Below are 144,179 nucleotides of genomic sequence, written 5' to 3'. Positions count from 1 at the left end.
TGTACATTAGTGCACCTCCTGTACGGTCCAGGCAGCGAAAACAGGCCTTCAGAAGGCCAAAGGTATGTTGTACACAGAAACGCGTCCTGCTGTGAGCATGATTGTAGGCAAACTGCTGTGGTATTTGTGTATCCCGCACAGGGTCACTGTGGGTATCCGGAATCACCAATATGGAGAGAGGCACAGCCATGAGTTGAAGTGTATCGTATGGAGGTGTCCTTTCACAGCATCAGGGCAAAGGGCATCATATGCATACATAAGGGGCTTCATTGCATTGTATGTGTCTTATTCAATGCTTGTGCATGTTGTATCACTCACCTCATGCATTGTCTGTTCTTAACATGTACCATGTTCCCTTGCAGCTGATGTTACATCCTTGTTTGCTGCTGTCATGTCAAGCTGACATGGTGGCTGTCTTGTGCCAGTGTATTGCTCTTGTGCATGTGGCCTGATGGATTTACTATCTGCCCTTCATAGGCTTCTGGGGGCAGAGGGTCTGCATTTCAGGCTGAGGACACATGGGTACTTGCTTGTGGTACTGGCAGGTTTATTGTGTGATGTAATGTAACACTTAGTGTGACATTGATTTGGGATAATACATGTTGCATTGTGGTATCTTTATTCCAGAGTGTGTTGGGAGCCGCTAATGTTTGTGTGCATCAGCGTATCCATTCAAGTATGTCTGAGATGGATATGTACTGTGGGCTGTAGTTTGACATTGGTGCGGGATGTCGGCATTGACTTGTCATGGCATGCATTGTGCAGTTTTGTACATGCCCTCCCATGTGGTCAGATGCATCTCAGCGCCTGTGTTCTGACACTTTTATTCACTCAATATCCACATCCGTTGTCCACTGTGCCTCCGCATGTATCAAGGCAGTGTAGTATTCCGTAGGACCATGGCGTTGTGGGTGGAAGAAGGGTAGTGGGCACAGTGGTGGGAGATGTTCAGTTTGGGATTGCAGGTCACCGGCAGGTTCACTGAGTGGTAGTGCTTCCTGTTGCAGTACACAGCTTTGAGGACTTGGGGGCCACCAACACCACATGGGTACAGTCCAAGGCTGTGATGATGCCTTAATGACATGCACATGTGCTGGGCTGGTGGGCAGTGAGATGTGGCGTGAGACATGCCGCAGGAATGCATCGGGCACCTGTACTAACACCACTAAAAGTTGGCTGTGTCATGTCATGCAGCATGGCCACAGCATGCTGGAAGGTACCAGTTCCTAGTAATTATAGGATGACCACTATCTGTTGCAGTGGGTGCAGAGCTGATATGATGTTGATCCTGCTCTCTATGTTGCCCTGGATTGTGGTGAGCATTTCTCGTATTCCCTGTTGAGCCAGTTCAGGGTCACCAACTGACTGTCAGTGAGGGTCCCGGGTGAGGGCCTGACCCTGCATATTGGTGTACACCTTTCTTGGCCTCTCCTCCTTCTCCTCCTCCTCTGAGCACCCTGTGTCCTTGGCTGGTTGCCCTGCTTCTATACTTCCAGGCACAGCCATGAGCAGCTGCATGTCCCATCTCGCAATGTGTACTGGCAGCATGGTGTTGGGAACTGTGTTTGGGGAAGGCGTGTGTTGGGTTCACCTGTGGCTTCAAATCTGCCAACTGTATGCATTTACCTCCACCTGGAGTCTGGAGCTAATTGCGCTGAATTTTCTGCGTTATTAACACTGTATTCCTTTGGCGCTAATACTGCTTGTTGGGACATGTCATGTGGCAGTAATTGCGCTTCTCGGTATCGGCGCAGTTTCTGCTGGCTGTAATAGCGCTGGCTGCAATAGTGCTGGTTGTTTTACAGCTTGCGGTATTTGCGACGGTTCATGATCCGGCAAAGCAGTTTTTGCAGAAGGAAAATCCATTAAAGCCACTATTAAAGCTTACCACCGTCGTGATGAGGCCCAAAGTATTTATTTCAATTTATTTCACTTTCTCTGTGAACATAAATGTGTCTCATAAGATACATTGACAAGAGTGAGCGAAAATCTGATCCAACTTAAAAAGAACTCTATATGATTGATCAATGTTGTTATTATGGTCCACATGACTCAATTTCAAAGGTTAAAGTATGACAAAAGTGGCTTGTTGATGTGATACATGAAGCAGCTCAGTAGTCTGTCAAGCCATATGTCAGTGGGGTGTTTTAAATAGCACACAGCGAACTGAGTCACTGCTAGAGGATCCACATTTTGCAAACTAAAGAGAATTATGCATAGTGAAAAACTGATATGATTATGATATCATAATGTGATAACGTGAGGAAGCTGAGATTTGAGCTCTGGTTTCATTGTTCTGCCATTTACAAATCACACTCAGAGGTTTCAGGTGTACTATAGTGTATATCTAAATTAATTGTAAGGCAGTGTGCTATTTTAAAATCTTCCGGTGTTCTTTTCCATTGCACAATATCAGATTCAGGGAAAGAATACCCCTATTTTTATGGCGAAATCAGAGAGGTCCACTGCTATACCTAGATAGCAATCTGGACATATAGCACGCTTGCTCATAGAAATCCTACTTATTGTCCCTTTTCCAAGTAGTAATAGAGGTAACGAAATGTTACATTATCAAAACTATGAGACAGACAGCCTGGTCTCACTTCTGAAATGAAAGGACTGTGAGGTTCAGACAGCCTGTGTCACATTGGCCCATTCTGACATTGCTAAATTCATTAATTGGGCCCTGCATATGCAGGTGTGTACCTTAGATTATCAGAGCATGTGGTCTGATGCAGTCATGGAAACGTTCATAGGGGCCCGTCTGGAGGTTCAGCATGGGAGTCCATTCCTTTTTGTCAGCAGTATCTCTCCTTAAGTCTACCACTTTGTCCAAGGACCACATCACTTCAGTCCATCATCCCATTGATGCTTAGGTAAACAGCACCTTCTGCATATGGATTGCTATGCTACCTATTTGTTTAAGTTCTATACTTTAGTGCCACACGGACATTACGAAACACTACTGGACTGTTTTTTGTCATGTCTCAGCCAAGATGGTCAATTGACCGAATACAGGCCTTGGATGGGCTATCTTCCCATGCACATACCTACATGCACAGGCCCCACTGTGCTTTTCCCCTGTTGCATCCTAGATCACAATCCTTGCCCCCTATTTACGGCTCCAACATTTTACCACCCGCCCTAGCCCTGTCCTAGCTCAATTCCACTCCTCCCCAAAAAAACCTTACCCCATGTGCCCAACTACTCGTCCTGTGCCCATCCCTTCCCCTGCTTCCACCCCTCTCCTTGCACTCTCTTGTCCAACAACAACACACCCTGCAACCTTGCAATCCTAGGACGTCCAGCTTACCTTTTATCTCCATCAAAACATGCACCAACACCCACTGCTACCAGGAACACACACCCCACCCGAAAGTGAAAATTGCTCTCTTGGATACTCATCAATGTCAGGTCGGTTTCTAAAAACAAATTGAACATCTTTGACTTTATCTCAGATGAAAACCCTGACATAATCTTCATACTGGTTTGCAGACGACTATAAACCTACTGCACATGAGGCTTTTGACCCCAGGATACAACCTGATTGTTCAGAACAAACCAAGAAGAGGATGGGGGCTGCAATCCATCCCACACAAACACCAGATTACAGTCCTAGTTAAGGATACCTTATCACGGAACCCAGATTATGCATCTGTTTGTAAAATTACAACTCTTCCTCGATATCTCCCATAGCTTTCTACACATATACAGACCCCCTGGTACAACAGAAACTTTACAGACTCTCTTAGTGACACACTATCAACTACCTTCATCCAGCATCCTGCTCGCACCATACAAGGAGACTTCAACATCTGGTTTGACTCGGACTCAAACCATATGACCCGCTGCCTCACAGATAACCTAGGAGCTCTCAAACTGACACAACTCATTACACTCCCCACTCATACTGCAGACCACACCTTCAATGCGGTTTTCAGCCCCACTAACATCATATCTATTATCCTACTCAGCTCTGTAATCTGGACTGATCCCTCTACAATCTTCTTCTCTCTGCCTACCTCACCTGCCACCCCCTTCCAGGTCTATGTCCCATCATCACCAATGGCCATCCACCATACCCGCTCTGGAATAAAGCCATCATCACCCTGGATCTAGCCAATTCACTCCTCAACTCACTCCCAGTAGTCTCTTCCCAGAAAGGCCCTCCCTCCATCAAACTCTTCGATCTTTTGCTCTCTTGCGCCCTCACCCCCCTCACTGCTCCAAAACAGATTTGTCAGAGACCAGGCCCCACTCCCAAATGGTATACTACCCACCTCAAATCTATCCAAACTCTCAAGCACCGACTGGAGCGGACATGGAGAATGAACCCCAATTCCCCAAAACAAGACATCCTTTGCAAGAATGACAAGGGCCTACCTGTCAGAACTTAGGAAAGACAAAACAGAACTACTATAGAAACAGAATCATGAATGCTCACAACCAAAGCAAGGAACTGCACAGAATCATATCTGAGTTGAAGTTGCCAGGTTGCTCCACCTCTCCCCCTCCTAACTTCCAAACCTTCAAATGCTTTGCAATGCCTTGTCAAAACACGTTCTCAACATCACAGTGCCATTTATTCAAAAATAGCAATGATGCCCCCCCGCTCCTCGCTCTTGAATCGTCTCCAGTCCCAATTTCTTCCTGATACCAACCTTCTCCTCTTTATCCTCATCTCACACTAGGAGGTCCTCACACTCCTAGCGCAAAGTTGCCTGCCAGGCTCTCCTGGAGACTGTTGCCTAGCACACTCTTCAAAAACATCCTAACATCAACCTGTGCAGGCAGCATTGCATGGTCAATCCTTAACCAATCCCTCAACTGAGGAATCTTCCTGAACGCCTTCAAAATCTCCAATATCAAATGCTTCCTCAAAAATCCTACCCACCTATTCCCTAGAACTAACAGCTCATTTCCAACACGTACTTCATTGCCAAACTCCTGGAACGCACAGCATGCAAGCGGCTCTTCCTCTTCCCAGAAACCAACAACCTACTTTACCCAGCCGAATCAGGCTTCAGACCCCTCCAAGGCACTAAGTACTCCCTGGTGTCAATTTGGGATGACTTAAAAAAAACAACGGATATGGAAGGATGCACATTGTTCATCCTTCATGAACTCTAAGACTCATTTCATACCATTGACCCCACCGTGTTCCTAGACAGGCTACACTCGTTAGCGGCTTTCTGGCTCCAAAAACTCCAAAGAATCCAAACCACAGCTGCCCATCTCCTCATTGGCCTCTCACCTAGAGAACACATTAGTCCCACAATCAGAGTCCTGCACTGCACTGGCTCCCTATTGGCCAACGGACTAACTTTAAAGCCATCTGAATCACTCACCGTGCCATCCACAACACAAGATCCAAATTCCTCTGGATAAACTCATATGCTAACAACCCACCAGGAACCTCTGATCCGGCACCACACTTCTTGTTATCCCACATTGCAACTCCATCAGATTGGAAGGATCCTCTTTCTCCCTTGAAGCTCCTATCACCTGGAAATATCTCGCTCTCCACATCCCCTGTATTGACAACCACCTTTCATTCAGAAAGACCCTCAAAAAGTGGCTATTGCTTACCACAAACGGACTCCTCCTCCCTTTGTAGTCCCATAACTTTCCTTGCACTGGCCTCAGACTCAACAAAACATCAACAATTCAGGTTGCAGTGGATGTTGTCTGCTTCAGGGGTGGCCCATCCTGCTAAATGGAACCCCATCCCACTCCTGCACACAATCACACATCAGCCACCCATCTAACAGATAGGCTCTGGTTACCGGACAATAACTGAAAATATGATGGGAATAAGCGTGTAGGAATGCTCTGTACATACTTTTCCCTTACATTGAAAAGTGTATGGACAGCTGGGCAGGCCTTGAAATATGCACCAGAGTCGCATCCTAACCCCAACCTCGGGTGAATACCTAGAGGACCAGTACTGGTAGCTCCTGCCCTATCGAATATCAAAGGGGCCTTCCCAAATACTCAGAATGCTCAAATAGATGGATCACTGGAGGTAGTTAATGAGGTGTGCCTAGTTGGATTGTAGGGATAGGATATGTTATGCACTTATATGGATTGTCACATCTCATATCAAATGGGCTTCCTGACGCACTTAGAATGCTTGATTATATGGGTCACTGGAAATAGAAAATGAGGGGCACCTAGTTGGAGTTTGGAGATAGGATAGGGCATGCACTTAGATGGATTTTGAGGGTAGGTATGGTGATGCACAAATATGGCTCTAGGGAATATGAAATGTGATGCAAAAAGGCAGATGTTTTGGGAGTGGGAAATATATCATAGGTCATAGATGAGATCCTTAGAATACCTGCATGGGCATGCAATAGGCCTGGGCCAAGACATGTAGGTGGTCTGACACTGCATCTAATTAACAAATCTGTTTAATGTAGAGCAATACCCCTTCAAGGTTTTAGCCAACCCATGATGCTCCAACATACTTGTTAAAACTCATGACGCTCCATGAACTGGTTAGCAACCCCCTCTACATGTATAACAGTGTAGGTTAGCCATTGGAACGGACAGTGGTTACATGCTGGTGTTCATTGACATTGCACCCATTTGACTACTTGGTTAGAGTCTTTAGAACAAGGAAGACATATACTAGATATGTCTATTTGATTTACTTACCTATTGCACTCAGAGAATCGCAGTAGCCTGGACATTTCCATAGAAGCATGTCTGCCACTACTAGAAGATGATCAAGGTCAACCAGCCTATTGCCCTGAGATACTTAGGGGTAGCCGGATCATACTGCCAGATAAATCAGACACAGTGACATCAAAGATAAAATCCTTCAGAGTTTAAGTTATGGCTAAATGCACCACTTCTGTGGATATCTACTACCAGCATGGCTTTCCACCCACCCACTCTAGAATGTAGCTAGTTGGTCACATAATGTTTCACAATGAAACACAAGACGTGCCTCAAAACCTGCAATTAGAATACAGTGACAACCTACGACACATTCAATTTTGCTGGGTACACATCGAGTCTCCTGCACTAGTGCTCTGTCAAGACCACCCTCTGCACCCACCCACATACCTGACCTCCTGGGCTGCATAGTGGAGCCTAGTCAGCCCTCATATGTCCTAATTTTGGCCAAATGCACAAACGCATCTCAAGTCTCCTCTCATAACTTTTTCCATATCTGTACTTCGGTCCTTGAGGGCGATCCTAGCACAAAGTGTATTGAGGCCATACAAATGGGAAATGTGATATATAAATGACAACTACAATACATTAAGATACACAACATCTCTCTTCCCATCACTGAGGATGAAAAAAAAAGTACCAAAGACAGTTTTTTTTCCCACTGTAAGGAAGTGACCCAATGATTCCAAGGCAAAAGAACAGCTTCCACAAAGAAATAAATGCACTTTGCAGAAAAGCAAGTTGTACTGCATGTAAACAATCAGGAGGAGCTAGTCAGATGTGTTGAGCTGAATACAAACCAGATTCTATCTAAATGATAACAAAGTTGCAGCTTATATACACACTTTAGACACTTTAGACCATTTTCATAATCACTGATATTTTGATACTAAGTCATCCCCTAAATCCCCATTGACTAACTCTAATACAAATTAATGTAATTCCACTAGCTCTGAAACCCCATTGGATATATTCACAAAGTACAACCCCTTTGACATGTCATCTTCTTTGTCATAAGGAACTGTTTTTGCTGGTCCTGGTGGCATAGATGGAAGCAGGTTGGCTGTACTCTTGGGAAGGCTCCCAATATGGTGCCTGCCATCTCCAGCAGCATTTCAGGCATTCGGATCCAGACTCTGCTCTGGCTCCATCTCCCTCCAAGGAAACTGCTCTTATGTCTCATCGGACCGCTGCACTCTGTGTTGCGCATTTCATAGCAAAAACTATAAGCCTGATCCTTTCTGTCCCTTACACGATAAGCTATCATTGACATTTCTTGTTGTTCCTCATCCTTCTCTACACCTCTGCAGGACACTTTCTCCCCTGTATCGGTCTTTCTGTTGCTCCCAGTGCCGAGCAGGCATCTGCTCTCTTCTGGGTAGGAACATGTTGCTATTGCGTTTCCATAGAAACGGCTTTGTTTTTCGAGCCTACTTTGTTACCTTTTTGTCTTCCCCCTCAAATGCTTGGTGGACTGTCTCAGAGCTCCTGATCATAGTATCTGAGAACGTTACCTGTTCCCGCTCAGTGTCGCATCTATCAAGACTGCAAGAAACACAGCCGCACCCAAGCCATTGCAAACACTTCATTACATTGCTAAGCAATGGGTATGTATGGCTTTCTCTCTCTGCTACGCTTTCACAGTTTCCTTATATACGACCTTGTGTCTCCAAAACTGCTTGCAGGCTCATGTCAATGTCCATCCACTGAACTTCCTGGCATTAATCCTTTTGCTTAACTCTGTTAAGAGCAAACTGGTATTCTATCCATTCTGAAAATCACAAGAACTACTACCCAGCCTTTCCAGCTATCCCATTGAAAGTTCTTACAGCAACTTTCCATTCTCCTCTTATTCTCCTTTATAGCCCAACCCCTTTTGGTAAAGACATGGAAATAATCACATCCAGAAAGATTCTCCAGTACTCCACTGTACCCCAGAGGGTTTCCCTGGAAATGCTGCTAACCCTGAAGCTTTAATATGAGCAGGGGAGTAGTGACCAGGAGGATTCTGACGTCCATAAACTGCTGCATGGGATTCAGGTCAGTACCAGCTTGGTTAATGGTGATCTAACAAGTTCTCTATCATCTATCATGCATCACATTCTTTCATAGTCAATTATAGCATTATACATTCTTTGTTCACAAAAAACTCAGTTTACTATTCCGATCATGTGACAGAAACCCATTAATTCAGATGGATTATTTTGCAAGGCTTTCTATGAACACTTGAAGGCAAGTATTCCTGTGAAGCATCAGTAAAATCGTTATCGTCCCATATTATGTCCCCAATGTTGCTTTGCGTAAGCCCTTGTGCGACTGGCACTTCAAATCACATAGCCTTTGCTTTGGCATACATTCTGCTTATTTTACTAAAAAAGACCATAAACCATCAGTTTGCAATTTAACTTGCCATGTGACCGGACCTTTCTTTTCATCAAAACCCAAGCAATTGTTTTCTACCAGGAAAATTACCCAAGAACCCAATCCAGCCATAAAAATCTAACAAATGGTTTTCTATCCTGTTCTCACCTTCAGCCCTTTGAGATGTTATAACAAATGCCCATAAACGCTTCACCTTCTACCCCCTTCCATGACCTCAGTCATCCTGCTCTCCAAACCAAGGAAAAAAAAACATTCCTGCGAATCCAGGGACTCCGGGCCTACTACGATTCCAAGTAGATGAAACTTGCATTCTGCAATCTTTCCATTTACACACAATGTACCATGTGTGTCCCAATGCCCTAAATGTGTCTGCAAACTAAACAATTGTCAAATTCCTACATGTTAGTTTCCCCTTGAATGAAGTCCTCTCTCACATGCATAAACCCTCCCACTACATACTTGTTAGCATTACAAATTGTGCATTGCACAATACATTGTATCCAGGTTACCACTACTCATGTTGAGGCCCTTACAGTGGCTCAAAAATGTATCCAGCTAAAACACAAAGTAAGACTCATTCCAATTCTTCTATCTATATTGAACACATATTTAGTTGAAACATCACATCTAACCCAGACGCACCAAGCACTGGTTCAATTTTCGTAGTCTGAACCTCTTTCCCATGTTGGGACCTAAATGTCTACCCCAGCATTCCCCCTGTTATTCAATGTATTAACTATCACATTGATTTCTTGTCCAATGACAAAACCATCTCTGTGAACCCCAACCTTACAGACATCCTGCAAGTTCTTTCAATTTCAAACATATTCCTCTGGTGTACAAGACAAAAACAACAACACACCATTTGATTGTATTCAATAGGGTCCCATTATCAAAATCATTGGGTGGCACAAATGTGCAACATGAAACCCGTTGTTTGCTCCCTCTTCCCCTCGCGGGACCCGGTATGCACGCCTGGTTTTCCCAGGCGTGCTTAACGTGTCCCACGAGGGGACCTTGTAATGTGGCGGAACGGGTTGAACGGCGCCGCAGCCTTTTACAGCGCCGTTTAACCCGTTCTGCCAGGGTCGTAATGAGGCCCCTTGTGTCATACATTGACTGCTGCTCAACCCATGGTAGGGTATTATTTTGACAACCTACGAATTTACATCCACACAGTTGTGCGGATTACAGATAAAAACCCATGAGGAAATATGGATTAATGTGCATCTACAGGTATGCCTTATGCACTCTGTACTGTAGTGCATTAAGTTAGGAATGCTCAACAAACTATTTATTTTTAATCTATTATGCAGCATTTTCATTGCTTTTGTCTTGTAGCAATTGATTTCATTGAAATACGACTTTGGGTAAGATCTTTGTTGGGTGTCCTGACCCAAGTTTGAGCTATCATGCTGCAACATTTGGTGCTGTGGGCTGAGAAAATCCAAGATGGCCAAAAAGCCCACATGTACGCCAGAATAGGAAAACTGTGCAGTACTGGCATGGAAAACATCATGATGGCCAGAACTTCCCAGAAAATGCAAAGGGAAATGCATGAAGAATAGGCTGCCACCCATTGTTTGCCTAGGTTGTGAGCACAGGAGGGCACTGCCTAAAACCACCATTGGGCTACCCACACAGTAGCCTGAAACCATTGGGAATAGCAATGCTGATTGCCAAAAGCAACCTAGAACTTTGGGGAATTAATTTTCTTAAATCCCAAAAATGGTTGCATTACCAGTACTCACCACTATCAGAAAGCCGGCGTTTTAAAACCACCAGACTTTTGTGTAAAACTGAACAAATGAAACAAAACCAGACCAAGGAAAGACTTGCTAAGAGGTGGATGCAATGTAAAACTATACTCTGAAATGACTTGAAGGAAGTAATTATTTAATGTGTATGTAAAAATCGTAATAGGCTTAAACTGGGGGACAAAAAGTGACATTTAGCTGAAACCTGGCTTAATGAAACTGAATTCTGCCTGACATCTACCCCCACAGGAGTTAAAACCTGCTCAGCCACTCTTCCCCTTGCCAAAAGGAGTTGTCACCTCTCTGATTAGATTAGGGGTGGAGCAGCTACAGGGAGTTGAACAAAGGCCTGTCCTGGGCCCAGGCTGATGGTTTATTGGGGGGATCGTAAATGGCTTCCTTTTGAACAAAGCCCTTCCTTGACTCAGGCAGAAGTTATATGGGGGGCGTCGTAAAAGTGGCTTCCTCTTGGCAGAAACGGGGAGGGGCAGCCCCTCTGAGGACAGGCTGAGCTTAAAGAAAGTGGATAGACTGGTTTCTCCACCATGTGACCTGGGAAGACACACCCCTGTTGGCCAGAATATGATTTTAAGAAAGATGTATAACTCATGGTGCAGACTTGTCAAAATTATCTAAATGATACCATAATTCTTGTGATTTTTCTGCCCACATTTTAAGAGGTTTTAGGACCTGGTGGTATGATCTGGGGGGTTGCTAGCGGAAAATAGGGTCTCACTCCAAATGTCTGCATGTTAAAAATCTGACACTTCATCAATTAATGTCCACACTCCTTGCGCACATGTGTGTAAATTTGGGTAAATGTCCGATATTGCAAAACCAGTTAAAAAGTGCAAAATGTTGCCATTTCTGAATGCAAGCCCCCAGGAAGAGCAGAGTTTGAACAGAGTATACCTCCTGTGATATGCGATGGGTGCATGCAATTTTAAACAACTGTGTATCTGTGCAATAAGTATTTGAATCAAATATAGATTTGTGGGCAAACTGACCAGGGGAGGATCCTCTGACCCATAAAACCTACAGCATCACTCTGACTCACATTTCCTTCCCCCAATCATGGGAGAGGGGAGAATTGGGCCAATGACAAGTAGAGAGGGGCAGGCTTAGCTAGGCCCAGGCACACACCCATTTTCAAAACACATAAAAAGAGACTGCTGGGACAGGTAGAGACATTCAATTCCATTTGCTGCGAAGCATGCTGACCGACGACTTCACATCCAGAGATCCTACACTTAGACTTCCAAGCTAAACAGAGACTACAGAACTTTGAACCAAGAAGGCCCACTGCAAGCAAAAGTATTTGTCAGCAGGCCCAAAAATCATTTGCAGACTATTCAGAGCCGGGCTCAGCTGTTGATTCTGGCCTGAAATCCTGTGCCAGAAAGATCCAGAAGCAGTGCTGTACCCAGAGAAAGCAGAGCAGTATCCAGAACCAGCGGCCAGAGATCCAGAATGACCCAGACCGCTGTGAGCAGAACCAGAGAGCTGACCCAGACCACTGTGAAGTGCTGAGACCAGAACCGGAGTCCAGTCCAAAACCTGACCAGATCCGTGGCGAGGCCTATTTCAAAAATATATTGTGAGTACCTAGCAGAACTGTGCAGAACCAATCTCTTAGTTAAAATAATCTAATCCAAACTATTTTAATCTAACCAGAACTGCCTCCTGTCACCTGTCATTTGTAAAGCTGCACCACTGTCATTTGTCAATTCTGCAGCTGCAAAGCTGTCACCTGTCATTTTGAGTTTACTTTAAATCTGAAAAACTACCTTTATTTAATCATCCATATCTCTGGAACCGTTTGGGCTAGGAACTTGGTTTAACTTTCCTCTGAAAGTTTAGAATCTCAGCTTTTCAACAAGCTTACCAACTCGCTACTCCTTATACTTTTGCCATAATCACGATTCACGCACTCGCAAATTTTGCCGCGATTTGCAATTTGGCCCGCTTTCTTTACTTGTAAAAAGATAGCTGCTTTTGCCTGTGTTTCAAAACTCCTATCTGTTGTATAAGCTGCTGGGGGGGAATTGAACTGAATTCTATTTGATTGCATTCCTAAGAACTGAGTGCTCTCCTCTTCATCTCCTTACATTGCATAAAGGGGGGGGGGGTGAATTGTCCAAGAAAGTGATTACATTGTCTTTTGCTGAAATCCTATCAAGTTATTTTCTGTACTCCATTTTCATTCTACATTGCATATATTTGAAACCATAAAAGTATTGTTGCTATCTTATCCATCCTATACCCACTCATCATTGATTATAAAGAAGTGTGGTAGTGCCAGACTATCCATTATTGATTACTGCTCAGATTAAGTGTGATATTCAATTATTAATTCATTATAAAATTGTGATATATATATATATATATATATATATATATATATATATATATATATATATATACTGTTTAATTTTTTTCAAATAAACCTTTTAAACTTGCAAAACAGATCTACTTCTTGGCTCAGTGGGGTCAGGGGGATTCTAAGAGAGGGGTGTTATACAGGGGTTGTCATCCAGAATCTGAACCTGGACATAAAGATATATCAATAAGGGTTTTTCATTCAGTATCCCAGGCTAGGCATTGACTTGGCTGTAGTGCTGGATTGAATCTTCTTACAAATTGGGGGCTCGTCCGGGATGTCTGGGTTAGACCTATCACTTGTGCAGCTTAACACAGTGTGCTAACTGACGGGATACATACATCCGGTCGGATCACCACGCTGTTTTACGCTGTAAAGCACTCTTCAAAGGGACACTCTAAGGAAAAGGTCTGTTTTGCAAAAATAAAATACTAATTTCTGTAAGTCAGGACAGAGATCAATCTCTAGAATGACGACCTTGGTAGACATGAAAATAGCGAGGGAGCACCTCTTACATAAGCTATTTGTGAGAGGTGAGTGGACTCACCAGGACCAAACGGTCTGGTTGCAGGCCATCGCGCAACAGGTCACTGAAACAGGGTCAGACACATGGAGAGATCAGGGTCCATTACATGTGGCCCTGAGTGAACTATATATGGCTCCTAAAGCCAAAGATGAACACAATAAGATTGCCAGGATAGTGGCATACCTGTACCTATATATGGGAGACATGCAGGATAAATGTACTGAAAGCCAAGATCTGGCAAATAGGCGACAGATGGCGTTAGAGAAGGTCCAATCTGACCTGGTCTCTTCTGAGCAGAGGCTGCAGAGGAGCCAGGAGTTAGAAAATGATAGTAGGCAGTATATCATTAAAATAAAAGAGGATATGGACATCCTGCCAGGATGACCAGGATACCAGATTTCTGGCCTTGCAAAAGGAGTACCAAGAAGGTTTGGACTCCCTACTGCAGAGCCAAAAAAAGCTGGAGCAACAATTAGACTTTAACAGGGCATGCACAGAGCAGGTAACCACCCTGCAAATTCGATTAGACAGAGCGAAAGAGGAAAGCAATACATTGATTCTGAAAGACCTGGATACCCAGGCAGAGTTTGATCAGGAGCACCAGAAAGCTGGTGCCTTCCAAAGGCAAAGGGACGACCTGGCGGCACAGATGCAGGCTCTTAGTCAGGAAAGGGATACCTTAGGCCAGGAAGTCTGCCACTTAAAAAGGAAAATAGAAGAAAATCACCTAGCCCTCCAGGGACTGGGTGACCTCCAAAAAGAACACCAGAACTTGTTAGAGCACACCAGGAGGGTGGAGGATGCTCTGGCAAGAAAGGAGCAGGCCAATAGGGACACAGCTCAGGAGGTAAGCCTCCTGCATCAAAGACTGGCCCAGTGCTCCAGGACCAATCAGGAGGCACAGAGAGAGAATGAGGCTCTCTGTCAGCCTAATGACAGGCTCCAGCAACAGGTAGTGATGCAGGAGAGACTGATAGAGTCTAGTAAGGCCTTAACTGTGGAACTGAAAGCGCAGGCTCTTGCATTGCAACAGGGAGCAGGGGCGGATAGAGACCAGGTTCGCTGGGAGAGGGAGACTCCTGAGCATAACCTCAGGAGCCCTAGTACCAGAGGCCTTCATATCTCTCAGTCCCTGGACTCTGCCACCCCCATGTCCCCTCGCGCACATGAGCCCAGGGCCACGGGGTTGGCAGATTACTATCCAACCAGAAGTAAGGGGCTCATAGGCCAGTACCTCCCAGGAATGGAGGGGCGGGCATCCGGGTATGGGCACCCAAGCACAGTGCAATTTAGTGGGGAAACCCAGGAGAGTAGGCCCATTAAGGGCATCCTGAAAACTTCTGCCCAGTTAGGTCAGTGGGGGGGGGTACCCATCAAATCCTGGCAGCAGTGCAGGGCACAGGAGACCAGGTCCCTACATTCTGCCAGCCATTCCCAGGCTCGCAGAATCCGGGAAAACCTGGAAGATCAGACAGGAACCTCTGGGAGCAGTGCCTCTGAGTCAGAGGATGAATGGACGAGGGTTACCAGAACCAAAAAGGCCAATAAGGCAAAAAGGGCCTTGCTTAAGGACCCATTGAAGCAAATAAAGGCAATAAGGAGTGTCATCACGCCTTATCATAAGAACACCAAGTATTCCGTTTGGGAACACTTGGAGCTCTATGACCAAATGATGGAGACTTTCCATTTGAAGGACAGCAGTAGCTGCATCCAGTACGTCAAATGGACATTCTCCCCAGAATACTCCAGTTTCTTTGCGGGGCTGGAGGACCAAAATCATTTAAGATGGTCCACCTATAAGGCGGCCATCTTGAAACATTTTTCTGTTCACTGAAATCCTCAAGAGGCTTGCAAGGCAGCCTACAATTTGCAATGTGGGGAGGATCAGGCCCCACAAGAGTTTGTGCAAGAATTAAAGCGTGCTTTTGCGCAGACCACCAGAAGGGTGCGCACAGACAGCAAAGAGTTTGTCAATACATTTTTCCATGCTCTCCCTAAATATATAATGACCCAGCTTGTGAGAGATTTTCATGAGCAAAGATCTTTAGACTGGGTCATTGAACAGGCTACCCGGATCTATGAGGTGCAGAAGCCTATCGAAAATAAAAATAACGCGCCAAAAAACCCCAAAACCAACAGCACCCCTGCTGCTGCCAAGGTGGCAGAGGTAAAGGTTGCCCCCATTTTAGATTTGGAGAGGGGGGGCCTAAAAACCTGCCTGCACCAAATAATTCACAGCCCAGAAGGCCCTCGGGCCAGTCACAGACAGGGAGTCGAGGAGGTAGTCCCACAAATGGGGTCCCCCGCTCCCCTGACTATGTAAATCCCCGCTATAAGGGAAACCGACAAATCCTGGGTTATGTGTGGACTCCTCCAGCCCAAGGGGGGGGATCCAGCCAAGCACCTAACCCAGGGAACTTCCCTCCCAACTTCCCACAGGAGGGCAGAAATTCTCCAAATCCTGGGCAGAACTTTTTCCCCAGGTATCCACCCAATTTCCCGCCACAAAATCATCCATCCTTCTCTCCCCAATTCCCTGAGCCCAGACAACCTAATCCGGGAGAGGGGAGGCCAAGGGTGGAGGGGTACCAAAATCTTCCCAACCAGGGGTACTACCAGAGAAGGGATAGCTACCCTTCCCGGGATCAGCCCAGGGGAGAAAATAGAGCCCTGTATCAGCGTGAGCGGGTTTCCCAGTTAGAGCGCCAGGTCCAAAATATGGCACGGGATCTGGGTCACATACTGAGGGCTCAACAGAACCCTCAAATGAGCATGCCACCGCAGAATGCCCCAAACTCTGGACCTGGTGCTCCAGAACAATGACGGGGCAGCACCCCGATAACCCACCGGTTCCCAGGGAGGAGGCACAAGGGGAAGGGGGGTGTAGAGCCTTGGAGGAAGCTTCCTTCCCAACTTGTAAACAGCCCCTGGTAAACCAGGAACCGGAAACAAAATCTCCTGCCCCTGAAAGCCTGCCTCCCAAGGAGCAGAGGGGAGGTAGGAGAAACAAAGGACCCAAACAGACCCACTTTGTGGAGGAGGTTCAGGTCTTCCAATTTGAGGGAGAGGGATCCTCAGAAGATCCTGGGAAAAGGATCTTCTCCTTCAGAGATGGGGAACTCCTCCCAAAGAAAAATGGGTCCCAAGCGATTCCAATCCAGGCTGGGGAGATATGGAGACTGAGCTACCGCCGCCCATCATCTCATCCCAGAACCCACAACACCGAAATCCCCTGGTTCAAACCCATCCTGGTGACTGCCTCCAAAAAGGGGGGGGTGGCCCAGAACCGGAACCAGGGGAACCCACAATGGCTCTGATCTCCAGTTGCCAACTTTTTCTTTCAGATTACCAAGACTCTCCACAGAATTCTACCCAAATCTCTTCTCTAGCAATGTCCAAAACCAGAAAGTTAGCCCACCAGTTGTCCAAAAATGTGCATTATCTGTGCCCCCTTGAGGAGAAGGAGGGAAGATACTATGCCACGGTACAAGTACAGGGGCAGGGTACAATTTTGGCACTGGTGGACACTGGATCCCAAGCTACCCTTCTGTCCAAAAGGGCCTTTGAGGAACTAAATGCAGGAAGGGGGAGAATTACCAAATTCCTCTCACCTCTCTTCCTGGACAACTGCAGAACTTTGACGGGAAGGAAATTCCCGTTGAGGGCACTGCAGACTTGGACATTAAAATTGGGCGACACAAGGTGAAACACCCGGTCATAGTAGTGACTCCAGAGGGCACCCTTTGTTTACTAGGGACTGACCTCCTGAGAAGGTTGTCACCCCTAATAGATTGTGTAAACAAGGTCCTCTGGACCCAGACTAACCGACCAATAAAATTAAAACAGAGTGTCAACCATGTTAGTTTAAACGGCACCTGCCACATGGTTGAACAAAAATCTGACCAAGTAGAATTTCACTTCCAGAACAACCAAACTCCAGACATGACAGTAATAGCAGTAGGACAACAGACTGGTGATGGTGAGTCCTCTCTATTTCTGAAAATCAACCTTCCTTCCAGTTTAAGGTGGTATTCCACACTGGAAGGAAACACCCTGAAATTCTTTACTAATCCACAATCAGACACTCCCACTCCTATAGTCCAGAAAGATGTGAAATCAGCTCAGAGCCTGGCTGATATTCAGCAAATTGGAGAGCAGTTGTTCATCCCTGTCCAGTTAAATGATGGGGAGGACTCTGTTCTCGCTCGTGTGTGTGTGAACAACGGTAAGAGCTTCATCAGCGAAGCCATGTTCCGCCAACTCCCAAAAGATCCAGCCATTCCCACATTCAAACTGATAGACAAATGGGAAATGGCCCTCGAAGCACCTAATTCCAAACATCTCCTGCCAAGCAGGTGTATGCTCACAATCTCCATTGGCAACAAGAGCATAGTCCATAGTTGTTGGGTCGTGCGAGACGTCACAGCCGCCTTTTACTTAGGCAGTGACATTCTCAATCGCTTTGCCATTAGTTTGGACCTAATAAACTTCTAAGCTTGGTCCCGATTAGCAGATAATCCCATGGGCTTTGATGATCCAGAAAAAGCATTTAGGTCAGCTCAATTGCTACCTTATGCAGTTGAAATTCAGATCAAAGAGAAAGTCACCATCCCAGAAAGGACCCGACAATTCTCCCTGGAAGTGAAAGTTAAAAGAGGACAAAAATTGCAAAACCCTGATGCTTATATACATCTAAATGCTTCTCTCCAACAGCAAGGGTTGGGGGTAAACCCAACTCCATTAGTCAATATAGAACATGACACCATTCCAATAGAGGTGGATAACAGCGACTTAAAGAGTATTACTCTAGCCGCAGGCACCATTATTAGAATGGCGGTTGATGACCGACATTTTTCCATTGATCTAGGAAATTAACTGTTAGGACCAATCCCCAAGGACTGTTATGACGGTGACAGTGATGACAACACAACACCAGACAGGATTTTCACCCGGCATGGGGGGGAACTTCCTGGTGTACACTTCTTGCCTTTATGGTAAGGAAGATGTGGCTTGTGACTTCAGGAGGGATGAGGTGATTTTCCAGGTCCATGAGGGTTGCCTTTCCCACCTGAGGCCTCCAGTCCAAATCAGCACTCTGACCAGGGACTTCTCCACCCAGCTGGAGGAGGCCGCTGAGATAGCCAAACCAGAAGTCTTTCCAGGCTTCAGGCAGATGGTGGAAGAGAGAGTCAACCTAGCTGATGCCTGTGTGACTCTGGAACAAAAGCAAAAGTTGAAACAAGTTTTCTTGGATTTCCAAGATCTCTTTGCGGTAGACTCATATGACTGTGGTCGCACCGACATCCACACCACAGCAATTCCCACGGACCCTGGAATGACTCCAGTGTTTGTGAAGCAATATCGTTTGCCTCTCGCATCCATGGAGTCCCTTACTGAAATAATTAAGAACCTTGAGTACCGGGGAATAATTTGTCCAATACACAGCACTTTCAATAATCCGGTGCTGGGAATATTGAAGCCAAACGGCCAGTGGAGACTCTGCGCCAACCTCACGGAGCTCAACAAATGGGTCCATACTTCCCGATGGCCTCTGCCCTACATTGACCAAGGGCTGGCCCAGATCCAGGGGTCACAGGTATTCACTGCAATAGACCTGACCAATGGATACTGGACTGTGCCTGTCAGTAGGGAGGACCAATACAAGCTGGCTTTTACCTCTGGGGGCCAGCAGTACACATGGACCCGGTCTCCCTTCGGATACCTCAACTACGGCAATGAATTCAACATTTTCCTACACAAGGCCATGCCCGAACTAGGTGCAAGGGGTAACCTGGCTTATGTAGATGATGTCCTCATCAAAAGTTCATCTGTGGAGGAACACATAGCGGAGATCCGTTATGTTCTGACCCAGTTGAGGGCCGCCGGAGCAAAACTTTCTTTTCAGAAAGCACAGTGGTGTAGAACCCGTGTTAATTTCTTGGGGCATGAGATTACTCCTCAGGGTCTCTGTCCCCAGGAAAAGAAAGTGGAAGCACTCCAGAAACTGAAAGACCCCACAACTCTGCGGGAACTAAGGAGCCTCCTTGGACTGAACTAATTACAGCAGAAAGTTCATTGAAGGCTACGCAGAGATCACTAGACCCCTGATTCATCTCTTGAAGGGGGGGTCAAGTGGGAATGGGGTCCAGAACAAGCCGAGGCGGTAAGACAACTCAAAAGAAGCCTCTCACAAGCGCCTTGCCTAGCTTACCCTGTCAGAAACATGGAGTTCTTCCTGGAGACAGGGTTCTCTAATACGTGCTTGGCGGCAGTATTATACCAAAAGCATGACGAGGTCAATAAAGTAATCTCCTATGCGAGCAAAACTTTATCCTCTGTGGAGGAAAAATTCAACGATTGTGAGAAGACACTCCTGGCGATGGTGTGGGCATTGAAGAATTACCGCCCGTTTATCCATGGGGAACACATCATAGTGGAGACTCCACACCAGCCTCTGCAATATCTTCAAAGTGACAGAATCCGGGCCGGAAATGTGAGTAATTCCTGAATTACTTCCTGGATTCTGTCAATGCAAGGCTTTCCTCTGGAGGTCAGATATGGCCAAAACAAGAAGAGTCCCCTCGCGCAAGGTCTGGCTGACTTGCATGATTGTGCCAGAGAAAACTGTCTCGAGGACGAAAGTCTAAAAATCAAGGACAACATGGAGGCATACCTTAATTCCCCACACAAAGTCTTTGAAGAAGACAAGTGTGAGGGAATGCCCACTGTCTATGTGGATGGATGCTCTTACCATGTTGACAACGACGGGGAGAAAGAACTGGTGGCTGGCGTAGGGAATGCATGGGTGAAGGAGTTCCCAGAACCCTCCGCTGGATACAAAATTGGTCCCCGAAGTAGTCAGGTTGCAGAATTGATGGCTGTGCATCAGGCCATCCTCACTGCTGTCCAGCATCAACTCCACGAACTGGTCATAATCACAGATTCGGATTATGTACGGAACGGGTTCGTGGAGCACCTGGTTAATTGGAAAACCAGAGGCATGTTATGTGCTAATAACCAACCCTTGAAACATGGGAAGTTAATCCAAAACATTGATGATCTGGTCACATTGAATGGGATGACCATCTACTGGAAAAAGATCAAGGGTCATTCCAAAGTAGAGGGACCAGACAAAACTAGAAATGACTTAGCTGATCAGCTGGCCAAAACCGGGGCCATCCAAGGGGATCTAATCGAAATAGAGTCCCTGTTGGGGGAAATCCAGGTCACTGCTATCACTAGGTCCCAGACAAATGCTCACAATGATCTTTCAACTGCCAAGGAGACCCCTGATGCTGATTTAATTACAGCTCAGAAGGGGGATCCAATTATTGGTAAGTTTTACCAACACCTTGAGGACCCTGAGAACTTTCCCCTGACGGATACCGATTACATTGGGAAAGAGGACCTAAGAGTGTTGATGAAATGTCCACAAATGTTCCGAATCCAAGACGGTTTGTTGGTAAGGAAATCCAAAGCTGGCCACCATCAGTGGGTGGTTCCTATTTCATTCCAAAGCCTGATGTTAAGTCACGCTCATGATGCGGCCACCGCCGGTCATAGGGGGTTTCTCACAACACTGGAAATCTTAAGAGAGGTTGCATACTGGCCACACATGGGGCAGGACCTCGACCAATACTTGAAGGGGTGTCTTGTGTGTGCACAATTTCAGCCATCATCCCTCACGCACCGTGCGCCTCTCCAAAAGAGGGGGATGACACTGCCATGGTCAAATTTGCAAATCAACTTTGTAGGCCGTGTGATTCCCTCGTCTAGAGGAAACAAGTACATGTTGACCGTTACATGCTTTTTTACCAAGTGGGTGGAATGTCTCCCAGCCCCAAACTGCAAGGCAGAAACAGCAGCTGCCCTGATGATTAACCACATCTTTTCCCATTTTGGTCTACCTCAAAGGATTGAGTCAGACAGGGGTAGCCACTTCGCCAGTGAAGTAATGAGAAAGATGTGGGAGATACTGGGGGTTAAAAGGAAGCTACACATTGCTTACAGGCCAGCTTCTTCTGGAGCAGTGGAGAGATACAACCGAACCATTGTGAGCATATTAAAGAAGTTTGTGGCAGATTCTGGGGCACGTTGGGATATCCGATTACCTCTGGTCCTAATGGCCATCAGATCTACCCCTTCATCTGCAAACAAAATGTCACCATTCGAGTTGATGACTGGGCACAAGATGGTGCTTCCTCAGCATTTGCTCTACAGAACCCAAGAGCAAATGTTGATAAATGCCTCCACAACTCATGAGTATGTGGAGAATTTAAGGAAACACCTTCAACATGCTTTTGCCTATGCTCAGCGGAATCTAGAAAGATCAGCCAAGAGTATGAAGACCCACTATGACCTGAAAACTTCCAGGAAGGAATATCAGGTGGGGGACCGGATCTATTTATACAACTTCCAAAGAATCCAGGCAGGACAGCGCACATTTTTGCCTACATGGAAGGGACCCTTTGAGATTATAGACAAGATCTCCCCTGTGGCCTACAAGATCCGCATCCCCAAAGGCGGTTTGGCAGAGGGGGAAGACAAGTGGGTCCACATCAACCAGTTGAAGTGTTGCCATCCCAGGCACAGTTTGCAGCAACTGGAGGAGTCCTCTGTAATCCCAGAGGGTACCGCTCCAGAGTAATTCAATTCCAACCCTAAAATATCCTACATATAGCCTCTCAAATTCTGTGTTTCTCAAGTTTATGTGTTCCTGTTGCTCAATTTAAAAAAATGTGCATGTTCATATCTGTTGAGTTCTAAAATATATATGCCACCCCACTATATCAATGGTGGGGGAGAAATGTCCATGAATAGGTATTGCCGCTTTTCCTTTGTCATCCTAGGAGAAAGAAAACCTGGAGACTGGCCAAGGAGGACAATCCGGAGACCGGGAGCAGAGACCCAAGGGGCCCGGGGTACCGCCCAATATTCCCATCAGGACCGGCGAGGAGAACCGATCGATCAGTACCGGATGGAGGAAAAGATGCTGAACTGTGCCATTTGCAGAATTGTAGGAAGATTATGCGGACATACCAGTGCGTGGGTCGAAACATTCTGTGCACCCGACTCCCCATCGACTCAAATTCAAAGTGCAGTCGTGTGGGGGGGGCTTTGTTGGGTGTCCTGACCCACGTTTGAGCTATCATGCTGCAACATTTGGTGCTGTGGGCTTAGAAAATCCAAGATGGCCAAAAAGCCCACATGTACGCCAGAATAGGAAAACTGTGCAGTACTGGCATGGAAAACATCATGATGGCCAGAACTTCCCAGAAAATGCACAGGTTGTGAGCACAGGAGGGCACTGCCTAAAACTACCATTGGGCTACCCACACAGTAGCCTGAAACCATTGGGAATGGCAATGCTGATTGCCAAAAGCAACCTAGAACTGTGGGGAATTCATTTTCTTAAATCCCAAAAATGGTTGCATTACCAGTACTCACCACTATCAGAAAGCCGGCGTTTTAAAACCACCAGACTTTTGTGTAAAACTGAACAAATGAAACAAAACCAGACCAAGGAAAGACTTGCTAAGAGGTGGATACAATGTAAAACTATACTCTGAAATGACTTGAAGGAAGTAATTATTTAATGTGTATGTAAAAATCGTAATAGGCTTAAACTGGGGGACAAAAAGTGACATTTAGCTGAAACCTGGCTTAATGAAACTGAATTCTGCCTGACATCTACCCCCACAGGAGTTAAAACCTGCTCAGCCACTCTTCCCCTTGCCAAAAGGAGTTGTCACCTCTCTGATTAGATTAGGGGTGGAGCAGCTACAGGGAGTTGAACAAAGGCCTGTCCTGGGCCCAGGCAGATGGTTTATTGGGGGGATCGTAAATGGCTTCCTTTTGAACAAAGCCCTTCCTTGACTCAGGCAGAAGTTATATGGGGGGCGTCGTAAAAGTGGCTTCCTCTTGGCAGAAACGGGGAGGGGCAGCCCCTCTGAGGACAGGCTGAGCTTAAAGAAAGTGGATAGACTGGTTTCTCCACCGTGTGACCTGGGAAGACACACCCCTGTTGGCCAGAATATGATTTTAAGAAAAATGTATAACTCATGGTGCGGACTTGTCAAAATTATCTAAATGATACCATAATTCTTGTGATTTTTCTGGCCACATTTTAAGAGTTTTTAGGACCTGGTGGTATGATCTGGGGGGTTGCTAGCGGAAAATAGGGTCTCACTCCAAATGTCTGCATGTTAAAAATCTGACACTTCATCAATTAATGTCCACACTCCTTGCGCACATGTGTGTAAATTTGGGTAAATGTCCGATATTGCAAAACCAGTTAAAAAGTGCAAAATGTTGCCATTTCTGAATGCAAGCCCCCAGGAAGAGCAGAGTTTGAACAGAGTATACCTCATGTGATATGTGATGGGTGCATGTAATTTTAAACAACTGTGTATCTGTGCAATATGTATTTGAATCAAATATAGATTTGTGGGCAAACTGACCAGGGGAGGATCCTCTGACCCATAAAACCTACAGCATCACTCTGACTCACATTTCCTTCCCCCAAACATGGGAGAGGGGAGAATTGGGCCAATGACAAGTAGAGAGGGGCAGGCTTACCTAGGCCCAGGCACACACCCATTTTCAAAACACATAAAAAGAGACTGCTGGGACAGGTAGAGACATTCAATTCCATTTGCTGCGGAGCATGCTGACCGACGACTTCACATCCAGAGATCCTACACTTAGACTTCCAAGCTAAACAGAGACTACAGCACTTTGAACCAAGAAGGCCCACTGCAAGCAAAAGTATTTGTCAGCAGGCCCAAAAATCATTTGCAGACTATTCACAGCCGGGCTCACTGTTGATTCTGGCCTGACATCTTGCGCCAGAAAGATCCAGAAGCAGTGCTGTACCCAGAGAAAGCAGAGCAGAATCCAGAACCAGAGGCCAGAGATCCAGAGTGACCCAGACCGCTGTGAGCAGAACCAGAGAGCTGACCCAGACCACTGTGAAGTGCCGATACCAGAACCGGAGTCCAGTCCAAAACCTGATCAGATCCGTGGCGAGGCCTATTTCAAAAATATATTGTGAGTACCTAGCAGAACTGTGCAGAACCAATCTCTTAGTTAAAATAATCTAATCCAAACTATTTTAATCTAACCAGAACTGCCTCCTAACTGTCACCTGTCATTTGTAAAGCTGCACCACTGTCATTTGTCAATTCTGCAGCTGCAAAGCTGTCACCTGTCATTTTGAGTTTACTTTAAATCCGAAAAACTACCTTTATTTAATCGTCCGTATCTCTGGAACTGTTTGGGCTAGGAACTTGGTTTAACTTTCCTCCTCTGAAAGCTTAGAATCTCAGCTTTTTAACAAGCTTAGAACCGACTTGCTACTCCTTATACTTTTGCCGTAATCACGATTCACGCACTCGCGAATTTTGCCGCGATTTGCGATTTGGCCCGATTTCTTTACTTGTAAAAAGATAGCTGCTTTTGCCTGTATTTCAAAACTCCTATCTGTTGTATAAGCTGCTGTGGGGGAATTGCACTGAATTCTATTTGATTGCATTCCTAAGAACTGAGTGCTCTCCTCTTCATCTCCTTACATTGCATAAAGGGGGGGGGTAAAAGTATTGTTGCTATCTTATCCATCCTATACCCACTCATCATTGATTATAAAGAAGTGTGCTAGTGCCAGACTATCCATTATTGATTACTGCTCAGATTAAGTGTGATATTCAATTATTAATTCATTATAAAAGTGTGATATATATACTGTTTATTTGTTTTTCAAATAAACCTTTTAAACTTGCAAAACAGATCTACTTCTTGGCTCAGTGGAGTCAGGGGGATTCTAAGAGAGGGGTGTTATACAGGGGTTGTCATCCAGACTCTGAACGTGGACATAAAGATATATCAATAAGGGTTTTTCATTCAGTATCCCAGGCTAGGCATTGACTTGGCTGTAGTGCTGGATTGAATCTTCTTACATCTTCTTTAATATTCCTCTATTGACACACTTAGAGGAATACACTGGTACAGTTCACCTATGGTCAACAATCTAGTCACACTATTGGATTTGTGAAACATTTTGATGACTTTTTTCTTTTGCCAATTAGATAATTTGGGTATCTTAAAGGCTTTCTCTCATCTCACTATTGACTGGGTGACTATGGTGGCAAGTCAAGTTTGGCACGGTCTCTTTAATGGGGGCACTCTATCCCCTTGTTTATTGTCAAACTCATCTTGGAATTGGATTTTGGATGCTTTTTTGATGATGATATAACTATATGGACCTTGCTAATTTTCTACATTGTTTTTGGCCCTTTTCCTTATTTTTTTAATTATATTTTTATGTATGCATTGTCAAAATTGTGCATCATCTGCTTGACTTCCCTCTCCGGCATTCCAAATGTGGTATGTCATTTTGTGTTATGTTTACAAGTTTTTTATTTCAATGGTTAAATCTCTTTGTTTTTCAACATTGTTGTTTTGAATGTGTTCATTGCTAATGTGAATTGGATGATAATGTATGACTGTTTTGTTATTGTGTACTCTCATTGATTGTAACAAGATGCATACAGCCTTGAAAACGACCTGCCGTTCGAAACATGTGTCGGCTGTTCAACTCTGAGAATAAACATCTGTATATTCCAAACCTTTGGGAAGCATTTGTATTGGAAAAGTGTAATTTGGATGTTAAAGGACTTGAAAGTGAGAAGTCCCAAACAAATGCACTTAATTCTCCCAATAAGAGTCAAACAGGACACATCCCTGCAGGGAATGAGACCAAGACCAAGTGTTGGTGATATCAAAATCATGTATCTAAAATAGGGCAAGCAGAATCTACTCTGCTCACGCTGAGAGCACTCTGCAGAAACCATGTTACAAGTCATTTTTATACAGCTTTTGCGTCATCCATGAGAGGGGAGGCCTAGGGGGCACATGAAGAGTTGGGATTGGTCACTAGGGGTGAGCACCTTTAGGTGCCATAGGGTTAGTGTGTGGTGGTTGGAGCAGGATCACGTGGTGCTGTGATGATGCTTCTCAGGTCAATCGGTCAGCTGGGCACATCAGATTGGCATTCAGTTTTGACAACTTTTGCAGTGTTACATATTCAATAAAACACTTGACATTTGCCCTTATAGCCACACATTCCCACGCATCCAATATTACACTCTATCTTATCCTGCAGCCTCTAAGGCTTGTGAATCTTGACACCAAAGAAAATACATTTCTCAAATGCAGGTTAACGATCATTGGGCATAGGCCATAGTGCATTTCTTAAGCTCAGTGTTAGATCTGTAACTGGGCGGTCCACAGTGTTAGTAAGACTTTGAGATCAGAGTGTGGTCTGGAATGTCTATCTGGCGCACAAAGAGGGCCCTAAATTTAAGGTCTAAATTATACATTAATGGTCATAAGTCTTATTGTGGGGGTTAAAGGCTGGTTGTTTAAATATCAATAAATCTCTGCTGATCTTTCTTGGCACCATGAGGAGTGGAGGAAAATCAAAACACCTTTGTGTTGTAGTTCTACATTGCACGGGGAGACAGGATCTTTCAAAGTTTTTTTTACATAAATGCTTTTTTACACATGGTCGTTACATTATGATTATGATCGTCTAGAACTCATTATCATTTCTCTTTGGCTGAGTGCTCTCATTGTTACAGAGCTCATAATAATAATTTGTGTGTACACAGGTTATTTTCCATACTAAATTAAGCAGTCCATTACCAGATACTTTGCATGCAGGCCCTAATGCATATTCTTATAATACAGTCTTACTGGTTAAAACATTTGATTGCTAAATTGCTTTCACACGATATTATGCATGTATTTACATTGAACTCCAGAACCGAGGTAGCTTTGTTCTGGCATGTAAAGTGTTATGTTCTGTTATGCATTTTTTTATTGCAATGTATTTCTAATAAACTTCAGACTACATGTTAATACACTTCACACTTATATAACTGGAATCTCACGTTAGTGCTTCCAATTATACCTATATTATACAACACACTGATATGCTTATTGTTCTACTACGATCCTTTCATTATTCTGCATGCAAGGGAAACAGTTTATAAACAACCTATTTTGATTGCTTGCAGACAAGACACTTTGGTTTTCTAATATTAAGGCGTGAACAAACATGGCATACTCGAGGGTCATTCTTAATAGTTTAAACATGTTCAAAGGATATGGGGTGGTATTCTTTATGTCCTGGGCCTGCTTCATGGGGGCAGGGTTATAGAGATGAACGACTTTCTGCTGCTAGGCCTTGAGCTGGTCCGCGGCTGGGTCAATGAGGTAAGACAGAAGACAGAAGATGCAGTGCGAAGTTTGTTGCACTATCTCAGCCTGTCTCTCATGAGAACAGGACGGCTGTAGAGATGACAGAGAGGAGGAGGTTGTGGGAGTAACTTGTTCACTGTGCGCGTCTTGCGGGGAGAGCTGCTGGCCTGCGCTAAAATGCCATGGCTGGCCTGTCATTATGTGAAACAAAATGGACTAGGTGGTTACACAAAATGGAGTCTGGTTAGATTCTAATCTGGACTGCCCACACAGGTCACAGTTCCTAGGGGTATTCCCACTAGGGTGCTCCATGGCCAGGGCCCTGCACCCAAAGCAGCTGCATCAGGGTCTACCCAGGAAGTGTGTGTTGCTCTGGAAGAATGGAGGGGGGTTCCAATACCCCCCCTTTCACACAGACTCTATATTAACTTGAGCGCGACTCACCTTCCCACCTTCACATTTCTCAGATCTGAGAGATGTTTGCATGCTTCGGCCTACCACTATTTACTATGTTGTACAGTAATGATCCATCCCTAGCTAATACGAACAATACACAACCCAATTTTCTTCAATTAATGACCTTCAATAATGCACAACACATAAAGACAACATACACTCATATTGTAATAACAAAACACTGTACTAAACTAAACTAAACTAAACTAAACTTGTTATCCATAGGTCTCTCACTGTTTTCTGAAAGTGTGACCAAAAAGGGGAAGAACATACATCTAGCATGATTTTAAAAAGTACTATACCTGTAATAAATACTTCTTCAATGTACTCCTTCACCGCGTATGTACTAAAAAATACAATTGATCTAATGCTACACTGCATAAAATTAGAGGCATACATACCGAAGCCAGGAAAACCTATGGAGAGATGTGATTCTTATCGCCCGCTGGCAATGCTCAGTTATGATGCTAAAAAACGTACCATCATACTGGTGGGGCGATTGTGAAAGGCTATTGCCTCTATAATACACGTTGATCAGACAGGGTTTGTACCTGGATGCAGCACTGCCTTGAACATTTGCAGACTTCAGCACATTTTAGACTAGACCAACACCCATTCTGCTACCCTTGTGGTTGCATCACTTGATGCTATAAAAGCCTTTGACTTGGTCTATTGGGAGTGGATGCACGCTGCGCTCAGGGGGTTCAGGTTTGGGGAGGCATATATTCGCTGGGTCATGCTCTTGTATATTGACTGAGTCGCCAGTTAGAAATCGGGGAAACAAATATCGGGCATGTGGGACATACAAAGAGGGATGCGACAGGGATGTCCGCTTTTGTCGATGCTTTACATATTGGCATTGGAGCCTGTGGCAGTGTATTTACGGCAAGAATATATGGAGGCTAGCATAGAAGTGGGGGTAATAAAACACCTTATATTGCTTTGCACTGATTACATCCTGCAATACCTGTGTGAGCCCTCACATAACCTCCACTCATACTGAATGTGTAAGACAATTTCGCAAGACAATCATGAACCATGATCAGCAGACAGAAATCATGCCTTTTCCTTCTGGCGAGGCTTCAACATGAAGCTGCAGTAGATCTACCGGAGTTGTGGTTGATGTGGACAGAGTCACATTTAAATGTTTAGGTGTACGGATTGCACACATGCCCCATGACTCACACACACAACATGCTCAGGAAAATGGACGGGATCAAGCCATCTATGAAATTCTGGTCCCACATGTGTCATGATTCCTGCCCCTCATGTCCCCAGCCCTCCAAGATGTCAGGCTGGAGCCAGGCCACGATCACCTACATGGCCCTCAAGGGGCTCTCCATCCCTCCAAAGACCCACTTGGAGTCAGACTTGGCGCTTGTGGAACCAGACTCACTCATTCCCACAGAATAACATTGGGGATTGGACTTGTAGTGCATTGAAAGGGACAAGATGGATGCCCCCACATATTTCGGTTCCCAGAACTGCATGTGCAGTCTAGTCTTTTGGGTGTGGTTCAGCCCAGAGACACCTGGGATACCCAGAGACTATTTAAGCCACGACCAGGCTGAGAAACATGCTTTGAGTTTTCTGCACATGCAGCATGGCACTCACCGTGTTCGGATCGGTCTCCAGTAGGCCTGCATCTTTCTTCTGCGCTCAGCTCCTGCAAGAACAAGAACACCGTTCGGAACAGCCTTACCTTGCAGCGTTTCTGCCCATCATTCATCGCTCCTTCTGTTCTGCTGGCATCTTTGGCGGTGTAATTCCCATCCCAGCACGCCGCTTCCTAAGGAAAAGGGAAAAGAACAGGAAAAAGGCATTAGTAAGCATTCAGCAAATCTTCGTTTATTTTTAAAGACTGTACGAGCTTCAAACCATTACCTGAATCCCAGCTGCTCTGGGGGAACTCTGTCTCCGGAACTTCTCATCCATCTGCAAGAGGGAAAAAACACTCCAGGTTAGCGTGGAAACATCTAGAGGAGCCGCATACCGCGCTTACTCACCGCATTTTTTCTTCATAACCGGCATCCACACTGAAAACATAGCGGCACCTAAAAGACACAGAAAAATAACTCAGTTCAATAAAAATACAAAAGGGTCGCATCGCACAACACGCTCTCACTCACCTTCAGCGCTACTCATCTCAGCAGCATGTCGCCATCCCCGGACACCGGCCATCATCTAAGGAAGGAAAGGAACAAAGTTAGAGAAGTGTTCAAAAGACTCATTATACTTACCTGTCGGACTCTTGCCAGTGAAGTAACTAGGCAGCAACAAGTCTGCAATCAATCAACATGTCCCTGCGCTGAAAGCAGGACAGAGAGCACACTTTCCAAGAAAACAAGGTGAGCTGTGGATCAAAGGGAAAGGTTGGACCCCGGGGAAGAAGGGGTTCAAGCACACAGAGACAATAGGGAGTTAAACTCTACCAATCCTGTGTTTCAGGTCCAGTTTCCAGTCGAGTAGACTCCAGGAAAGGGTTCAAGGTCGTAAGAGGTCAGAACAGGCTGAGTGACGTCCCCGTGGATACCAGGCAAGCGTTACAACATGCCACTCTCGCTAATGGGACAGGTCTCAATAACAAAAATGATTATTAACTCCAGATTGCTGTATACATTCACGAACGTGCATTATTATAGAAGATCATGGTTATTCAGGGAACTGGAATCCACACTCAGGGCATTCCTATGGGGGATGGGACGTCACAAGATAGCGCTTAGGACACACTGTCTACCATACTGCGAAGGGGGAATACTGCTCCCACAGCTGGAATTGTATTATCTGGCTGCCCAGCTATGTTATGCGACTGTGTGGCTCTCGGATGGGATCAATTCAGAGACTGGCCTATTACAGATGATAGTGAAGCCAATTAGGCTAAAGGAAATTCTTTGCTCCCAAACTGTTGCATAGGCTCTGCTAGCTTGTTGGAGGAATTAGGTAGACAGATTTGGACAAGAACACAGCTCCCAATGGCTGTATGCTTGGAACCTCCCTAATGTGTCTGATGTCTGTACGAGCTTGATAGACCTACAGGTAACCAGGCTCTGGGAAATGTTTGGTATATCCACCTGAGGAGACATGCTTGAGAATGAGAAGTTTAGGAAACTCTAAAGCTTAAAGCACAATGATGGACTGTCTAGTGGACAGTTCTTAAAATACATGAGGGCGATGAAGGTGACTTAACAGAGGTGGGAGGAGTGGCCTACGGAACCAGTGAAGGCAGCAAACTTGACCTTGTATGATCTCGTGTACGGGTGGAGTCCGACGGCACAGATATATGTGTGCCTGTTTGGGATGGTGGGAGTCAAACAGGTACGGCTGAAAGGTAAATAGGAGGAGGACATAGAGCTGCAGATCATTGAGACACAATGGGAACAGGCTTTGGTATTTGTCAAAAAGGTGTCCCGAAACCCACGGTACTGCCTTGTACAACTTACTGTGTTACACAGCACCTATATGACCCCAGGTAGGTTGGCTAAATTTAACAAAGGGGCGACCTCAACATGCCCATGGTGCAATGCGTAGGTAGCAGATTTGTTGGACCTGCTATGGAAATGTATCCGGGTGTAGAATTTTGGTTTAATATCGAACACGCATGTAAACACTCTGGCATTGTTAGATTCAAATGGAGCCCACTCAAATGCAAATTTGAACACATAAATAAATTCATGGACTTGGTGTGCATCCTGGCGAAGAGGCAGGTGGCTATGTCTTGGAAAAAAAACAGGGGCCCCAGTACGATCAATGGTATAACAAACTTGGGTGCTGGTGTTCAGCCGAGACAGAGGCATGGGCTGGGGCCATGCAAGGAAGGGAGGAAAGGTCAACCGACGCATATTAAGCTTGCTATGTTCCACCCTTCAGATGATAAGCCACCCTGAATGAAACTGGTCGACACAGGATATTGTTCAATGTGTATGTTGTTACGCGCGATTGTCTGAAGGTACCCCACCCATGGTCCTTTTGGAGGAAACCTATATATGTCTACTTTATGGCTCTCATCCCCCATCGATATAAGCATGCTTAAATGAATAGTGATCATTAGAGCTCTCATTGTTGTCTGCTTTTTACTTTGAATATGGTCGCTACATCAATGATAAATAGATGGTGTGTACTGGTGATCGAAGGATGATATGTCAAGATCTTGTAAGGTGTTGTGCAGGTAAAATCACTATTGCAAATGTTGCACTGTCTAATACATGCCAAATAACACATTTAAAAATAAATAAATACTGTACCTGCACTTCCCTTTTTCTTTTCTGTTTTCTTTTCCAAAGAAAACCCATAGGGGACATTACATATTCTCTCTGTATGCTCAAATCATTCTTCTCGTGTACTGTTCCTGTGCCTGCAAATCAATAAGTTGTACACTTGTAAGGCCCTAAAGGGCAGTTTAGAAATCTGGAATAATAATAGCTAGTTCTGTTAATGTCGTAGTGCTCCCTACTTGCAAAATATACTGTTTCTTTAGCTAATAATCCCCTGTATTGTTCCCAGTGCTAGCAAATATGTGATTTCCTTCTATGTTGCATCTTTCTCAACGGACCCCATAATTGTGCTCTGGCAATGCTTCTATTAACCTCAATAATAAAATTGGCTATGGTACTAGGTATCATTGCATTCCTATCAACCGCCCCCTTCTACCATTTTGAAAACCTTGAATGCACTGTGAGTATGACATATGCAGGATCTTGTCGTACTAACCCTTTTATTTTGCAAGACATGCTGCTGTGCTCCCCTGTTCTCATAGTAACATAATGTTCTGCTAAATGCCCTCGTCTGTTTCTTTTGACATATGGTACTGCCTTACTTTTGATATAATCACACCCGGATTAAATGTAATCTTCACATGTTCTAATGCTTCTCAAAGGGCTTGCATTGTGCAGATTACTTTTGTCCACAAATGTACTGGCACTCTTGAGAGATCTTTCTACTGATAATGTGTCATTTTTTTATTTTTTTTTTTATAACTAAAATCACGGTATGAGGCACCTCCCTATATCTACTTATTGACTGACAATGTACCTTACACTGTTTGCCCCTTGTGTGGGCAGGGTCATCACATGATACAATGTTTCATTCAATATGGGTCTCAGTGGTAAATATATCTAATTACTGCTCCAATGTGTACCGTTGTAATCATTCCTGGTGCTATGTCTACTGTGACTGTCAGTCTAAAAAAGACTGCTGGAAACAAAATAAAAATGTTATGCCTGCCACCATGTACATCATTTACGGGTCTCCAGCGGTCACACCTTCGACCCTGAGGTCTCCCTTGCTACCCCTGTGGTTTCCTTTTCTACCCCTAAAAAATAATTGAGGCTCATAGGCTGTGGCCAGCAGCATGTGGCTCCTTGTATCTAGAGTGGCGGTTTTCAGATAGTTATAGTGGTAAGATAGTTCAGTGGGTTGAGCGCTCACTGCAGCAATGTGTGTGTGATCTGCTGGTTGCAGGTTCGGACTCCCGGCAAGGCTAACTCAGCTTTCATCCTACTGAGGTTGGTAAATGAGTACTAACACAGGTTGGGTGATATTGTATGTATATTTGTTCTATATGTAGCACTTAAGCGTAAGTGCTGTATAATAACACATCATTATCGTTTAGCCTTGGATGTCTGCTTGCATTCACAGTAATTTGGTAATATGGCCTATACACACTAATATTAATGATACATCTGGTTATTCATTCTTATATGAAGTGTACCTAACTTTACAGTGATATCGTAACCATAAGTTTAGTAGTGTACTTAGAAACAATGCTATGTGATGCCACTTCCTGTTTTGGCAAAGAGATGAAAGGTCGTATTCCATCGCTTCCTGTGATGTCACTTTGGGGTGGGTTTCAATGTCATCACTCCTGGTGATGGAATAATAGGTCAAGGGTTGTGTGATGTCACTTCCACTACCCCTGGCATTTTGGTGAAATGACGTCCCTGCCTTGTTACCCATCTTACTAAAATGTTTACTCAATAACGAGATAAATATGCATGGAAAAGTGAGCCTCTCTGTAGTGTCTCAATCGCTGCCCATGCTCTAGAAAACAAATGCTTGAATGTTTGGCCCCCACAGCAGGTTACATCAATGATAATGCTTAATATCCAAAGTAAGGATGTATGCCCAATGTATCCTATACCCTCGATATATATCACCTTTTTTACATAGGACTACATTCTAGGCCTATAATATACTTTTCTATGCTACACAATGCAAACATAACGCACATAAAAATAATCAAAACATGAATACTCGCCTTTAAATCCTCTGTATAATTCAATAAGGTCTAGAATGCTGAAATTTATAATTCTATGGTTTTACACTGGCTGGAGGTAAGCCATACATTCTCAATACCTGTGGTTTTAACAAAACTGGCTTCTCATTTAAGCTTCTCCTTTCTCAAGCAAGATTTGCCCACATGGTGTTTGAAAAGATAAAGGGGCTCATTACAGTTTGGGAAAAGTGGCATTAAAGGTGGCAGTAATTCTGTTTCTGCCACTTTTCCTGCATCACCATACTACAAGTTTGCCTGTGGTGGTTAGCTGATTTACCTCCAGCTAAGAGCTGGTGGTAAATATGGCCCCCACTGACAAAAAAACAGCCGGTAATACTGGCAATTCCCACCATGGAGCTAATGCTGACACCTGGAATCTTCTGGTAATACCGGGATATCAGGTGCTTGTAACAGTAGGTCCATTTGTCCGTTTCCAACTGGAATTACCGGCAGGATACGACAAACCAATAATGAGTGCCATGGTCTCTCATACAGTTCCTATTCCTCCAAAATACTAGCATCGCCTAGTCTATCCGTTCAAATAAAACCATGCCTCTACCTCACTGCCAATTCTCAACATCTCCTCCAACCCTCTCTCCACAAGCCACAGCCAATTCCACTTGCCATTCAACTCTCCCCATGTGCATTCACACTGCACCCTCTTCACAAAACTAGATGTCCAGGCTATGGACTCTGTTTACCAACTGCCAAAGGTACAAAAATGTCACCTCCACTCAAACTAAAAAAAAAAAGAAAACAGTCTCCCAAAAAGAAAATGGTCCCCCAAATCAATCCCTCCCATAAATGCATTGTTTGCCCAGGATCACGCCAAAAATGAAAAACAAGGAATCAATTTTCACTTACCAACTTTCCTCATGCTTCTCTTGTCCTGGATACTATAGGGATCCTTTATCTTTCATCTTCTATCAATGTATAATATTCTCGTATACTCGTATCCCTACTATTCAATAAATAACCATACATTTCCTTCATACATTGTAAAATAAACATATCCACTGATGATAAACACTTCTTTTTATGTAACCATGGTGCACAGGATATAACCATGTATAGCAACTCCGGCAGCTGTACCCCATTACTCACTTCCCTTCATTTGGAATGCTCCCTTACATGCGCGTACCAATAATCTGCATTTAACCAAACAGATATTGATCTGTGCACAACCTACTTAACTGAACTCTCTGATAATACTCTACTTTTCCTAGATCCAATTTTAACAACCAATATCTATACAAAATGACACATCCTTTCCTCATGTGCTTGTTCCTGGGAACAGAAAGTGATTACACCCAAACATGTGCACCTGTACAATGTGTCACTAATCCTTGTGGTACTGTAGTTTTAACCCAGGGCAGTACATGGCCCTTGTAGCCACAAGTTGTTGTTATGCATAGATCTGTATGTTCCTTGCTACTGGATCCTGAATCTGCTATGTATGTGGTGGTTTTATGGGGCTTTGGGCACATGCTTGTGGCAGTCCTGGGGCATGCTGTTTTAGAGCATGCTGCATGTATGAGTGTGAGCGACATGACAATGGAAACTCTTCTATTTAACACAGATTTCAACCTTATTTCTACTACTTTCTATCCCCTCCAAACAATTTCAGCTCCTTAGTCTACAATATAAAACAAATGCTCATTACAACAGTCTATTTTTACACTAAGGTATTCTAAGCAAAGCTTGTTCTCCGTACTCATAAAACAACTTCTAATATGATGTCCAATATGGCGCTATAGATGTGCTATTATGAGAGAGAGAGAGAGAGAGAGAGAGAGAGAGAGAGAGAGTGTGTGTGTGTGTGTGTGTGTGTGTGTTTGCTTGAAATCCCTCAAAATATAACTGATGGGGATTTATGTTAATATGTGTGTCATTGTATAAAAATGGAAGCCTGTCATGGGTGAAGTAGAGACATTTTTCAACCACTTCAGCACAGGGCTGTTTTTTTTTTAATTACTTTTCCCAGCTGTGGGGGGTTTTAATGAACATCTTTGTTTTCTGCATGGTGCTTACTTTTCCATGACGTTTTTTGATCAGGTTATATCTGCAAAATGAGCCCTCCTTTACATAATTATTTGCCCTCATATTTCACCAACAAAATCTGTCATGCATGCCCTCTTTGGGCCAATTGTTTAAAGATCCTATCTTTAGTTCCACCATCCCCATACTTTGTGAGACCTCAAAGTATTTTCCTTGTCTTGAAGGCAGCTGACACATGTGATCCAAAGTAGTCTCCATACTTCAAAAGAATCTTTATATAACAATACCCAAAAACCCAATACTGTAACACAAAGCTGAACCAGCAGCACTAAAAAAAAATACTAAAATTACAAAACAAAAGCTTATGCTTTAACCGCAAATTATTTAAACCACTCCATTATTACTGACCTCATTCTCACTCACACAGCATTTGCCTTACACAAAATGAATCCACATAAACATGTTTACACGTAAGACAGCATAATATCAATAAAACACAATTGGTATGGTTCCTCATTCTCCTTCACTCGAGCACAAAGGAGTGCAATATTCTCCACTATGACACTGCACTCTCTGTTCTTTTCATCACTAGTACAGATTTACGACTACAATACTGTCTTTTGCCAAATATGGGAAGATCCCAGTACAATATTTTGACTACCAAAAATAATTTTTAAAAGAAAATGAAAAAATAAAGGACTTACAACATATAACAATTGACCATACCATCACAATAATATATCAAATCTCTCACTCCACACTGTGATCCTGGAAATGCATCGGAGGGACAGGGCCTCCATATCCTTGTCCTTTACTACTTTTAATCATGTGTTCTTTTGTGTTTTCCGGGCAGGAGTTCATCTGGGACTCCTGGTGGTGCAGCTCTCTCATTTGGTTTGGTGTACAGACCCATGGGATACCCTTATGTCACCCATGGGTGGGGGTACAACCTGGTGCCCCTAGTGTATGTTTTTGGGCACCTGTGTGTGGCCCACAGAGCAGGGTATGGGCTGGTGGCAGCTCCATGCTGAATTTGACAGGTGCTTTGACTATCCTCCATTTTGGGATACCCAGGTCCTGCCATTGGAATCCGTTGATTCCTGATTGGAAACAAGATGGCCCCGTGGCCTCTTTCTTTCTATTGCCTGTTACCTTGTTTTCCCAAAGTCCTGGGAAGACCTGACTCTGTCCCTTCCCCCTTACTGGCTGTTGGGTGGAAGTTCCATACATGGTGTTGTTGTGAAGTCCAGGCCAGACTGGCTGGAGCCTTCCCAATGACTATATCTTGTGGATACACTCTGTGGGTGGGACCTGGGTGAATGGAGTGTGTGACGAATACGCATTCTGTGTTGTGGGTGTCTAGTATCTGGTGTTTGACACAATGAATGAGACAGCCCTGCCTGAAACTGGTATGAATGCAGTGTGGAGTGTTGAATGGTTGGGTACTTGTCCGAAAACACATAACTTGTTGTGAGTGTCTGGAGAGGAGTGAATGGCCTGAATGCACTATGCACCTGATTGATTGCCTGCCTGCATGAATACCCTTCTGAGCGATTGGTTGCCTGAGTGTGACCCAGCAGAATGAATGGGAGATCAACTAGTATATCTGGGGGCCTCTCACTGCTTGAAATTTGTTCAGAAGCTGAAGTCCACTATGACGAGTAACTGGAGTAACTGAAGCTTGACCTTGAAGCCCTGCTGGATGAGAAGAATTGCTGTTGCTCTCCTTCACAATCTGAAAGCTGCTGTGTCTCCAAGGACTGACCCAGAGAGGACCTGGCAAGGCGCCCTCTTCCCAAGCTATGAGGGATCATCGTGCACCAGCTGATCTTTGCCAAAGCTCCCTGCTAGACAAAGCTTCGATAGGCTGCCGACCCAAGATGGGGACTGCTGCGGAATCCCAAAGAGAAGCACCCGGACTGTTGTCCGCCACTGTCGACGACCGCCATCGCCGACTAGAGCCGCCATGCTCCTGTTTGCCTAAGAACTTCATTTGATCCAAGGATGCTCTCGTCTGCATCGTCTCCGCTGTATCCTGCTGGAGAAGGCCTGACCGTCGATGGGCCGACGAGAATCCGCTGGTGGGTTTCCCGCCACCCAAGGACCACAGAGACGCTGACGACTTGACGCCCTTGCTGGTCACAGTTCTTCAAACTCTTTGCGGTCCAGAACTATCGACACCCAGGTGCCCCGCACGCCTCCTCCTTGCAGGACATTTACGCTTCCCTGTCAACGAGCACCACTAGGAACGAAGCTGCCACTTCACCATCATAGCTCACCCTGTTCTCCATCATACGTTCGATGACCCGTGACTCCTGCCTTAAAGGGAGGGCACTCAAGAAGGGCCATCGATTCCCCGCCGAGGAATGCTACAACGCCAGGTACTTTGGGGTTGCAGAACTATTGGGAAGTCTATTGGGAACAATATATGGACTGGGCATGTATCTTTATTCTACAGGTTTCCCAGGTGGGGGGATCTCCACACAGAGCTGTGTTTAACGGTAGCAAACAGTATTCTGCCAATTGTTCAACCATCTTGCTTTCCTTCCTCTCTCTACTGCTGGTTTCCTCCTTATTGATCTGTGTGACATTTTGACAGTATAGTTGAGGCACTTTAATGAGATCTGATATTTGTGGCACCACTGTAGAACTGTATATATTTACCATTGTTGATTTTCTGAGCACCAAGTGAGTTATTGTGATAGTGTACATAACCTTGAATATTAATTATATAAAGACTGTTTTAACCGATACAGTGTGTGGACATTCCTTTGTGGGTGCTTGGAGACTGCACTGTACCTAAGAACTAGCCTGCATCACCTCCTGAGAAGCTAGGCCTTGATTGCTCGACTACGATACCAATAATAGACAATCTTGGCTGGGGACCTCTGTGCCTCTCCTCTATCATATAGACAGCAGAAGTACAGACACCCCCTTCAGTCTTTACACACACATCCCCTCTTATACAATCCCAAGAAATTAAAAAAATAACTTGTTTTTCCACTCCCTCCTTGGTTTTCTCACATGGGTGCACTCATAAAATATAAATGTCCTTCACAGCTTTCTGACGTGGTGCCCTTTCAAAGAACCTGCATGAATGGGCCATGGTACCTACAGCCCAGTGAGCAGGCCGATCTTCGATTAAATTCATGCCTGTAGAACATTTCTTTTCTGTGCACATAAACTGATCAATCCACAGATATTAGCCCAAGCCAAGTGTGCAGCAGGGCAATCAACAGTCGAAAGTGTGGATATCACTTCGGCTGGTCACCAAATGTAAGGCAGTGACTCCAATTCCAATGCGAAAGAATGGCATTCGACAAAGAAATTAATGCACTTTGCAAGAAAACCAAATATTATTGCATGCTAACAATCAGGAGGGGCCAGTCAGTTCCTTTAAGGTGAAAACTAACCCGATTCTCACCGAATTACAACAAAGTTGCCGCTTATGTACACAGTTTCCACTATTTACATAATCACAGATATTTTGTTACAAAGTAATTCCCCAAACTTCTATTGGCTAACTCTAATAAAATGTAATTGAATCCCCCTAGCTCTAAATCCCAACTGGATACAATTCAAAACATGCTCTCCCTTTGACATATGATCTTCTTTCATAATCAGTTATGACATACTCCACATAATACATTTATCACTCAAGAATAACTAGATAATAGATTTTTTTATTCAGACCATGTGACAGAATCCCATTAAACCGGATGGTGATTGTACAAGGCTTTCCATTAACATTCCAAGTCAAGAGGCGGGAGAGAAATAAATAAGTACTCTTTTGAAGCAACAGTATAACCCTTATCCACCCAGATGCTCCCACGTTCCATATTATTTTCCCTCGATTTGTTGTAATCCCATTTGTAACTGTCACCGCAAATCATATAGCCTTCAGCACATATTCTGCTTATTTTTCTAAAAAGCACATAAACCATCAGCTCTCAATGTATGCCTCCATGTAAACTGAAATTTCTGGTTATCAAATGTCTGGTCATCCAAAACCAAGCCTTCACGCTCCCAGAAAAATGACCTTGTGTATCCAAGTACCTAATCCAGCCATAATAATCTAACACATGGCTTTCCATTCCATTCTCGACTTCAACACATTGTGATGCTATCACAACTGCCCATATGCAGTTTGCCTCATACCCCCTTCCCTCGGTTGTCCATCTCCCCAAACTAGCAAAAAAGCCATTCCTTTGAATCCAGGGACTGTGGCCCTACTAAGACTCCAAGTAGATGAAACAGGCATTCTGCAATGTCTCCATGCACCTGCAATGATCCCCATATTCCCAATGCCCTTTATGTGTCTACAATCTAAACCATGGTTGAATTCCCACATGTTAGTTTCTCCTTCAATGAAATACTCTCTCACATGCATAAAGCTCCCCACTACATACTTCACAGCGCTATAAATTTGAATCCAGGCTACTGCTACTCATGCTGCTGCCTACTCTGGCTTTAAAATGTGTCCAACTAAAGTACAATGTTACACTAATTTCAATTCATTGCAACATCACTCTTAATCCAGCCGCACCAAGGCCTAGTACAGTTTAAGTAGTGTAAACCTCTTTCCCGTGTTAGGACCTAAAACGTCTACCACAACACAATCGCTGAACTTTCAATGTGGCCAAGCCAAATGACGGATCACATATTGCTTTGTTCTCCCCACCAGTCAAAGGAGCAGGTTTTCAGTAGTCATAAATAGCAGCACACTCTCAATGTGCAGATGATATATGATTTAGGATGTAGTGTTGTGCATCGCATACTGCTGTGTCTGCTTTTCAGGATGAACACATGGCCCTTAATCATAGTGAGTAGCACCTTGTCCAGTTTCATGAAGTAAGACAGAAAAATCCAGATATGGCTTTTAGTTACGGGATCGGGGCACATTTTTTTGATCCTCACACCCTATATTCAACTCACCCCTTCATATCCTAACACACTGTTCTATCCCCACACTGCCTTCCCAACCAATAATGCTAAAAAATAACCAAACCCATGCATGGTGATGGTTGGGAAAATACAGTGCAATCACGACTGCATAATACACCTAAGATTACATTGTGACAGAATACCATCTGAGAGGGTGGAACATTCTGAGATTTAATTTATTTCTTATATGAAATGCTGCAGTTAACCCTACTTCTGAAAGTGAGACCCAACAAAGAGTAATGAGATAAAGAGACCCAACATTCACAATGTGTTATGCTGAAAAGTTAAAGGGAAACATGTAACTCTGTTAAGCTTGACCGCTGACATCTCTCAGCAACTGTCTTATAGTTTGGCAACATGGCAGTTAGAAAGCAACATATGTATTCCTGCCAACTGCTGATGGCACTAAACATTGCAGCAGTCAGATCTGCCGTTAGCTAGGTGTTACATGATCCAACATTTCATAATTGTGTGCTCCCATTGCCTAGTGACAGATAATAACCTAAATATAAGCCATATCTAAATTTGACATAGGGACTCTGGGAATCTACATTTATACTGGTTTCACATATTGGAATCATATTATTGAAAGCTTGGTTGCTAGTGACTCATCCTAGTGACAGGGACTTAAGTGTATCATCCTCTAGTGCTGGGTTTCACTCAAAACAACAATTTGAGCCTAGCCTATGAAACACCTATTTTGGTCACTCTGGGAAGGCTTGTTACCTCTCTCACAGCCTTGATGGTATCCTGACAGTAAATGTTCTGGGATACCTCCAATGTAAATAGTGTTACTGCTACTTGGTCCAGCACAATTTGCGCCAAATCCCTAGTAGTGGTAAGGCTGTAAATCCCAATTTTGTAAAGACTCCATAGGACTCTATGGGGATTTTCAGCGCTCTTACCGCTGGCGGTAATAGTGACAGAAGTAATAGTGCTGGCAGTAATAGTTCAGAAAATGGGCAGAACGGTATATGTTTACCTCCAGCAAAAAGCTGGAGGTAAAACTCCAACTGTCCGACCCAACTCGTGATTTTGCCAGCCCTTAAAGGCGGCGGTAATAGTGTTACCGCCACATTTAAGGGCTACCACCCAACTCGTGATGAGATCCATTGTCTCTTTGTCTTGTTGTACCACCCGTACTCTGGGATCAGTGTGGTATGGTTGAGTGAGTAACACTTCTCATCTGTTCAGTAATGGATTGGGGATGGAACAGTGGCTATGGATGATGTATCCACCTGTCTCCCAACACCACCTCCTTTAGGCAAATAACTGTAGTCATGGCAACAATAGACAAAAGAGACAACAGACACCATTTAACCCCTTAGAGAAGGCTAGAAGAGAACCAATCCACTTGATCATATTGGTTATTTAAATGGACAAGAACACCTCCTCTGTTGAATCATCTTTCGACAACAGAAGAACATGGATTACCCCTAGACCTTTCCTCGTGGTTCAATCTGCACTAAAATCCTTTTACATACACGTTAAGTTACATACACGTGAGCCTTCCAAAAGACAGGCACACCATTTCCTTCAACCATTCCAGAGGAATATTATGGGTGATATGCTCTCTGGTCTAGGCTTTCTGCAAGCTGAGAGCACTAGCACTGGGTAACCTTCTCAGTGGATGTGTCCACTGCTGCAAGTGCTCTCTGGAAACCTTCTTGACTGGGAAGTGCAGAACAAGGGTAAACCTTGGCACTTTAGAACATTGTTGGGGTGCTCCATCAGCCAAGACAGGAACCAGCTCTGGTCACTGTTTGCTCACTTCAATCAATTTTTGAGAGATATTTAATATTCTTTTGGGGCTGTTGCAAGCACCTGGCTCTGCCATAGACACTTACTGCTTTATGATCCCCTGTTGAGCCGCCAATACACTGACTCAACCATCACCTGACTGCACTGGAACTGTTTTCAAATTGAAGAACTGCATCAAATTGTTGAAACTCTTTGAGCCCAATCGACTGATCAGTGGCACTGACTTGACAATCACCTGCTTCTAATTCACGTGATTCAAGCTGATCATCACTAGAGTATCTCACCACTATAACATTTTGAGCCAACTGCACTTTTGATTCCCACAATTCATAGAGAACTGCATTCTCTAAATATCTCAATGCTGACTCACCCCATTGTAAAATGTCTAGAAGCCTGGCTCCATGCAGTAAAGCCCCAAAACAAACCTATAAAATATTTGAAGTGGTTCTGTCCCCCTGCCTGCCTAAAATGCCATAGTGACTGTTAAATACCCACTCTACCTTTTCAAATGACATCTTCTATAAACTGTACATTGATGCTGAATTATTTTCTGGACATGTCTGTCATCAGCCTGTGCATACCTGTGCATGCCTTACTTCAGCTCCCTTTCCTTACCAAGTCTGCATATTATTTGCCTTCTCTTACTGTGGTGGGCTATTGTGTTTTGGATTAATGTGGTTGTGTTTTTAGCTCCATTGAAGTATTTTTTAAAATTAAAATAACTTGTTATGATATGATGTGATATGGCATTTGTAATGCACCTATACACAAGTGTTTCAAGGCGCGACGAGGCAAGGGAGGGGAACAGAGGGAAGACGGAGAGAACGATCTTACTAGGCAATGAGATTGTGCAAGTGCAGAGGAGGTGGGGAAGGGGACAGTGCGAGGGGGAAAAGGGTAGGGGATATGCAGTAGATAGGATAAACAGCAAATACATAGAAACAATCAATAGGAAAAATAAATAAGAAGTGTGGCTAGCTGGTGGCAGGTGCAAGGGTATGTGCAGACATCAGGAGTCAAGGGCTGGTAGGGGGCTGAAGGGATACAGAACCAGCCCCAGAGTGCAATGTTTGTCTGGGGGCAGTGCAGGTGTGCAGCTGGTGGGTAGGGGACCTGGGCACAGGAACACAGGGTAGCCAGGTGACCAGTGCAGTTTCAGTTTCAACGAGGAGTTCAGCAGGGGAGAGGAGGAGAGAAAGCAGAGGCAAAGAGGAAAGTCTTGAGGTGCTTCCGGAACCAAAATGGTTCTCCTCAATTTTTGGCGAGGCAGGGAGGGTGTTCTAGAGAGAGGCCCCAGCCAAAGAAAGAGATCTACCACCAACTTGTTGCTTGTAGAAGTGAGTGGCCCTGAGGGACTTGGAGACAGAAGAGCGAAGAGCTCGAGAAGGAAGATATTTAGGAAGAGATAGTTGAAGGGATTGAGGCCCCAGTCCCCAGAAGGCCTTGTGGACAATGCAGAGGGTCTTGAACTTAATCATTGCAGCCACTGGGAGCCAGCAAAGGGATTTCAGTTGTGGAGAGATATGGTCCCTGGTCTTAATGCCAAGGACAAGTCTTACAGTCCTGTTCTGGATGAATTGCAGAGGGCTGTAGAGGTTGTTGCAGTAGTCCAGCCATGAGAGAACCAGAGCTCTGAAGACAGTGAGCTTCTGAGGGAAGGAGAGGAAAGGAAGAATATCTCTGAGGATGTGCAGCTGGTAGTGTGACTTCTTAGACATGTCAGATAAGTGAGAAGTGAAGGAAAGTGTGGAGTCGAAGATGACCGCAAGGTTTTTAGCCTCACAGGTGGGAGCAGAAAGAGGGCCAAGAGAGGCCAGCCAGAGAGAAACAGGAATGGAGGGAGTGGGTGTGTCGATGAGGAAATTCTCAGTCTTACTGGCATTGAAGCAGAGATCATTGGCGGCACACCACTCCTGCATAGCAGACAGGCAGTCAGAGATGAGAGAAAGAGAAGAAGTGGGTGAAGGGAGCTTGAAAATGATCTGAGTGTCATCTGCATAGCACTGAAAGTTGGGGCAGAGAATGGCAATGCAGTGGGCAAGAAGTGCCAGGAAGAGAGGTTTGGACGGCCTTTCACTTTGGATCCACAGTGCTTTAGGTGTATGGACTGTATCAGTGCTAGTTTACATCCCTCCTGTCTGTGTTAGAGCTAACATATATTTGAATGTGCCTACAAAGCATAACATTTCAAATTGGGATTACTTTTCAGTCCTAAAAATCATTTTACTCCAAACTTCAAAATGTAGGGAGCAAAGTACACACACTACAGCACCTTGTCTGGAGACCTGACCATATGTAATTGAACACCAGAGGTGATCCTGGAAACCCACACCAGATTTGGCTCCTTGCCCTGTCCATGACCCAAGGAACCAATTGAAAGCAAACTATAAGTGGGAAATAGTTGTGCCCATACCAGAGACATTTGGGCTCCTCAAAGTCTGCTTCCATTGACTGCATAGCACAATAAAGCACTGTGCAATAAAGCCCTGAGAAGGTAAGCAAGATTGTAATCCTAATAGTGCAAAGTATAGCTATCACGTATCGCTTGCCTATGATAGACTCGCAGAAGCAGGACACAGACAGTGATATGAGGAGGATGATAATTCTTGCCAGCCTGATGTATGCATTGGTACACTCATGCATAAGGACGTTGTGGGATTGTTTTGGTATGACTAATGTGGCTATGCCCACATATAACACACCATCAACATTGCATGCTTCCTTATAATACACTACCCTACTTTGTCTGTAAACATGACCATGCACCAGAGCATTTTGCATTTTAGAATTGTCTTAATGAACAATTGTGTAAACCAATTCCAATGCTATACCTCTAGCATGCCAACAACAAAGTTAGACCTCCCAAATCCCAAAATCCCCATTAGGCTACACACCCCACTTAATGCTTGCTTCCATTTTACCTGACAAGACCTTGCTGTAGATAGGGGAGCTCAGCCGCATGAGGACATCAATAAAGGGCTATTTGTGCTTTTTGTCCACTTTGGTGCTGACCGAGAGAATGGATGTAAACCTGTCTTGGTCATCCTCCTGTCTAAGGGAATGCCCCAATTTGAACAGATCGCCATAAGAAAGAATGAAACAATTAGTTGTGGAGTTCCTTATGCTTCTGCTCTGGAAAGAAGTTGCTGCCACTACAGAGTGCTGCATTGCTTTGACTGCTACCACCCCACCTTTATCGGCAAGGGACATGTCAATGGGAGGGCAACAGTTCCACATGCCATAAGGCCCCGACCGACACATTCTATAATATTGTTTAGTGTGACCTGAGGCTCTTAACCTACATGTTTCTGAAAAATAAGGTCTCATCCATTCAACTTAATAATGAAAGGTGTTCTTTTTTCACTGTTGCACACACTGTCTGTGTGTGCCCTATAACATAACATGTGTAGCATCTTCAACTTTCTGAGAGGAATATATTGTTCAGGTGCAATTTTAATGAAGTTGGACTTCATATTAATAGGTTGGACTGTGACTATGGTTCTGGAGATACCTAAGAGTGTTAAGAACCTTTGGTAAACAGATATGTTATTTGCTATATCACAACAACGAATCCCAGCTGATCAGACTTCACCTCTCTCTGAGGTTGATAAATATATGTATATAATCTTTGGTGATAGTAAAACCTACAGGGCTGCGACAGAAAATATATATACTTGCCCAGAACGTGCTAGAAAAAGTAACATTGCATCATCATCAGTGCCCCGATTCTCCTTCTCAACAGGATAGTGCACAAGATGCACCAGGAAGTCACGCTGATCTTGAAATCACCAATGTGGGCTTGACAGCCATGGTTCTCTCATCTAATGAGAATGTCAGTCTCCACACCCATGAATCTGCCTTGTCCATACACCATGCTGTCACAAGACCTAGGGAAAACACTGCATCTGTGCACCCAAACATTCAATTTAGCAGCTTGGCTCCTGAAGTCCTGGGTACCTACAAATGCCTCAAATATGTATGGACATTCTTAGAGAAGAACGAAAACCTAACACCAGACATTGTTACTCCAAAAAGTGGAAATGCTTCATTTGTTGTAATACTAAAAACGTCAACCCAGTTGACTGTTCACCTAAAGGCATATAGCCTCATTACGAGTCCAGTGGTAACCTTGCTGGTGCTTCTGGAGGGTTGCCACCAGACTCGTAGCATTTTACCAGCATCTAGCTTCCTGGTGCCACCGGGACAATACAAGTCCCTGCGGGCTGGGTGCTGGAAAATGCTAGTCCCCATTCCCGTGGAGTCCCATATGACTCCATGGGAATGGGTTCACAGAAGCAGAGGCACTGTTACTAACAGCGCTGGTGCTTCCATGATGAGTCTGCCTACCGGGGCTGCAGCACCCAGCAGGGTCAGACCTGTCGGGTGCCGCAGCCCCGGCAGGCAGACTCAGAGTGTGGCAGCCTGGAAACAAGGGTGACCGTAAGCTTACCGGCATCCTTGTTTCCGGACCGCCACATGCATAATGAGACCCATAGTCCTTTATCTAACACACCTCTTAGACTCAGGACTTATTTTCAACTCATTTAAAGACCACCTTGCTGCCCTCTCTGCGTACACCACAACTCAGAGCAAGATTTCCAGGTGAAAAATCTCAGTGATTAAAATCCTTCATGGAAGGAATAAAAAGACTTCACCCTCCCATTTCTAATCCAACTCCCGACTGGGACTTGAAAGTTGTTTGTACAAGACTGATTTAACTTATTTTCGAACTAGTCTTAAGGCCCTCACCATCAAGACTGCTTTTCTGTTCATTATTACCTCTATCAGGATAATTAGTGAACTCTAGGCTCTCTGTTCAACACCCATTTGTTACCATTCATAAAGACAAGGAGGTACTGCGCACATACCCACTCTTTGCACCTACATTTGTTTCTAAGTTACATGTTAATCAATCCATCAAACTTCCAACTTTCTTTCTGAATCCCACTAATTCAGCTGAAAGATGCCTGCACACACTAGATGTGAGGAGAGGAGTGGTAACTTGATGATCTAAACCACTAAGAAAGCCAAACCAATTATTTGTCTCTGTTGCCGCTGTTAGAGAAGTGGCCCCTGTCTCTAAGTCGTCTATTTCTAAATGGATGATTGTTAAATGCATCAAACTCTTACTCTCTTGCCAAGAGAGATTTACCCTTTATGCCTAGAGTTCATTCTACTCAATGCACAGGAGCTACTATAGCCTTCATTGCAAAGGTACTTCTTGATTCTATTTGTAAAGCAGCTACCTGGAGTTCTGTTCACACTTTCACTCAACAATACTGCTTAGACACATATTCTATGTCTGATTCCGAAGAGGGACAGGCAGTGCTAAGGCATCTCTTTGCTAATGTTACTTCACAGATCTCACCACCATCTCCTGGTACTACTCGCTAGTCTATGCACAGCATGTGATTCTAAGCAGATTGACAAGCATCAGAAGACCTACATTACTTAATGTAATTGTATTCCTGATGGTTGTATCTTCTAAGATTCACATGTGCCCATCCTTCCTCCCCTCTCAGAATATAAGGAATATATATATCTTACACCTTCTTTTCTTCTTTACTCACGCATTCTTTAAGGGTACCCCACGGCAGAACAAAAACAACGGGTGGGACCTTGACAAATGAAGGATTTTGGGTACACTATATTGTGGAATATTTTTATCCACGCCAATGCGCCACACTGCACCCCTTTGCCAATGGGGAAAGAAAACTGGCAAAAATGGAGGCGATAACCCCCGTGCACACCAAATCTGCAAAATTGTGCAGGGTTCATAAACCACAAAAGAGCTGCACACCCTGCCACACACACAGGCAAGGTTGGTGTAAAAACAGGAATCACTGCTGTCACCTGTCATCTGTCATCTGTCACATGAAACAAGGACACAGAAGGGCCTAATCTAAAAAAAAACCTTAAAAATGCAGTCATTTTCCCAGAGAATTATGGAAAAGAAAGTGCGCTGAAATCATGGATTCTTGAGGCAGTCAGAGGAATACAGGCCTCCCTGCCTGACAGCTGCATTGGGAAATTAGCTGTCAAACCCAGTTTAAAAGTGTTTCTGTTTCCTTATTAAAATTGCAAAATCCGCCTATTTAAAGCACGATTGTGAAGGGCTAATTCTTTTAAAATGTCCAAATCCCTTATAAACTCTGCTTATTTTTATATGTGTTGAGGATAAGAATGTATTGTGAATCTTTCCTTGTCATCTAAACAGTAACCCAGTATGCAGTTAATTCACTATTTTATTCTGATCTGACAGCCTGGCCTGGGAAAGTTGGCATCTCAGCTTGACACTTCCTTGAAAACAGGAAGGCTAATGGGTGCTTAATAGTTGCCGCATAATGAAAACAAAGAAAGCCTCTGACAGTCGTCTTCTAGCTGACCCAGGGACAAAGGAAGGCCTGGACACCCATCCTCCTCAAGGAGGGGCAGGATATGGAGGAGGTTTCTAAGTGAACTTCAAAGGACTGGCCATTTGCTCACTTTGGAAGTAAGAAAAAAAAACTGGACTTTGAATGGAAATTACTTATTTTTGCCTCAGAACTTTATGACATTTAACATGGCAGCCAAAATAAGTAGACAAGTGAAAAATACAAATTTATAAATCTAAACTCATGCTAGACAGTTGAAGATTTGGTAGGCGTTCTTACTACATAAGGAACCAAAGATACACCAAAACACTGATTGTGGCAAAACTATCAATGTTGCAAAATTAAGATTGTATGTACATGCTCCACTGATAAGCTCCCAGAGAGGCACCGAATTAGAAATGATGAATCTAAATTGTTATGGGTAAAATTGATAAAAATCTGTAGAATGACCAAGACAGCTCGCAAAAGGAAAGGGAGTGAATGTGAATGTAGACAATCAAATATGAAATATATGTATCCAATTGTATTAGGGTACATGATGTTAGAAATGTACACGTGTGCAAAAGTTATGTTTTGGTAAAAATCAATGTGGGAGTTTCTAAATCCTGTCATAAAATAACAGCTCTGTTCAGACCACCAACCAGGACAAAGAACATGCCTGTAGCCACTCACAGACATGGGGGTGTGTTTTGAAGTTCTGCCCACGCCATAAACTTTGTAATGTATAAATATAGGAGTTTCATTAAACATAAGAAACATAAGACACACTGCTTCCAGAACCCATCCAGATTTATGCGCAACATCTTATTCCAGAACTCTTCCAGTAGCTGACTCCAGAATTCCTTGAAGATCCAGATTTCTTTGCATAATCCAGACTTAGCATTGCTGAACTATTTCAAGCTTGACTCAATTGCAAACTTCCAGAACTTAAAAGAATAATTCAGCTTGGCTTGCTACCATTAAGGCTTGCCCGCTGAAACTTGCTCCTGTCATCTACTGTATTCAGTAACCAGAACGGCCCATCCTAATCCAGTCCGAGGCGCAGTCCAAAATTTACCAGAACCACACCGCTAATCCAGATCCCTCCAGAGGTGCCCTGCTGCCGGTAGACCTGATCCACCCAATGACCAGAGCTGATGGTCCCATTTAATTACAAAAGGACTGTAAGTATAATAGGAAGAACAGTGACCCATAGTATAGCTGCATTGTATTACCCCTATCTTATCCCATCCCATCTTTAATTCAGAACCCTAGTATTGTTATATTCTTCTTGGGTGACTCTTCTCTCATCTGTGTTACAGAACCATAATTCTTAGTGATTTTGAGTAAATAAAGTAAATCCCAGAAATTGAGTATCCACCACGTGACTGTTTGCACTGGCCACGTAGCTGTGAAGTTTCATGTGTGGCATCCTCTTTTTCATAGTCATTAATATAGTATAAGAAAACCCATCATTCATTTTTAAACCCGAATTCCTGCTTTCATTTTTGCGCCTATTTTGCAAAAACACCTCTCACTAAAACCTCTATAACTTCTTCAGTTTTAAAGATAGGAACAAACTTTCAACTCTCACTGATACCTAAGATCCTTAGCTACATCCACAAATAAAAACTTCTGAACAGTGTATTTGACCTGTTTTTCTCAAATATCGCATAGTGAAAATTTGCCACAAATATGCAATTTTAGTCAAAGTTACATGTGTCTTTTGCCCATTTCAAAGTGTTTCTTCCATCCCATCCTGATCTGAAGTGTGTATTGTTGTTTATATTATAGCTCATGTGTGGTAGGACTTGTTTAGTGTTGCTTTCCTTAGAACATTTCTCCATTTAAGCATTTTTGCACCCTTTTGCATTCTTTTACAAAGCCATTTTCACCTGTCAGTTTAAAAGTGTCCTTTGCCAAAACGGTTTTCCTCTCTTGTTTGGGGAGGGAAGATTGCCGATAAACTCTAGAACTTTTCTTTCTTTCCTGAATACTTGCTGGTTACTCACATTTGTGTAGAATTGCTCCTTTGTATTTAAAGAAAACTTTGCAGGGGGAACGATTAACCTAAACACCATCTGTGCACAAAGCAAAACTGTTCTTTTTCCTGTGTTTCTATTCTGCATTAGTATACATGAATTCAATTGCTTTGCTTATTTTTGAACTGCATTGTCACCCTTTGGTGCCCCATATATATATATATATATATTACATGGCTACGGTAGTGGCCATGTAGTTATGGTTAAGTTGCTGTTTCCATAGGAAGAGCACTTTTTGGGTGGCTTATAACTTCGCTTTTTTGGGACCCCCCCTATAACTTTGCCCCCCCTGGACGGATCCTCACCAAACTTTGCAAAAAAAGCATTTGGGTCACTCTGAATTTTTGTGCAAGGTTTGGTGATGATTCGTCCAGGGGGGGCAAAGTTATAGGGGGGGTCCCAAAACTTTTTTTTTTCCCATAGACTGAATTGGAAAAGAATTTTGCTCGCGCCTACAGCCCAAACCGCTGGACAGATTTCCACCAAATTTGGACCAGGAGCAGCGGCTTGGTCCCGAAAGCGTGCTTTTGCACATTTGGTTAAAATCCGTCCAGTAGTTTTTTTTAGAATGACCGAAAAGTAGGTAAGAAAAAATTAGTGATATCTGTGTTTGGTTCGCGGACACACTTCCCTGTTCGCTCCGCGGACAGTGTCCTGATTGGCCTATCGTCTTGCATGATCTTCGCGGACATGCAACGTGTTCGCTGATTGGACGCGTGGAGCGTGAAGCGTGTCAGATTTTTCGGTAGCGCCCGCCATCTTGGATTCGCGGACGTCCGCGTACAGCGCAGTGAAACTTTGTTAAAAATGTGTATTTAGTAGAGTGTGTTGGTGTGTAGGAGTGTTTGGGGAGGGTGGGAGTGTATGAGATAGGATGAAAGTTGTGTTTTTTATGTGTTAGACGTTCTTTTTGTGTTCGATTTGTTTGCGGACATCACAGGTGTTCCGAAATGTTCTAAATAAACTGACTGGGGGGTTTTCTAAGGACTCAATATGTGTCCGTTTTGTTCGCAAGCAAAGTGAAACTGTTCTAAGAACACTCGCGGTGTCCGGGGAGTGTTCGTAGGGGGTGTCCTGAGGACGCTGTCCGTATTGTTCTCTGTCAAGTTGAATGTGTTCTAAGAACACCCGCGGTGTCCTGAAATGTTCGCAAATAAACAAAATGGGGGTGTTCTGAAGACGTTTTTGAGAACACTCCCGGTGTCCTGAAATGTTCGTAGCGGGTGTCCTGAGGACGCTGTCCGTATTGTTCTCTGTCAAGTTGAATGTGTTCTAAGAACACCCGCGGTGTCCTGAAATGTTCGCAATAAACAAAATGGTGGTGTGCTGAAGATGCTTCTAAGAACACTCGCGGTGTCCGGGGAGTGTTCGTAGGGGGTGTCCTGAGGACGCTGTCCGTATTGTTCTCTGTCAAGTTTAATGTGTCCTAAGAACACTCGCGGTGTCCTGAAATGTTCGCAAATAAACAAATTGACGGTGTTCTGAAGACGCTTCTAAGAACACTTGCGGTGTCCGGGGAGTGTTCGTAGGGGAGTGTCCTGAGGACGCTGTCCGTATTGTTCTCTGTCAAGTTGAATGTGTCCTAAGAACACTCGCGGTGTCCTGAAATGTTCGCAAATAAACAAGATGGTGGTGTTCTGAAGACGCTTCTAAGAACACTCCCGGTGTCCGGGGAGTGTTCGTAGGGGGTGTCCTGAGAACGCTGTCCGTATTGTTCTCTGTGAAGTTGAATGTTTCCTAAGAACACTTGCGGTGTCCTGAAATGTTAGCAAATAAACAAGATGGTGGTGTTCTGAAGACGCTTCTAAGAACACTTGCGGTGTCCGGGGAGTGTTCGTAGGGGGTGTCCTGAGGACGCTGTCCGTATTGTTCTCTGTCAAGTTGAATGTGTCCTAAGAACACTTGCGGTGTCCTGAAATGTTCGCAATTAAACAAGATGGTGGTGTTCTGAAGACGCTTCTCAGAACACTCGCGGTGTCCGGGGAGTGTTCGTAGGGGGTGTCCTGAGGACGCTGTCCGTATTGTTCTCTGTCAAGTTGAATGTGTTCTAAGAACACCCGCGGTGTCCTGAAATGTTCACAAATAAACAAAATGGGGGTGTTCTGAAGACGTTTTTGAGAACACACCCCGGCGTCCTGGAATGTTCGTAGGGGGTGTCCTTAGGACGCTGTCCGTATTGTTCGTTGTTAAGTTAAAAGTGTTCTAAGAACTATTGCGTTGTTCTGAAATGTTCGTAGGGGGTGTCCTGAAAACGGTGTTCGTATTGTTTGCTGGCAAGTTCAAAGTGTTCTAAGAACACTCACATTGTTCGCGGACATTAAAAGTTTCCCATAGATCATAGTTGAAATGTTTGACTCTATGGATGTGATATGTTGCGGTGGTTGTTGCCAGGGCATATAGTCTTGGGTGCATGGCCATTTGGCCATGCACCCAAGACTGTATGCCCTGGCAACAACCACCGCAGCATATCACATTCATATTTGCTTATAACTTTGGGTGAAAAACAAATGTATAAGGAACAAAGGTATTAAATACTATGGATGTAATATGCTGGTATGGTTGTCATTATTATTGTATACTTACTGTTTGGTCTAGTAATGGGAGTCCATGTTTTTCTTCTTCATTTCTGTGATAAAAGAAAATAGCATGTTAGTATTAGTATTTTGTAATGACTTATTACATTGTATAAGCAATATACTTTTATTTTTTTTTCGACCCTCATATTTAGTAGAGTACAAATCAGAGTACTGTGCAATTTGCTCAGTTTCTATATTTGTTGCTAAAATCATTGGGTCTGTGGGAGAAAAAAAAATCCATGTTGGATTAAAAAAAACCTTTTTCTCTTATGCTACAGTTTATTTGTTTGTTTGATTTTAGTGTTCACTTGTTTCTGGCTAATGCTTTATACTTTGCTTTGGAGCAGTAACAGATTCTTCATTTGTTTTGATATTATAAAATTTTGGAGCAGTTAGATACCAATTGGCATATTCTAACTGTCTATTTTTTTAATATATTTTTGTGGTTTTGATTTATCTATTTGGATATTATTAAATTTTGGGACAGTTAGATACCAATTGGCGTATTATAACAGTGTATTTTTTGGCCTAATTTAGTGGTATTCATTTATCTGATTAGTTGTAGAATCTTTGAGCAGTTATTTTCGAGTATTCTAACAGTTTATATTTTTTTAACACAAATTTACTAAAAGGTTTAAATACAGTTTATTTATCAAATTTTGGTTTTAAGAACATCAAATAAGCGTTTGTAAGATTTGCTGTTAATCTCTGCTTTAGAGTAATGGTACTATCATTACATTCAAACCATCCACATTTCTTTTTTATATATGCCGTGTAGTGCCCTGAATTGGTTGTGGCTCCTGCGTGGTAGATTATGCCTATTGTTGTGAAGGTTTTCTTACCAAGTGATATTTGACTATGTGTGAATCCAGTCAGCTTGCAGTTGTTTTTGGTACCATCTGCATTGTAACGTAGAAGCATTAGTATTACGTATTTACTATGTGTTTGTATTACTAACGTGGAGCGATTATCTGAATTGCAGGTAGAGCATAATCTACCATGGTTTGCATTTTGAACAAGTTGCTGAAATGGAATGGATTGACAATTTGGTATTGATATATATGTGAAGCGTTCATTGGGAATTTCTTCTTGTGTCACATTGTTGCACAGAGTGCATGTATGTTTCCACATGTATGAAATCTGGAAGATTTAATTTATAGGTATGTTTTTGTTTTCCAGTACTAATAGTAAGTACATTAGAAATTCTTGTGGATCTTCCTGTGAGTTTATAGTGAATTTCACCATTCCAGCACAGTAGTCCAATTGTTGTCTTATTCCAAAAACACTATATGTGTTGTCAGGATTATTTGCTGCATTTCTGTGAAGTACTAACATTTGCAAACACAAAGGGTCTGTACTCTGTAAGTAAATGTTGTCAACAATTGGTGGTAATTGAAATAGAATATACATTGCTACATTTGCATAGCAACTTACGCCAACTATATTTGAGAATTTAAATGGTCCAGGTAGTTTTGTATCTAACTGCTTTTTTTGGAGTCTGTCTTCCTTCTTTAAAGAAGTACCTGGTTTACTTTCTCTAATTGATTCTTTTTTGTTTGTGGTACTTGATGAAGTATTAGTTTCTTTTACTCTCTTTGGAGGATTTGCAGTGACGTCCTGTTGCATTTCTGTTTGATTTATTTTTCTTTTACAACGTTTTAGTTTTTGTGGAACAGAATATGTGTTTAGATGGGGAGTGCATAGTGAGCGAAGTCTATTATATTCTAAAATGCAAGGAATATCAGCGTTTACTTTACTTGCATCAAAGTTGATTAGAAATAGACCGTCAAGTGTACGTAAGCGTGATAGTGCTACGTAGCTCATGCCTTCTTTAAAGACTGTGTTACCAATATCTATCATTGCTTTGTCTAGGGTAAGACCTTGTGATTTATGAATCGTGACTGCGTATGCAAGAGTTAGAGAAAATTGTTCTCTGCGTACATACATATCTTTGAAGAGAAGGAATCTAGCTGTTGAGCGTCCTATCCGTTTTACTTCTGAAAGTTTGTCAAAGAGTATATTGACAAACTGAATTTTGTTGTCACGTGGGTATGTTTGAAAGCCAACAACTGTACCCAGTGCCCCATTAACTAGTCCTTGGTCCACGTCAAGGTTACGTTTAAGCATTACTCTGCAATTTAAGGATAATTTTAACATCTTTTCTAAGCCTGCTGTGTTTGAGATTGATTTTTCTAAATTATTTAGTCTTGTTGTGGCTTGGTCACACATGGGTAGTGTCATACCATGTACATCTAGTTTGTCTGTGGCGCTAATTTCCATTATTGGTTGCATTTCTTTACTTAACATTATTTCATTGAATTTGAGACAGCTTCCAAGAGTTGGCATTAAGGCCATACAATTGACATTTTAGTGGGCTAATTGTTCCATAACATCTGTAGCACATGCATTATCACCATAAAGTGCATTAATGTGCCGGGTTTTCAATGTTGCTTCTGCTTCTTTAGAAAGTATACCAACTCTCAAACTTTTTAAAATGTTGGCATAAGTTAGATCTGCAGATTGGCGCATGTTTTCTGTTAATTCTCTGTATTGGAAATGTTGCCAAAGGTTGACATTTCCAATGCTGCCAACAGTTTTACGGCAGAGTTTGTGCCCTAATGTTTTAAAAATAGGTTCACATTTTACTGGTGTTAATTGAAGCAGATCTCCAAAAACAATAATGTGTTTTCCTGCAAAGAGCTCTTCATAGTCTGTTTTGAGTACTTCTTGTAATCTGAGGTGAATCAAAGCTAACATCAGGTTGGAGACCATGCTCACTTCATCTATTAGTAGCATTATCATTTGTTTCAATACTCTGCGTAATTCCATTGCAGCTTCTGCAGAAAGTTTGTAATAGTCTCATTTGTTCTGGTGTTCTACTGGTAATAGTAGTAATCGGTGTAATGTAACACCACCTATGTTGTAGGCAGCTAAACCTGTGGGGGCAGTGACAACAGCTGACAGTTTGTTGTTTGTCAATTGTTGAAAGAACTTACTAATGATTTTGATTAGGAATGTTTTGCCAGAACCAGCTTCACCACTGACATACTGTAGTATAGGTTTATAATTATGGCAGGAACATTCTTTATTTCCATGTTTTACACCATGTGCAATTTGTTTTGTTACTTCTTGAAAAAGCTACTTTGCTCATTGTTTAGTTTTGATTGTAGTATAGTTAAGTCTTCCTTATCTTCATACTGACACATGGTGTTTTCTACTTCTATCATAGCTAATTCTGCCTCATTTGTTATTAGTGGTTCTCCCAGTGGTTCTTGGCTTCCTGATACAGAAGGTTGACTACTCTCAGGAGTATCCTTATCTAGGTCTAAAGTATTTGATATTGTAGTAGGATCTAGTAGCTCAAATTGACCAGCTTATTGTATTTCTTGAATTATTTCAGTTGTATCTTTCAAGTTTTCTTCAATATTCATTTCTTTGTAATATTCACTATTCTCTTTAAGATATTGGAAGGCTTGTCTAACTTTATATAAATCTACCAGTTGTTGCCATATTTTTTTGTCTTTTGTAGGTACTCCATTTACTAATATAATTAAAGATTGCTGCATTGGACGTTGCACTCCTAGAGTATGCACATTTTCTTTTAGATTTAATGGTAAATAAACTACTTCTCCACGAATGCCTTTTACCAATTCAGAGGGAGGTAATTTTGCTGTTTTTGGTTGAAGGCGTATTATTGCTGAGAAATGGGTGTACTGTTTGAATTATGATGCTCTCATATAAATTAAGTTGTTGTAGAGGTTTTGGTACTGGGTATAATTCCAAATTATATGTGTTAGAACGTGAAGGAGTTTGGTTGTTGTCAAGTTTTGTAGTGCAATAACTGCAAAGTATTAAGGGCTCAGTTATTTCATATTTGTTTTCTGCTACAAGGTAGACAGCTAATTCAAACCATTTAGAATCTTCATTGTCTTCTATTTTGTATGATAGGTCCACAGTTTTTGTTTACTTTTATAAAAAATTCTACGGCAACATACACATACATGGTTTGGTACTTTAGCTGATGTACTTTTAAATTTTAGTATTTCTTTTTTGTATGTGTTTAGCAAAAGGTTGCCATGTGTAGAATTGTTGCTTAATTGGTTTAAAGCTATTTCATTCTGTAAATGGCTTTCACTTCCAAAATATTTTTTCTGGATATAGTGAATTTCTTCAAGTAGGTCTTTTGCTGTACCATGTAGAAGGATGTTATTTAACTTTGCTAGTGCTAAAGCAGGACTTTTAGCATAGTACAGTTTATAGACTAGATTTCTTACAGTTGAATGATGTGTTAATATCCTTTTGATATCATGGAAAGTGGTTTTACAAGTAGGTCCTGTAATGCAGGACAATGAATGTCCTTGTAGTCCTGTGTACTTGCGCACTGGACAGGTATCTATATTTTGCAGTAATTTAATTTTGTTTTTGTCTTTGCTTTTTACATATTTATTGAGGAATTGGCGTAAAGATTTGAAACATTTTTGGGAATGTTACACATTGACGTGCATGGCCATTTGTACACTAGACGTTCTGATTCAGTTGAATGGAGGGATAATTCTAAGTTTTCAGGGCATATTTTTCTAAGAAGTACTTCTTGTTCCATTATGGTATTATTCACTTTTTCATAACCTCTACCACTGCTATGTATGGCAATTGTATTCGTTTGCTTTTGTTTGTACGCTTCTTCATTAAAATATGGTTCTGTGCTTGTAGTGTGATTCCATTCACCTCCACTGATACTTAAGAAGTTGTTTCTGTTGATATTTCGCTTATTGAGAAGTCTTTTTTGTAATTTAGTTATTAGTTTTGTTAGTGGTTTCATTTTGTTTAACAGTAAAATAAATACATTTCTTTTGAGAAGAATTGCACTGTCCATCAATGCTTCTAAGATTAATTTCCTACGATAGGTTTTAAGCTTTGAACCTGATTTCTCTCCTGTTTTTATAAGATTTTGAAGGACTTTGTGACGGTATATTTTGGCTAAAATCCTTTTCTTGGTATGCTTACGTTGCACTATATTAAAATTTGAAGAAGTAGTTCTATCTGTACTGATAGCTGATTTTCTGTTAATTGTTTTTTGGTTTGTTTTACATTTTGATAGAGGAAGAGAAGTTGTACTTGAAACTTCTTGTGTTTCACTAAATGATAGTATTAGCTGTTTTGTTTCAACTTTTTTTTACAAATTCTGCTAGAGATGGATGCTTATGTTGGACACCTTTATTTTCATTTGCTCTACTTTTGCGTTGCTTTCTACGGACTTGACTTTTGGTAGGCATTGTTTAGGGTCTGTTGAAAAAAATAAAGAAGATATGTGTTGGGGTGTTCTGGAATGTATGTGTGCTGTGTGCATGAGTGTTTGAGTAAGATGATAAAGATGTATGTAATGGTGTGTGATTGTACATTTGGAACTAAAACTAGTAGGGATAGGTATTCTTGAATTTATGTGTTACTAAACTGGGGTTCAGATGACAAAAAAAAGTAAGCTAGTGGTGTGGAAAAGTACAAATAGTAAATCTAATGTATACAATTAAAACAGTTGTTTGTTCTATAATATGAAAATTGTAGTGGTTCAGTTGGGTAATTTGTGTGTCCAAAAATAGAAATTTGTGGGCCATTCTGGCTGTAAATCGCTGTTTAAGACATGGACATTTTTGGACAAAATGGTACAAAATCTCTATTTTTAGAAACCGAAATAGCTTGTATTAATGTTATAGTATATTTGATTAATAATACAAATATTATGGTGATATTTTACTTACTTTTTTTTAAATTAACAGCTAACTTCTTAGTTTTTCTTTCTTCTTCGAATTTGGCTGCTTCTTTTCAGGAAACTGGTCTTCACTGCAATTGTAAAAGCTTCAAATTAGTAACTTTGTTTGTATATAGCACTGTTTTTAATTTAGATATTGATTTTTTTAATTGAAATCCTCAGTGCCTTCTGTAAAACCATTAAACTAATTTATTTACATAAGATACATTGCATCAGTTCAGTACATAGGATATGTTCTTAATGAACAAATTGTATTGAATGACTAACTGTAGTAAAAAAAATATATCTTTACTATGTCTTGTGAAATTTATAATATATTAGTGAATACCACTATTTCTGTAAGTAAACTGTTCTACGTAATAGCGCCTCAATGTCATGTCTAATTTAAAGTAATTAAGTAAATAAATAAATAAAAACAAAAAATATGAAATTGTATAAGTATTTTTATAAAGGTTTAAACATAGATTGTGTTTGCATGCAATTTTGTCTGAATATATGTAGTCTATATATTTCATTTAAAAAATGTTAGTTTAACATGATTTGAGTGTGTGTGTATAAATAATGTAAATAGTATAAAGGTTTATAAGTGATAGTTGATTTTAGGAAATTGAAAAAAGTACAGTAAATTCATGTTACAGATTTTACAAGGTAAAAGTCTGTTTGAAAATGTGTTCATCTACCATACAGAAAATATGCATACCTGAAGTTTGTGTTCATGCATATGGATATGCATGGAGCTGCAAGTAGAATAAGCACTGAAAGGGATTGGTCAGAAAGGTTTGGTGGGTGATTTTCTCAGATACTCTTTTTGCTGAAAGAACAAAAGATAGCTATGGCTGTGTGTTTCAGAAAACAGATTGTTTGGATTTTAGGAGATTCGTGGATATATTGGTTGAAGGTTCATGCAGAAAGCTGTGGAGTAGCTGTAGATCTTGGATTCCCACATGTGGAAGTACACTGGCATGGAGTACGTGGAATGAAGTGGTTGGACTTGCTACCTCTCTGTGCTACTTTGGAGACAGAGCAACATCCAGACATAATTGTAATTCATTGTGGAGGGAACAGTTTAGGACATGTGACTGGAATTTTTTTGCAATTTGCTATGAAAGAAGGACTTAGGAAGGTTATGGACATGTTTCCTAATTCTCAAGTGATATTTTCACGGATTGCGCAGAGACAAATGTGGCTTCGTTCTTCTTCATTTGGTCCACAAATGGAAAAAGCAAGGCGCAATGTTAAGAAGGCTGTGTGTGCCTTTCTAAGAGATTTTGGCATGTCTTCTTTTCACAATGAAAATATTATGTTTTGTAGTGTATACATTTGTCGCAGAGATGGATTCCATCTTACTTATGCTGGCAATCAGATTTTTCTGAGAAATGTACAAAATGCATTGCGACCTTTTTTGGAATTACAACAACAATTTTGAAGTAGATGTTAAGCATTTACAATTTTTGACTTACAAACACCACCCAAAGGCTCTTTTCAGAGCCACCACTTCTTTCCAGAGAAAATTACAATGTTTGTGATGGAGTAGCAACCCAATTTTTTTAATGTTAGCGAACTGTCCGCGGACTTCTAAAAAATACAAAGAGCCCTGCTTCATTTATTTTCACTTCTATTTTTTAACTGGGAAAGGCGGCTCTGAAAAGAGCCTCATTTTTTTTTGATTTTTGTAATTTTGTATTTTTGTTTGGTTTTTCAGACACGACACACTAGGAGAGGAGGGTAAAGGAGGGTAAAGGGGGGACACCAATCACAGGGATAAGAAAGGGCGAGCTGAGAGAGGAAGATGTAGAGTGGGTTTTATTTGGGTAGTGAGCAGGTCTTCTCGTGCTCTGAGACGATAGTCTCAAAAACACTCCGAAGTCGCTCCCCCCTGCAGAGTACTGTGTCACAGTACATACATACAACTGTGACCCTCGAAAGGTAAGGGTCATCAGCATTCTGTATGGCCTTTGAGGAAGACGCTGTCCCACAGAGGTGGTCCTTGTGGTGACAGGATCAGAAACAGAGGATGAAGTAGAGGAAATCAACCTGCTACGTTCTTTGCAAGGTACAATCCTGCAAACAGCCCCAGAGTGAAATGACCTCAGGTGTCGCTTCATAGTAGTGGTCCCAAAGCTGTACTTACCATGCTTCCCGCGACTGAGTATCATTTTGCACTCATTGCAGGTAACACGGTTCGCACGAGCCTTAGGAACATTACCATGAATGGTAAATAACCGCCACACCCAAGACTCACGCCTAGGGCGGGTAGTAGGGTTTTCCTCTACCTCCTTCTCATCATCCTCTTCTTCCTCCTCCGCATCCTCACTCCTGTTCCCCTCTTCAGGCCCTTGGGGAGGTGGTGGTGATGGAGGGGGTGGGGGTGGTGCTAAAGCAGGTGCAGCACCAAGTGGCAGTTCAGCAGCCAAGGATGCCATCTCGATGATGGTGTAGTCTGCAGGTGGCAGCAAAAATCACTGTGTTCTGAAGAATAGCCAGAAACACAATGGGAATAAGCTCTTGGGCGTGGTCTTTTATAGGGGTGCTTGTGCGCAGTTTGCGGACATGCGCACTGTCCGCGGACAGATCGAACACAAAAAAAGGATCGGAAAGTTTCAAAAGGTATATAGAAACTCAAGATTGCTATGTGGGACTTGTGCCATGGTGAGATTTTATTGAACATTTTTATGGATTAACTGAAAATGTACTTTTAAATTGTTCGGGGACACAGTGTCCGCATTTCAGGACACACGATGAGCGTGGGCGCCGTCATATGATCCGTTTGTGAACTAGTCCGCGAAGGAAGCGCCTGTCCGCAGGACACCAAGTGCACGGAGATTGGTTAGCGCATGCGCATTTATGTCCTACAGACACTGTTCGTGTTCTGAAGTAATTAAAAGTGCGTCACACGTGAAACGAACATTTCAGGACACCGCGTGTGTTCTTAGAACAGTTTAAACTTGGTAGCGAACAGTAAGGACAGATATAGTGTTCTTCAGGACACGTGTAATTTCGTTTATGTACGAACATTTCAGGACACCAATTGTGTTCTTAGAACAGTTTCAATCGGGCAGCGAACACTACGAACAGGTATAGTGTTCTTCAGGACACCTCCATTTTCGTTTACGTACGAACATTTCAGGACACCAATAGCGTTCTTAGAACAGTTTGAACTTGCTAGCGAACAGTACCGGACAGGTATAGTGTTCTTTAGGACACTTTCATTTTTGTTTGTTTACGAACAATTCAGGACACCGCCTGTGTTCTTAGTACAGTTTCATGTTGCTAGCGAACACTACGAACAGTTGTACTGTTGTTCAGGACACATCATTTTCATTTATTTACGAACATTTCAGGACACCAATTGTGTTCTTAGGACAGTTTTAAGTTGATAGCAAACATTACGGACAGATATAGTGTTCTTTAGAACCTTTAATTTTTGTTTCTTTACGAACATTTCAGGACACCACGTGTGTTCTTAGAACAGTTTCAACTTGCTAGCGAACAGTACGAACAGGTGTGGTATTCTTCAGGACACCTCCATTTTCGTTTATGTACGAACATTTCAGAACACTCGCACTGTCCGCGGACACTTTTATTGTTTTTTTTAAAAAAAAAACGGAAACTATTCACAATACAATATAAAAATTAAACTTTATTTAACATATATTAATAATTTATGACAGAGAAGGTGAGGCAGAAACAGAAACAAAAACAGGAGAATTTGGGGTTTCAACATGATTGGTATTAGGTGAAGAAGGGATGGAAGTCTCATCAAAACATTTTGGATTATGGAGAGGGTTTGGGGATAATTGACTGGGATATGGTGAGGAGGGACAAGTACATGTGGGGCAATGGTACGAGGTTTTTGGTTTGAAATGATTTTCTACAAAAGTTTTAAAATTATTAAAATTAGCCAACAATACATCCATTTTTTCTTCTATATTGTGAAGACTGTTATCCATAACAGGGTTTTCTGAAGTTTTTTCTATTTTGGTATGCTCTGTACAAAAAAATAATATATATGTTAAATGTATATAAAAAAATAATAAATAAATGGTTTATATTATACCAGTGATGTCATCAATGACATTTGTGATGTCATCTTTGATGTCCTGGGTGTTAGTCTTAGCAGTCCACGGTGGTGGCGCGAGTTATGGTTGCTTAGTTTACCATAACTGGAGAATTTCAAGGGTTTTTCGGTTTTACTTGGAACCATAACGTCCCTTTAACAAAGTTTTGTCACTGAATATATATATATATATATATATATATATATATATTAAACTTATGTGTGATTTGGATATTAAATAAATCAATAAATAAATCTTTACCTATACAAACTAGCCTGATTCCTGGTTCAGTGTGACCTGGGGGGTATTTTGAGACGGGTGTGATATGAGTGGTATATCATTCAGAGTACTGAACTTATAGACAAAAATAAATAAGGGTTTCATCACGCGCTACATGCTAGGCGAGATCTGGGCGAGTGCCTGATTGAAATCCCTAACATTACATCACGTTAGTGATAGTGTTGCAGTCAAGGCAAGGTCGACATCCCTTTTTAATCTTTGAGGGAAGGATGCAGTGCTTCGCGATTGCCACTGGATGTTGTTCTGTATGCCCAGCATGTGAATCTAGGCAGATACAATCATCGGAAATACTATTACAGTAAGTAATATTTGTCATATAGTCAGTGGAGTCAGTGCAAGAAAGTTGATAACTCCACCAATACCTGCTAAGGAAGAGGGTGAACTTGTATAGCACCAACAGTCTTCAGAGGTGACAATTCTAACTTTAGAAGTCCAGCCCTAAGATGAAGGGAGCCTTGTGCTCAAAGTTCAATGTGTGCGTAAAAGCGCACAGTCATGTAGAAAGATCCCAAAGTACTTAGGAAGCAGGAAAAAATTAGTGGAAAAAATGTGAAGGGGTGAAACAAATTTCCAAGTCAGCTTAGGATCTGCTACAATGAACACAGCTGTCAAGACTTTCGGAGGGCTTTAGGGATCAAATTCTACCCAAGCCAAAATAACATTAAATGCATACATGTGTTTGGATGTGTTTGGATGAACAAAGGGCCATCGGTAAGTGACTTCACTACCCACCGCCCTTATCTGAGTTTTAGTTGTCTAGAGGTGATCATTTGAGGTTCAATTTCTTATCTCGGTTTGGCTTCCAGAAGCACAGGGACTGCAGATGCAGATAATGGTCTTGTTTGGGACAGGAGCTGTAACTCTTGATTCAGATGCAGCAGGTCTTGGGGCACATAAAGGAATATGAAAACTGCCTTCAGCAACCGTCACTGTCACACAGTGAGGCAGGGCTACTCTCATGGTATGATGCAGCCTCTTATCTTGCGATCCAAAGGTCCTGGGACAACCAAAGGTTGCTTTGTTGGATAAGCTGAGATTCCACAAAAGTCTTGGCTCGAAACTTGAAATTACATATTTCCTCCGTGGCACCCTGGGATTGAGCTGGACAGTCCACTGGATGGCCCAGCGACACTTCTGAACAGGCTCTCTTGCAGGGTTACCAGGAGATGTAGAGAATGATTGGTCCCACCATTCCAAGGGTTTGAAGCACCTTCAAAGGTCTTCAGAGATCATGGGCAGAGCAGGGCTCAAGTGGGACAAGAGGGGGATTCAGGTGCCAGCCCTCTTCAAGGGAGCAACAGGATTGTCCTTTGTTCTTATCGACTCCTCAGGATATTTTATTCCATTTGCAGGTCTGACTTGTTGCTGATCTTCTGGAATGAATGCAGGACCCCTCCTCTTATCCAGTATGGTGAGTGCATGCACCCAGCCCAATAATGGCAAGATCTGCTCCATGCATTCGCACCAACAGTGGTCCAATCAGGGACCACTGGTGGTCCTCATGCTCTCATGCACACCTGAAACCCTGGCACCAGTAGTGTGGATTGGGACCAGACAGTCCCAGTCCACTTCATGTGTACCTGCACAAGTGACCTGCAGGGACCCGCAAAAGAAGCAGCTTTTGTGAGCAACTGCATGCCCAAATAAGCAATTGCGGTCCTGGAAGGGTAATGCCAAGCTTCAAAATGGCCAATGGCCAAAGGAACAGAATAACAACCTTGTGGCATTGTCATGTTGGACACTTGTCACAGTCATGAGCCATACGCAGTGAGGCCTGATAAAAAGTTATATAAATATAAGAAACTGCTACCACCAGTCTGTTCCAAGGCACATTGTAGAATATCCAAATATTCCTTGGTGTCTAGGGCCATAAAACTCAATCACCCCAATGAGTGGTACTGTAAGATACTTTGTGCAATGTAAAAATGTTACCCACAAGTGGCAACCAAGTCGAAAGACTAGGAGAAACAAAGTTTCTCAGTACTGACATCCTGAAGGACGTGTACGTTTCCCCATAACATTAAGCTAACACCCAGTGGAGTGCAGCTGAAGGCTGTGCTCCACTATAAAAAGTCAGGCCAGAATACAGTAACAAATTCAAAAGGTTGGGGGTCCATGGACTATGGAGGAAAAGTTGCTTCTAGAGAAATCCTTTCTAATAGTTGCCCACCCTCAAATACATGATGCATTGCCAACCTCCAAACAATCTAAATGCAACTCATTGTCCACCCCAAATCCATCCAGGTGCACCTAAATAATTCATTGGTTTATAGTTCAAATGGATTGTTCTCCCACATATTCCCCATGGCCCCACACCCACCCTCCAGGAACCTGAGGTATACATTCCCCTTATCGCCCCTCACCTGACCTGCCACGCCCCACACATTGATCGCGCTCTGCTCAATCCAGAGTGGCAAGATGGAGTGAGGGAGCAGAAAACATTGTCGACTGGAACATACTGGACTGCCCGGCGACCCATGTATGTCCACCCCTGCCGCTAACTACTCACCTGCACCCTCTGATGGCACCTCTCCTTCGCAACGATCCCGAACCACACTGCACCCCAACTTGTGCTTCCCCTGTCTTTGTGCAGCAAGAGCAGCCCTGGCCAAAACCCCAAAATCCACAGCCCCACCCCACTCTCACCCACACCCCATGGGCCGCCCGAAAGTCAAGTCAAGGAAAGGCCCAGAACAAGGCCAACTCAAGCCCCTCCTACCATCACTTGTTCTCCTTCGCAGATCCCAATCCCTGCCACTACACTATAGGGCCCACACCTCCCCACTGATACCCAACCCAGTCCAGGCTCTATTCCCTTCTTCTCCCATCCCTGCTGGTCCATGCCCACCCTGTAATGCCTTTCCCTCACCCTCCACTGCCCACCCCTTTACCCCTTCCCGCCGTGACCACCACCTTTCTCCTAATGCCCTCCCCTGTTCACACGTTTCCCCTACCCACCAGCCACCCTCCTCCTTCACTGGAGCTCCTCCTACCATTCATAACCCCACCCATCTAGCACCTGCAAGGATACTCCACCAGCTCTCTTGCGTGCTCATCAATGCAAGGTCAGTCTTCAAAAGAAATTCCACATCATTGACCTCATCACAGAAGAAACTCCAGACATCCTTTTCATCACATGGTTTGCTGACCAATGCGAGCCCATCGTGCACAAGACCTTCCCACCCAGGTACAACCATATTGTTGGAACAGATCCTGAAGTGGTGGATGATTTGTGATACTACACAAACAACAATTCCCACTAATAACTAAGAACACCTCAACCAATACCACAGACTACAAAGACCTTCTGGAACAACTCCAAATCTCACACTCCACCTCACACAGCTTCCTACTTATATAGAACCCATGGCTACAACAAAAACTTCCCAGACACACTCTGCAAAGCTCTGAAAACCAACCTCAATCTCCATCCAACGCTTACCATCCTAGGGGATTTCAACATCTGGTTTTGCTTGCCCTCAAACCCTATAACCCAATCTCTCACAGACAACCTAGAAGCACTCAACCTGACACAACACATCTCCACACCCACCGACACTGGAGGTCACAACCTTGATGCAAACTTCTGCACCACAAACATATCCCCACTGCCGCACCAGCCCGTATTCTGGACTGATCACCCATTAATGTTCTGCTCTCTACCACTAACCACAGTGGCCTCCAAGGCCATGCACAACCACGACCATCCCCCACACCTCTCACTCGGTTATGGAATAAAGTTGTTATCACCCCAGATCTACCAAACTACCTCCTCAACTCTCTCCCTACACTTTCCCTCCAGGAAGGACCATCTCCTATCAAATAAAAATCTTTGACTTCTGGCTTTCAAATACCCTTACATCCCTCACTCCTACAAAACCGCTCAGAGATCAGGACCCACACCCAGGTGGTTCACACCAATATCAAACCACTAAAAACCCAAAAGCACTGTCTGGAACGGATCTCACAGATCATCCCTATGACCCATAACAAAACAACCCTAGCAAGAGTAACCAGAGCATACAGACTGGAAATCAGAAAAAAAACAAGAAAGCATTTTAAAGAATCTTAAATGCTTGCAAACCGAGCAAGGAAATGTATAGAATAATTTAGGAATTCATCTCCCCGGCCAGCTCTACCACAACCCAACCATCTACCAATCCCTATATGACACATTATCAATACACTTTCACAATGTCGCTATTGACATAAACTTCACAATCATTGCTAAATTGAAACACATGCCCCCGCCCCCTACCCAGCCACAGCCTGACGGTCATCAAAACTCCCCTTTGATACAAACCTTCAGCTCTTGCTCTGATCTCACACCAGGAGTTCCTCTCGCTCCTGGCATAAAGCTGCCATAAGGATCCCCTGAGGATCCCTGAAAAAAACACCTTCCACAAAAACATCCTAGCCTCAATCTGTGCAGGCATTATCACACGTTCAATCCACAACCACTCCCTTACATCTGGATCCTTCCTGAAGGCCTTAACAACCTCCATCAAACCCTTCCTCAAAAAACCTAAACTCGTCCCACTCCTCCCCCAGAACTATCAGCCAATCTCCAACAACCGCTTCTTGGACAAACTCATGGACCGCACAGCATACAAGCAGATTAGCCTTTTCACTGAAGCCAACAACCTCCTGAACTCTGCGCAATCGGGCTTCAGAAGGTTGCACTGTACCTTCTTGACCGCTCTGCCGCCTTTGATACCATCGATCACACCATCCAACTAGACAGGCTACAAACACTAGCAATCAAAGCTACTGCCCTATCTTGGATCTCCTATTTCATCTCTAATTGCACACAAATCCAGATACTCCATCCGTTCACCTCCACCTCACGACCAGTAACACAAGGGGTTCCACAAGGAGGATCCCTATCCCACCTGCTCTACAACCTCTATCTAAAACCTCTGGCCGCACTCATCTGCTCCCACAGTCTTGCCTGCTACAACTATGCTGACAACACCTAGATCATCCTAGAAATTCCGAAATTGGCAGGCTCTAAACGTCCAGATCTGTCATTGTGCCTCTCGGATATTAACTACTGGATGACAATCAACCATCTCATCCTCAATCCTCAGAAAACTGAAATCCTAGACTTTGGGAAAACAGCACTCCTTCTCCAACCAATTCCATGGCCGCAATCCCTGTGCCCCCCACCGACAACATCCACCTTGCTGAAAAACCTTGTATGCACACTGGACACAATGACTTATCCCTCTCCTAACACATCAAATCTGTATCTAAAACCTGTTTCTTCCATCTATGGATCCTCAGGCGAACCTTTCCCTACCTCACATATCCTCACTGCTTCTCTGCCATCAACTTCATCATATTCCCCCGCTTAGAATACGCCAACTGCCTTTAAATAGGCACAGTGGGTTTCAACTAAGGAAACTGCAAAAAATACAAAACACTGCAGCCTGCCTCCTCATTAACCTACCTCCCAGAGAATAACACTTCCCTACACCAAGAGTCTATAATTGGCTCCCTATTGGTCCATCCACTAACTTTAAAGCTGTGTGCATCACCAACCGGACCATCCGCAACACCGGCCCGGAATTCCTTCAGGACAAAATCACTTGCTACCACCCCTCAAAGAGTCTCAGATCCTGCACAACATCTGTCCTAGCAGTCCGATTTATCAGCTACTCCAGACTGGGCAGATCCTCATTCTCCGTCCAAGCGCCGATCATCTGGAACTCCCTACCCCTACACATTGGCAATATTGACAATCGCCTGGCATTTAGAAAGGCGTTCAAAAACAGTTTTTCCCTCCTTCCTCTTGAAACCCTCCCCCTTTCTACACTATGTTGCTGAACCCAAACACAACAACATTCCTGTCCATCAATAATGCACGGATGCCATCAGCGTTCTCAGCAGCACATTGCGACAAACTATCGTCCTTCCCATACATAACAACACTCCCCATCAATATGCCTAGGATGCCAGCAGTATTTGCAGAGGCACATCATAATAAACTTTCGTCCTCCTAAGAAGCACAACACTCTTACCCACCAATACCCCACCAATACCAGCAGCTTTTGCAGAGGCACTCTGTAACAAACTATTGTCCTCTCTTCACCCCCTATCGTCCCCCCTAATCACACACCACCCCCCCCTCCCTCTGGGCCCCTCTTCCACTGTTCAGATATTTGTTCCAGGGACACCTCGAATAGCGAGACCAGCCAAACGCATTGGACAAAAAAAGAACACTACAGTAGAATTCCATCAAAGCAAACCGCACATATACCTTACACCACGTCTGTGGACACAGGCCACAGGAACGGCCACCCATCCTTGCACTATAAATTGCAGCTATGGCTATGCCATTCTGCTCTAGCAGCACACATATCCATCCACACTGAAACGCCTGATGTACCTCAACACCTCTGCCACAATTATACAGTGACAACCATCAAATACTATTCGGTCTAGCTGGGTACACATCAAATTTCAGCAATAGCACTCTATCCTAAACCACCCACCGACATGCCTGACCTCCAAGCTGCTTACTGGAGCCCAGCCAGCCACCCAAGTCCGAACCTTGCAAAAAAGTATGCATGCATCTTTAATTTAAACTCTTAGCAACTTCCTACACATGTACTGCGGTCACTGAGGGTGTTTCAACCACAAAGCACATTGAGGCCATACAAAAGGGGAAAGGCTATATAAATAACAAATGCAATACAATACCATACAGTATAATGAAGGTCTCCAGATAAGCCCATCCAAACAAGGTTTATGAATAAAAACGAGTCACTGCTAAATGAGGAGCATAATTATGTATACAAGATTGTGAAACCACAGCACCAAGGCTCATATCGAGCATTAACACTGTACGATATTGCAATCCTGGAAAAATCACTGAATCTCACTTATTGTTATTATGGAATTTATTGAGTGCTAACCTAGCTTCCAGAAGCACTGAGAGCTGTACAGAGGTATACAACAGTAAAGAAGCATAACACAGCACTTTTCAGAGATAGCAACAGAACAGCTATCCAGCGAGGATGGGATACAGAGTGGCCAGAGGAGGGTTACAGCTGTATTGGGTGGTGGGAGCAGAGGGGTGGGCAGCATCGACCAAGTTAGGTGGCACGAGGGGGGATATGATGGCGTAGGTATTGAGATGGAGAGATTCTTTTCTGAATTGTAGGAGCATGTGGGGGTGTCTGATGCTGATGGGGAGGAAGTCCTTTCGTTTTTTCAGCAGCAGATTTCAAGTCTGCACGTGTCCTGGCTTCTGGTGGTGTGCTGGCCACCAGAGATTGTGAGTTTCTCCACAAGATAGCTGGGTGAATTGAGGGTGATTGCCTTATAGATGATGCAGCAAGACTTGAAGGTGATTTGTTTGTGCAGTGGAAGCCAGTGAAGGTCGATGAGAGCCAGGGTGATGTGGTCATATTGCCATAGACCCTTGATGAGGCATGCAGTCAAGTGGAGGAATCTTCTCAGGGGCACAAGGGAGGACGATGGGAGGCCTTTGAGGAGTGCATTGCCCCATCCAGGTGGTATCAGACCAGTGCTTGAACGGTGGATTTAAAGCTGTTCAGAGGAGAGCTCAACTTTTCACAGGAGGGAGAGATGATACCAAGATGTCTGAGTTTTCTTAGCTATGTGTGTCCTGAAGGAGAGGTGTTTGTTGATGTAGAACCTGAGGGATTTGGCGCAGAAGGTGCGCTCAAGTGTGAAGCCCTCACAGTTCATGGTTGATAGCAAGGACTGGGTGTTCATTGTTGTTGGTGAGGAGTAGGAATTTCGTCTTGGAGGGGTTGAGCTTCAAGTATGCACTGGTCATCCAAGAATAGAAAAGCGAGAGGCAGGGTTTGAGCCTATGGATGTTCTTGATGAAGTTGATCTTGCGGTATAGCAGTGTGTTGTTTGCATATTATGGATGTGGGTGTTGTGTGTGGCTAGGAGGGCTCCCAGTAGCTCCATGTAAAGATTGAAGATCACTAGGGAGAGGATGGAACTCTGCAGGAATGCGCAGGTGGTGGGTAGCATTGGCAATCTAGAGGAGTCCACCTGAACAAACTGCTGGAGGTTTGTGAGGAAGGACTTGAACCAGCATAGTACAAGTTTGCTGATCCCCATGCGCTGATGTAGGGTATCCATAAGAACCTGGTGGACAGCGCTATAGTACTCTGCTGGCTTTGGTGTACGGGTTTGCCTTGTCATATTCTGGTGTCATTTTGTAGCCCATTTACTGATCTCTGTGTTCATGGAGGCCATTTAATTGGACCCTATACTAGATTGGAGAGAGGTAACCAAAGGCCACAGGCCTCTCGCTGTCTTATTTACAGATCTGTTTGGTTGACGCAAAAAACTTGATTGTATCTACACTTTCAAATAATATTATTCACATGAAGAATAACAGTCTGCAAGTCTGTGGCAGCTATTTGATATAAACAGATGCCCTCATGATAGTTTTGTTTATCAGGTAAAATTACTGTTCTAATAGTCAGTGAGTTGAGTTAGGCTCACAGGAATGAATATTCTGGTACTTGAACACTTCCATTCATGAAGGAGAAAGTAAAGATGTAATCATTACTCTTTCTCATATCATCTTTCTTTAAGGAATCTTAAAAACAAAAATGTAGTCATGTTGATTTATCATGTGATGAATGTACTTTCCATTGTAGGCCTAAAACCTGTGATACTATTTTACTTAATAACAGTGCAACATGTGACTCTTACCCTGCACTGTTTCCATGCATCCATTAGGCTGTCCCTCCCCTGGGTAGCCGTACTCTGTTATTCTGCATCTCAGAATAGTTTTCTTTGCATTTTTCTGCATTTTACCCCTCTAGATGAACGTTTTGACCCCCCCCCCTTAACTGTCTCTGCATTTCCCCTGCATTTACTGCATTATTTCCCTCCAGGTGATTGTATGGGCCTTTGTCTCTGTTTTTTGCATACTCCTGCTTGGTCTCCTCTAGTTAAGGGTTCCTAGGTGTGCTTGACATGGTATGCTTTGTCCACTAAGCTTTTCTCCTCTTCTGTGGGGTCCTCTCCTCTCTGTGTTCCAGTACTGTTGCCCTCCAGGCCTTCTTCCTTCCTAGGATGGTCTGAGCCAGCTCCCACTGCTGTTTCTCACTACCTGCTGCTGCCTTGTTTACTTGTTCTCTGTGTTGTTGTAGCCTGTTGTTTCTCCCCTGCCCACCCCCCCTCCTTATCCCCTTCCTGTGCACCCTCTGAGGCATAGCTCTGTGAGTTCCTTTAGTTTCTCCCTCTCTTGCCTGCCCTCTACTCCCTCTATCACACCCACAATGGTGGTTTATGTTTCCCCCATATTCTCTAACTATTTTCTGTATCTTATCCAACTCGTTTCACTAAGATTGGAATGAAGAAGCTTAAGAAGGACACCCTGTTCTTCAACCCTGGTCTTACCGTCACTTACACCCTTTTCAGTGCTTCCTCCATGGAGCCTCTCACCGACATCCTCTTTGTCGTTCCTTGACATGACCTATGGACCCTTCTTATGGCTGCTCTTCTCTCTCCTTCTCCCTCTTCACTCATTAATAGTGGCACCCAATGGAAGGTCCTCTTGGCCTCCTTCCCGTCCTCCAGAGTAATCATTAATGTCTATCTAAATGTTACCGTCATGGTTCAGGGGCCCCAGCACAACCTCTTACTATTTGATAGGCACCTCCCTTGCCTCATCAACTTCCTTCCTTTTCCTGCTGTTCCTGCTACCACTTCTCTGCCCCCCTTGCCAGCTACCTCCCTCCTGGCTCCCTTGCCAACATCGGCCTCCGCCTCACTGGCTCCTTTACCATCCACTACCACTTTGGCTCCACTGCCTCCGCCTCCCTTTACCTGTCAGGCTCCTCTGCCTGTGTCTTCCAACAGTGGAAACCTGCTCATCATTGCTACTCTCAACTATCACTCTGCTTTCAAACACTCTTTTGACATCTGCCACCTCCTTGAACTCCTGGACTTAGATGTTCTCGCTCTTACCGAGACATGGTTCAAGGCCAGCTCTGCACGAGTTTCAACACTCTCCTCCCTGAGATCTACAGGATCTTCTCTGAGTCCAGGCCCAATAGGCCCAGAGGCGGAAAGGCCCTGACCTTTCCTGAGGGGATTCCTGCCTCCATCATCCCCACTCAAACCTACTCCTCCTTTGAATGCTTGGTCTGCAAGCTCTCTATCCTGGCTTCTCTCTTGCATTGGTCACCGACCATGTTACTCTCTTTCTCTCTGAATGGGCTGACCTCACTTCTTCTCTCCTTTCCTTTACCCCCCAGCTTCTCCTCCCTGGGGCTCACAACATCCACCTGAACTCTCCAGACTCCTCTGGGCTATTCCACAACTTATGCAGCTCTCTGTCCCTTTCCATTCTATCCTCTGTTCTGATTCACTCTGCTGGGTACTTCTTGGATGCTTCCATCTCTTCAGACATCGCCCTCTCAAATCCTCTTACTAATCCTCCCCCATGGACTGTAAACTCTTTACATTCTTCTCACTTGTTGCTTCCTCCCCTTGGCAAAGTCCCACCCAGCACTGTCACCTTTCTTTGCGGTCATTCAACCTATTAAGAAAGTGTCAGTGGCTGGATTTGCGTCCACTTTCTCTCCACCACCTACTCCTGCGGCTGACTGCCATCGTGACACAGCCCCTTTTCAGCCTTCACCTTTCTAACTCTAACACTCTGGACATCCTTTCCCTGTCATGAGGATTTGCATGCAGCCTGCCAAAAAAGTGTGAGTCTTGGTATGACTCTGATCTGGCTGCTCTGAAACACAAGTGCAGAGCAGCTGGAAGGAAATGGGGTGCTTTGGGTGCATCCTTTGAAAAACTGGCCTGCGTCCTACTCCAACGGCCATACAGACTTCTCTTCTCTAAAAAAGAGGTTCCATATTCAAGTCTGCATCTATGGGGCCTCTAATAATTTGGCCAAACTAATCATAATCTGCAAGTGGGTAGCCAATTCTATTGCGGTACCATCCTCTTCTACACCTACCCAAACCCTCTGCATGGTTCTGGCCTCTCATGTCACCACTAAAACCAAGCACATCTTGTCCATGCCCTCTGCCTCTTCTCCTCTCTCGCTCTCTACAGCTCTCAGACCCTCTTTGGCCGGCCGCCATCTTCTCCTTCTCTCCTACCTCTCTTCTGTCACACCTGATGATGTTTCCAGCCAAGTCCGGTCTATGAAAGTCTTATCCAAGCAGGCGACCCAATGCTCCTCCAGTACCATTAAGGACAACATTGGTTCTCTTGCTCCAGCCTCGGGCGATTTTTGCAATCACTCTTTCGCCCTGTTTTTTTCCCATCTTCTCTCAAGCACTCTGTTGTGCATCACCTACTAAAAAAGCCTTCTGCTTTCCCTATCACTCCCTTCCTGGGTAAACTCATGGATATATTGGCTATCTCCTAGCTAGCCCTTTATACAGAAGCTGTTGGTTGTCTCCATGACCATCAGTCTGTCTTCAGAGCAGCGTAAATCATGGAAACTGCTCTCCTAAACACCTGTGAAGATCTGCTCTCTAACCTTGACTCTAGCTCTCCCTCTGTCCTCATTCATCCTCAACCTGTACTCTGCTTTTGACACTGTGATTCATGATCACTCATCTCTGTGATACCCTGGGATTCACGTATCAGGTTTTGGTGTGGCTGTCCTCTTTCCTCTTGGAGCGACCTTCTCAGGTTCAACTTGGGTCCTTCCTCGCCACCACTTCTCTCTCCACACGGGGTGTTCCCGATGGCTCTATCCTCTCCCCATGGCTTTTCAATGTACACCTGGCCCCTTTGGACCTCCTGATCTCTACCTTTTCTGCTTACCTTCAGTGTTATGCGGATGACACACAGCTCTCTTTCAAGCTACCTTCATCCTCCTCCTCTTCCTCGATCATCCCTGGCTGCCTATCGGCTATTCAGGCATAGTGTGCCTCTAATGATCTCTGCCTTAATCCCAGCAAGACTGAGCTCCTTCTCATTAGACCCCTGCTGCCTCTTTTCCCTTCTGAGTCTGGCTGGCCTCCCTGGGCCCTCTGCCCTCACCCTCTTGTGATACAAAAATCCTTTGGGTCCTCCCCGACTCCACCCTCTCCTTCTCTTCACATATCATGGACCTTGCCAGAAAGGCCCATTTCCAGCTGCACCTCCTTAGATATAATCTCCCTCTTTTCACCTACCCCCAGAAGCTCACTGTCTCCAGAGCCCTGGTTCTCTCTATGCTGTACTACTGCAACATCATCTTTCTCAATCTGCCTAACTCCACCTTTTGCCCTTAACAACTCATCCAGAAAAGGACCACAAGACTTATCCTTGGCCTCAAGCCCACGGAATGCATCTATCTGGCCCTAAAATCTTCCACTGGCTCCCGTTGGCTGGAAGGATCAAGTTCAAGACCCTCTGCATCATCGACACAGCTTTTTGGGTCTGGGCCCTCGCTATCTCCAACTCTCTCTTCCTAAGTACCTTCCTACTAGAGCCCTGAACTCATCTACTTTTAATGAGGTGAGTCGCATCTCCAAGCAGGGATTGGTAGGGGGGGTAGCTATCTCTCCTCTGCAAGTGCCTCCCTCTGGAACAGCCTCCCTGCGTCTCTACATTTGAGACAGATCTCCTTAAGTTCGTGAAGCTCCTCAAGACCCTCCTTTTCTCCTCTTCTTTCTCTCTTCCTCTCCCCTGCTAAACTTCCCTTGCTTCTGTGCCATTCTGCTGACTGGCTGACACCTCTGAATCTTACAGGACACCAGGCCCCTCTGTAGAGCCCCCCCACACTTGCCTCCTGGCCTTCCTGCTCTGCTGCCCGGCCTCCCTTGCACTACCTGGTTGTGACGCCTCTTTGAGTCCCAGCCTTTCTTACACTTAACTCAGGGCCCCATACCCTCTCATCCTGAACTTCTTCTCTACTCACTTGTATGATCTAAATAATACTAGGCTTAGTAAGATAATTTGTCTTGTCCCCTTCCCCTTGCATAAGGTGGAGGCATATCCCTCATCTTCAAAAACACCATCTCCATTAGAATGTGCAACCAACAGTGGGAAAACAATGTGACCTTCTCACTACCAAACTATCACTCTCCCCTAATTGTACCATAAACATCGTAATTACCTATAGGCCACCAGGATCACCCCCGGACTACCAACAGCAACTCCTCCAAATCATAGGTTACAACCTTAAAAGCTCAACTAAAACCATCAGTGACCTTAACCTAGGCTTTCTTGACCCTAAAGACAAAGCAGCCCCTTCCCTAGCCAAAGAACTTACCCACTTGGTTCAAACACAACATCACAGCACCTACTCACTGCAAAGGCCGATACATTGACTGGATCGCTGACCATAACTGCTCATCATCCATCACTGACATCTCAGCCCTCCCGTGGACAGACCACCCTATGTACAATTCTATATTCCTACCATTCCCACCCTCAAAACTCTCACCTATGCCCCACCCGCTAAAGTTAGAAGCTCACAAAAACTCACTAAAAGCAACCTTGCTCCGCTTCTCACAATCCCTGAACGCAAACCTCCATTTAACAATGACCCCACCTCTCTTGCCAACCCCTATGCCCATGTTCTCACCCAAGCCATCGTCACCCGAACCATCGAGGCCATAGACCTTCTAGAAGCCAAAAAAGAAAGAACATCTATGCACTCAAACTCTTGGTTCACAGAAGAGCAATCGGCTCTCCGCACCAAGAAATGTAGAGCTCTAACCAAGTGGAAATCAGTGCCCAACCAAACCTCTCTTAACAAATTCAAAGAGATCTCATCCGCATATAAAAAAGCCATATTCCTAGCAAAATCTGAATCCTACAACTAAAGAATCTCTAAAGCCAACTCTAAATCAAGAGACAATTTCTCTATTTTTAAAGAGCTCACCACACCCATCTCCAGCCCAGATGAAGTAATTAAGGACGAAGCCTGGTGCACTAGGATCCAGACTGCCCTCATCAACAAAGTTAAAACGCTCCAAGATAAAATAGCAACACAACGCAAGGCTCCCCCTAACCAAGGCAATCCACCCCCACCCTCCTCTCACAATCTATCCCCTCAAACTTCCCTCTTTGCCTTCAGACACGCCACAGAACTGGAAGTTACCGACCTTCTCACAACAATCAAACCCTCCACATGCAAAGGGGAAATCTGCTAACCGAACATCATCAAAGAATGTGCAGACTCACTGATCTCTATCATTATAGCATTCATTAATGCCTCATTCTCATCAGGAATCGTACCACAATGCCTAAAAGAAGCCTGGGTTTGCCCGCTCCTACAAAAAACATCCCTTGACCCCACCTCGCCCCATCACCACCGTTCCCTTCCTCCTTAAAATCTTAGACAAAGCCGCCCACAACCACATCCAACACTATCTGGAAACTAATGACATTCTAGGCAGAAGACAATCGGGCTTCCGCAAGGGCCATGGCACAGAAACTACCCTCTTAGACTTAAATAATTAAATCACCAAAATAATGCATCATGGCAAACCTGCCCTCCTGCTCCTTCTCAATCGAGTTTGATCTTGTTGACCATGACATCCTCACCTCCCACCTATTTAACGCAGCACACTTCTCTCACAAGGCCACCACATGGATAACTTCCTTCTTAGAAGGAAGGGCCACAAAAGTGTACTCAGAACAGGCCAATGCATCCCTTTCCACCATTAACTGTGGAGTCCCTCAGGGGTCATGCACTGCTCCTACCCTCTAAAACCTGTTAATCAAACCTCTCTTTGACATGTTGGGCGCGCTTGGCATAGCTTACACAAACTATGCCAACGATACCCTAGTCCTCCTCCCTCTCACCGGAGACTATGACTAAGACACAGAAGCTCTCCTCCTGATATACGCCACCATCCAAACTTGGATGGCTAATCATTTTCTCTGTTTAAATGGTGATAAAACCGAGATCATCATTTTAGCCCCCAAGCAAATTCTATCCAAACTCGGCCCTGAATATTCACATATCACCATTGACAATATTAACATATCGGTCTCCACATCTGTGAAGACCCTAGAAGTCTACCTAGACTCTACACTCTCAATGACAAGACAGGTGAGCACCATCTCTTCTGCCTCTGCGCTCCCTACTAAACTCATTCATGCCATAAAACCCTTCCTAACGAATCGAAAATTGCCCCTCCATCGACAGAGCCACAATAGGAGCTAGACTTGACTATTGCAAAGCCCTCCTAGCAGGCACCTCAAATAAAAACATAAACAGGCTCCAAATAAGGCAAAATAACATGCTCCGCGTCTCCCTTCACATCCCCAAATTTGACCATGTATCTCAGGCCAGACGAAATGCCCACTGGCTCCCAGTTAAGGAAATAATTAACTTCAAAATCCTCACCCTCACACATAAATGCAACCATCTCACCGCACCTTCCTACTTATTAGAAACCATAACCAAGAATTCCTCCAAACGTCCCAAAAGAAGCCACCACTTGAACCAGCTCTGCATACACGCCATAAGAAGAGCTAAAGCCGGCAGCATTGGCTTCCCCTACATAGAACCTAAACTCTGGAACGCCCTTCCCAACTCACTCAGAGTGGAACCCTCTTTGAGCTCCTTTCGAAAATCCCTTAAACCACACTATTCACATAACCCTCTACTTCTGCCCGCACCCTAGGTACCTCCCTTCCTACTTTAAGCTCTACTGTAATGCAACCTGTCTATAATGCAATCTCTATGTAACCAAAATATGCTCATAAAATGCACATTTCCATGTAACCACCAAGCCTTCCTCTGTAACCAGCAAAGTTGTTATATCGGTAACAGTGTCACAATGCCTCTGGGCTGATGTGCGCTTTAAAAATACGAATAAATAAATAAATACATAAATAAATAGTTGTGCCTTGAAACACAAAGGGACTCATTATAAGTTTGCCAGTCTGGTAACAACGGTACTGGTAAACTTGCCGGTACCGTTATTACCGGACTAGAAAACTGTGAGTTCTGCTCGCCGCTACCTTCCCGCCCGCCAGGTCTGACCTGGCGGGCATACCAGCACCTGCAAGCAGAGCATGTCGGATGCACCGGCACCATTCTGAATGGTGCTGGTGCATCTGACCTCCCCATTCCCATTGAGCCCCATTCACGGGTGCCGGAAAAAATCGCAAGTTTGGCGGCAGCCTGCCGGTTTTACCGGCAAGGCTACCGCCAAACTTGTAGTGAGGCACATTGTGTATAGGCACATTATAATTATTATATCAAATCATTCATAAATAATTGCACCTTACTGTATGGCAAACAAACAGACTGGGCTCAAATGGAAGCGCTTTCTTCCAATCAAAGTATGTGATCTTGACTGTAAACTAGGAGGAGCATATACGGGGGTCAAGCCGTCTCACAGAAGTACCAGAGCCAGGAGTAAGCAGTGTACAGGTGACTGCTGGGAACAAAATGATGTGAGCAGGAGAGGGAGGAAGAGATAGGCTTGCTCCTGCAGGGGTCACACCTGCTGGTCCATTTGAAACTGTGTGGTCATTAATAGGTTCTTACTAAAATTAAATCTAATAGTTGAGGGAAGGTTGTCAAATCTTAAACATATATATATGTAATCCCAATCCATGGGAGGTGTCCCTCTCTGTCATATAATCCCGACAACTAACAGTATGAAGTAACACCATTGTCACTTAACCCATGAGATGGGCCTATTTGAAGGGCATACCCTGAGAATTAAATTGTTCTTAGCAGCTGACAATGTTGACGTGTTATGGAACTGGACATTTTTACACAGACTAGGCACTATGAGATTATACATTCTTGGTAACATACACAACATGGCATAACACAACCTAACATAACATATATAATTTTAATGATCTTTGGTATATTGCACATAGCAAAGTAATTAAAGTATTGGCTAACTGATATCAACACCATTTGACCTCCATGCCCCCCTTTTACACTAAGGCTGTGCTTGGATATGTGCACATTCTTGGTAACTTCTAATCTGAATCCTCTATCTATGCTGTGGCACGTGTGGCATGTGTGCCTTACTCCGTGCTTACACTCTGGTCACCAAAGATTCTTGGATTCCTTAATTTCTTTGTCTTGTGGAAGCAAAGCATCACTTGAAGTGCCCCTTCGTTTGGTGACATCCCACTGCTGGTACTACAGTGGAGGCTGTAGCAGAGGCAGCAGTGACGGTGGTGGTGCCTACATTGGTGACTGCGGAGCAGTTTGACTTGGCATTTGTAGTTGTGCTGGGTCATGTGTTGGCAGTCATAGTATTCACAGTGGGGCTGTTTGTGGTGGCACAGGTGTTGGTGCTGGTGGGTTCCAACCATACCTACAGGTCAATCTCCAAAGCCTCTACATACGATTATTTTGCTAGGATTTATGTTATGTTTACATTTAGTTCTTTTGGTACAGACTTGTCTTTACTGTATGTGATCATTTTAGTAGCACTGTGTGAATCGAATTGTACTTTATTATAAGTGCCTTCCATTGAACAATCACCTTAATTGCCTGCAATACTAATTGTGGCACGGTTTACCTGGGGCTGACCAGCATATTTCAGAGCACCCAGCTTGTGTTCAGTGTAGGTTTCTGATAATACGACCTTGAACTGCTGGAAATCCCCTTCTACCTATGGACCTGAAGGGAAAAAAGGCTAAGGTTTCCAGTATGTGTGTATTGTCATTTCAAATGCATGACATGGAAAAATAGCTGCGCACTAAATATTAAAAATCAAACACTGACTGTCCGTGAGTGGTTGGAGAGCTCAACCTCCACAGACCCTCTTTGAGATCGGTGCTGGGGGGGGTGGGCTCTGCAGCAATGCATAGATGGTAATTCAGCTCCATGTGACCGTTTCCTCTAGCTCACACGTGCTTGTGAATGGTGCCACGGACCTGGGCATGGTGAGGGACAGCCGTCCATGCCGCTTATCAATGGACGATGATGTGTTTCTTGTGCGCGTGCCTGTGGGGGGATTTGTGGGAAGTCTGGTTCAGTGCACAAGTGGCCTCTGGCAATTTTCCGAGACATGCGGAGAAGTCATTTTTCAATTCCGAGTCCAATATGCAGTTGTTCTGGGAAGAGTTGAAGGGGTTACAAGAACATTCTACTGGTAAATGTCCTATTGGCACTGCAAAACTGTCATTAAGAAATATTCGGTTGCCATTTGATAAACTAGCATAATAATGTGTCAAACGCAGGCAAAACAAGCATGTCATTCTTTAATCTTGCATAACAATTTGCAGGAGTATTGATCATTTACCCAGGGCAATATGGAAACTCCCATTATAATGTGATTTTCCTAGCTAATACTGCCGTTGCACTGCAGTTAGGTCAAATGTGAATTTGTAAGTGCACCTTGCCGCTATTTCGTGATATGTAGCAAAGTCATAAAGCGTTATTGAATGACCCGTAGCCAGAACCTCTAGCTGACTTAAAAAATGTTTTTAAAAAATGTGTCGACAGACTGTTAAATCTGACATGGCAATGGTTTGGGGGGACATGTGATGTTAGCGTGGCCATTAGACATAGATGCTAGCATGAAAATGCGCTTACCCAGTTCACATCGTGAATGGCACATTTAACACTGACAGCACTCTGACAGCACTCTGAATTATTTAAGGCCTCCTCTAATATTGGTGGCAAGCAACCCAGCAAGTGTTAGGAGCACCGTTCCAATTAATAGCAGGGCTGATCATGGATTACTCTTTGAAAAATCTATGTTGCCTTTCATTAACTAACGCAAGAAGACTTCTGTGCATTATATCTCCTGCAGCACCATTGAAAATCTGTGTAATTATCTTTGCTGGCAAAATATGTAAAATAAGTGTTATTTCTGCAGCCATACGATTTATGATTGACATGTTTACAGTGCACAGTGGGAAACTATTCGGCACTACTCCAGCAATGTGGCACAGATGTGTATAAAGTCTGCATACAGTGTGGGTGTGATATTTTATGATTGGCACGGCCAAGATTTAGCGCAGATGGATGATTCAGTGTACCTGGAAAGCCCTGGCCTCTGATGCATTGGAATATGCAATGTACTTACTTCCGAAAAATGCCTGTAGCTGCTATACGAAGGTACTATAGAATGTTTTCGCCTGCATGGTGCAATTGTGTACGTGCGGCGAAAAAAAATGTGCAGAGCGGAATGTGAGGGAGTGTTGACTGTGTTGGGGCCTCATTACGACTCAGGTGGTAAGGGGTTTACGGCGGCGTAAACAGCGCCGACCCTTACCGCCTGATTCCGAGGTCCCTTAGCGCCATGGCGGATTTAACACCTGCTTTTAGCAGGTGTTAAAATCCATGGCGCTAAGGGACCATGTTGTTAATTACGCCAACGTAATTTACGGTGGCGTAATTAACGCCTTCCCCACTCCCATTATGCCCTATGGGGCAAAAATGGGAATGGGGAAGGGTAAATGGGGATTGGGGACTTACCGCCCCGCCGACCTCGGAATGGGGCAGTAAGTCCGCCAACCACCATGGCGTAAACGTAGTTTACGCCATGGTGGTAAAGGTACGACTCAGGCGGTAACTTACCGCCTGGGTCGTAATGAGGCCCTTGGTCACCCTGCCGGAAGTGCAAAGTCTTACTCCTCCGTCTATTGCTGTGCTGACAGCGCCTTGCTGCAAAAGCTCACTCTGGTCCCAGAGAGAGACAGAGTTGGAGATAGTGCTGACTGTTGCCTAGGAGGCCCGGGAGCCGCAAGTCCGAAGCCCGATCTGCGACCATGGAACCAGTGTTGGATTCATTACGTTTGTTCTGATGCCCTGAACTAGGCAACAAACAAAATCCCAGGTGAGTGGCCGATCGCTAAAACTCCACAATAAACGATCCCCACCAACCTTGTGTCACATCTTGAGACTAATGTGAAATTTGGGTCACTACGAACAATGAAAGACTCCAAAACATGGTTGCAGGACACTCAGGGTTGGGTTGAATGCACAGCCTTTACTAGTGCCCTGAATGGTAAAAACGCTTCCAAATCACTGTTGATTTCTCCTGAAACTTGCTGTCTTTCAGAGCAAGGAAGCCCCCGGACACATGTCCCCCCCAGCCATGAGCGTGGTAGGATGACATGAAATGAACAAATGTTCGGTTCTTGATTTAACAGATGCAGAAATTCTCCAAAACGAAGCTATGGTCGAGGTCCTTATCGACCCATGTGGCCCGGCATTGGGGCTGAGAGGAGAGCGCACCCAAAATACAGAGCTTTGAGGAAGCCACTCTGCCTCCGATTCCAAGGACCTCAGTGTGGATCGGCGATGGATGGGACCCGCCCACTCAGTGACCCCACTGAAGAGCACTATGGGACATGTTGGGTGTTCTGACCCACGTTTGGACTATTATGCTACAACATTTGGTGCTGTGGGCTTAGGAAATCCAAGATGGCCGAAAAAGCCCACATGTGCGCCAGAATCTATGAAAACCGCGCAGTTGTGCACACTAAAATGGTGGCCTAACTTGCCACCCACCAGTGCGAGCAGGATGGGCCGGGGTGCCATGAGTGAAATGTATGCCAAAGGAAAGACCGCACTTTAAAATCACCTTTTGTTTCTCTGAATGCCAGCTCAAAATGCCTATTTGCAACACATCCAAAAATCTCACTGAGCACCAGCGGACATCTGGCAGAATAAAGTCTTGTGGGCATACAAAATCTGGAAAGAGGATGAAAAGTTATATTCTGAAGTGACTTGAAGGTTTATAACAAGACTGGCTGAGCTGTGGATTTCAGCAGTTTAAGTAAATTTGGACTGAAAGACACTAAAAATCTAAATGTTTAAAAGAAATGAGTGACCTACTTTTGAGTGTCACATAGGCTGCAATTGTTTAAATGTCATAGTTTTAAAATTAGAATCAGCATTCTAGCTGCATATGTAAAAAATTGTTAGTTATTTGAATGCAGAAAACTGGGTAACAGAAATGACATGTGGCTAAAAACTGGCTTAAAGAGATTCCAATTTTGCCTGGCAACTACCCCCATCAGGAGTGAAACTTGATTCACAAGTAACTTCCCAGGCCTGGCTGTTTCCTGCTGGCCACACTAAGGATATGCCATCTCTCTGATAATTGAATTAAGGGGAGCCCCCACAGAATACAGGAGCTCTGAACAATGAAACCCCCTTCATCCAGGCAGATGGTTTATTGCAGATGTCGTAAAACAGCTTCCTCTTGGCAGAAGCTGGGAGGGGCAGGGTCTCTGAGCTTGGCAGAAACTGGAAAGACTGGTTTCTGTACCATGTGACCTGAAAAGAAACACCCCTGTAGCCAGAATATGGTTTTAGAAAAAGATGGATCATTCATAGAGCGGACTTGTGAAAATTATTTAAATGATACCATAATTCTTGTGATTTTTCTGCCCACATTTTAAGACGTGTTAGGACCCGGTGGTATGTTCAGGGGGGTTTTAGCAGAAAAGAGGATATTACTCAAAATGTGTGCATGTGAAAAATCTGACACTTCATCAACTAATGTCCATACTCCTTGCACACATGTGTGTAAATTTGGGTTAATGTCCGAAATTGCAAAATCAGTTAAAAAGTGCAAATGTTGCCATTTTTGAATGCAAGCCCCCAGGAAGAGCAGATTTGGACAGGGTATACCTCCTGTGATATGTGATGGGTGCGTGTAATTTTAAACAAATGTGTACCTGTGCAAATATGTTTTTTTTTATCAAATATAGATTGTGTGCAATTTGACAGGGGAGGATCCTCTGACCCATAAAACCTACAGCATCACTCTGACTCACAGTTCCTTCCCCAATCATGGGAGAGGGGAGAATTGGGCCAATGGCAAGTGTAGAGGGGTAGAGCCTAGTGATGCTGCACACACACCCATTTTCAAAACACATAAAAGCAGACAGTCAGGACAGAGAGGGACCTTCAAATCCATTTGCTGCGGGACGCTCTGCCGGGAAAATCCATACTTTACCTCCATCAACCTTCAGAGAGCCAACATAGAGACTTCAAATCTATCAATATCCAGAACCAGAGGCAGAGCAGAGCTGACCCCGACCGCTGTTAGCAGAACCAGAGAGCTGACCCAGATCACTGTGAAGTGCCGAGACCAGACCAGAGTCCAGTCTAAAACCTGACCAGATCCGTAGCGAGGCCCATTCTATTTCTAAATATATTGTGAGTACATAGCAGAACTGTGCAGAACCAATCTCTTAGTTAAAATAATCTAATCCAAGCTATTCTAATCTAAGTAGAACTGCCTCCTAATTGTCACCTGTCATTTTCTAGTTGCTAGCTGTCACTTGTCTTTTTGAACTTTAAAATTTCAAATCTGAAAAACGACCTTTACCATATCGCTCATATCTCCGTGACCGTTTGTCCTAGAGACTTGCAGTAACTTTCATCTGGAAGCTGAGATCTTGGTTTGTCCTAGGACCCCAAAACGATAGTGCTAGTCCTTGTAGTTCCTCTGAAATCGCGAAAAACGCACGCGCGAATTTTACCGCGATTTGCAAATTTCTCCACGTGTGAAAACAGAAGTTTTTTTTTACTTTCCTTGCTAAAAATTTGTTTGGCTCAAAGAACCATCCCTGAATTATTGCTAGAGTGAGCCTGGACTAATATTAACTTGACACCACTCACCCTGAACCTCTAGAGGGAATTAAAAGCATTTTAGCATATTTTTCACTTCATTGCCAGCACATGTAAAAGCATTTTGGGCCTGTGTTTAAAACTCCGATCTGTAATCTAAGCTTGCTGGGGTGAACTGAATTACATTTGATTGCATTTCTGAGAACTGTGTGCTTTCCTTCCATTTCCTTGCATTGCATAAAGGGGGTAGGGGATTGCCAGAGAAAAGTGATTACATTGTTTTGTTGAAATCATATTGAGTATTTTCTGTAGTGCATTTTTCATTCAACATTACATCCATCTGAACTTATATAAAGCATTCTCTACCACCTTCTTCTTCTGTTCCTATTCACAAGTGTGCTAGTGCCAGATTCTCCGTTGTTAATCTTTATCATATCAGATTAAGTGTGATATCCAATTTTTAATTTATTATAAAGTGTGATATATATCTATATTGTTTAAATTCTCAAATAAACCTTTTAAACTTGCAAAACAGAACTACTTCTTGGCTCAGTGGGGTCAGGAGGATTCCAAGAGAGGGGTGTTATATAGGGGTAGTCATCCAGAACGCATGAACTGGACATAAAGATATATCAATAAGGGTTTCCATTCAGTATCCCAGACTAGGCATTGACTTAGCTGTAGTGTTGAATTGAATCCTCATACAAATTGGGGGCTCGTGCCGGACGTTTGGATTAGATCTATCACTTGTGCAGATTAATACAGCGTGCCAGCTGACCAGATACACATATCCGGTCGGAGCACACGCTGTGTTACGCTGTAAAGCACTCCCCAAAGGAACGCTCTAAGAAAAAGGTCTGTTTTGCAAAAATAAAATACTAATTTCTGTAAGTCAGGACAGAGACCAATCTCTAGAATGACGACCTTAGTAGACATGAAAATAGCCAGAGAGCACTTCTTACATAAGTTATTTGTGAGAGGTGAGTGGACTCATCAGGACCAGACGGTCTGGTTGCAAGCAATCGCACCCCAGATCACGGAAACAGGGTCAGATATATGGAGAGACCAGGGTCCCTTACATGTGGCCCTGAGTGAACTATATTTGGCCCCGAAGGCCAAGGATGAGCACCACAAGATTGCCAGGGTAGCGGCATATTTATATTTACATATGGGAGCCATGCAGGACAAATGTGCTGAAGGCCAAGATCTGGCGAGTAGGCAACTGCTGGCATTACAGAAGGCCCAATCTGATCTGGACTCTTCTGAGCAGAGGCTGCAGAGGAGCCAGGAGTCAGAAAATGACAGCAGACAGTATATCATTAAAAAAAAGAGGACATGGATATACTGCAACAGGAAAAGACAAACCAGGATACCAGAATTCTGGCTTTGTAGAAGGAACGCCAAGACAGTTTGGACTCCCTACTGCAGAGCAGAAAAAGCTGTAGCAACAGATCAATTTCAACAGGGCATGCACAGAGCAGGTAGCCACCCTGCAAATCCAACTAGACAGAGAGAAAGAGGAGAGCAATAAACTGATCCTGAAAGACCTGGATACCCAGGCACAGTTTGATCAGGAGCGCCAGAAAGCTGGTGCCTTCCAAAGGCAAAGGGACGACCTGGCGTCACAAATTCAAGCTCTTGGTCAGGAAAGGGACACCTTAGGCCAGGAAGTCTGCCACTTAAGGAGAAAAATGGAAGAAAATCACCTGGCCCACCAGGGACTGGGTGACCTCCAAAAAGAACACCAGGACTTGCTAGAGCACACCAGGAGGGTGGAGGATGCTCTGGCAAGAAAGGAGCAGGCCAATAGGGACACAGCTCAGGAGGTAACCCTCCTGCAGCAAAGACTGGCCCAGTGCTCCAGGACCAATCAGGAAACGCAGAGAGAGAATGAGGCTCTCTGCCAGCACAATGATAGGCTCCAACAACAGGTAGCGATGCAGGAGAGACTGATAGAGTCGAGTAAGGCCTTAACTGAGGAACTGAAAGCGCAGGCTCTTGCATTGCAACAGGGAGCAGGGGCGGATAGAGACCAGGTTCGCTGGGAGAGGGAGACTCATGAGCATAACCTCAGGAGCCCTAGTACCAGAGGCCTTTATCTCTCTCAGTCCCTGGACTCTGCCACCCCAATGTCCCCTGGCGCACATGAGCACTGGGCCACAGGGATGGCAGATTACTATCCAGCCAGAAGCATGGGGCTCATAGGCCAGTACCTCCCAGGAATGGATGGGCGGGCATCCGGGTATGGGCACCCAAGCACAGTGCAATTTGATGGGGAACCCCAGGAGAGTAGGCCCATTAAGGGCATCCTGAAAACCTCTGCCCAGTTAGGTCAGTGGGGGGGTACCCATCAAATCCTGGCAGCAAGGGGGGTTCTGAAGACTCCTCTGAGCGGTACAGGACACAGGAGACCAGGTCCCCACATTCTGCCAGCCATTCCCAGGCTCGCAGAATCCAGGAAAACCTGGAAGAACAGACGGGAACCTCTGGGAGCAGTGCCTCTGAGTCAGAAGATGAATGGACCAGGGTTACCCGAAACAAAAAGGCCAATAAGGCAAAAAGGGCCTTGCTTAAGGACCCATTGAAACATATTAAGGCAATCAGGAGTGTCATCACGCCTTATCATAAGAACGCCAAGTACTCTGTTTGGGAACACTTAGAGTTGTTTGAGCAAATGATGGAGACTTTCCATTTGAAGGACAGCCAAAGCTGTATTCAATATGTAAAGTGGACCTTCTCCCCGGAATACTCCAGTTTCTTTGCAGGGCTGGAGGACCAAAATCATTTAAGATGGTCCGCCTATAAGGCGGGCCATCTTGAAACATTTTTCTACTCATAGAAATCCTCAAGAGGCTCGCAAGGCAGCCTACAATGTACAATGTGGGGAGGATCAGGCCCCACAAGAATTTGTGCAGGAGTTAAAGCGTGCTTTTGCACAGACCACAAGAAGGGTGCGCATGGATAGCAGAGAATTTATTAATACGTTTTTCCATGCCTTGCCCAAATACATAATGACCCAGCTCGTGAGGGATTTTCACGAGAAAAGATCTTTAGACTGGGTCATTGAACAGGCGACCCGGATCTATGAGGTGCAGAAGCCAATAGAAAATAAAAATAATGCGCCCAAAAACCCCAAAGCCAACAACACCCCTGCTGCTGCCAAGGTGGCAGAGGTAAAGGTCACCCCCGTTTTAGAGTTGGAGATGGGGGGGCCTAAAAACCTACCTGCACCTAATAATGCTAGGCCCAGAAGGTCCCCGGGCCAGTCACAGACAGGGGGCCAGGGAGGCAGCCCCACAAATGGGGTCCCTCGCTCTCCTGATTATGTAAGCCCCCGGTACAAGGGAAACAGACCCATCCTGGGTTATGTGTGGACTCCTCCAGCCCAAGGGGGGGGATCCAGCCAAGCACCTAACCCAGAGAACTTCCCTCCCAACTTTTCACAGGAGGGCAGAAACTCACCAAACCCTGGGCAGAACTTCTTCCCCAGGTATCCACCCAACTTCCAACCCCAAAATCATCCATCCTTCTTTCCCCAATTCCCTGAGCCCAGACAACCGAATCCGGGAGAGGGGAGGCCAAGGGTGGAGGGGTATGCAAATCTTCCCAACCAGGGGTACTACCAAAGAAGGGATAGCTACCCTTCCCGGGATCAGCCCAGGGGAGAAAACAGGGCCCCGTATCAGCCTGAGCGGGTTTCCCAGTTAGAGCGCCAGGTTCAAAACATGGCGCGGGATCTGGGTCACATACTGAGGGCTCAGCAGAACCCTCAGATCGGCATGCCGGCGCAGAACGCACCCAACTCTGGACCTGGTGCTCCAGAACAATGACGGGGGCAGCACCCCGATAACTCACCAGTTCCCAGGGAGGAGGCACAAGGGGAAGGGGGGTGTAAAGCCTTGGAGGAAGCTTCCTTCCTCACTTGTAAACAGCCCCTGGAAACCCAGGAACCGGAAACAAAATCTCCTGCCCCTGAAAGTCTGCCTCCTAAGGAGCAGAGGGGTGGTAGGAGAAACAAAAGACCCAAACAGACTCAGTTTGAGGAGGAGGTACAGATCTTCCAATTTGAGGGAGAGGGATCCTCAGAGGATCCTGGGAAAAGGATCTTCTCCTTCAGAGAGGGGGGAACTCCTCCCAAAGAAAAATGGGTCCCTAGGGATGCAAATCAAGACTGGGGAGATGTGGAGACTGAGATACCGCCGCCCACCATCTCATCCCAGAACCAACAGCAAGAAAATCCCCTGGTTCAAACCCATCCTGGTGACTGCCTCCAAAAAGGGGGGGGCGGCCCAGAACCGGAGCCAGGGGAACCCACAATGGCTCTGATCTCCAGTTGCCAACTTTTTCTTTCAGATTCCCAAGACTCTCCACAGAATTCTGCCCAAATCTCTTCGCTAGCGATGTCCAAAACCAGAAAGTTAGCCCACCAGTTGTCCAAAAATTCGCATTATCTGTGCCCCCTTGAGGAGAAGGAGGGAAGATACTATGCCCCGGTACAAGTACAGGGGCAGGGTACAATTTTGGCACTGGTGGACACTGGATCTCAAGCTACCCTTCTGTCCAGAAGGGCCTTTGACGAACTGAATGCAGGAAGGGGAGAGAATTACCAAATTCCTCTCACCTCACTTCCTGGACAACTGCAGAACTTTGACGGGAAGGAAATTCCCGTTGAGGGGACTGCAGACTTGGACATTAAGATCGGGCGACACAAGGTGAAACACCCAGTAATAGTTGTGACTCCAGAGGGCACCCCTTGTTTACTAGGGAATGACCTCCTGAGGAGGTTGTCACCCTTAATAGATTGCGTAAACAAGGTCCTCTGGACCCAGACTAGCCGACCCTTAAAATTAAAACAGAGTGTCAACCATGTTAGTTTAAACGGCACCTGCCACATGGTTGAACAAAAATCTGACCAAGTAGAATTTCACTTCCAGAATAGCCAAATTCCAGACGTGACAGCAATATCAGTAGGACAAGAGACTGGTGGTAGAGGGTCCTCTCTATTTCTGTAAATCAACCTTCCTTCCAGTCTAAAGTGGTACTCCACGCTGGAAGGAAACACTCTGAGGTTCTATACTAATCCACAATCAGAAACTCCCACTCCTATAGTCCAGAAAGATGTGAAATCAGCTCAGAGCCTGGCTGATATTCAGCAAATTGGAGAGCAGTTGTTCATCCCTGTTCAGTTAAATGATGGGAAGGACTCTGTTCTCGCTCGAGTGTGTGTGAACAACGGTAAGAGCTTCATCAGCGAAGCCATGTTCCGCCAACTCCCAAAAGATCCAGCCATTCCCACATTCAAACTGATAGACAAATGGGAAATGGACCTGGAAGCACCTAATTCCAAATATCTCCTGCCAAGCAGGTGTATGCTCAAAATCTCCATTGGCAACAAGAGCATAGTCCACAATTGTTGGGTCGTGCGAGACGTCCCTGCCGCCTTTTACTTAGGCAGTGACATTCTCAATCACTTTGCCATTAGTTTGGACCTAATAAACTTCAAAGCTTGGTCCCGATAAGCGGATAATCCCATGGGCTTTAATGATCCAGAAAAAGCATTTAGGTCAGCTCAATTGCTACCTTATGCAGTTGAAATTCAGACTAAAGAGGAAGTCACCATCCCAGAAAGGACCCGACATTTCTCCCTGGAAGTGAAAGTTAAAAGAGGACAACATTTGAAAAACCCTGATGCTTACATACATCTAAACGCTTCTCTCCAACAGCAAGGGTTGGGGGTAAACCCAACTCCATTAGTCAACATAGAACATGACACCATTCCAATAGAGGTGGATAACAGCGACTTAAAGAGTATTACTCTAGCCGTAGGCACCATTATTGGAATGACGGTTGATGACCGACATTTTTCCATAGATTTAGGTAATGAATTATTAGGGCCAATCCCCAAGGACTGCTTTGACAGTGACAGTGATGACAATACAACACCAGACAGGATTTTTACCCGGCATGGGGGGGACTTTCTGGTGTACACTTCTTGCCCTTATGGTAAGGAAGATGTGACTTGTGACTTCAGGAGGGATGAGGTGATTTTCCAGGTCCATGAGGGCTGCCTTTCCCACCTGAAGCCTCCAGTCCAAATCAGCACTCTGACCAGGGACTTCTCCACCCAGCTGGAGGAGGCCGCTGAGATAGCCAAACCAGAAGTCTTTCCAGGCTTCAGGCAGATGGTGGAAGAGAGAGTCAACCTAGCTGATGCCTGTGTGACTCTGGAACAAAAGCAAAAGTTGAAACACGTTTTCTTGGATTTCCAAGATCTCTTTGCGGTAGACTCATATGACTCTGGTCGCACTGACATCCACACAACAACAATCCCCACGGACCCTGGCATGACTCCCGTGTTTGTGAAGCAATATCGCTTGCCTCTCGCATCAATGGAGTCCCTTACTGAAATAATTAAGAACCTTGAGTCCCGGGGAATAATCCGTCCAGTCCACAGCACCTTCAATAATCCGGTGCTTCGAATATTGAAGCCAAACGGCCAGTGGAGACTCTGCGCCGACCTTAGGGAGCTCAACAAACGGGTCCATACTTCCCGATGGCCTCTGCCCTACATTGACCAAGGGCTGGCCCAGATTCAGGGGTCACAGGTATTCACTGCAATAGACCTGACCAATGGATTCTGGACCGTGCCTGTCAGTAGGGAGGACCAATACAAAATGGCTTTTACCTTTGGGGGCCAGCAGTACACATGGACCCGGACTCCCTTCGGATACCTTAACTCCGGTAATGAGTTCAACATTTTCCTACATAAGGCCATGCCCGACCTGGGTGTGAGGGGTAACCTGGCTTATGTAGATGATGTCCTCATCAAAAGTTCATCTGTGGAGGAACACATAGAGGAGATCCGTTATGTTCTGACCCAGTTGAGGGCCGCCGGAGCAAAACTTTCCTTTCAGAAAGCACAGTGGTGTAGAACCCGTGTTAATTTCTTGGGGCATGAGATTACTCCTCAGGGTCTCTGTCCCCAGGAAAAGAAAGTGGAAGCACTTCAGAAACTGAAAGACCCCACAACTCTGCGGGAACTAAGGAGCCTCCTTGGACTGACTAATTACAGCAGAAAGTTCATTGAGGGCTACGCAGAGATCACAAGACCCCTGATTCATCTCTTGAAGGGGGGGGTCAAGTGGGAATGGGGTCCAGAAAAATCCGAGGCAGTAAGACAACTCAAAAGAAGCCTCTCACAAGCGCCCTGCCTAGCTTACCCTGTCAGAAACAAGGAGTTCTTCCTGGAGACGGGGTTCTCTAATACGTGCTTGACGGCAGTATTATACCAAAAGCATGACAAGGTCAATAAAGTAATCTCCTATGCGAGCAAAACTTTATCCTCTGTGGAGGAAAAATTCAACGATTGTGAAAAGGCACTCCTGGCAATGGTGTGGGCATTGAAGAATTACCGCCCGTTTATCCAGGGGGAACACATCATAGTGGAGACTCCACACCAGCCTCTGCAATATCTCCAAAGTGATAGAATCCGGGCCGGAAATGTGAGTAATTCCAGAATTACTTCCTGGATTCTGTCAATGCAAGGCTTTCCTGTGGAGGTCAGATATGGCCAAAACAAGAAGAGTCCCCTCGCGCAAGGTCTGGCTGACTTGCATGATTGTGCCAGAGAAAACTGTCTCGAGGACGAAAGTCTAAAAATCAAGGACAACATGGAGGCATACCTTAATTCCCCACACAAAGTCTTTGAAGAAGACAAGTGTCAGGGAATGCCCACTGTCTATGTGGATGGATGCTCTTACCATGTTGACAACGACGGGGAGAAAGAACTGGTGGCCGGCGTAGGGAATGCATGGGTGAAGGAGTTCCCAGAACCCTCCGCTGGATACAAAATTGGTCCCCGAAGTAGTCAGGTGGCAGAATTGATGGCTGTGCATCAGGCCATCCTCACTGCTGTCCAGCATCAACTCCACGAACTGGTCATAATCACAGATTCGGATTATGTACGGAACGGGTTCGTGGAGCACCTGGTTAATTGGAAAACCAGAGGCATGTTATGTGCTAACAACAAACCCTTGAAACATGGGAAGTTGATCCAAAACATTGACGATCTGGTCACCTCGAATGAGATGACCATCTATTGGAAAAAGATCAAGGGTCATTCCAAAGTAGAGGGACCAGACAAAACTGGAAATGACTTAGCTGATCAGCTGGCCAAAACCGGGGCCATCCAAGGGGATCTAATTGAGATTGAGTCCCTGTTGGGGGAAATCCAGGTCACTACTATCACTAGGTCCCAGACAAATGCTCACAACGACCTTTCAATTGCACAATGGAGTAAGGAGACCCCTGATGCTGATTTGATTACCGCTCAGAAGGGGGATCCAATAATTGGTAAATTTTACCAGCACCTTGAAGACCCTGAGAACGTTCCCCTGACGGATACCGATTACATTGGGAAAGAGGACCTAAGAGTGTTGATGAAATGTCCAAAAATGTTCCGAATCCAAGACGGTTTGTTGGTAAGGAAATCCAAAGCTGGCCACGATCAGTGGGTGGTTCCTACCTCATTCCGAAGCCTGATGTTAAGTCACGCCCATGATGCGGCCACCGCCGGTCATAGGGGGTTTCACAAAACATTGGAAATCTTAAGAGAGGTTGCATACTGGCCACACATGGGGCAGGACCTTGACCAATACTTGAAGGGGTGTCTTGTGTGTGCACAATTTCAGCCATCATCCCTCACGCACCGTGCGCCTCTCCAAAAGAGGGGGATGACACTGCCATGGTCAGATTTACAAATCGACTTTGTAGGCCCTGTGATTCGCTCTGCTAGGGGGAATAAGTACATGTTGACTGTGACATGCTTGTTTACCAAGTGGGTGGAATGTCTCCCAGCCCCAAACTGCAAGGCAGAAACGGCAGCTGCCTTGATGATTAACCACATCTTTTCCCGTTTTGGTCTACCTCAAAGGATTGAGTCAGACAGAGGTAGCCACTTCACCAGTGAAGTAATGACAAAGATGTGGGAGATACTGGGGGTCAAAAGGAAGTTACATATTGCTTACAGGCCAGCTTCTTCTGGAGCAGTGGAACGCTACAACCGGACAATTGTGAGCATCTTAAAAATGTTTGTGGCAGATTCTGAGCCAAGTTGGGATATCCGATTACCTCTGGTCCTAATGGCCATCAGATCTACCCCTTCATCTGCAACCAAAATGTCACCATTTGAGTTGATGACTGGGCGCAAGATGGTGCTTCCTCAGCATTTGCTCTACAGGACCCAAGAGCAGACCCTAATAAATGCCTCCACAACTCACGAGTATGTGGAGAATTTAAGGAAACACCTTCAACATGCTTTTGCTTATGCTCAGCGGAATCTAGAAAGATCAGCTGATAACATGAAGACCCACTATGACCTGAAGACTTCCAGGAAGGAATATCAGGTGGGGGACCGGGTCTATATATACAACTTCTAAAGAAACCAGGCAAAACAGCGAACATTTTTGCCTACATGGAAGGGACCCTTTGAGATTATAGACAAAATCTCCCCTGTGGCCTACAGGATCCGCATCCCCAAAGGCGGTTTGGCAGAGGGGGAAGACAAGTGGGTCCACATTAACCAGTTGAAGTGTTGCCATCCCAGGCACACTCTGCAACAACTGGAGGAATCCTCTGGAATCCTAAAGGGTACCTTCTTAGATTAATTCAGTTCTAACTTAAAAGATCCTACATATAGCCTATCAAATTCTGTGTTTCTCAAGTTCATGTGTTCCTGTCTCTTAATTTAAAAGAAATGTGCATGTTCATATGTTGTGACTATAAATTTATATGCCACCCCACTATATCAATGGTGGGGGAGAAATGTCCATGAATAGGTATTGCCGCTCTTCCTTTGTCGTCCTAGGAGAAAGAAAACCTCGAGACGGGCCAAGGAGAACGATCCGGAGACCCGGAGCAGAGACGCAAGGGGCCCAGTGTACCGCCCAATATTCCCATCAGGACCGGCGAGGAGAACCGATCGATCAGTACCGGATGGAGGAAAAGATGCTGAACTGTGCCATTTGCAGAATTGGAAGAAGATTATGCGGACATACCAGTGCGTGGGTCAAAACCCTTGTGCACCCGACATCCCCTCGACTCAATCCAAGTGCCGTCGGGAGGGGGGGTTTGTTGGGTGTTCTGACCCACGTTTGGACTATTATGCTACAACATTTGGTGCTGTGGGCTTAAGAAATCCAAGATGGCCGAAAAAGCCCACATGTGCGCCAGAATCTATGAAAACCGCGCAGTTGTGCACACTAAAATGGTTGCCTAACTTGCCACCCACCAGTGCGAGCAGGATGGGCCGGGGTGCCATGAGTGAAATGTGTGCCAAAGGAAAAACCGCACTTTAAAATCACCTTTTGTTTCTCTGAATGCCAGCTCAAAATGCCTATTTGCAACACATCCAAAAATCTCACTGAGCACCAGCGGACATCTGGCAGAATAAAGTCTTGTGGGCATACAAAATCTGGAAAGAGGATGAAAAGTTATATTCTGAAGTGACTTGAAGGTTTATAACAAGACTGGCTGAGCTGTGGATTTCAGCAGTTTAAGTAAATTTGGACTGAAAGACACTAAAAATCTAAATGTTTAAAAGAAATGAGTGACCTACTTTTGAGTGTCACATAGGCTGCAATTGTTTAAATGTCATAGTTTTAAAATTAGAATCAGCATTCTAGCTGCATATGTAAAAAATTGTTAGTTATTTGAATGCAGAAAACTGGGTAACAGAAATGACATGTGGCTAAAAACTGGCTTAAAGAGATTCCAATTTTGCCTGGCAACTACCCCCATCAGGAGTGAAACTTGATTCACAAGTAACTTCCCAGGCCTGGCTGTTTCCTGCTGGCCACACTAAGGATATGCCATCTCTCTGATAATTGAATTAAGGGGAGCCCCCACAGAATACAGGAGCTCTGAACAATGAAACCCCCTTCATCCAGGCAGATGGTTTATTGCAGATGTCGTAAAACAGCTTCCTCTTGGCAGAAGCTGGGAGGGGCAGGGTCTCTGAGCTTGGCAGAAACTGGAAAGACTGGTTTCTGTACCATGTGACCTGAAAAGAAACACCCCTGTAGCCAGAATATGGTTTTAGAAAAAGATGGATCATTCATAGAGCGGACTTGTGAAAATTATTTAAATGATACCATAATTCTTGTGATTTTTCTGCCCACATTTTAAGACGTGTTAGGACCCGGTGGTATGTTCAGGGGGGTTTTAGCGGAAAAGAGGATATTACTCAAAATGTGTGCATGTGAAAAATCTGACACTTCATCAACTAATGTCCATACTCCTTGCACACATGTGTGTAAATATGGGTTAATGTCCGAAATTGCAAAATCAGTTAAAAAGTGCAAATGTTGCCATTTCTGAATGCAAGCCCCCAGGAAGAGCAGATTTGGACAGGGTATACCTCCTGTGATATGTGATGGGTGCGTGTAATTTTAAACAAATGTGTACCTGTGCAAATATGTTTTTTTTTTATCAAATATAGATTGTGTGCAATTTGACAGGGGAGGATCCTCTGACCCATAAAACCTACAGCATCACTCTGACTCACAGTTCCTTCCCCAATCATGGGAGAGGGGAGAATTGGGCCAATGGCAAGTGTAGAGGGGTAGAGCCTAGTGATGCTGCACACACACCCATTTTCAAAACACATAAAAGCAGACAGTCAGGACAGAGAGGGACCTTCAAATCCATTTGCTGCGGGACGCTCTGCCGGGAAAATCCATACTTTACCTCCATCAACCTTCAGAGAGCCAACATAGAGACTTCAAATCTATCAATATCCAGAACCAGAGGCAGAGCAGAGCTGACCCAGACCGCTGTTAGCAGAACCAGAGAGCTGACCCAGATCACTGTGAAGTGCCGAGACCAGACCAGAGTCCAGTCTAAAACCTGACCAGATCCGTGGCGAGGCCCATTCTATTTCTAAATATATTGTGAGTACATAGCAGAACTGTGCAGAACCAATCTCTTAGTTAAAATAATCTAATCCAAGCTATTTCAATCTAAGTAGAACTGCCTCCTAATTGTCACCTGTCATTTTCTAGTTGCTAGCTGTCACTTGTCTTTTTGAACTTTAAAATTTCAAATCTGAAAAGCGACCTTTACCATATCGCTCATATCTCCGTGACCGTTTGTCCTAGAGACTTGCAGTAACTTTCATCTGGAAGCTGAGATCCTAGGCTGTCCTAGGACCCCAAATCGATAGTGCTTGTCCTTGTAGTTCCTCTGTAATCGCGAAAAACGCACACGCGAATTTTACCGCGATTTGCAAATTTCTCCACGTGTGAAAACAGAAGTTTTTTTTTACTTTCCTTGCTAAAAATTCGTTTGCCTCAAAGAACCATCCCTGAATTATTGCTAGAGTGAGCCTGGACTAATATTAACTTGACACCACTCACCCTGAACCTCTAGAGGGAATTAAAAGCATTTTAGCATATTTTTCACTTCATTGCCAGCACATGTAAAAGCATTTTGGGCCTGTGTTTAAAACTCCGATCTGTAATCTAAGCTTGCTGGGGTGAACTGAATTACATTTGATTGCATTTCTGAGAACTGTGTGCTTTCCTTCCATTTCCTTGCATTGTATAAAGGGGGGAGGGGATTGCCAGAGAAAAGTGATTACATTGTTTTGTTGAAATCATATTGAGTATTTTCTGTAGTGCATTTTTCATTCAACATTACATCCATCTGAATTTATATAAAGCATTCTCTACCACCTTCTTCTTCTGTTCCTATTCACAAGTGTGCTAGTGCCAGATTCTCCGTTGTTAATCTTTATCATATCAGATTAAGTGTGATATCCAATTTTTAATTTATTATAAAGTGTGATATATATCTATATTGTTTAAATTCTCAAATAAACCTTTTAAACTTGCAAAACAGAACTACTTCTTGGCTCAGTGGGGTCAGGAGGATTCCAAGAGAGGGGTGTTATATAGCCTGGACATAAAGATATATCAATAAGGGTTTCCATTCAGTATCCCAGACTAGGCATTGACTTAGCTGTAGTGTTGAATTGAATCCTCTTACATACAACAAGGCAACAAGGGCAGGTGTGCTGCCCCAAGTTAGGAAGATGCTTCCCTGGAGTCGCAGAGGGACAGAGAACCCTTAGCTGCGATGAGTTCTGCTATGGACAAGCTGTCAAAGTTCATTCAACAGTCTTCTAAACAAGACAGAGGCTCACGAAACAAAGATCTGAATTGCCTTACTTCTTTTTCGAACAACCAGGGGGTCCCCCAACCTCCCTGTAAAAATCCAAGGAGATCATCCATGATGGTGTCTCTAGATGACTATAGGCCTCATTACACGGAATGCGGTGAGGGTTTACCAGTACCGGTAAGTGCACCGGCACTGGTAAACCCTTACCGCCTTACTACAAGGTCCCTTTGCGGGACCCGACCTTAACGGTTGGTTTTACCAGCCGTTAAGGAACGGGCCCGCAAAGCGACCTTGGTGCTAATTATGGTAGCGCAATTTGCGGTACTGTAATGAGCTCCTTCCCCATTCCCATTGAGCCCTATGGGGGCAAAAATGGGAATGGGGAAGTGCCTTGGTGAATGTGGAATTACCACCCCCTCTCACCTTGGAGTAGGGCGGTAATTCCACCATCCACCAAGGCGGACACTGTAAAATACCGACGGCAACCATGGCGCTAATAGCGCCATGGTTACTGCATACCGTGTAATGAGGCCCTATGTCTTCACCGCTAAACATCTGGAGGACTCTAGACAGGGGACAACATCTTCAGCTTTCAATCTGCACTGTAACATGATTGCAGCCCTATCCATTTCTTTGACACCATTCTTGAAGTTGTACGAGTCTGTAAACGAAAACAACAAAGACCAAGCAACCTTGTTTGCAATGATTCACACCAAAATGATATATGTCAAGTCGTTTATCTCTTTGTTACAATCTAGAGTTGACCAAGAAGCCAAATGTTGGAACAGGATCCAAAGAAAACTGAAAAAATGTCTACAGAACTCAGTTTTGGAGCTTTTGTAAAACTAAAGTCACTGGTTAACATCAGGAAAGTTAGGCCTGCAGAGACATTTAATTTGACATTGCCTCGTATGAAACCTGGAGCTGGTCCCAAGCTCCAGCATATACAATCAGCTAAACCTGGAGACGAAGAGAAGGGGCTCGAGCATGCGAAAGCGGATAACCATAGTATGACAACCTCCCTTCCTCAAACGGACAACTTGGAGAGGCAGGCTTCAGTGTCCGAAACCTGGAGTGGGACCGTCCCACCTGAGAAGGAAACTATGGTTGCAGCACTCAGGAGAGTTTTCCTCTAGCTATTGCCGTGTTGCCCCAGTCCACAAAGACTGAACTTAATCCTTTCTCAATCTTCGGACTAAGGAAAAAAAGAAAACTCATAGGAAAAAAAGAAATCTCAACAGAAGGATGGCCATAGACATTCCTTAGGAAAGAAAATCAAATAACTTATTGTTCCCTAAGAACAAGATAACTAATACTGCCCGTGCCTTTATCAGGAACCTTCCTACTACTCAACTCAACATCTTCATACCCATGGGCAAATCCAGGCAGAGCACCTCTAACAAGACCCAGGCAAAACCTTTGTGCCTCCCCCAAATGATAGTGGGGTTGAGAGAGCGTTCACAAAGGTTTCTTGTGATGACATTGATGAATATTGTATGAACTATTCCACATACACGGTTGAGGACGAGGAAGCCTCAGACAAGGAATTATCATCACTAGGCCAACCTGGAATACCGGGGTATTCTCCTAAGCCAGACACAAACCAAATTGAACACCCATTCAAGAGCACCGACTTGGTGTTGGGTTCTAAATGGTGTGCAACAATCAAACACTCATTTGTTCCCCACAAGGCAACCAACCAATAAATTCCAATGTTGAAGTTGGCTGAAAGACGCAAGACCATTTCATTAAAAAATCATCCCGATGCTCATCAGGACACCCGTGAAGAGCATGCACACTCTCCCTCATTGTTCAGGAAAGAGAAGAAACGGACAAGCGCCCCGCCCAAGAGAGGGGATGTTAATAACGCTCGTAACAAAAGGTCCGATTTGCTCAATCCTGAAAACACCAATACTGGAACAAGCATGGTAACCTTGGTAGCTTGTTGCCTACCAAAGGCGGCCTTATTTTGAATCAGTCTAATTCTATAACATTACTTCACAACGTGCCTCTACTGCATTTTTTCCAATCAGATGATATTTTGATAGTAGAATTTTCTAAAGAGCACATAACTAATAGAGTGATCTTCACTTACGTTGAAAAGGTGTCAAAACATCTGTATTGGAAATGCCCATCTATTGCTGCCTATGGGGTTTGAATGTCAAAACTTCTCAAGGAGAGACATTTTAAAACTCATCAGCTCTTCAAGTTCGAGACTGGCCTATCGTCTTACAACCCCCACCCCCCCCCCACACTCCCTCCCCAACCCCTCCACCCCCGTGGAGGCGAGAAGAATTGTTGATCTCACATCTGATGATAGAAAATCTGACGGCAACTTCTACTCAAGCTCCAATGGGGAAATGGACTGGGTAACAGTGGATCATGCCAGAAGGGTAATAGGTAATATTATCCTCATAAATAATGTCGCCATACATATAGTTGCTGGGAAACGGCATAGGTGACATTATTTAGGGGCATAATATATGGGGTAAATGGGAACAGGGCTTGGAGGGGTGATACCTGGTCCATTGAAAAAAAAAAATGGTGGTTGCAGGGGTGTCCCCCGCAGGTTCCGTGCAGTAATATTGCCACAAAATACAGCGCCAATCTTGTATGGCAACATTTTTGCCGGGATATTATCACATGAAACTGCCAGAAGACTGCAAGGTCCATTGAAAATTACTTTTAAGAATGAGGCCACCACAAAAAGAATAAAAATACGCAAAGACGATACAATCAAATGGGAAAGAGCAGTGTCAGATTATGTGTTTACTGAGCCCAAAGACAATCAGAACCTAGACTAACCACAGAAACCCCTCTGATGAATGGTGTTGTGGAACACAACTGGTTTTGCACATTTATCTGCTTACCAAGACCTACAAAGAGGAGCTCTGGACGTTATCTGCCTAAAAGAAACATGGATCAGATTTGCCCCTAGCTTGAATGGCTACTTCTTCACACCAGCCTACGGTGGTGATAGGGGCCACCTTGTCACCTTTATTAAGAATGGAACTGGACTGTTCTTAGTCATGTTTGACACCCCAAACCCTTTAGTGCAAATCATTGGTCTTAAGGAAGCGCTTGAAGATGAGAATCAAAGGGGTTTGGTGATTAACAATTACTGGAACCCTGCAGCCCTTAGCAGAACACAATCTATGAGCGCACTAACTGCTGCCCTGGACAACTGGGCATAGCAATTCAACCCCCACTATATAATCTTCAGTGGATACCTAAACTGCCCATGTATGGGGGAGGGAAGCTGTCCACTTCCTGCAAACAAGGGACTGCATACCTCTAGCGACCTGCGAGCCACCACGTGGCTGAATATGATGAACGTTCAAGGCCTCCATATTTTCCATGGCCAAACTCCGGGAGATAGCCCTATGAAAGCAACGTGGTCCAAAAGGAAGCACATCCTGTATCCTGGACTTCATCTTTTTTTTGAGTTCACTACTCCAGGCCGTAGTGACTTTTGAAGTTATAAGGAATACTGCGAGTGACCACTCATTTTTAAGACTTGGAAGGGCTGGCACAGGCCCAAGTGAGAAACAAACCTCATGGCCCTGTAATTATCTCAAGAAGCAAACCGACTGAAAATGAGTAGTCACAATCCTATAGCATTCTCCATAAACACCATCAACATACTGACACAAGGAGACAAAGTGAAGTACGCACCGCTTCTTTTGGCCCTTAAATGCTGGGCAAAAAACGCCCCAGAGTAGAAACTAGCAACAGACATATCTCGGACAAGAGAATCCACATAGAGAAAAAGCATTTGTGGAAAGACTTAAAACTGATAAGAAGTGGGCAAGAGAGTCAAAGGTTGACCTTGGTAAAAAAAAAAAAAATACACCCTATAGGAATTGCTTGGCTATATACAAATCAGAGATCGCCCAGAAGGAAGCAGAATGAATGCTTGGGGCCCTTGAAAGAAAATATACTAGATCCATATGGCAAATGCTTAATGGAACCAGTTCAGGTGCCGAACCCTTCTTCTAAATGCTGTCACAGAAGAAGCTTGGATGTCCTTTTATCAACAACTCTTTGAAACAAAAGGAGAGCTTGATACATGCAGTAGCTCCTAAATCGAATACAGGGTGGTCGTTCCCAATGGACCTACTGGATATCGAATTGCTAATCAATAAGGCCAATCCCTGCAGAACCCCCAGGCCAGATAGAATCACAAACTCCATGATTAAGGATTTGCTGCAAAACTGGATTCCTTTTGCATTTGAGCTATTTTAGCAAATCAAGAGTGGGCATGATTCCTGAATCGTGGATATTGGCGATAATAGTCCCCATTTATAAACATGGAAACAGGGATGATATCTCAAACTATCGCCCAATAACACTCCTTGATTCCTTGGGTAAAATATGTGAGGCATTCCTATTGAAGCAACTGCAAAGTGGATCAGATCTGTGAAAAGAGAAGACCCTAGGCAGACAGGGTTTGTCAAAACTGTTGGAACATAATTTAATCTTTTCCTGATGAACATTCTGAAAGGAAAGGCTTCTAATGAGACAAGCAAAATAGATGTAGCATTCATGGATTTAAAAAAAGGCCTTTGGCATTGTAGACAGTCAATGCTAATGGTCCAAAATGAAAAGTTGGCAATGTCCACCGGATCTATTGGAGGTGATTAAGAGTCTCTATGAGTGCACCAGCATCCAGATTCACCTCAATGCTCATGGTCTCCTGACAAGAACAATTGAGACTTTCAGTGGACTAAAGCAGGGATGTCCTCTGGCCCGACTCTATCCAGCCTTTAACTCTTGGATCTCAGAAAGACATGGGACAAAATCAGCGTCTTTCCGGCCTAGTTCAGAGACTACCGAGTGACAAGACCTTTGCACATGATTTGGTCTTGGAAGATTTGACGATGATAGGACAACAGTGGAGTCTAGATGCCCTTGGTGAATATATGTCCCTAAATGGGCTGGTGATGAACTCGGGTAAGACCACTGTTAAGGTACTGTGTCCCGCAAGAGCCGCGGTTAAGACATGTATTCAAATGGTATGTCAAGGGAGAACCTCTAGCAAAGACCCAACAGACCATTTATCTGGGCGGGGCCTTATAAACAATAGTAGGGTTGACCTGCCGTGCCAACAGGCCATGAGCGTGAAGCTGGAAATACATCAGAGGGACAGGGCCTCCATATCCTTGTCCTTTATTGCTTTTTATCATGTGTTTTTCTTGTTTTCTGTGCAGGAGTTCATGTGGGACTCCTGGCTGTGCAGCTCTTCCTGTATTTGGTTTGGTGAACAGACCCTCGGGATACCCTTATGGTACCCATGGGTGGGAGTAGGACCCTGTGTTCCTAGTGTATGTTTTTGGACACCTGTGTGTGGCCCACAGAGCAGGGTACGGGCTGGTGGCAGCTCTAAGCTGAATTGACAGGTGCCCTGAGCTTCCTCCATTTTGGAATGCCCAGGCCCTGTCATTGGAATCATTGGATTCCTGATACGAAACAAGATGCGCCCTGTGGTCTCTTGCTTTCTGTCACCTGTTACCTTACATTTCCTGAAATCCCGGGATGCCCTGACTCTGTTCCTTCCTCCTGACTGGCTGTTGGGTGGAAGTTCCATATATGTTGTTGTGGGGAAGTCCAGGCCAGACTGGCTGGAGCCTTCCCAATGACTGTATGTTGTTGGTTCGCCTGTGGGGTGGGACCTAGGTGAATGGAGTGTGTGACGTATATGCATTCTGTGTTATGGGTGTCTAATATCTGGTGTTTAACACAATGACTGAGACAGCCCTGCCCGAAACTGGTATGAATGCAGTGTGTAGTGCTGAATGGCAGATTGTGTGTCCGAATCACCATTCTGTGTTGTGAGTGTATGGATGGAGAAGAATGGCCTGAATGCACCAAGCGCCTGATTGGCTGCCTGACTGCCTGAATGACTTTCTGAATGATTGGTTACCCGAGTGTGACCCAACAGAGTGAATGGGAGATCAACAGTATATCTGAGGGCCTCTCCCTGCTAGAAATAGTCCAGAAGCTGAAGTTGAAAATGATGCTTAACTTTGAATCCCACTGGAAGAAGAACTGCTGCTGCTGTTGTTCTCTAATCTGAAAGCTGCTGTGGTTTCAAGGAACTGATCCAATTGAGGACCTTGCTAGGACACCTCTTCCTGAGCTACAAGGGACCAACATGCACCAGCTGATCTTTGCCAAAGCTCCCTGGTAGACAGACCTACGAAAGGCTGCCGACCGGAGAAGGGTACCGCCGAGGAGAATGAGGAGAATCACCAGACATCTGTCCACCATCGATGACCGCCGTCGCCGACCAGAGCTACTGTGCTCCTTTTCCCTAAGAACATTTGATCCAAGGACTCCCTTGTTCATCACCGTCGACCAATTTCATCCTGCCGGAGAAAGACAAGGCCGCCGACGACCGAGGAGAATCTACTGGTGGGTTTCCCCCCACCCAAAGACCTCAGAGACGCCGACGTAGCTACTGAAGCCAGTCGTGGTCCTGTCCTGTTCGCCGATGCCAGACGCCGACGACCTGACACCCTTGCTGGGCCAAAGTTCTTCATTGACTCTTTGCGGCAACAAACACTTGTCATCGAAGTGCCCCGCAAGCCTCAGCTTGCTGTACATTTTCGCCCGATCATCAACGAGCACCGCAAGAACCGAAGCTGCTGCCGCAGAGAGAGTGTTCACCCTTTTTCCTCATGGGATCTGAATGATCCGTGGCTCCTGTTGTAAAGGGAGCCTCTCAAGAAGGATCTGTCGACGACCCAATGTCGAACTCTGCTATTCCAGGTACATTGGGGTTGTAGAATTATTTAGAAGGAAATAAGACTCTTGTGAACAAGATATAGACTCGGCTTGTATGATATATCTGGATTTACAGGTTGCCCAGGTGGGGGTATCCTCATACAGAACGGTGCCTGGTGGTAGGGGCTCAGTGGTCTGTCAATTGTTCTAACCAACTGCTTTTGCTCCTTTGTGTTTTAACCACCTACCATATATTACCAAAACCCTGTTACAACAAAACATTACACCTTGTGCATTTTTTGTGAACCAGACTGTAAATGTATGCCAGTGTTGCAGAGCTAAGGTGGAGGGATGGGGATTGGAGTTCTCTTGCTACTTATATCTTACTGTGATCTCTATGTAGCGTAAACATTTTCATCCTAATTAGATGCCATAATTAACACCTTTTTATTTTCGAAAGTACTGTGTTAAACACCTCTAACCCTTTTTATTAAGTTGCAGTTTCCCCAATGGTAAGTATCTTTCTTTTTTTATCGCGTTGCATACAATTCCTGGGTTCACTCCCACCAATACAGAAAAGGATAGATGTATATATATCAACATATGTTGTTTTAGGTTGAGCTTATCTCTGTCTAAACAGCATTCACATCATGACACAGTCGTGTAGGTACAAGCACAGGATATCTCCACAAAAAAATTCCTCAAGGTCAGAGCTTAATTATATAAAGACTGTGTTTTCGCTAATACAGTGTGAGTGGACATTCCTTTGTGGGCGCTGGGGGATTAAACTGTACTTAACTACCAACCTGCATCACCTTCTGAGAGCTAAGCCTTGATTGCTCGCCACAATACCAATAATAGAGAATCTTGGCTGGGGTTGTCTGTGCCTCTCCTCTGCTATATAGAGAGCAAGAGTACAGACATCCCCCTCCAGTCTTTACACTGGTGGCAGCAGTGGGATACTTATGGTTTTAAGAATCAGTATGTTACCTTGCCACTTACAAAATATCTACACTTTGTTAAATTGAGGTTTAGTTGTGTACAGGATAACTACATTACAAGCAATGGAATCTATTGCAAATGGTAAATTGACTCAGATGAGCTTAGAGGCTCTCCAGAGTGCTTGTGAAGCCAGGGAATTAGACTTTTAGGATACATCTAGGGCTGAGCTGATAGCTGCCCTGGTGGACTACCAGAATGATTGTGAAGCTCTTGAAGGGGGGTGTGGTGTGTGTAACCAATGAGGGCCCTAGTCCTGTAGGTGTTGTTTAATCTGATTCTGGGAACGCCACCATTTCTACTGCCTCTGTTCTGACCTCCAGCAATGTTTATTCAGGGAATTGCGTGGAACTTCAATTATTAATGATGAAATTGGCCATTGCATATAAAAAGTTGGAAATAGAAGCTGAGTTTAAGAAAGAGGAGTTGACACAGCAAGTGATCTTTAAAGCCAGGGATATGGAACTAAAGGATAGGGATCTTGAACTCAAAGACAAGGACTTTGAACTTAAAAACAAGGACACCGAATGTTAGAAAATCCAGAGAGAGAAAACCAGTTGAGAGTGTCAGGTCCCCAGCCACCAAGTTTATGAAAGTTTGATTGGTGTGTATGCGGAGGGTTCTGATAACCTCCAATGGATTGAAGTGTTCGAGATGGCTTGTGCAATTCATGATGTTGATAAAAGAGATTGGGCTAAGTGTTTGCTAAGCAGAGTGCCTCAGACTGGATATGACTCTATTCTGAAACTGAGTGTGGAAGAAAGGAGTCAATATGAGTGCATGAAGTCTGCTTTGATTGCCAAGTTTGGCAAGGCACCGACCCAATAACTTAAAAGATTCAGGGAATATAAGAAACAAGAGAATGTGTCTTGGATTGACTGGGTGAGTGCTGCACGCATGAACATGATGGGGTGGATTAATGGTTACAAAGTGAAAAAGTTTGTTGAGCTGTCGCACCTTTTGTTTTTTGAACTTTTTTTCCCAAGCCTGTTCACCAGAGCTGCGTCAGTATGTTGTTGACCAGAACATTTTAAATCCCTTTAAGCTGGCCAGGTTGGCTGACAAGTGGGTCTCCCACCGGGTGTCCTCTAAGGACTCCAGTGGGAAGGACAAGGGCAAAGAAAAGGGGACCTCTCTGATGTCTGAGGAGTCCCAGAAGCAATCACAGTTGGGTAAACCAAAACCTTCCTCTCCTAAGATCTAAACATCTAGTGGGGATATGTCCTATGCGGGTGGAGTTAACAGTAGTGGTCCACCTGCTGCAAAGCAGGCTCCCAGTGATTCCAGTACCGTACCCCACATTCCTGGCACTTGTGGGGCTCTGGACTACAAGAAGGGTGACCCCAAGTGTAAAGGTAAGGCACTTGGAGCCCAGGCTGTCAGGCTAACCTACCCTACCCTTACCCCATTCCTGAGGTGGCGCCACTGTCCTCCCCTCCTCTACAGGAATCACATTCAGTGCTCCTGTAGAGATTACCCTAGTGTCCCTTGGGGCCTGGGACCCGTACGCAGAAGTACTGGCGACAATCCCACAGAACACCCGTAGGTTTTTGAGAATTGTCATCTTGAATGGCCGGCCTTCTATTGGTTTGAGAGACACTGGGGTAAGTGGTTGACAGGACCCTGCTCATGCCAGAGGACTATGTAGGTGCTCCTCTCAGAACTACCAGGTTAGCTGGTGGCCTACCAAATTATCGCATGTAGCCTTAGGCAACATTACGATTGGAGACAAGACAGCAAATCTTCCTGTCCTGGTTCAGGACAACGTGCCTGCTAACATTTAGTTAGGAAATGATTTGGTGGAAATGGTGATGATCACGGATGGTCTGCCCATGGCTGCTGCGGTGGCCAACCGATCACAGGTCACAACGGGTCCGGCTGCGAATCCGGAACCTCTGCCGATGGGAAAACAAAAGGCAACATGAAGAAGGAAGAGCAAGAAGGCCGCCTCTTTGAAAGGGACTCCTTCTCGTCTTGCTGCTCCTGCAGCACCCATTGGGATTCATGCATCAGATGGGCTGGATCCAGTGGGAAACCAAAACTCAACTCCTGAGGGAGACAAGGCAGAAGACCCCCCTGCGGGAGAGGTGCTCAACTCGGATGACCATCCCGACCTTCAATGTCTGTTGGCTGAAGGGGGACCCTCCTGGGCAGACTTCTCTAGGGGTCAGAGAGAGTGCCACTCTCTTGAGGGTCTGAGGAAGCAGGCCCAGTCCCAGGCACAGGGAGAAGTGCCTAGTACATTTCAGATTTATTGGGAGGGTGAGCTCTTTGTTAGTGAGCCCACTAAGCCTGAACCTGGTGCCCTCAAGAGGTTGGTGGTACCCCATATTTACAGGCCCTTCTTGCTGCAGTTGGCACATGAGGTGCCCTTGGCTGGTCGACTTGGTACCAAGAAGACAAAGCAAAGGCTATCTGCCCATTTCTACTGACCCCGGATGGGAGTAGAAGTGGAGTCCCACTGCAGGACCTGCCCGACTTGTCAGTTGTCTGGCAAGACCGGAGGCAGTGTCATTTCCCCACTGCAGCCATTGCCAGTGGTTGGCACACCATTTGAGAGGGTGGGTGTTGACATTGTCAGTACCGTTATTGCTCCCACTTCAGGTGGACATCGGTTCATCCTGGTCTTGGTTGATCATGCCACCAGGTACCCTGAGACTATACCCCTTCAGACTGTTACTGCCAAGGTGGTTGCCAGAGCTCTCTTGGGAATGTTCATCCATGTTGGATTCCCTAAGGAGGTTGTCTCTGACAGAGGATCCAACTTCATGTCAAGTTACATGAAAACCATTTGGAAAGAGTGTGGGGTAACCTACAAGTTCTCCACCTCTTCCACCCATCCACAGAGCAATGGTCTGGTTGAGAGATTTAATAAAACTATCAGGGGCATGCTAGGTGCTTTGGAAGAGCCCCTAAGGAGGAAATGGGATCTCCTCCTGCCATGCCTGCTGTTCGCTTACAGAGAGGTACCTCAAGAGGGTCTTGGTTTCAGCCCCTTTGAGTTACTCTTTAGACATCCCGTCAGGGTGCCCCTTGCCTTGATCAGAGCTGGTTTGGAAGCCACCCCTCCAGATCCTGCCAAGCAAGTGAGGGGACTATGTGTCAGATGGAGGATGACACAAATGATCGGTCAGGCGACAGCGAATCTCAAGGCCAGCCAGGAATTGAACAAGTACTGGCATGGCCTTAAAGCCTTGCAAGTGGATTGGACTCCAGGGCAGGAGATCCTTGAGATGGACCCTACCAAGCCTAGAGCTTTGTCAGATAAGTGGACTGGACCATTCAGGATAATCTCCAAGATGGGCAAAGTCAACTCTCTGGTTGACATGCGAGTCCCTGGGGCAGCCCCTCAGGTATTACATGTTAACAGGCTCAAGCCTTTCCATAGGCGAGCCAAAATCACATGTCTCTTGCTGGCTTCAGAGCAAGGAGAGGATGAGAGTGAGCTCCTTCCCGATTTGCTGTATAGCAACCCTCAGGATAGCTCAGTGGAGGGAGTGCATCTCTCTCGAGATCTGACAACAGAGCAGCAGAGGGCCTGCAGGCCTTTGCTCCAACAGTATGCCACTCTGTTCTCACTGACACCAGGCCTTACAGCGTGGTGTAGGCACGAAATTGACACTGGTGACAGTGTGCCTGTCAAAAGCAGGTGCTACCGTATGTCAGATACAGTTAAGAACCACATCCAGGCTGAAGTCGCCAAGAGGTTGGATCCAGGTGTTATTGAACCCTCAAACAGTCCCTGGTCCAGTCCAGTGTTCCTTGTCCCCAAGGCAAGTTCCCAGGCTGGTACCAAGGATTGGAGGTTCTGTGTGGACTACAGAGGAGTCAATGCTGTCACCAAAACTGACGCGCACCCATTGCCCAGGGCTGATGAGCTTGTGGACACCATAGGTGCTACCAAATTTTTTAGCACCTTTGACCTTACTGCAGGCTATTGGCAAATAGCACTGACAGACCATGCCAAGGGAAATACTGCATTCTGAACACCTTGGGGGCTCTACTAGTTTAGGGTCATGCCTTTTGGGTTGAAAAATGCACCTACCACTTTCCAATGTTTAGTCGATCAGGCACTCAGTGGGCTGGAGGCCTTTTGTGTGGCCTACTTAGATGGCATCGCCACTTCGTGAAGTCTGCTTCTTTAAGTATGCTGTTACGCTGAGCTGAGCTGCACGGACCCCTGCCAAAATTTTTGACACCTTGGATTTGGTATGAAGCTGGACTTTTAACTGAAGCACAATTTGCCACGTTTCGTTATGAACTCAATGTGGACTTCAATGTGGACCTGAAGTTTTTTACCTTTGTTTGCTTTTCACCTTTTTAGGAGTCTGTTTCCCTAAACTCTGCCCTCATTACCCATAACCACTACATTAAAGTGGAACCCGCGCTTGATGTGCGCGTGCTTCGTGAAGTCCGCTTCTTTAAGTCTGCTGTTACGCTTTTAAGCTGTTCACCGTACAGCGTCTTCAGACCTGGGGCGCCTTTACTTAAAGGAATAGAGGGGCACTTTTACCTTCATCCGTATCGGTTGTTTTGATTTTAACGTATACAATACCCGATTTATACTTTAAAAACCGATATGCCTTTGCATATGGTGATCACGCGAGCTTCGGTCTTGTTAAAACCTACACCGCCAAGACTGTCACCCACCATTGCACTGAAAAGAAAACTCAGCGGTCACCCAGCCACCGCCCCGGAGAAAAAACTGTCTTCTGGAGATAATCATGAGTTTTTATCAATTATGTACTCACTTACCTGTTACTCCTACTTGTGATCCTCCTATATCTGTCATCACAAACTCGAGCACGAATAATAATCCTGCCGTTTGTTTTAACAATACTCAACCAGCGTGTAACGCTTCCATTTCTGATTCACAGATTGTCTCCATTATCGAAAAAGTTGATTCTTGTGTTTTTTTGTGTGCCTGAGACTGGTTTTCAACCCTTGAAACCTGGTGTGTTCATTTCAGATGATGACGCTGCTTTCCTCTGTTCTAGTGGTAATGCAAGTCTTCAAAGTGTTGCTTCCCAGGGAGACTTCGCTCATGGAGAACTAACCATTGTCCCGCTCACTATAACTGACAAAGTCTCTTCCTCACCAACGTAACATAACTCTCTTCCGTCTCCAATACCTAATAATTTTGAAGCTGCTGATAACTGATTATATCATTCTCAGAGCTTATTTGAACAACCACCTCGCACGTCTACCGACTTGTTGGCCTCCTTCATTCAGCCAACTCCACGCAGACCTTCCTTTGCACCCGTTCGTCAAGCGTTGGAATTGGGCTCGCACAATAGAAATAACCTTAAATTCAAATAATAGCTCGATCAGCTCTATGCTGAAACTATTTGAAACGTTAGAGGCAAAAAGTGCACATCAATCTGGACAATTAGACTTACTGGTTACAAAAATGAATGAACGAGAGGCTCGTTATGGCAGCCAGCCACTTAACATCTCACCTTCACTACATGACGCTGACTCCAGTTGTTTCATGGTGCACGGTCCCTCTAAAGTCCATTCTCACAAGCCACGGGAACAGGACTCAAATGTCAGCGCACGTCCCATTTTTTCAGACATCATTCGTCTTGTTGAAAGAAGTGACTGCTCCATCGGAGCTATTGTACCTCCACGTGCAGACGCCCCTAATAACCCCGCAGTAGAAAACAATGTTGACAAAGCTGCTGACTATAACATCGACTCTCCCTTAAAAGGGGGTAAATCAAAAAAACCCAGGAAGTCTAAAAAACAAGTGACTCATTCCTCTAGCACTTCGTCCAACCTTAAACAATTTGTTAGACACATACAATTACCCAAAATTCCATGCCTCACACTAGGACAAGCAATTAGTTTAAAATATAAAAAACATTACAAAACAAAGGCGTGCTGAGGTCGTTGAGGGATCCACATTTGAAAAGAATATGAACCTCTGTATGACTTATTAGAAGCAATTAACAAACGACCCAAGGTATCAGAATCAGCTGACCCTTTATCAACTTCTGCTGCCTCTAGAGTTGAAAACATTACACAATCTTGTGCTACACCTAGGTTACTACAAACAGAGATCCCCATTCTTACACAATGATTCCTGTGCTTGCTTCGAGTGTGGTTCCCTCGTCATTAATGCCTCCACCCATGATAAAAGCCTTGCCTATCAAGATTTCACCTAGTGAATCCATCTTACTTGATATTCGAGCTGATATCAAAAGATCTATAGAGGATTGTCTTAAACTTAAATCCACAATTCTAGCCGAACATCAAATGCCTTTGTCATCTGTAACACCTGGTGTTTTGCTTCCTAGACCGCCCCCAATTTACTCACCTTTTGTAGGTGCAAAGACTTACACTGCACCTGCAGAAAATACCAAGCAGAACTCCATGATGCCCCAGCATGCTAACCATGCAAGTAGCGCTCATAATACTAAACATGCTTTAACCTTTACCCAGTAGCATCGTTTTATTCTGAAATGCCACTCTGCTCCATTTCCGCTAAACAACTTATCAAGAGCAAGTGTTTGATTTTGGGTGATGTGGGTAGCTTAGAGGATATCTCATCTGCAGATATTTCACAAGTTGAGTTTCTTGATGAAGATGATTGGTCAGTGGTTCACCTTTGGGTTGCTTCCAGTGTTGTACGGAATGTGCTATGGTAAGCCAGAATGCAGCTCTTTGCAATGGGTTTCCTCTTGGCCATAGATCCTTCATTGCTGATTGATTCAGCTAATTCGGACACTGCTCAAGGCCATGTCTCTGCTTCCTCATTAAGAAAGCCAAAACTATATCTTTCAGCAAATCGTGATACACACCCTTGTGTGCATCACACTAATACTCATATGACTAACACAGGGGCCCAAGCTTGGAACACAAATCAATAACCATTATTGCAATGTAAATCAAATGCATATTCTATAGCAAGTTGGAATACCTGTGGTTTCTCCCACCTGATGACAAATAATGATGCCTTCCTGTTCTCAAACAACATAGTGGCTCTACAGGAAACTTGGTTGTTAGAACTACCTTTACGGTTTGACTTTGATGTAGTTTTAAACCCCACTCGAGCAGGTCCCATAGGCCGTCCCGCATCAGGTTTACTGATTGCTGTAAAATGTGGAGAGGGCATTCATCTTAGACCATGGACTGCTCCTAGTCCCTATTTACAACTACTCAAAATACAATACGAGGTAGGCATCATTGCCCTCATTTATGAGTATCGCAATCCCTTGGGTTTAGCCGATGAAAACATTTTCTCTGATCTAAAAGCTTTATTAAATACGATTTTACAGACTCCTGAAATCACCAATACTTTTACTGCTGGTGACTTCAATTTACAAAGTCTACCAGGCTACAAAGATGGAGGTATCGCAGCAGGTCGTAATTGGAAAAGTTTGATGAAACAACGTCATTTGATCATGCTCAATGGCGCCGTAGAGAGTGACATACCACCACAAAACACATGGCAGAGAGGCCTGTCGAGTTCCACAATTGATTATGTATACACCGATAAATACACTTTTTCTGATATTTCAAAATTTGAAATCATCAAACCAATGCAGAGAGACCATGAGTTACTATCTGCACAATGGAATCCTAGACTTCTTGGGTCACCTAATATTGGTGCTAAATATGACACATCTCTTACAGTCAATACCCGGAGAACAAGATTCTGTTGCACTGATCGGTCATTGGGTGCTTTCAAAGACCAGATCCTGAAATCCTCTCTTGCCTTAGGGTGGGCCTATGAACCTTACACCTCAGTTTACACTTATATAAATCATACTCTAGTTTCCATTCTCATCAACATTTTGTTCCTAAGCATACATTTGTCATCGACCTTCAAGAGCACAAAACTTGGTTTAACCAACAAAAATGAAAGGCTGTCCACTTACCACTTTCTATAAGGACTATTGTCATAAGATCTCTGAAATGCAGATATAGAAATTGGGTTAAATCTCACAGGGCAACTATTTACCAACATGATGGAGAGGCCATGTTGTGTGCCATCATTTCAAAGAACTTGTCAAACATATGGTCCCTTTTAAACATTGTAAACCATGACACTCAAACGCCAACACAAATCAATGGCGTTCCAGAAAAAACGGATTGACTATTAAACCTCTTTATATACCTTACCTAATCATTCTGAACAAAGCAATTCTGTTCTGGCAGTTAATTTCCAACAAATGGAAATTCTAGAGGAAGACATCTTATCCTTTATCATAAAATCGAGCTCTTCCAGAGCACCTGGCTCTGACGGCCTTTTCAACTAGATCTGTAAACAGAATAACCAGAAGTGGGCTAATATTCCATTTCACATGTTCACCCAGATTCTTCATTCTAATATGATACCTGAATCTTGGTGTAGGTCCATCTTTGTTCCGATTTTTAAGAAGGGTGATCTGTCTAACCCTTCCAACTACAGGCCGATTACCCTTCTAGACGGCCCAGGAAAACATTTTGCTCATTTTATTTTGAGAGATTTTAACAGGTGGGCCAAACAACACTCTAAACGAGATCCCTGTCAAACATGTTTTTTTCAAGGTCTAGGAACCTCGATAAATCTCTAAATAATGACTGCCATCATCAATCACCATCAAGTTATTAAACAAACTATTTACTTGGTCTCCATTCACTTACGAGCTGCTTTCGATGCAGTATCTCATGAAATACTGGTTCAGAAACTCAAACAAGAGGGATAACCTGCATATATTATAGCATTAATAAATGCCCTACACACGAATAACAGCGTGCAGGTTTGATTGACCATACATGGGGCCTTATCCAAAATCATCCAAACCTACAGAGGCTTGAAACAGGTCTGTGTTCTTGCCTCGGCCATATTTAATTTTTTTTTCTGCCTGATATTGTACGTTTTTGACAATGTTGTAGGAGATCCTCCCAAATTGGCCTCACAAGCTATCCCAGCCTTACAGTATGCTAATGACCTCATTTTCCTTTCCAAAACACCCTGTGGCCTTCAAAACAAAATCTTTTGGATAGCCTTTCGACATATGCCCAAGGTAATTTATTGACTATTAACTTAGGAAAAACCAAAGTCATGACCATTTATCCTAATGTGAAAACTATCATGAAACCCTATGTATGGACTGTACAAGATCTGTCAATTGAAAAAGTCCATCAATATACGTATCTAGGCATTAGTCTTGCCACCTCTCAATCCCAGGCATATTGGACTAAATTAAATGATAAATTGAGTCACATGATATCTCAAGTCACCATTATACAAGCAAGGTTTGGAAAGTTGTCTATCTCCCCGGCATTGACCTATTTTCGCCAAAAGGCCACCCTGATATTACTTTATGGGTCTGAAACCCAGGAACTAATGCCTGAACATCTATGGAGTAAACTGGGGAGTGCATTTTGGAAGTGTTGTCTTAGCTTACCGAATTGCATCACAATGCCATGGATTAGAAATGAACTAGGCTTAATATCATTATATACGGGTCATCTATGGCAAATTGTCAGTTTATTTCGGAAGTGCATTATAACAACCGAAATGACTATGCTTATAGGCACCTTATCTAATTATATTTTTTCGAGTAATGATCCTTACATTCGCAAATGGCATCACACTGTAGTGGATGCTTTAAGTGATGCAGATGTTTCTCTTAAAACACTCATTGAAAATCCGACAAGAGTGAAAACAAAAATGTTCATATGTGATTGGATGACAAAAAGAGAACAATGTTTACAATTCCAAGATTTTAAAGGCAACTTCCAATCTCATAATAACTACAGCAAAGCTGAGTCGTATTTAATTAAGTCCCCATCCGTGACCCATAGGTCAGAATTTCTACGTTTGAGATTCAATCTGTGGCCCACAAGGGAGATTCTGGCTAAGCGAAAACTTATTCCACAACAGGACAATCTGTAGATATTGGGCCTCATTACAAATCGCCCGGTATGGAAACAACGGTGGCGGTAAACCCGCCGCCACCGTTGTTTCCATGCCAGGCGATCACAACTTCTGCAGGAGGGAGGTGATGTTCCCACCAGGTCTGACCTGGCGGGTTTAACACCGCCCGCCTGCAGGCGGACAAGGAAACACCAGCAGCATTACGAGATGCTGCCAGTGTTTCCATGATCCCCATTCCCATTGAGTCCTGTAGGACTCAATGGGAATGGGGATTAACACCATTCCGCCTCCGTGATTCCCGGGAAACCGGGGTTGTGATGCCCGGTAATTCCAGGAATCATGGAGGCAGAATGGTAATACGAGTCCGGCGGTAACCAGGCGGTGTTACCGCCTCGGTTACCGCCAGACTCGTAATGAGGCACATTGTCACAAAAATCTGAAACCTTGCAACACATTCTCACTGAATGTGATTCACTTGGAGGCAAGCATCTTTTTTACTTGGGATTGAGCCTAATTAACTATAGAGAGATGACCTCCAAATTGCTATGGCAACTCATTTTTGTTGGTGCTAATATTTTGTTGAGAATTACCACAATTAGAATCCTTAATGGGTTATAACCGCACGACAACATAATGATTGAGGATGTTGAGTAACTCTTAATTTACTTTTCTTTTGATTCTCTTCTGGTTTTCTTTGTTATCTTGTTTTATGCTAAGTTGTGCATCAATATGAACATTGTCATTGATTTTAAAAGTAAATAAACATCAATGAGTTGCTCATTTAAATTCACCATGTATATTAATTTTTAATCTGAGATCATGATGCATTTAAGTTTGTTAATTGAATGTTTTGCAGAAACAGAAAGAGATATTTTGTTTTTAAATCTTGAATTCTTCCTGTTTGATATTGTATAATGAAATCATTTCAGATTTTTTTTAAAAAAGTTGATAAATTTCAGCAAAATAAAACCAAAAAAAAAGAAAAAAAAAATAGACAACATCGCCGTCTACTGTTCCACTTGGGAGGAGCATTTGACTCACTTAGATAAAGTGTTGCAGGCCTTGAAAACGGGTAACCTCAATATCAAGGCCACCAAGTGCCATATAACTCATGGGAAAGTCACATATCTTGGTCATGAGGTAGAAGGGGGGCAAATCCAACCTCTCCCCAGTAAAGTCCAGGATGTACATGACTGGGAGACTCCCACTACTCAAACCCAGGTGAGAGTTTTTTTGGGCCTCACTGGGTATTATGACAATTTCATGACAGACTATGGAACCGTAGCTGCCCCGCTGACAGCTCTGACTTCGCCTAAACAACCAAGGAAGGTTAATTGGACAAAAGATTGTCAGAGGGTCAATTGTTGGCTTGAAAGAAAGTCTGTGTAGGGCACCTGTGTTGTGTGCACCTGGTTACAGCAAGCCCTTTATCGTCCAGACGGATGCCTGAAACACTGGAATTGGAGCTGTCTTGTCCCAGTTAGATGCCAAAGGGAGGGAACATCTGATCATATTCATCAGTAGACAACTCAAGGGTAGAGAATTTAGGTGGGCTACTGTTGAAAAGGAATGATTCAGTATAGTTTGGAGCCTTAGGAGTGTTAGGCCCTCCCTTACAGGGTCTACCTTCAAGGTCCAAACAGACCATAAGCCCCTGAAGTGGTTTATGCAGATGAAGGGTGAAAACCTGAAACTACTCAGGTGGTCCATTAGCCTGCAGGGGCTAGACTTCACCATAGTGCATAGACCAGGGAAGAGTCATTATAATGCAGATGGCCTTTCCAGAAGGTATGTTGACCGTCTGGATGAGAGTGTCAATCTCTTGGGAGATTAGACGGCCTATCCTCAGTCTGGGGGGAGGGAGGCGACTGTGATGCTGGAAATGCATCGGAGGGACAGAGCCTCAGTATCATTTCTCCTTTATTGCTTTTTATCATGTGTTCTATCTTGTTTTCCCCACAGGGGTTCATGTGGGACTCCTGGTGGTTGGGCTCTTCCTGTACATGGTTTGGTAAACAGACCCTTGGGATAACCTTATGGCACCCATAGGTGTGAGTATAACTCTGTACTCCTAGTGTATATTTCTGGGCACCTGTGTTTGGCCCACAGAGCAGTGAATGGGCTGGTGGAAGCTCTATGCTGAATTGACAGGTGCCCTGAGCGTCCTCCTTTTTAGGATGCCCAAGCCCTGTCATTGGAAGCAGTGGATTCCTGATAGGAAACAAAATGGCCCCTGTGGCATCTTGCTTTCAATCGCCTGTTACCTTACTTTTCCTGAAGTCCCAGGAAGCCCCAACTCTGTCCCTTCCTCCTGACTGGCTGTTGGGTGGAAGTTCCATATATGTTGTTGTGGGGAAGTCCAGGCCAGATTGGCTGGATCCTTCCCAATGTCTGTATGTTGTGGGTTTTCCCTTGGGGTGGGAGCTGGGTGAATGGAGTGTGTGACGAATACACATTCTGTGTTATGGGTGTCTAGTATCTGGTGTTTGACACAATGACTGAGACAGTCCTGCCCGAAACTGGTATGAATGCAGTGTGTAGTGCTGAATGGCAGAGTGCTTGTCCGAATCCACATTCTGTGTTGTGAGTGTCTGGATGGAGAAGAATGGCCTGAATGCACTGTGTGCCTGATTGGCTGCCTGATTGCCTGAATGCCCTTCTGAATGATTGGTTGCCCGAGTGTGACCCTGTAGAGGAGGTTCCAGACATGACCTGTACCCCTGCCCCTCAGTTCGATCTGCCAGGAAGGTAACCGCCAAGGGGCGTGACGTATGAAGAGCAAATGAACCAACAGAGATCCGCACTGGGAGTCTGCCCAGTATACATTAGGAGATCCATGCCTGTTGAAGTGCCCATAACAAGACAACCCTGGGCAGCGCGGCACCCTATCAGAAAGCCATACCAGCCGCTGATACGAAATGAGGAGTATCTTCATACGGTCCACGAGGAGACCCCAAAAGCCTTAATGGAAGGCCAGTAGAAATGACATAAGTGCCTGAACAGACTTGCAAATGAACAAAAGTGGCTATCGAAGACAAGCACGCCAGTGCGAGTAGCTACGAAAATAAATGTTATGGACACAGAGAAGAGACAATGTCAAAACATAAGGAAACGGTGCTACAAGACAAGATGGAAGCAACCATCCTGTTAAAGGTGTGTAAATAGGCTTGAAACGCAAGCTGCTAAGAAACCGATACTGCTTGCAATGCTTAGTAGAATAATAGAAGAGGCATGCGCCGACTATATATCTACTTCAAGAAGCACATTATGCAAGTGCGAGTCCATTTTGTAAAAGCAGAAATGTACCCAGGCGGCCAGAGGCCTGACAGGCCAAGTTTTTGAAACCCAGCCAAAGGCAAGAGAAGGAGCGGAATCGAAACTGAACAAAGAGCGGCTCATGCCTAGGAAATCTAGGTCAACCAGAGAAGGGGAGCAGAGCATCAACTTGCTAGAAGCAGGCTCCGGAGAATACCAGCTCGCCCATGAAGGTCAAGATAAGAGAGGCACAGTAAGGTGGCAGAGCCGAAGCAGAATTAAATACAATAAAAGCTGGAAACGGAACCAGATTCATGGTGAACAGACACATGACCTGCCAGGCGCGAAAAATTACCACCGCCTGATGTCATCCAGAACCCGAGGCTGCCATAACTTCTCCTGATAAGAGACTACAGTCCCGAGGCCATACCCAGCCAACCAATTGACACACAGCCCTAAGATACTGATTGATGGAAGGGAGGCAGGGTGAAACTTGGGACACCAGGCACCTGGGTTTCCATTCTGCATGCTGCTAATTAAAATGGGGATTTATGTCTAGGGATGTAACCCGCCCAATCACAATAGACCATGTAATCTAGGGTCCCATAGCCAGTAGAACCAATGAGACGTCATACTTGTAGTGACGTCTATCACGAGTAATGTAGAGGGTTGGACATAGACTCCCACCCGATAAGAGTTATCCAATCCACATGCTCTGTTACGTATTCAGATATAGCACCTATACTTAAGTTACCTTTCCTAACCAATTATATTGCATGATGATTTTTGTAAAGTTAGAAGTCAATGTTGATGAGTTTTATGCATAAAAGTGGCTGTTCAATTGAAGTTCGGGGAAGTCGGGGCGAGAGAGGTGATCGCAACACTGCTGATTTCCATTTGTTTTCCCTGTTTGATGTACTTGCCATTAAACAGACTTCCCTTTGCCAACTTACTGAGTCCTCAATATTGAGTTGTGCTGAAGTATGTGAATCCTGCATCCCCTGTCCTCACATGTTGGAGCTATCTTGTCTTACAAGCTCAGGAGTGTGAGTACTGACCTATGGGCCCATCAGTAACTTCCTCCCCTCTGTGAACACTTGGTAGCAGAGGATGGTTTCGGGCATCGAGTATTGATTATCGATTGATAGTTATAAGACACCTTCATACCTACAGCACGAAGTAACTCTGGGCCCTCGGTAAGATCACAAGTCCTTTCGCCATTCCGGCTGAGTAGACTGAGAAGCTCCCCGTGGACAATGATAGAGGAAAAGTTTCAAAAATCTGCAGTGGGTCTGAAGGAACCCGCCTTTCCAAGCATAACCCTTCTTATTCCCACGGGCAGCGGATCGGACGAAAACCTTAAAAGCAGGAAGAGGAAGGGGCGGTGATCCCAAAGTCCCAGAGAGGAAAAGATGCGATCGGTGAGTGAAACAACAAATGTGTTACTTTGGCAAATGTCTCATAGGCATTAGAGTAAATAAGGGAAAGGTAACTGAGGGTGGTGGAGAAAAAATAAAGTAGTTAGAAGTAGAGAAGACTGTATTTATATTGGGGATTAATTACTCGAGCATAAGAAATAAAGAGTGGATACCAGGGGGGCACCTGAGAAAAAACGTAAGGAATACCAGGGCGGCACCGGAGAAAGAAAACGTAAGGAATATCAGGGGGGCACCTGAGCAAAAACGTAAGGAATACCAGGGGGTACCTGAGCAAAACATAAGGATTTGCCTTGTTCCTGCGCTTTAAAGAGTGGTCAAAAGGAACATGAACCCAGAGTCCACAGTGGGGGTACAATTTAGGCTACGGTGACGATTAAAGACGTCACAAAAGGGTTTTTTTCACATCCCATGGTGGGGTATTGATTAGAAGGCAGGTATATGTGTGACCAGCTGGCGTCCATCTAGTCTGTCAAGCATCTGTCATATATGTCCTGTGTATCTCAAATGTGAAATTATTGTATTGATGATTGATTGAAATGCATGTTGGCTTTACACGATTTCGTAACTAAGAGGGAATTGCCTTTGAATTGATGAGTTTTTAGTAAATTGTTGATACAAAATTTAGCAGGAAAAAATTGGATTGGAGCTTGAGTATGTGGTGCTCGCTCATACTAGTGGAAAGATTAAAGAACTGTGTACATATTGTTGGTGTTGAAATCAAGAATGGAGGAAGTTACCCCACTTGCACATGTATGCAAGCAACTGCCCAAGCATGCAATAAAACAAAGAAATATAGCCATGAGTGGGTTAAGGGTACCGCCAATAAGATGTTTAAGCTTTGGCCCCAGAACGGGTCGCATTCTAAGGCTGTTTTACAGCACATGACCACCTTCCTACATGCCACATGTACAGGCAAGAAGCTAGAGAAACGTCTTGCTGTCCTTGAGTTATGGAAAATGTTTGAAGAAACAAAGGTGGAAGAACCACCCGCAGACTGGATACTAAATGTATGTACAGAGGGGGGTGAGACGCCTACCGCTCCACCAGCCCCGCCTGAGCCATTCATCGAAGGGAGCAAAACAGAAGGGCTTTACCCGCTAAGAGAACTCAAGGCAGCTACGGGGTATAGCAACTCTGCATGTGAGTCACCTACGTGCAGTAGTGACAAGATCAAAACAGGAGAGTAATCTTGCCTCCGCAGTCCCGAAGGACAAGGAAAGCCGCAATGGTGGAAAAAAGGATCAGGCACAGACTAGTGCATCTCTCAAGAAAGAGAGAGAGGGAAAGAAGCGGAAAGGAAGTGATGAGTTAGCATTCGCAAAAGACGAATGGATGGGAGGGCAGATACTATTGAAATTAGATGGAAAGGGAAGCGATGAGGTACGGTCAAGAGAATGGACTGATGAAGCACAACGAAAGGAGAAGGAAGTAAGGGATGAAAGGACAAGAAAGAAAGATAGGCTAAGACGAGAACAACTATGTCGCGAAGAGCAAGGAATACCGCTCAGTCGCACACAATACGCAGCCTATGAAAAGTACAGGCAGAACATGCTAAAGTTAGAGGAAGAGAGGAGAGTGCACGAAAGAAAGGACAAAAAAGCGGGAAGAGGAGGAAATTAGAAGGGCAAAAGAACGTAGAATCGAACGAATTAGGGAAGTAGATGAGGCTAAGGAGGAAGCAAAAAAACTAAAGGAAATAGACGAGGAAATAGAACGTAAGCACAGACAGAGGGCTCGGGATCTTGAATATTTGGAGTGGGAAGTGATTAAACCCAGTCCTACAGTAGAATGGGAAGACATAGAAGAATTCTTTCGTGCAAGCGATGCGGTACCATGTACAAGCGGGACTAATATTGAAGATGACGATGACACCAGAAGCATCGGGGAAACGATTGATAAAATCTATGACGAAATGGAACTGGAACTAGTTTACCAAGAGGGAAGGGAAGATGAGCGCTTAGAGAGCACTCAGCTATATGACACTGAGGATGTCACCTGAAGTAGTGGGAGCAGAGGACTGTCCCTAGACAGGCTAGATATTGGGCAAAACGAAGAAGACGCTACGAGTTGTGTAAACTGGGAGTACTCAGAATCTGACTCTGGCAGGGAAACAGAAGATGTGGCATATGAAGAGGGGGATGGTGCGAAAAACAGCCCCCAGGGGACCGAGGGGTACGATGGTCAGACGCTAGCAGGTCCACAAGTAGGGCACCAAAGTCTGCCGCGCAGTCCGGCTGTCATGAAGGAACACCCCACGGTCAGCGGGAGGCATCAGCACCTGCCTATGCAGACAGACTAAGGGCATTGCCAGGTAGACGGCAAGGCGGGAATGCCACCCCGGCAATAGACCAGAGAGCTATGGGGAAAGAGATGGAGGACTGTGCATTTCAATTCCCGTTGCTAGAAAAGGGAGGAGCAAGACCACAATATATTCCATGGCCACACATGGACCAAGAGAATCTTAAAAATAAGCTTCCAGTGCTGACATCGGGAGCCGGAAAGTGGATACACGAGTTAGAGAAAATGACGGGGGTGTCACCTTAGCTATAGGGGACATTAAGGACCTCCTAATATCTATACTTGGTGAAAGAGCAGATGATGTATGGAAACGGGCAGGCTATCCTAGGGTAACCTTAACTGATACCTCCCATGACGGAGCACTATTTAATAACTGCAGAGCAGCAGTGTGGAAAGCGCTTCGAACGCTACACCCAGACACATCCGATATGGGAGCTATAATGACTCGGAAAATGAAAGATTCCGAGGATCCGTTGATTTATATCCAGAATTTTCAGGACGCATGGGAGCTTGAAACACATGAGTCTTGGATGAAATCTATCCCTGTATTCTACCACATATTGTGCCAAGGGTTGCCTGAACCGGTGCAGAATCAGCTAAAAAAATTGGTAGGAGTAGAAGCCAAACCATGGGCCAAAATACAGTTGACAATTGCACACTACTGTAGATTGTTGCAAGAAAAGAATTGGAAAAAGAGGCAACGCATAAGGGAGAGGAGGCAAAGCTAGTGCAAAAGAAACTCTCGAAATATGCTCTCGAGGGAGCCATGCTCACCAGCCCAGCTGAGCGAAGCGCACAACAAGCAACCAACCCATAGCAGAATAATCAGGGTAACGCAGGGTCCTAACCAAGAGGAAGGGGTTTTGGAGGAAGAGGATGGCAGAATCATCAGGGAGGGTTTCGAGGTAACCAAGGAGGTTTTCAGAATGTCCAAGGGGGCTTCCAGAATGCACAGATGGGCAGTCCAGCTACGCCGGATGGACAGTTGGCCCCACCACCACCAGTGTGTTGGCTGTGTGGAATTACGGGACACGTAGCACGTATGTGCAGAAGCCAAGGCATATGGCAAAATGGCCAAGGGAAGGGGGCAGGCATGATGAATCAACCTGCTGTCCTGCAACCGGGCGGTGGACAGATTTACACAGTGCAGCCGCATACATCAGGCATGCAGCAAGGTGCACAGCAAGTGGTTCAACCACCGAACATGGGGAACTTGCCGCAGGGAAAACCCCAGCAGGCACCACCGCAAATGTCACAGGGCACTGGCTCCGGAAGGGGAGTTAACCTTGGGACTGGGGGAAATCAACAAGTATACAGTGGAACAAACTTATATATAAAATAGGACAGCTCACAGGGGAATCTGATGTGTTCTATCCTATCAGTGTCACCAGACCGTAACAGGGAACCAAGGGTGAATGTCACCATAGGGGGGAAAGAATATTCCTTCTTAGTTGATACGGGTGCAACGCGCTCCTGCATTTGAGAAGACAAGTTCTCCTTGTCCGGCAAGGCTATAGATACTCAGAGTTTCACTGGAGCTCATAGTAGAGTTCCCTTTACCGACGCACCCCCAGTCTCAGTGGGAGAGCGCAAAATGAATGTACCCCTATTATATTCACGTCAGACTCCAGTAAATATTCTGGGTCGGGACCTGATGACTAAACTAAACATGACCATCTTGTTTACCGAGAATGGTATAGTGTGCTCCACTCCAGGAATGCATTATTCAAACGTGTGCAAAATGATAAGAGCATACTCTGGACGTGCAGCAATGAGGGCTATACCGCTAGAACCAGAGGTTTTCGCATGTGGTGTTCAGGTGCTTATGGCGGGATTGCCAGGCCTCACGGACAGACCTATGAGAACCCCGGATGAGTTTGTATTCAGACCAAGAATACCCATGCACGAAGAGGAGGGACAAGTATTTCCTTTAAGGGTGCAATCTGCCTGAGTACGAGGGAAAGTGGTATTTGTCGAAGGATGTGATGATGAAGGCAGACAATGGGGTGCGATTGTCGCCATTGAAGAAGGGTACCGAGTGACTGATGTCACCGATGACGATCTGTTCGAAGAACACCCTGACCTATAAGAGACAAGGGTGGAAGTGAGTCTCATATTTTGGGTCAAAATGATCAAACGAGAGGTGCCACAGAGAATGATGTTGGCACTAGTACGTCTGGAATACTTTGATGACGACATGGCCCAAGTGCCTGCCACAGTATGGACAACAGGACCCTACGATGTAGGACTCCTGAAGGGGGGAGGGGAAGTGAAAATTAAACTGAAGCCATTAGCAATTTTACTGCGAACGTGACAGCATCCCATGTCCAGAGAGGTAGATGAAGGGATCGCGAAGACAATCTCCACCATGATGGAGCAGGGCATCCTTGTGACGTCAGAATCGCCGTGTAACACAGTGATTTACCCTGTCAAGAAATCAAAAGGAGGGTCTTGGCGTTTAATCCAAGATTTAAGAGCCTTAAACGATATTTTTGAAGCCGAGTTCCCTCTAGTCCCGAACCTCTCTACAATCCTATGCAACATACCCACTGAGGCAAAATATTTCACCGTGATCGATCTGAAGAATGTGTTTTTCTCGATCCCGTTGCACCGTGACTCACAAGACCTGACGTCATTCACTTTCAGACAAATGCGCCTGAAAAGCACAAGGTTGCCACAAGGGTACTGCGAGTCCCCTTCTATTTTCACAGAGTCCTGCAAATGGACCTAAGCAATAGTCCGGTGGACAGTGTTGTGTTGCAGTATGTAGATGACATTCTGATCTGCAGCACCACTGAAGAGCAGTGCAGGCAAGACTCTGTCCAGCTACTAACCATACTGGCTGAGAAGGGATACAAAGTTGATAAGGAGAAGCTGCAGTACTGTCAGCCAGAAGTATAGTACATAGGGCAACTGATTTCACATGAGGGGAAGAAGGTAACCCCAGAGAGGGCTGAAGCTATAATGAACACGGCCAAGCCATGCACGATAAAACAAATGCAAAGCTTCTTAGGCCTGTGCAATTACGTCAGAGCATGGGTCTTCGACTACAGCTCATACACCAAGCCCTTGCTTCAGGCCCTAAAAAAGGCTCAGGTGACAAGGGAAGATATCGAGTGGACTGAGGCAATGGAAAAGGGGTTTACTGAACTCAAGGGGGCAATTTGTAAGGCCCCAGTTCTCGGGATTCCTAATTATGCAGAGGAATTCTACCTGTTCTCACATACCAATGGTAATTTCATGACGGCAGTGCTTGCCCAGAGAACCTCGCTGGGGTATAAGCCCGTAGCATATTACAGCAGGAATCTGGACCCAGTCATGAAGGGCCACTTCCCATGCAAACAAAATCTAGCTGCTGCCGCGTTCGCCATTGAGAAGGCGTCATCCATTGTGAGGGGGTGCTCCATGACACTGTATGTTGAGCACTCACTGTTCTCCATACTAGAGAAGCCAAAGGGCACACTGACGTCTCAAAGAGCATCCGCCTATGAGGTGATCATCTCTAATCCATCGATCAAAATAGTGCGATATAAAACTGTAAACCCTGCTAGATTAATAGCTGAACCAGTCACAGAGGGAGAACCCATGCACGACTGTGCAAACTATGAGCAATTCTATGATGAGATCCCCAGGGTAAAGGAAAATGCCCTGGCGAGTGGAGAGATTGTCTTCATTGACGGGTCTTCGAGAATAGACGGACAAAGGTATACAGGTGTGGCCGTGGTGAAATACCTGGCGAACGGGGAGTTTCGAGTACTCGTTAGTGCACAAATACCATCTCACTATTCAGCACAGGCTGCTGAACTATTGGCACTGATACTCGCCATTGAGAATCATGCAGACCAGGAAGTAATGGTGTACAGTGACTCCGCCTATGTGATGTCCACAGTGCACGCAGGCTTAGCGCGCTGGAAGAGGAGGGGCTACCTCCGAGCAGACGGCACACTAGTGCAACATGCAGCTTTATTGGACAGGCTGATAAAAGCACTGCAGCTCCCAGTGGGCATAGTGGTCGTAAAATGCACCGCTCAGACCAAGGGAACAGATTTTGTGTCACGTGGAAATCATGAAGCGGAAATGGAAGCCAAGCGTATGGCATCTAGGAACGAAACAATCATGGACGTGGAGGTGGCACGTACCCATGAGCGGATGATGGTAGAGCGAGCCACACCAGAATCCTACAGACTCAGCTAATGGAGCTCCAGGGGGAGGCACCTCAGGAGGAGAAAAATCTGTAGAAGCATCAAGGGTGTTCTTTAAACCCCTCTGACGGGTTGTGGAGGCAAGACAGCACTGGTAAACCAGTAATGCCTGTTGCCCTCCTAAAGGTAGCGTTAGAACAACTTCACTTCCCCATCCACATGACAAAAGAAAACCTAGCTGCAATGCTCGCAGAATACTGGTTCACACCGAATTTGGCTGAGCATGTTGCATTTTTCATGGTGAACTGCATAATCTGCCAGCAATTCACCGCTGGGCACACATTAAAAGTAGTGAGAGGGTTCATTCCCAGACCAAATGGACCATTCCAGCACTTGCATTTCGACTATGTCAACATGATTCAAGTGTGCTACGGGTACAGGTATTTAATTGTGGTGGTGTGTCCATTCTCTAGATGGATAGAAGCAGGTCCCTGCACACACCCCGACGCTACCTGTGCTGCCAAGTTCCTAGTGAGGGAGGTGTTCCCTAGATGGGGTGTGTGCGAAGTAATGAGATCAGATAACGGGGCTCACTTTGTAAATTCAGTTTTCGAACAGATTAGCTTGTTGCTTGGTATAAAGCACAGGTTCTTGCCGGCGTTTCATCCTGAGGGGAATGGGATATGTGAACAGATCAACGGCTTGCTTAAGGAGAGGATAGCCAAGTTGAAGCTCACATTAAAGAAGGGATGGCTGCACTGTTTACCATTGGCATTGTATGCACTTCGGAACCAACCAGAATCCGACCATCATCTCACGCCACATGAGATAGTTACAGGCAGAAGGATGAGAACCCCTCTTACCCCCCGAGATAGAGCTAGATGTGATGCCCAGACAACTAGGGAGGTTCTGGGAGCAGAGATGAAAGACTATCTTAACTGTATGACATCCAGTGCCTCTGTCATTACAAACCAGCTGCAGCAACAGTGAAAAGGGGACAGCACAACACAAAACGCAACAGAAAGTGCTGATGCAGGCGCAGCTCAAATCCTTTGTGCGTCCTTCGTCTTCCCTGGTGACACAGTATTGGTGAAGAACCACACAAGAAAGAGGTGGGACGTGACAAGATTCAATGGTCCCTTCATCCTAGAGGACTTCACCCTGTCCACTGTCAAGCTCAAGGGCAGAAGAGCCTGGATCTTCCTAAATGACATTAAACCCTACATAGGAGAAAGCCCTCCAGCTGCATCCAGCTGTGAAGAAGATACAGACAATGGCAAAGAACCTCACCACATGCAGACAAGATCCATGATGAGGAAGAAGGAGGCATGAGCAGAAAAGACAAGACAAAAAGAGCTCTTGTGAAAATCTTGACTTTACACCAAACTTTTCCCCTAAGCATTGAAAGGGATAAAAGCAACAAAATGAACATTCTGAGGAGCCAAAGATACAGGATAAAGAAGAGAATCACGCACCCAAAGCTTCAGTAATGCTACTCATATAAATGTTTAGAGCCACATTGAACACTGAAAAGACCCTAAGACTCTGATAGGTGGAAAGTAAGACATTCCTGAGAACCAAAAACAATATCCTGAAGCAACCAGAACCAAGACTGTGCCACAAAACTCATGGTCTCCCCCAATAAGAATATTACAAAGGATGTGCTTTCCTGTTTCCGATTAGTATTAGAGACATATCCATCACTCTTAGGGAGAGACACAAGTATCCCAGATTTCATCCAAAATCCAGCTAACAGGAAGATAATACATCAACTACTGACTGTCCTAGCAGAGGCTTTTGCCAAAGTGCCAGAGTACTGGGAATAAGGACACATGCTGCCACCATCAATGAACTGATTTACACCCTATTTTTCCGAATCATAGAGGAGTGCCCAGGAGCTGTTGGGAGAACCACAGATACCCTAACCTTCATCAGGGACCCAAGAAACAACGAATTCCTAAACCAAGTATGGTACAAACTAAACTACGTGGTTGCAATCCACGCAGCAGGAAAATGTAAAAACTGTTCACGTCAAAAGAAAAGATTGTGATCAGGACCCAGCAAACAAGGCAGATGTCCCTGTCACCCGCAGATACCCAGCTGGCCCACAATGTCATGCTCAGACTAGTCACAGACTATCCAGAAATGGTAGGAAGGCCTGCAGATGTTGACGTCATCACCTTCCTTAGAGATCCAGCCAACGCCCCACACATGAGCACACTTCTCCATGGTACAATGCTCCAAGTGGAACTGTCCAACTTCCAGCGAGAATTCCTAAGGAGATTCCAGTGAGACCTTTCGCTGAGGGACAGATTGAGGAGACGAAGACTGTTCACGCTGCAAGAAAGGCCTGTGATCTAGAGACTAGAAAACAAGAGCAAATGTTGTTGACACCAAGATAGCAGATACGCATACCGAGTCTTTTCGCATCTCATTGAGAACTTTCCAGAACTAGTGGGTAGACCCAACAATGTTGACGTATCCACATTCCTCAGAGACCCGGTAACGAACGCTCAATTAAACAAGCTCCTGAGAGCCATCATGGCGCAACTAAGAAGCAATTATGGACATCCACTGCTGAGGAGAGCCTTAGAAGGAGGAGATCCAAAATAGAACCTTTCATCATCCTACCGCCGTGGAGCAGAAAGAGGAAAGAGACACTGTTCTTCAACGTGTCACCGAGAGATGGAACGAAAGGAGCGAACACAAGAACTTCACCACCTTATTTTTCTTTTCCTTCAACCTTCCCTTTTTTTCTATTTTTTTTTCATATGGTCACTTTTGCTTTTATGTTTTGTTCCTATTTTTGCAACATCTTATTTTTGTGCTTTTAACTCATTTTTTACCTTTTCCACATGTTCATTTTTATTTTTGTTCCCATTTTTACAACTCTATTTTTGTGAGTATTGCTCAGTTATTCCTATTTTTGCCACACGTTCACTTTCTGTTTTTATTTGTTTTTATTTTTACTTTTTAAGCATTCCATTTTGTGTGATTTTGTAGCAGTTTCATTGTTTTATTCTTTTGCATTGAACTGTTTCCAGCATGTCCTCAGGACCAAGGCAAATTCGAGGCGTTCATTGGGACCTCACCTACTACAGATACGCATAAATAAATGTGATGTACCAGAGTTGATAGCCTAACCTTTTTCCATAGTCTAGCGAACAGAACCGTGCTGCATACCAAGAGACTGTCATCATCACCCACAAGAGGGGGACACTTAAAAGCACTTGACACTTTAGTAATAGACCTTTTGAACTGTGAGATCAAAGCACAAAAAGAATAAATAATTGACTATGGATTTTATCGAAATGGGGGCCCAGAACAGTAACATAGTTCTACCCCCAGCAGAAGGGCACCTCCACATCCCTGGAAGAAAATGCTGCAAATTATCGTTCCGAACGATAATGTGCATATGTACAGTGATTATTGCTGTTTTTCTATTATTAACAATCAGAACTGCTTTCTTTATTGGCGAGGGAACTGTCCCACTATCAATACGACCACAGGATAATGAACGTCAGGGTCACATAAATGCACCCAGGCCCTATATAGTGATTCCAGTTCCAAGAAAAGCTAATGATGAAGCAAATGATTTGAAATTGAATGTAATTAGCAGTGATACGTATATACATGAGATAATGAATGGGGAGAAAAGCATGAGACAAGGACAGCAAGAAATGAATGATAATGTAGCACTGACCACGGCACGCACCCACACACCGAGTGCACACAAACAAGGGCAAGTGTCAATGGCTACAAGGCTTCCGACGAAGGCAGCAGAAAAGGGGGGACTACCTGCCAAATAATCAATTCCTGAAAACAAGGGAAATGCCCAGGAAAAGCTAAGTGATATACTAAAGACTGAGGGAATAACAAAATCCCTCAAAAGAACAGAAATGGCCACTAAAGAATTCACAGAGAAGATACAGATGCTAATAAAGTATTTGTTACCATTCATAGCCCAAGCAAAGAAACCGCACGAGGAGCTGAAGAAGAGGACTATAGAAACTATGACAGCAGGCACACCTGCTCCAACACAAGGAACAAGCCGCAAGCCCACAACACAGCCTCACATTGGGAAGTTTGGGAACAAATGGTGGTCAGGGGAAACTGAAGACAGGCTACAAAAGGGAGGGAAAGGAAACGCAAAGCTTTCTCCTACCATAGCAATATAGTCAAGACAGCCTGCCCCACCGAGATACCTGAAGTGGAAAAGCAGCACAGATGCATTCAGAGACATGGTCATAGCTAACTACAGAAGAACGCTAAGAATCAAGAGAAGCCCTCACAAAGATTTCAATGAATTTACGACTACCTGGATAGCACAGCCCATCTTGGAAACAACATATGGTACCAGCACATGAAGGAAGTTGGACGTAGGAAGTCAGAAGGAGAAGGCTTCATCTGTGCACTCCTCCCCTACAGTATGGGAAAATCCAAGATTGTTGTGGCTGTAGAAATTGATATCCAGACAGCACACTGTATGTCACACGTAGCAATGTGCAAGACCAGAGGCCAGTTCATGGGCAATGATGCCTCCCTGAAATGGGCAACAGAAGCAACTGACCCTGACGAGGATGATTATGTTCAGGACATAAAGACAAGAAACAAAGCCCATACTAAGCATCATGTAATCAGATACGAGAACCCTGGAGTGAAGGGAGCTGAAATTAGACGGGAAGTGAACCAGAAGCTAAACGTTCAAGGAAAAACTCCAGAGAAGGCTCGAAGTTGGAAGAACAGAGGCCAAATGCAGATTTGGGGGACAGTGTTTTCACCAGACGGATGGGAAAAGGGAGCAGTGATCTGCAGAGCCTGGATGGTCATTGGTCAATACGAACCTACCATCAACATAGTACGGAACGGATGCAAGCCATTATGGCCAAAACCTGCAAAATTAGTCACATGGGTCGAAGACAGAGGAGGACCCCTGCAGAAAGTACCACTGGAAAGCCCAAAGTTCTGCTCCAGAAACAATGGTACGATGAAGATGTGAGAGAACCAGAACTGTGGACGAGTCTTTGACGCCCGAGGAATGGTACATGGTACCCCAGTAATTATGGATCATTACTGGGCGTGTGGATCCAAAGCATATATAAGACTTCCGAAGAACTGGAGAGGCATATGCACAATAGTAAACGGCCACGTTCCTGTGCTAGTGATCCCAAAAAGTGACCTGAGTATTGACAGCTTCCCGAAAGCAGATGCTCACCTGAGGAAAAAGAGATCTGCGGAGCTAGTATCCTGAATGAAGAGAGAGAATTACTTTTCTACCAAATCGAAGGAAGCATTCCATGCAATCCCATACGAACAAAGGCTGTTTAGCCACACCTCATCAGTATTCACAACAATACTCTTGCCACACATCCAAGTTGGAACAAATAATAAATGGTTGCAGATAACCAGATGGGAATTACTGCAGACCATCAACACCACTGTAAAAGGATTCAACGCGATCAAGGAAGAACTTAGAGCAATCAGACTGATGACCCTCCAAAACAGATATGTGCTTGACATGATCACTGCAATGGACGGAGGTGTTTGTGCAAAAATTGGAGAATCATGTTGCACATTCAAACCATCTCACAATGAAGAGAATGGAACCCTCACAGAGGCCATAAGCATGTTGACAAATATAAAGAATCAAATGATTGATGAAACGGATGAAGTGGATGATGACAGCTGGTTTGGGAACCTGTTCGCATGGGTCCCACAATGGATGGCTGATATATTCAAGTTTCTGGGAGCCCTGCTAGAAATAATACTACTAAGTTTCTGTGTGATCAAAATAATCATCACACAGTGCCAGAAAACAGCAAAGAAAGCCATTGGGATAATGATTATGGTCCATGTAGAGCCAGGGTGGAAGCCCAGAGACCTAACTGATGAAGAGATAAAGGACTTTGTGAAGGACAGTGAGTTTGCGCCAGAAGGAACCAAATTTGCATACCCTAAGAAACGAAGAAAGTATGAAGGAAAATGGATTACTGCATTCTAAATGGACAATAACAGCTAGTGACCTGGAACAAGGATGAACATGTCAAAACAGCAGGGAGTTTGAAAAGCGTGATAAAAATGTGGACTTCAAAGATGCATATGTTCACGCCATATTGTACCAACCCTGAAGATGATGAACAAAACACTGAAGAATCAAGAGAAATGGAGACGAAAATTGAAGAAGGAGTGGTCGATGAACTGACCAGAGGGGGGAGTGTAGAGGAGGTTCCAGACATGACCTGCACCCCTGCCCCTCAGTTCGATCTGCCAGGAAGGTACCGCCAAGGGGCGTGACGTATGAGGAGCAAATGAACCAACAAAGAGCCGCACTGGGAGTCTGCCCAGTATACATTAGGAGATCCGTGCCTGTTGAAGTGCCCATAACAAGACAACCCTGGGCAGCATGGTTCCCTATCAGACAGCCATACCAGCCACTGATACGAAATGAGGTGTACCTTCATGCGGTCCACGAAGAGACCCCAAAAGCCTTAATGGAAGGCCAGTAGAAATTGCATAAGTCCCTGAACAGACTCGCAAATGAACAAAAGTGGCTATCGACAACAAGCACGCCAGTGCGAGTAGCTACGGAAATAAATGTAATGGACACAGAGAAGAGACAATGTTAAAACGTAAGGAAACGGTGCTACGAGACAAGATGATAGCAACCATCCTGTTAAACGTGTGTAAATAGGCTTGAAACTCAAGATGCTAAGAAACCAATACTGCTTACAATGCTTAGTAGAATAATAGAAGCGGCATGCACCGACTATATATCTACCACAAGAAGCACATTATACAAGTGCGACTCCATTTTGTAAAAGCAGAAATGTACCCAGGCAGCCAGAGGCCTGACAGGCCAAGTTTTTCGAAACCCAGCCAAAGGCAAGAGAAGGAGCGGAATCGAAACTCAACAAGGAGTGGCTCATGACTAGGAAATCTAGGTCAACCAGAGAAGGGGAGGAGAGCATCAACTCGCAAGAATCAGGCTCCAGAGCATACCAGCTCACCCGTGAAGGTCAAGATAAGAGAGGCCCAGGCAGGTGGCAGAGCCAAAGCAGAATTAAATACAATAAAAGCTGGAAACTGAAGCAGATTCATGGTGAATAGACACGTGACCTGCCAGGCGCGAAGAAGTACCACCACCTGATGTCACCCAGAACCCGAGGATGCCATAACTTCTCCTGATAAGAGACTACAGTCCTGAGGCCATACCCAGCCAACCAATTGACACACAGCCCTAAGATACTGATTGATGGAAGGGAGGCAGGGTGAAACTTGGGACACCAGGCACCTGGGTTTCCATTCTGCATGCTGCTAATTAAAATGGGGATTTATGTCTAGGGGTGTAACCCGCCCAATCACAACAGACCAAGTAATCTAGGGTCCAATAGCCAGTAGAACCAATGAGACGTTGTACTTCTAGGGATGTCTATCATGAGTATTGTAGAGGGTTGGACATAGACGCCCACCCAATAAGAGTTATCCAATCCACATGCTCTGTTACCGTATACAGATATAGCACCTCTACTTAAGTTACCTTTCCTAACCAATTATATTGCATGATGATTTTTGTAAAGTTAGACGTCAATGATGATGAGTTTTATGCATAAAAGTGGCTGTTCAACTGAAGTTCGGGGAAGTCGGGGTGAGAGAGGTGATCACAACGCTGCTGATTTCCATTTGTTTTCCCTGTTTGATGTACTTGCCATTAAACGCACTTCCCTTTGCCAATTTACTGAGTCCTCATTATTGAGTTGTGCTGGAGTATGTGAATCCTGCACCCCCTGTCCTCACATGGTGCAGCTATCTTGTCTTACAAGCTCAGGAGGGTGAGTACTGACCTATGGGCCCGTCATTAACTTCCTCCCCTCCCTGAACAACCCAGCAGAGTGAATGGGAGATCAGCAGTATTTCTGGGGGCCTCTCATTGCTAGAAATCGTCCAGAAGCTGAAGTTGAAACAGATGCTTAACTTTGAAGCCCACAGGAAGAAGAAGAACTGCTGCTGCTGTCCTTCACTAATTTGAAAGCTTCTGTGTCTTCAAGGAACTGATACAAGAGAGGACCTTGCTAGTAGACATCTTCCCAAGCTATGAGGGTCCATCGTGCACCAGCTGATCTTTGCCAAAGCTCCCTGTTAGATAGACCTACAAAAGGCTTCCGACCGGAGAAGGGGACTGCGGAGGAGAATGAGGAGAAGCACTGGACAGCCATCCACCGTTGCCAGCCTCTGTCGCCAACCGGAGCCGCAGTGCTCCCTTTGCCTAAGAACATTTGATCCATGGACTCCCTTGTTCATCAACGTCAACCGCTTTCGTCCTGCTGGAGAAAGTCAAGGCTGCTGACGACCGAGGAGAATCCACCAGTGGGTTTCCCTCCACCTGAAGACCTCAGAGACGCAGACGAAGCTACTGAAGCCAGCCATGGTCCCATCCCATTCGCTGACGCCAGAAGGAAATAAGACTCTTGTGAACAATATATGGACTGGGCTTGTACGATATAACTTTATTTACAGTCTTGCCCAAGAGGGTGGATCCTCATACAGAACTGTGTCTGGTGGTAGGGGCTCAGTATTCTGCCAATTGTTCTAACCAACTGCTTTTCCTCCTATGTCTATTGTTGGTTTTCTTTATTACTTGATTACTATGACATTTAAGCTAAGTACAGTTGGTGCACTTTCATGAAATCTAATTGTGGTACCACGTAGAACTGTGTATATATTTGCTATTGTAGATTAACTGAGCACAAAGTGAGTTATTGTGATTGTGTATATAACCTTGAACCTTAATTATATACAGACTGTTTTTTCACTAATACGTGCGGACATTCCTTTGTGGGTGCTGGGGCACTACACTGTACTTGAGAACCAGCCTGCATCATCTCCTGAGAGCTAAGCCTTGATTGCTCGCCATGATACCAATAATAGTGAATCTTGGCTGGGGCCCTCTGTGCCTCTCCTCTACCATATAGAGAGCTGGAGTACAGACACCCCCCTCCAGTATTTACAATGAGACTAAAACTAAAAGCCTGGGTTGCCCAGGGAAGATTCTTGCAGAGGAAATATGGGAATTTATAAATCCAACTGGTGTTGTCCTTTTTTCTTGCAAAGGTCACAAAAGAGCTCATATACGGAGCAGAAGGTTTTCCTTTAACTCCTTGGGAAGTGTGCCCCTCGCTAGAAGGAGGATTTTGTAGGAATATATTGAGACTCCCAAACTTGATACCAACATCTGTGATTCGGTATGAGCTCGGCTTGATCTCTCTTCACGCAAGAGCAACCTGGACAACCTTGGCGTTATACCGCAAATGTCTCCTCCCAGTTCCGGCGAGACCTTAACAAATTTTGGAGTCTGCAATAAAAACTTGCAAAAACAGTCTGCTGATGTAGTGGAGAAACGGATGCCAACAATATCTTGATCATCTCCAGGTGAACTTGGAGGAATTGATAAACAACCCAGCAAGGGTGAAATGGAAACTATGGCAGGACGACTGGGTTAACACGATAGCGGAAAAGAATAGATACAAACTGTAAACAGTCATGAGAGAGGAACACAAGACCTGGGGGTCTCTCATGAAATACCTATTTAAATTTCCGAACATATGGTACAGAAATCCTTTCAGAATGCATTTCAGAATGAACTTGCATCCAACTTGACAATCCTGACAAATTTAAGCAAGTGACTTCTGTGGGATGTATGTTCTGTCTGTACGAAGGAGTGGAAGAAGAATTGAAGCACACCCTATTTTGCCCACATTTGACCGGAATGAGAACCAAGTACCTGAGTCAGACCATAACAGAGAGATAATCGGAGAACGCAGATGACTGTTGGTGTTTTCTACTGTGAGGGGAGCATTACCCAGCTATATTTGCTTTGGTGAAGTTTCTGAAGAACGTTTTTACTGAGGGTGCAGAGACTACATGATGAGACTGAACTTGGTTGACGATGATTTTGCGTTTTTTTTATATTTTGGAATGGAGCTGTGAACGTATTTCATCGAATTGCTTTCTTTTATCGATGTTTGTCTGATTAAAGGTTTAAAACAAACCAAGAATCATAAGAACATTTATTTTTTAATTTAATTTTTTAATGTGCTCGTGCAGATATGTTTTGTTTTATGTTTCATTGCATTTTGCGCAGGCACAACCATGTCACGGTGGCATTTCGATTGCCTTAATAGAGCACTTGTTTTTTAATTGATTTGCTGCCAAATATAGTTCTGTCGATTGCACTCATGTGAAGGTGTTGAAAGGGGCATTTTAAGAATCATGTGCAAGCAGTAAGGACCCCCAAAGGGAGTTTCTTTCAAGGAAACCTGAAGGTATTGAACTTTGGGGGCCTGATTTACAAAAGTGCTTTACAATGGTCTAATCCCATTGAAAAATGCTTTGTAATTCAGACTCTGCTGCTTCAATGTGCTGTAGACATGCATCTCATGTATTGTAGTTTCAATGAACATGGAGAGAGAGCTAAAAGCGCCAGGAAGGAACAACAAAACTATTTCGAACAGGCCTGACGAGCAGATCACATTACATAAAGTTACACTTGTTAAGTGACTTCAATTCAGCAATCCCACTAAGTCAGTGCCTCGTCTGGGACACCCAAGGGAAGCCCTTATTTATATATTTTTATGACAAGTTATACTCTGGATGATAAACCCTTATATAACACCCCTCTCTTTGAATCCCCCTGACCTCAATGAGCCAATAAGTAGGTTTGTTTTGCAATTTAAAAGATTTATTGAAAAAATTAAACAATATATATATATATATATATATATATATATATATATATATATATATATATATATATCACACTTTTATAATAAATTAATATTTGATAGCACACTTAGGCATATGACAGTGATCAACAATGGATGATGTTACACTAGCTCACTGATTTAATTACTTAAGAGTTAGTATAGGGCGGATAAGGTAACTGAGAATGCCTTTATGGTTTCAAGGAAAAACAATGATGGAAAGAATGCAGTAGAGAAATAACTGACAGGGTTTCACAAGAGATAATATGTTCACTTTTCCCTGGTGGCAATTCACTCCCCCCTATGCAATATAAGGAGATGGAAGGGGAGCACACAATTTTCGGGAATACAAACAAAATGCAATACAAAGTTCTAGTTCCCCCCTAACAAGCTTAGATCACAGGGATGATTTTAAAACATAGGCAAAATACTTTAAATGTGATTTGCAAAGAAGGGAAAATATGCTAAAAATGATTTTAATTCCCTGTAGGACAGGGGTCCCCAACCTTTTGTACACAATGAGCAAAATTTGGATATCACATGGAATGGTGAGCAACATCTATTCTTCGACAGAGCATATCGGCACTCACTTGGTGTATAAGTGATTGCAACACAAATTAGAAATGTAATAAGATGTAAGACTGCCAATAGAACATTTTAATTTGTACTACTTAACAGTTATGTAGAACACTTGCCATTCTAGTGAAGTAAATCTGCAAGGCCTATCTATCTATCTATCTATCTATCTATCTATCTATCTATCTATCTATCTATCTATCTATCTATCTATCTATCTATCTATCTATCTATCTATCTAAGCTGCTCCTTCATTGAACAATCGGGTCTTAAGTTGTTTCTTAAACACAGTGAGAGACCCACTGTTCTTGAGCGCAAGCAGCAGGGAATTCCAGACCATTGGTGCCCAGAAAGTAAAGTTAGTGCCACCTACTCTTTTAAGGGTTTGACGTGGCTGATACAAATCATGATTATTATTAGAACTGAGGTCTCTTCTAATGGGTGTTATCTCTATCTTACTGGCAAGATAATTCGGTGCAGTGTCACCTAGGCATTTATAGACTGTATTTGCGCCTTTAAATTTGGTCCTCTGTTCGACCGGGAGCCAATGTAGCTTCCTCCTAGCTAATGAGATCTTAGAGCGTTGACACAATCCAAAAACAGCCCTGACCGCTCCATTCTGTATAGTTTGCATTTTTGTGATATTAGTCTTGGAACTGCCTATCAATAGACTATTACAATAGTCTAATTTCGAATTAATAATGGCACCAGCGATCACAGCAAGGTTTTGTTGAGTCTGATATGGGCACATTTGCCAAAGTAAGTTAGAGTTAAAGGCACAGGTGGATTTTAAATAAGTCGTCTGCCTCTTAAATGAAGATGTGAATCCATGTAGATGCCTAACGTTTTTACGTGATCTGATACCATAATATTGTTATTCATTCTAAAATTTCTGTATAGGTCATCCAATTCTTTTAGCTTTTAGGAGGTACTGACTATTAAAAGTTCATTTATTTCTTCGTTAAGTGCTAATGAGTTTGTCCCCATCAATTTTTTTAGAAACCGCAGAACTCCTTGACTCTTTGAGGGTCCTTTTCCTAAATTTCAGTCAGCTCAAAGACCAATTGGGTGTCGTCAGCGTAGTTGGTAAAGCGGACACCCGATCCTTACAACATGTTGCACAAGAATTTAAAGAAAATATTGAAGAGCAAAGGGGACAGACAAGACCCCTGGGGGACACCGCCCGTCAGCAAGCTTTTAAGTGACATAAAATTCCCTTTTACCACTGCCACTATTCTGGGTCCCAGAAATGATTTAACCATTTGGCTGCTTTAACTTCATTTGACAATAAGTGGTTGTTTACAGGAAATGTTAAGGAGCTTGAGTGCTCAGTAGGACTGTTTTAGACAAATGGGACCAATCAAGTTGTTCAAAAATATTGTAGGACTAAATAAACATTACCAGTGACTCCAGGTTCTCGAGCTAAATATTTTTAAGAAATGTAGTGCCAATGTTTGGACAGTAAAATTGGTCACAAATGGAAGAATGATTTTCAGGTGTACTTTAGGATTCTGCCCAGGGATTTTCCAGCGTCTTTTGTGGTAAATGGTGCATTCCTATCCATACAAGACCAGTAATACTGTTTCTCAGTCATTGATTACTGTATTGTGGACTGTTTTTATTCAGGAATGTTCTGCTTTTTTCCATTTCTGATTGAACAGAGAGTGATCACTATCCACCTGAGGTAATTTTCCAATGGCATGGGGTAGGCACCAAGAAGATGTCTGACAGGCAAAGGGACTGGTTGGCTGTGCTTAAGCTTGACAAGGAGGCTTTGGAAAGACTTACCAATTCACAAGCAATTAAGATATTCTCCTAAAACTGTTAAACAGTACAGAGGCCACAAAGGAAAGTGCCAGTTTGTTTTTTGGTTGAAACTATCCAGCGCAGTGCTTTTGGCAAATGGTGTCCCCCAGTTCAGGAGTTCCAGGTTGTATAAAAGTTTGATGTAGAATGTAGAATAATCTCAAATAGAAAATGGATTAATGATTTAATGAGTGATGTGTACACGGCTGGCCAGAAACAGGTTTCAGGGAAGGGCTTAGTAGAGTGGACCAGTGCTTCCTTCTGAGAACCATCGTGGAGAAATACGGTAAGGTTAAGGGAGGGAGATTATTATGGCTTTTTTCAGATTTGAAGAGACCATCTGATTTGATTGATAGACATATCTTGTGGCAAAATTTGCATTTTATTGGGTCCCTAGTTTATTAAATATTATCTGAATGTGACACGCAGACATCTCACCGTCTGTCCCATGTGGAAGATGGGGGAATTAAAGGTCAAAAGCAGAGATGTTAGTTGGCACCAATGTATTCCTTTCAGACTTTGGGCCTCATCATGAGCTGGGCGGTATCCCGGCGGTATTACTTCCGAGATACTGCCCGGGCTAATAGTGTTACCGCCAAACCCTCCGATCACAGGTTTGGCGGTAACGGTAATTCCCCATTGGGTCCCAAAAATGGGAATTTTCCCGGCCCATTTACCCCCAGCTGAGAGCTGGGGGTAAATGCAGCCAAACCTGTGATTTGGCAGACCCTTAAATGCGGCGGTAATAGCGTTACCGCCGCATTTAAGGGTTACCGCCAAACTCGTGATGAGGCTGTTTAACTCTAGTACTTCTCTTAGAAAAGTTAACCCACCCTCTCTGAAGGATACATTTTATAGCACACTTCTTTATGCTGCTGACACAGCCATTTTGGCTCAACGCCGGCAGGTCTGCAACAGGGCCTGCTATAAACTAATATTTGGGAACTATAGTTTTAAATGAAATATGACCAAATGATGTTGTTCGGGAAAAAGGTGAAACCTTGTAGCTGTTTTTTTTTATTTATGTAGAGGTGAGGAGATAGTCTCAAGTTAATTTGAGCCTACTCTTCTCAAAGAGTGCTGCTTGGGTCAAGCATTTTAAGAAGACAGCTGAAAGGGCATTATTAGGTTTTAAAAGGCTTTTCAAAATGTTATTTGAAGCCTGGGTCATTCAGATCCACAAGTGCCTGGGGGTTTATAAGGCAAAGGTATATTCCATGATTTTTTATGGCAGTGAAATTTGTGGTGGTTTGAACGGTCATGTCCTGGAGGGGTTGCAAAACAAATTCCTGTGCCAAATAGCAGGTCTCCCTCCAGGTACACCTTGCAGCGCTTTATGAGCTGAATTATTTGTATTCAGTTTGAAGATTTTGGTCAAGTTAAAGATTTGTAACTTATTTTTTTAAAGCACATTCAGGATTTCCTTCAAATCATAAAGTGAATTTCAGTGTGTGATTGCAGCCTACCCTGATAAAGAAGAATTCTTATACTATGGAGGATTTTAACGCACCGTCCATTTGTAATGGGGAGTGGGATATAACCAAATTTGGCACATTCAGTCATCTCAAAATAGCTTTTAAAGCAAGAGCTTGTCTGATGGGGCGAGAGGTACATGTCCAAAATATACATAAGCTGTCCTCATAGAAGACGGCCAGGTGAAATCTGTGAAATAAAATCCCAGAATGCAGGATGCCAATGCTGAAAGTTACGTTTAAATTTACCAACCCTCAATAAATGAAGAAGCTGTGCATGAGGAAGCACAAAGTGTGCCTGCAAAATGCGGGTCAATTGAGATTTGGTTCAATTTCTGTTAATTTGTCATTGTTTCAGTGTTTGGCATAAGCCTGGGCATGCATTGAAGCTATGTTTCATATAATTAATTGTAAGTGTCAGGTTTCTATATATAGCTTGAATATATTAAAGCTGCTGTTTTATTTTGGGCCTGTTCGATGTGAAGTTTATAAAAAATATGGTACATGTTTTTAAATGTTGCTAACTTAATGGAGAAATATGATTAAATATTAATTGAGTAATTGGTCATTACATGATGGGCTTTACAGATCACTACATTGCGGCTTTGGAGGTTACCTCCTAAGAATTATGTTGGCATGTAATGGCAAATTGTGTA

The sequence above is a fragment of the Ambystoma mexicanum genome, chromosome 10 (genome assembly GCF_040938575.1).
Source record: "Ambystoma mexicanum isolate Mex_15411 chromosome 10, UKY_AmexF1_1, whole genome shotgun sequence".
NCBI lineage: Eukaryota > Metazoa > Chordata > Amphibia > Caudata > Ambystomatidae > Ambystoma > Ambystoma mexicanum.
This window is presented reverse-complemented; position numbering follows the sequence as displayed.